We start from the raw sequence: 121,896 nt of genomic DNA, 5'->3' as shown, positions 1-121,896 counted from the left end.
AGCCAGGTTTCTGTGAAGGTGAGGACACAGCATTCCCTGATCTCACGTTGAGCTGTAATCCTTGCTCGTAGTTCGTCCATCTTGTTTTCAAGAGAGCGGACGTTGGCTACCAGCAGGCTTGGTAGCGGTGGCCTAGTCGCTCTAGCTTTTAGCCTAGCATGCAGGCCGGCTCGCTTGCCTCGTTTACGCCTCGGATGCTTTGCTCGCCGGGTATTCAGCTCACCAGGTCCGCAGGCTGCTGCGTTCTCCCGGCGTAGAAGAAAGGCAAAGTCTGAGAGGCTGAATGAAAGTTCATGGTGAACCCTGCCGATGTTCAAAAGTGTCTCTCTGTTGTAATGTACTGCGTGAGTGTGTTGAATATCCAAAATGAACAATAAAATAGCAAAAAATAGAAAAACACGGGAGAGTGTCACAGAGACGTCTGCCACGGAGGGCGCCATCTTAGACTTTCAAACTTGACTTTCAAATAAAAAAAAAAAAAAATGTGGCGTGCAAAAGTATTCAGCCCCCTTTTCTCTGAGTGCAACCAATTGCCTTCAGAGGTTGCCTGATGATTGCTGAATGAGCAGCTGTTGACCTAATGATCAAATGGAGTCCACCTGTGTATTCAGCTGGACAAAATGTGGGAAAGTTCAAGGGGTATGAATACTTTTTCAAGCCACTGTATGTACTGTGCATATGTATGTATGTATGTACACTTTAACAAAAATATAAACAAAACTGCACATTTCAGAGTGACCTTTTATTGTGGGCAGTCTAAGGCCTACCTGTGCACTAATGATGTGTCTAATCAGCATGTTGATATGGCACACCTGTGAGGTGGGATGGATGATCTCAGCAAAGGAGAAGCGCTCACTACCACACATTTAGACACATTTGTCAACAATGTTGGAGAGAAATGCTGAGATTGTGGATGTGGAACAAGTTTGACATCTTTCACTTCATCTCATACAATATGGGAGCAACAACAAAAGTGTTGCTTGAGTGTCTGTATGAGGCCTTGATGGACATGAAGGACGTACAGCAAATGAAAGAATGCAAAGCAGTGATGGTGGACGCAGGAGAAAGTGGGAGAGCCAAGGCAAAGGGTGGAGTCATGTCCGTAGCTATATGAGGTCTTGTAATGACAAGGTGCCTTGTACTTTCAACATACAATTACTTCCAAACCTGGAAAAAATACACCATCTCTGCTCAAAATGACTGGGTGGAAAGAAAAAAGCATGGGTGTGTGGGTGCTTTGACAGTCAACTTGCAGAAAACACCACGGTTTCCTGTAGAGCAGTGGGGACCTGAGGGGCATGTTCTACATTAAAGATGCTAAAAGCATTCCAATGTAGGAATATATACATTTTTAAATACCTCCAAACCCTCCTGTTAGCTCCACCTTGCAATAAAAGTCATGCTCAGCTCAGACAACCTACCCATTCTCTCTTCAATTGCTATTGTTCCCTCAATCCAGGTTTAATCCCCAAACATGGCTCAGGCACGCCAAATGTATGTAACGTATAGCTAGCTACTCACCACCTATTAATAATCCATCAACACATGAAACGTACACATTATCAACAACTTTCATCTTTGTGTCTCATAGCAACCATGGTGCTTTCATTGACCACCAAACCAAGTAGGACAGCTCAACGCTTGCTGACAAAACATTATCAGTGAAGTATAAAGACATAAAAACAAAAAAACCCACGAAATAAGATTAAAAAAAGATTAATATAATAAACATATCAAACAAAATAAATACAGGAATAAAATTTAAACCAAATCAATAAAATCATACAAAATAAAATAAATGCAAAGTTCAAAAAACAAATAAAATCTAATAAAATGAAATAAATCGAAAATAAAAAACAAATAAATAGAATCATATAAAATAAAACAAATAAGAAATAACCTAGACAAACAAATAAAATGTATACAAATGAACAAAGAAGTCAAATTAAATTATAAAAAAAAATAAAATCATGTAAAGTAAAATAAAGAAATGTATAAATTGAATAACAAACGTTAGACCTGTGTTCCCAAAATTATAAATGAGTTGTGTTTTCTGTGGAGAAAATTTATTATTTTGACAGGATTTTGTTTTATTTTTGAAGCAAAAAAAAATATTTTATATACATATATATATATATATATATATATATATATATATATATATATATATATATATATATATATATATATATAAATATATATATACATACATACATGTGAGTGCCTATAATACATATAATCTTAGTGTACAAATCAAAGACAAAAGAGAAGCAGAAATATGGGGGCGGGGGACTGTGAGTGGGCGTGGTGTGTGTGTGTGGATGTGTGTGTGTGTGTGTGTGTGCTGGGTAAGACCATGACGTCATCGGAAGCTGTTGAAAGAGCTGTGGTGCTGAACGGATAAGTCTCGTCTTCTCTTCTCCTTCGCTCAGTCTTGCTGCTCCGTCCTTAGCCGTCCTTACCCGGATCCGGGTGCTGGTGGATGCCACGCGGTCGGTGGTCGGTTGCGTCCACGCGTGGCGCACGCACTCACGCACGCACGCGGGGGGACCGTGTATGCAGGAGGCGTTCGCAACTCGTAAGTCGGTTCTTCTCTTTCTAGTCAATGGCGCTGCTCGGGTTTTTCATTCAGATGAATTGCGTGATGTTGCGTGATGTGTTCTGTGTGCGTGTGCGTGTGTGTGCGTGTGTGTGTTTGTGTGTATGTGGTGGGCTTGTGTGAAAGCTGTGAGGCCAAAGAAGCTCCGCTCTTCCAGCCGCGCCTATAAGCGTAGAGCCACCAGGGTTTGAGCATTTGACTGGAATTTGCATGATCCATCTCTCTGCGTCTCTCAGCATGCACACACACAACACATCCAAAAAGATCAACTTCTTCCTTGCATTCTGCCACGGAATGCAGAGTTCTATTGATTTACAGAAGCTCAGCTCTTTTTAATCAGCGGGTGGAAACAGTAATGAAAAGAACAACAACATATTCATAGAGTCTAAAATATAATGAATGCTTGGAAATGATAATTTGACATCCGTTTTCATTGAAAGAAATGATGGAAGTGAATCATAACAAGATGAATAAAATGCTATTTATGGATGTTGGCGCCATCTCTACCTCCCAACTTTGCTATCATCTGTTTTCACAGGACAGGGCTATGAAAAGAACTTTTTCCAGTGAGGCTGTGGGCAGCATTTAGATAAGTTTTTTACATTGGAGATGCTAAAAGCAATCCAATGTAACTCAGTTAATCATCTTTTACTTTGCTTTGTTTCTGTCCCGCCATTATCTCCATATGCTGGGCTTTTATTTTGTTACTTCTGTTTCCTGTTTCACACTAAATGCAGTTCCCTTTTACTGTGGTTGGAGAGAGCTGGGGAGCACAGCTGCTTATGAGTTGTCATTGGAGCTCTACAGTATTGCTTTCCAATGCTTTGTCCATTAGCATGTTCCTGGAATGATTCAACCTCTTTCCTGTTTCCACCTCCCAAGCCGACTTTCTTCCCGTTCCACCTCCCATGCCGACATTCTTCCTGTTTCCACCTCCCATGCTGACTTTCTTCCTGTTTCCACCTCCCATGTTGACTTTCTTCCTGTTCCACTTCCCATGCCGACTTTCTTCCTGTTTCCACCTCCCATGCTGATTTTCTTCCTGTTTCCACCTCCCATGCTGACTTTTGTGTTTATCCTTATCCGCTTGTGACTTTGTTTCATGCGTAATGTTGAGATAGATTGAGAAAGGTGGACGTTGATGAAAGATTGTTTGTGTTTTGGTGACCTTTGGAATGTGACCACAAACAGCCTGTGCATTTCAATTGGTTGAATGTTTTCAAGTGGCCGTGGTTGGAATGGGTTGAAAAGCGTGGAAGTGGTAAAACGTGTCCAATGATTTTTATGAAATGTTGGTGTGTGTGTTTGATTAAGTAAGTACAAAAGTAAACCAAATACTGCATGAGAGTACCAAGTGCATTAAATCAATAATTGAGAAAATATTGAAATAAGTAACACCTTCCTTCCTTCCTTCCTTGCTGCCTGCCAAAGATGCTGCACATGCATGAGTGGCATGCTGTCTGACAGGCAGACACGCTGTATAAGCCTGTGGGATGAGCTACTGGACAGGATAGTCGCCATGATCCTCTACTTAAGGCCACATCTGGTCAACGCAGAGGAAGGCAGCCGTCTCATCTGCGTGGACTTGTGTTTGCTACACTAGCATCTCACAGTGCTGATTTGACAACATCCAAATATACATACAGTACACACAGTGGCACCTTGGTTCATGTCTGCATTGTGGGTACAATTTTGCCTTGGCTTGCATTCGCCTGCTTGTTCAGCATCCAAAATACCGTCCAGTTTGTTTATGCTGGCCTATTGTCTGTATAAAAAACAGAAATACAAGTAATACAGTAGTAGTAGTAGTAGTAGTAGTCTGGCCACTGGGCGTCACTCATGATGCAAAACATTGATGAGACATTAGCTTAGATGACGTTCAGCCGTGGCACGTACGACGTGATAGAGTGAAAAAGAGTTCTCCTCCCATTCCGTGTGGAAATGATACGTTGTTGACTTCTTACTTTCCCCTCAATTTCCGGCCCTTTCTTAAATTTAGAATAGTAAATCAAGTGGAGGCTACCTTGTTAGATTAGAATCGAATGATGGATGGTGGTGGAGGCTTAAGGCAGGTAGGAGCAGTGGCCTGCGTCAGGGTGAGGTTGAAAAGTTTTCTGAGGATACCTGACAGTTGGTCTGCACATGCTTTTAACACTGCTCCTGGAATGCCGCTAGCATGCTAATGCTTAAAGCGGCAGCCATCCCTTGAGTTTCGGCAGTGATCTTGTAATATGCACATTAGCAATGTGTATAATAGGAGTGTAAAGGTGACTATAGGGGTGTTATTTCGTGTCTACAGGGCTTTAATAATGTTAAAACCATATTTTGAAGGTGGTAAACAGGTTTTCTATGTGTTATTTTCTCTTATTACATGTCCTATATTATAGGTAATAGGAGTGTGAAGGTGACTATAGAGGTGTTACTTCATGTCAAAGGGCTCTAATAATGTCAAAAAGCATATTTAGAAGGTGGGTTAGTGTTAGGGTTAGGGCCAGGTTAGGGTTAGACAGGTTTTCTGAGTCTTATATGTCTAATTTTCTCTTATTATGTGTCCTATATTGGAGAATAGTAGTCTAAGGTGACAAAAGGTGACTTCTTCCTCGTATTTTCTCTTATTATGTCAACTACATTGGTACTTACAAAAGTCATAAATATATTTCCTATGCTTTAACTACCAAAATATTCCATTTCTTAATATTGAATCCTAATATTAAATTCCCTTTCCACAGTTGGGTCTGGAACCAATGAACCGGCATAAACTGTATAAAGCTGCCACGCACTACGCAGCATAATATGCAGCAAGTAGGCAATAGGCGGGAGTTTCGGCTCTTTCAAAGAATACTGTCTTGTTCCAATGCACTGCACTTTTTACTTTTCACAACAAAGTTGGCTCATCTTAGCTGTTGCTCTTTTTTGTGTGGGTGTCAGCACCTGAGGCTTCAACGAGTTGATTTCTACATGAACAAGAAAGAAACCCTCCCGTGTCCAACGTAGCACAACAGAAAGTGTTCTGCTGCGCCAGCCCAAACAAACAAAAGGATGGTGAGGATGCTAATCCTCCATAGACGAAAAGACACGACCCTACATCTTAAACCTAAAGAAAACAAAATGGAAAACAAAACTAGCAAAGAAAAGCAATGCTGTTGCGCATTCTGCCATTTTTACTGAAGCAAATGTTCAAATTTGAAGTGACGTATGCGTCACTGATGACTAAATAGCCACACGGCTCAGTTCCATTGGTGGTAACAGTGACAGCCAGAATAGCTTCTTCTTTAGCTTGGACCAGGCCATATTTGATTGACAGATTTACTGTCCAACCATCCTCAATCAGACACATAAAAGCATCGTACAAATGATGCAAGCGTCCAGCCCAGTCAGACAAACAAATGACCAAATGGTGAAGATTTACACACAAAACCATTTATTAGCTGCTGAAATGTTTTTGTTTGGCTACTTTGGATACAGGAGGTGTCACACGTAAATGAACTCTGGTGACTTGAGTGTCCTGCCTCTCTGTGTGCTTCTTAAAGTGCTCATCACACCAAAGAAACTTCAATAACAGCATGAAAATACTCACCCCTGAAGTATTGATGTCATACTGCCGTCATCCGACAGTAAACTATTAAACACCAGTCAAACCGTCTTCTCAGCCACCACCTTATTGGCTGTGACATCACGTTGAGAGAGACTCCAGCGCCCACATTCAAGCAAACACAGCACGGATGCACAATCATAACTCATCATGTTAGCTTTTAGCAAATGGAAATCATTCTAACTCACCTCAGTTGCCTTTTCATGCCAGATAGTGAGAAACAAAGAATAGTTTGGACTTTTGCTTTGTTTTTGCTCCATTTCTGTGCTTTTATTGTGTTAAGTCTGTTTCCTGTTTGTACCGAATGCTTACCTTACCTTAGGGTATTGACGTGTTTAATGGATTATTTGGCAGCTCCGTTAGCTGTTTTCTACCTCCCGTGGTGAGTCTTATGTTTGCCTTAGCTGTTCTTCCTAGCCTTCTTTGCTATTTTTCTGCTTTTTGACTTTTTGTCCATATCATCACCCTAAACCGCAACCCCCTTAACCTTGTAGCCCTAAGCCTGTAACCCTAACAAAACTCTTCACCGTAACACCAACCCACTAATCCTAACCTAACTTCAGACCCTAACCCTAACCCCGTAACCTTCTAACCCAAACATTTAGCCCTAACCTAACTCCATACCCTAACCCTAACCTTCTAACCATAACCCCCGAACCCCCTAACCTTCTAACCCGAACCCTCTAACTCTAACCCCCTAACCTTCTAACCCTAACCCTCTAACCCTCTAACTCTAACCCCCTAACCTTCTAACCCAAACCTTTAGCCCTAACCTAACTCCATACCCTAACCCTAACCTTCTAACCCTTACCTAACCGCTAAACCTAACCCTCTAACCCTAACTTAACCCCTAACCATGACATTGAGATGACCTACAGTAATTACTGTATTTCTATTAATAATCACACCGGCTTCATTATAAATCCCACAGTTGCTTATACTGTATGTAGTCAGTGATGGTTTCTTGATTTACTCTATTGTTTATACAGTAGAATTGACTATGTTAAGTATTTATTATATGATATTCTTTTTGAATTGAGTGCGGAGGAGCAATTGCATTCATGAAATGTCTTTATTTGGACTTGGTGGATGAATGTGGAGTTTTTATGTTTCTTTCTGTCATGAATGCTGGTGAAACCTAACTGTGGAGGAGCGATTGCAGTACAGTCAGCTACACGTACACACACACACACACACACACACACACACACACACACACATGCACGTACACAGAGAGAGAGAGAGAGAGAGTGAAGCCAATGTTGTTCCAGTCTGCTGGCTGCTAAAGTCAATAACGTGCATCAATGTTGGAAAGTTCATTTGTTTTGATTGATTGGCTTACTGACTGTGTGCTTGACATACTGTATGTAGTGTTTGCATATATATATACTGTACTGTACATAGCAATAACCATGCATTAAAACATGTGTGCATCTGGTCAAGACGCCTCCCTGGGGAGATGTTGCGGTCACGTCCAACCGGTAGGAGGACCCAGGACACGCCGGAGAGACTGTGTCTCTCAGCTGGCCTGGGAACGCCCTGGGACCCATCTGAGAGTTCACTTTTCGTAGTGTCGGTGGTTACTTCAGCATAATGGCATTGTTGGCTTACTGTGTGATTAAATGAATAGTACAAATTAGAATAGAACCAAAGCAATGAACACATGATTCTTTTTACCCCCTCTTTTCCAATGGGGGTATTGTGCAAACACATTGGATGGCATTTGGACGGTTCCAGAATCTATATTTGATACCGAGAAGGAGAAAATATGCAGCAGAAGTAGCAAAGAGCACAAGGACGTGTGCAAGGTTACAAAGTGCGTGAAGATGAAGTGATGATGTGTCCACCTCTGCTTTACAGCCACTAAAGACAGCAGGGAGGATTTGGGTTAGGTTGAGTTAATCTTCCATTGTGGTTTATATTTAGAAAGACACTGTGTCTGAGTGTGTGTGTGTGTGTGTGTGTGTGTGTGTGTGTGTGTGTTTGTGTGTGTGTGTGTGTGCTGCCTGTAATCCAGACAACTTTGAACATCCCTGGTCTGTGATGACTGATGCATGTGTTACTACGCCATCCGGTTTATTTGCTGTGTGTGTGTGTGTGTTGTCTATGTCTTGCAGGCTTGCACACATCTCAGGAGGGATTTTGGCGTGTCCGCTCATCAAAATGTCTCTTTTCCACACAGTGGGCCTCACTGCTGTGGCTAGGCACTATTTGCTCACGCTTGACATTTCCACCCTTACTCACACAGCACAAACCACAGGGACTGTGCAGATACTGAAATAATGTACACAGTAAACAATGCTAGCATTTATAACCCACAAGGCATGCTGGGTATCTTCACGTTGGTTAGGGTAGTTAGGGTACATTGTGGGGTTTTGAGCGAAATAACTTCCTAATTATGTGGATTCAAAGCACATAATGACAGAATGTACCATTAATAAAAAAAAAATAAAAACATGCACAAATGCTGGCTCTGGACTATGTGGGGATTGGTTGTACTCATCTTTACAGATGTAACGAGTGCCAGCCAGCATGGTCGTGCGGACATGTGTTAGTATACCTGACTCTCTGACACCTTCAAAGTTCGTGGAGTTGACAGTCTGGGCTTTTAGCTCGATGTGTTATGTCAGAGTGTGGGAACCCAAAAATGCGATGCAGGGCAAAAAGGAGATGTAACAAAAGGCGAAGCCCACGGCTCCCACAGGAGACAAGAAAAGGCTGATCGCAGCTTAAAGCGAAGTGAAAGACATGATGCCATACACACAAAAGGTGCAAAAAAAAACTGGCGACAAACGTAGGGACTGGTATTTGGAGACGTAAAAGTGAAACGTATTGTTGTTCCCCGCCTCACAGCAGTCACAGGCGGGGTGACACCGTCAGCTCCCGCAGCACACTATCCGCCTCTCCTGGGTGAGCAATGAGCGTGTCACGGGCTCCCAACACATAGCTACAGCGCGCTTCTCGTTATAAAACATATTGCTAAGCTCTCGTAAATTCTATACTTTTATTTTACTGTGCAGTAACCTGCTTCACACTCAACTCAAATGATCCATCCATGACCCACCCATGGCCCTTCCATGACCCATCCGTGACCCATCCATGGCCCTTCCATGACCCATCCGTGACCCATCCATGGCCCATCTTCAGGCTTCTGGTTGAGGCCAGGAGTGGTATAATGAAATAAAACAAATATAATAACTACGACTGCACATAATGTCATATCAACACCTTTGTAAGAGCATGAATGGTAACTTAACATTGCCACTCATAAGACTGCAACATTGTAAGAAGTAAATGCAAGTGTTGCAGGTTGGATTCAAACGTAAATCAACATACAGAATGAAGCATCTGCCTCTACCTTGACATTTCAAACACTGTAAGTATGCATTATGCGGGGCGCCTTATAATGCAGCGTGCCTTATATGTGTACCGAGTTCCAAAATCTATAAGTGTTGCTGTGTGACTTTGATGAGCGCTCCGCTCGACTGATATATAAGTATATTTTATGAAACAGCGCCATCTATCCATCCGGGCAAGGACTAGCGTGGCACAGCGACATCCAGCGGATTACAAGGCAAGCTGGCCATCTTCCACTCCTACTGCAGTAAAAACATTGCAGACAAACACATCCAGCCCAACTACATCACCAACATGGATGACGTGCCGCCCACTTTCCACATCCTGGTGAACCACACTGTAGAGAAGGGGACCAGCACGGTAGATACACACAAGGGGGCACGAGAAGTCGGCTTTTGCTGTTATGCTTGGTTGCCACGGTAATGGACAGAAATGGCCACGTGTAGTGATTTTTGAGAGTAAGACGCTGCCTAAAGAAAATTTTCCAGCCGGACCAATCAAAGGGGCTGGAAGGATGAGGAGAAAATGGCTGAGTGCCGTGTACGGAAAGAGACCAGATGTTTTTTTCACACGCGTCACAAGTGCAGCAAATGAACTTGGAGCTTAACATCATTCCGGGAGGTTTGATGAAGGAACTCCAACCGCTGGACATCGATGTAAACACGGCGTTTAAAGTGAAGTTGCGAGCGGCGTGGGAACGATGCATGACAGCTAGAGAACACAGCTTCAGACTGGGAGGCAGCGTCGTGCGAGTTAGGCCATAATTTTGTGAATGGATTGTGGATGCTTGGGCTAATGTGTCTGATGCACTGTTGTTCGAGCTTTCACAAAAGCCATCATCATTTCTGAGGCGCCGCACGGCAACGAGACTGACTGAAAATGACGAGAGGGAACCTGGCGTGTTTGATGGAGAACTTTCCCCGCTGTTCATTTGGGATACAGAAGATGAGGACTTTGATGGATTTGTGGATGAGGATTGACAAAAAAAATAACGTGAGTACATCGTTAAATACTTCAATAAAGTACAACACAACTCAGTTTTGCTCTCGCTGGCTTTTTAAAAATATACAATAGCAAGCATGCTAGCGTATTGTAGCGTCGCTGGGAGCACTTCCTGTTCCCCAGCATGCTTTGTGGTAGTGTTTTGGTGCAAATGCTCTTAAAGTTACAAGTTTGAGCTACATAGTTGTTAGTTATTGTTCTGCAAAAATAGTGGCAGTGTCTTGTCTGTTTTTGCGTTGCTGTGTGATGTTTTGAGTTGTGCACCATGACTGAGACTGTTGTGTTGAGTGATGACCATCCTGAGTTCAAGTGAACTGAATGAGAATTCTGCTCTTAATCTGTCTAAAGAAATAAAGCATTGTAGCTTCCTCACTGACTTCTGAGCAAAACTATATGTTTTAGCGTTCATACCTGCGCCCAATAATACGGTGCGCCTTGTATATGTGTTAAATACAGAAATATCACCTGGAACTGAGACTGCAGCTTTTAATACGGTGTGAAAATGGTAGTGAAAATACGGTAGTCGTTTTTTTCACTGTAAGAAGTGAAGAAGTAGTATATATGCCAGCCACATCCAAGAGTCGGCTGAAGATAGCAAGGGTTAGAAGTTGATATATATATATGTTATCATTTCACTATGGAATCACAACTGTTTTAAATGGAGAAAAATATTGCCCTTCTGTCACTCGTGTGGCCCATGTTACTTAAAAATAAGCTTTCTTGGTGGAGTGTGTGTCGACACAGTCTTTCATGACCTGCATGACCACAGGCCATGTGCTAAGCTCCATCTGTAACCTACATGAAGACAGGGAAGCAGTAGAGTAATTAGTGCTGAGGTTGAAATGGCATCTGTGCCTCTGTGTTGCTTGTTAACCTCATTTTCAACTTCCTCTTCTTTCTCATTCCATTCACAGCTTCTCAGGCGGACACTTTGAAAGCGGCAAGCACCGTAACGAGCAACATTCAGACATGCAGAAACTGGGCCAGCAACAGCTCCATCCTGTGTTTTTGCACATTAGAAGAGCAGTGTTGGGAGTAATGATGTCAAAAATGCTACAAAATCGTTTTTCATTAATAGCTAATCCAGTTCATTACTATTTAAACATTACTACGTAACCCACAGTGAAATCTGGCACGTCCACAACCCAACCACAACCCATCCATGACCCATCCATGACCCATCCATGACTCATCCATGACCAATCCATGACACAACCATGACCCATCCATGACACATCCATGACACAACCATGACACATCCATGACCCATTCATGACCCATCCATGACCCATCTATGACACATCCATGACCCATCCATGACCTATCCATGGCTCATCCATGACTCCATCAGTGAACCGTCTGTGACGCATCTACAATATGAAATTAAAAAATGAAATGAATTCCTTACTTTTATCCCCGTGCTTGTCTTGCATACCGTAAGGGGCGTTGCAAAGGAGGGAGAGACAGTGTTGATAATGACACTACTACACTACTTAGTTATCACTGTCCATTTCATAGGAGCAGATCCTTTCACATGTTCAAGGACACCATCTTTATCCTTCATCGTAGCGGTAGCGTTTGGAGCGGGCATGAAGCCAACATTTATTTCTGCACACTCAACATTTTACCATGTCTACTTTCACTTTCCTTTTCTTTGACTCAGTCAGAGTCAAATGGGAAGAGTCTGCCTCACGCTTTTGAATGAAGGGAAAGGGAGAAAAGTGAATTAAAAAGAATAAGCATGACATTCTTCCTCAGTGTAGCGACTCCGGATTCTTATGCTACATGCACGTAAAAGGTTGTGTATGTGTTATTTCCTCAGTAGTAATCATTTATGGTAGTGCATTGTAACCACAATATGTCGTAGCACAAAATGCTATAACATGAAATGACGTAACACAAAACACAGTAACATGAAACGCTGTAACATGAAACACTGCAACATGGAACACTGTGAAATGAAATGCTGTAACATGAAACACACTAAAATGAAATTCTGTAAAACAAAAACACTGCAACATGGAATACTGTGAAATGAAATGCTGTAACATGAAACACTGCAACATGGAACACTGTGAAATGAAATGCTGTAACATGAAACACACTAAAATGAAATTCTGTAAAACAAAAACACTGCAACATGGAATACTGTGAAATGAAATGCTGTAACATGAAACACTGCAACATGGAACACTGTGAAATGAAATAGTGTAACATGAAACACACTAAAATGAAATTCTGTAATACAAAAACACTGCGACATGAAACAGTGTAGCATGAAATGCCGTAACACAAAACACAATAACATGACATACTGTAACATGAAATACTATTACATGAAACACAAAACGGCGTAACATGAAACACTTTAACATGAAACGTCATAACATGAAACGTCATAACATGAATTGGCGTAACATGAAATGCGGTGACATAAAATGCCCTTAAATGAATGCCGTAACAGGAAACACGCTAACATGAGGACCACCTACAGTTTATTTGACAGCCTATTAATTGTGAAATGACTTTCCAATGAGTTTTCATGGCAAAAAAAGAAATAACAGTGACAAACGACAGGAGACGCCATATCCTGGGATGGTCACGCGACTACTACATTTATGGATAAACAAGTGAAATGTATCCGGTAACAACAAAGCCTTATTCTGTGAAGCATTTTTGCTCTGTGTATTCTGCAAAAAGCCTGCCACGTTTTCAGGAACTCAGCTTGTGTTTGCGATGGCATGAACTTTGGGCTGTTTCTATAGCAACATTCCGCACACACACACACACACACACACACACACACGCACACACTGATGGCTGGCCAGCATTCATTTTCTGTGACTCTGTTACCCACGTAGATGCTTTTTGAATGGAATATACTCATAAAATAGAAACAGTTTCTTCTTTGAGTCTGTTCCGTGTGTTTGCTGTTCCGTGGAAAGATTATATCTTTTTTCAATATTTTCCGATTCATTAATTTAATTCTCATTTTTGTCATTGCCAAGGTATCTGCTGTTATTGGAAGAAGATGAAAAGAAAAAGCATAAACTCAGTGTTCATTTGTGACCTTCTTTCATTCTGACGGGAAAACTGACATGTGAGCAAACAGTGACCTCGCTTTGGGGGTCGCATTGCCAAACGAGCACAGGCGGTATGTCACGGCCACATGATGACTGCTTTGGTTGGGCTTGGAGATGTTGTGAATCCCAACAGAAGAACGACTTCAAAATATGAAGTTGGACACGTGTTTCATTATCCAAAAAAAAGCACGAGTCAGGAGCAACAAACAAACGTGTACACATTCAACACTGACATCCATGTAACGTATGGATCCACTATACAGCAGTGGTCCATCCAAATGTGGGCAGTGTGACCTGAGCCAGGATGGGGTGCTTTGCCAGAGGGTAATTGGCAGCCATGATTGTTCTTTTTAGTGGGCGGAGTTAACATGTGGGCATCAGTTATTGTGTTTTTAAAGGTAGACATGGAATGTTTCAGGTGCTTTTGCAAACATGCAGTCATTTTCAAGATACTAGCAACACTTTTATTCAATGTGAGGACCTGAGTGCGACTTTTTCAAAGAAAATGATGAAGATGGCTGATGCAATCCATTTGTATCTACCAGGGGTCAGCAACCTTTTGCATCAAAAGAGCCATTTTGGCCCATTTCCATGAAATTAAAACCTATTTGGAGCCACAAAACCTATTTGACCACTTCATATTAGTATTATATTATATTATATTATTATATTATATTATATATTGTATTAGTCACATTAGTCACATTCCTTAATGTCGTAACACGCTGATTAGTTCCAGTTCAAGTACCACTCTCCATGCCTCTTTAGTTGCCGTTGTTCATTAGCGACTACGGAAGCTAACAAGCGAAGTAGTCGACCAGCATCATGGTTTCTCACCGAGCTGACCCACCAGAAAACACTGCTGGCACTTTACCGGAGAATTGCACGGCACACGCTCAACTCCCACACAGAACTTTAAAAGGCTCATGATGGAATCAGAAGAGATGGCGTAGTGACTAAACAGAAGTATAAACCAACTGGAGCCACAGCAGATGGATAAAAGAGCCGCATGTGGCTCCGGAGCCATGGGTTGCAGACCCCTGGTGTTTACCCACCTAATATGATAGTAGAAAGAGTATTCAGTGGATACCGTGGTCCACCACAAAGGACATTGCATCAACATCATAACAAAATAATAATCACATTTTCTGTCAAAAACACAAGTGTAAATAAACAAATAAAACAATAAAAAATAAACGGTTACAATACTGCATAGGTGTCAAACTCAAGGCCCGGGGTCCTTGATTTGGCTCACCATATCATGCATGTCAAAAGTACACTTACTTTAATATTATATTTTTAAAATTTGTATATACAGTATATTGTAATATTGTTGGTAATATTAATTTTGTCTTTACTTTTTTAAGCTTTATTTTTCATTATTTTACTTGAATACTATTGTAAAATTATATTTATATTATTGCATTTTTATATGTATGCTATATGCTGGAATTGTATATGTTTTACTTAATATAAATATATTTAAATAAGTAAAAATTTTAATATATAAAAATACTTTTACAATAATACAAACTAATTTATTATTAATTAATATTAATATTTTTTACAATCATTTTATAAACACTGACCTTCCGTTTACAATAAATAATAAAATAATATATTAAAGTAAAAACAAAATGTACAATATACAAAATATTACAAACAAAAAAACGTAAAAATATAAACATTTTTAAATCAAAAAGACAATCTTGGGAGAATCACCCAAAAACCGCAAATCTGACATTTTTGGGTGTAAGAATGTTTATATGTGTGTCTTTTATAAATATATTATATTTCTCTCAAATGAATGATTCCACAACTCATGTGCAAATTGATCAAGCAACAAGTGACCTTCAAAGCCAGGTCAGGCAACTAACCCGTGTCTGTGGCGGTTCCTCATCCCCATTGTCAGTGCGGCATTATATTGCCAAAGTATGTGTGAGCGCGCCCTACATGTTACACAGAGGGAATTTGTGAGTATATTCTGGGACCGAGGAAAAAAAACAACTCCAAACTATGGGGGGGTCCAGTGTGGGACAACATAGGCACAAATAATCACATTTTACAACATAAGAACTCAAAGACTGGCACCAGGGGCGGAGTCAAGGTGGGTGGAGGTGTTCCAGCGCAGGCCGGCAGTTGATATTGATACTGTTGATATTGTTACGTTTCATTATTGTATTTATATATTGTTACATTTTGACAAATAAGTGTGTTTGCAAAATCACAGTCATTCAATGATGTTGACAAATTTCAAGTCAAAAGTAATGGAATCAGTATTGGTATTGCCAATACCAGTCTTGTAGTTATTTGGTATCTGATCTGTCTCGGAGTGCAAAGTCATTGATTGGTTTTCCCTCTCTGTCATGGATTTGTAGGTCCAGAGAAAATGGTAATGCTGGATGACTGTCTGCTGACGTCGGTGGAGTTCTTGCAAGAATAGTTCCATCATCAAGATTGCTATCATGGACACTTCCAACCTCCAGACTGAGCAAAGTGAGCTCTTTTGTGGAGGGTATAATTGCTGAAGCGTGCAAGCGTGCCTGCTGAGGAACATAAAAAGCCTCCAAAGCATGCAGTGCAGCTTTCACCACAGTCAGGGAGGCTCTGCATCATTCGTGAGTCCATGTGGGTGTGGAGATTGAGGTGACAAGAAAGTGATAGAACGGGTGTAAAAGTAAGAAAGAGCTATGGTACTTCACATCACCCCCTACTCCAGTTCCTGTCTGTGCTTCCTGGATGGCTTATCATGGAGCCTTGTGTTCCCCTGCTACTGGCTCCTGGATCAGCTGCTGGCCTCCTGCGTGGCGACCTCGCTGGAGAAACGCCAGCGCTCTCAGGAACCGTGCTCCCTGCTGACTCTCTGTGTCCTGATCATGGCACCTCTTTACTTGCTCCTCCTCCTCACCTCTCTGCCTTTTGCTCTGCTGGGCTTCATCATCTGGGCTCCCCTGCAGGTCATCCGTCAACCCTACCTGTACACCTACTGTAGGTTAGTGCTGATTTTCTGTCAAAATAAAATAATGCCATTTGTTCAGCAAAAGTAAACTAGACATGCATCAACCACTACGCACAGACCAATCCTAGACACGCGTCAAGAACCACTACGCAGAGACCAATCCTCAACATGCGTAAAGAGCCACAATGCACAGAGCAATCCTAGACATGCATCAAGAACCATTGCGCACCAACCAACCAATCCGAGACATGCATCAAGAACCACTATGAACAGACCAATCCTAGACACGCGTCAAGAACCACTATGCAGAGACCAATCCACAACATGCGTAAAGAGCCACAACGCACAGACCAATCCTAGACACGCGTCAAGAACCACTATGCAGAGACCAATCCACAACATGCGTAAAGAGCCACAACGCACAGAGCAATCCTAGACATGCATCAAGAACCACTGCACACAAACCAACCAATCCTAGACAAGCATCAAGAACCACTATGAACAGACCAATCCAAGACATGCGTCAAGAACCACTACGCACAGACCAATCCAAGACATGCGTAAAGAGACACAACGCAAAAAGCTATCCTAGACATGCATCTAGAACCACTGCGCACAAACCAACCAATCCTAGACATGCGTCAAGAACCACTACACACAGAACACTCCTAGATATGCATCAAGAACCACTACGCACAGACCAATCTTAGACATGTGTCAAGAACCACTACGCACAGACCAATCCTAGACATGCGTCAAGAACCACTACGCACAGACCAACCAATCCTAGACATGCATCAAGAACCACTACACACAGACCCAACCAATCCTCGACATGCGTCAAGAACCACTACGCACAGACCAATCCCAGACATGCATCAACAACCCCTACGAACAGACCAATCCTAGACATGCGTCAAGAACCACTATGCACAGACCAATCCTAGACATGCGTCAAGAACCACTATGCACAGAACAACCAATCCTCTACATGCGTCAAGAACCACCACGCACAGACTAATCCCAGACATGCATCAAGAACCACAACGCCTAGACATGCGTCAAGAACCACTACGCACAGACCAATCCTAGAGATGCATCAAGAACCACTACGCACAGACCAATCCTAGACATGCATCAAGAACCACTACGCAGAGACCAACCAATCCTTGACATGCATCAAGAACCACGGATTGATTGGCCAGAAGACTCACTTCACCTTGACCCCATAGAGAATCTCTGAGCTATTGTCAAAAGGAATATGAGAAACACCAGACCCAACAACGCAGATGTCTTGAAGGCCACTATCAAAAGCAAACTGGATGTTCATTACACCTGAGAATTGTCACTCAGCTTTCTGTTGGAAGTTGCTATGTATCCCCTGCGTTCACACTTGGCACTGTACCAGAGTCCAACTAGACGCTGACCAAGACCCATCTCTCAGACGGTGCCGGTTCATGTTTGCTCCAGTCCAGGGTCCCTTAGACACTTGTCCAAACAAACTGTACTAGCAGAGCAAATGTACCAGCGTTTAAAGTGGACCAGCATCCCAGGAATGGACGCCAGCCACACCAACATACCAGAACAGTGGACATGAGGTCAACCTCAGTCTGACTGAAACCAGGCGACGCATAGCAACACCCTTTCCATCCTCTTTCACTTTTCCAAAACCAGGTTTGGGGGGCAGTAGCCTCAGCTGAGAAGCCCAGACTTCTCTTTCCCTGGCCACTTTGTCCACTTGTCCTGGAGGATCCTGATGCAGACCAGTTGAAAGACATAGTCCCTCCAATGTGTCCTGGGTCTTCCTCAAGGCCCCGGGAAGGCGCCCAGACGGCATCCTGATCAGATACCCAAGCGACCTCATCTGGCTTCTCTCAATGGAGCAGCAGTTCTACTTCAACCTCCTCCCGGTTTGATGGCGTTCCTAATCCTCTCTCTAAGGGAGAGCCCAGCTGACCTATGGAGGAAACTCATTTTGGCCTCTTATTTCTGCAAGGTTGTCCTTTCGGTCAGTACCCAAAGCTTATGACCATAGGTGAGGCTAGGTAGCTCCACCGCTAAATACAGAGCTTTGCATTTTGTCTCAGCTCCCTCTTCACCATGACGGACCGATGCAGAGTCCGACACCCAACAGGAAGTTAAGTGAAAATCATGGACGCCTAGAAGCATAAATAGAGTAGTTAAACAAATTAATCTTTTCATCAGTGGGGTTGTGTTGTTCACGACAGTTTGCTGAAGTTGTCACACACACCGTCTCCTTGCAGCATGTGTATATCATTTGTGTTCTCTTCGTTACATCTCAGTTGGTAAAAATTCCATCATAGATAAAAGTCCTACTTTTGCATGAAACCCGGAAGATATCTTGTTGTTGTTGACTAGTGGACTACATGTTCTAAGCGTTTAGCTATGCTAAATACACACATACAGACATTTACATATTACGTAAAAATGTAAACAATATAAATCCTTTTTATTTCATTTTTTTCCCAAGAAGGTGACTCAATAATTTGCCAAACCATGCCTCTGGTTTGTGTCTCTTTACCAGGCCAGACAAGCATCAGGCTGAGCAGGGTGAGGCTGGGTCAGGATTTGTTGGGGTCAGAGACTGGAAACCCCAGGGCAAGAGCTTCTGTTTCTGCAGTGCCAACGTTTGCCTGCTGCCTAACTCCCTGGCCAGGTTCAACAACCTGTCAGACACCCATGGGAGAGCATGGGAAGTGGGCAAGAGGATCCGAATTGGTGCCTGTCGGCCTCAGATTAAAATCTACATTGATTCACCTACCAACACTTCTATCAGGTATGTAGAGCATCCTCAAGATTACATGTCACTGAAAATTACGGTAATGACTGCATGTTGGCATGTTAGTGCCAAAGTGTAGTGACAAGTGTAGCCAATGCCGGTGTGGCAGCAGCAGTGCCAAAGTACATTGGTAAACATCACTTCCTAACACCTTAAGAGTTGCACTGAACATCGAGTTGATAGTTTGGGCTTTTAGTTCAATAGTTAGCACTCTGGACTCTTGGTCTGCAGACCATGTTTTGATGCTCTAGTGAAGTGACTAAGCTCTTTTGACGGTGTTCTGATCCATTTATAGCCCTTTGATGGCGGAGCTGGTTATAATGTGCAATTCTCCACCAAAAGTCACAATTAAATGTTCAATCAATATCTAGTTTTGCTTATGTCAACAACCACTTACAGTATGTCAACAGAAATGGGTCCCACTGTATCCAGGTGAATATGGTAACTTGCTTGTGTAAGATATGCAAATAATTCTTTCTCTTTTTGTCTTCCAATTATTAGTGCGACCTCCTTCAGCAGTCTCGCCACTGGTTTCCGTCGTACCTCCTCCCTCGACCAGCGGCCGGACCAGACGCACATCGTTAATGGTCCAGCAGAACATGAAGCCGAGCCTCTCGCTGAATGTCCGATTCACCCCTCAGGTGCTACAGGCTGCCCAATTCATCCGTCTGCAGGAGTGCAGGCATCCTCTGAAGGCCCCATTCACTCAGATGCAGGAGACACCACAGTGGAGTGCCCCCTCCACCCTGGAGAAACAAACAGCAACTTAGGGAGTGCTATACACACTGTGGCTGATGCTGCAGTCTATCCTATGCATGCTGTGGCCGATGGGGCAGACTGTCCTATGCATGCTGTGGCCGATGGGGCAGACTGTCCTATGTACGTTGTGACTGATGGGCCAGACTGTCCTTTGCACGCTGTGGCCGATGGGGCAGACTGCCCCGTGCACGCTACAGGGGCACGTAGTGGCCTCAGCAATCACGGCTGCCCCATGCATGGGAAAGAGATGCAAACTAAAATCACCAATGAATGCCCGCTTCACACCGCAGGGGTTCAGATCAGCATCAGTGCCCCAGAGCCTGACCCTCAGGAGGAGGCAGCAGAAACCGGTAACCACCAGCCAAGGGAGCTGGCGGGAGACGATACTGGTAACATGACCGCATCAAGAGAATCCCTTGCTCGATACCATGGAGGTGATGGTGGCGGAGTGATATCCTCAAACAACACCCTGTCTCACGTGCCTCGCACTTCAATGTTTAAACGCCCCGGTAGAAAGCGCCGCCACGGAGATGAAACGTTCGACCATGAGATTTCTGCCTTCTTTCCTGCCAACTTGGACTTCCTTGCCCTACAGGAAGTTTTTGACCATGGCTCGACGAGTCGGCTGCGGCAGCAGTTGCACCGCTACTTCCCGTACGTGCTGAGTGATGTCGGGCGGTATGGCTGGAAAGGCTGCGGGTCCAGTTTCAAATTCTTTAACAGTGGCCTGATGCTTGCAAGTCGATACCCAATCCTGGATGCACGCTATGAGTGCTACCCCAACGGAAGAGGAGAGGATGCACTGGCAGCCAAAGGAGCACTTTTTGCCAAGGTGAGAGCTTTTTTCTCTTTTACCTTTGATAGACCAAAAGTATTCGGTGCGTGCTATCCTGTCTGGATACTCTGATCTACTCCTCTTTTCTGACGGTTTTAATGTCATTGAGAATATGCAAACACTCCGCTATCAACGCCCCAAAATGTTAACACAAATGACTTTTTTTTACAGCTTTATGATTATAGTTTTACATGCAGAAAAGCATTTCAAATGCATATAAATGTAAACTGAAAGGGATAAAAGAACATTTAACATGACTTGGCATAAGGGGCGAGCAGGGTGCCACACCCAGTTAGGTCAATTCCAAGGGCTCATGACTGACAAGGGCCCCAGTAAATATGTAAATCATTTTGCTATCTGGTTGTGATTTTTTTTTAAAGTATAGTCAGAGAACGGTTAAAAAATTCTCTTGAATTCGGTAGTAACAGTTAAATATCCACACAAAAGTAAACTTCCATATTGACTGAGCACCCCCGATAGCTACATGGTTTGGTCCACTACTACCTTCACTGTGCTTCGTAGCTGCAGTGTGTGCAGCGTGCATGTCAGTCTGTAGCTGTGGCATAGCAGAGTGAAACTATGCTACCAGTGCCTATATGGTTTATGGTTTAATTTTATTTGAACATGCATGCAAGTTACAATAGAATACATCTCATGAATCATTTCACAGTTCCACATGTCCAAAAGGAGTAGGAAGAAGCAAAGCTTATTTAATCTTACCCCCATCCGCTTCACATCTAGTACAGTACATGTTATTCACTTCCTGTATTCCATATCAGATTTTTTAATATATAGAATAATGTTAAGGTAATGTAACAATATGATGATGTAATTGTTATTTTTCTCACAATTAATATAATAATCAGTATAATAATAAATAAATAATAATAGAGACAAGCACAACAAAACAAGTTCGAGACTCTTCTGCTTTGTATTTTGATGGCCTGATGGCCTGTGGGTAAAAGCTGTTCGCCAGCCTTGTGGTCCTGGACTTCAAACTCCTGGAGCGTCTGCCTGACGGTAGGAGTGTGAATAATGAGTGTTGTGGATGTGTGCTGTCCTTGATGAGGTTGTGTGTTCTTCGTAGGACTCTAGTTTTAGAAATGTCTTGCAGTGAGGGGAGGGCTGCCCCAACAATGTGCTGTGAGGTCTTGATCACCCGCTGGAGTGCCTTCCTATCACGTGTTGTACAGTTACCGAAAAAAACAGTGATGGAGGCGGTAAGGACACTTTCCATCTATAGAAGCAACTGAGGATTGTGGTGGACATGCCAAATTTCCTCAGTCTTCTCAGCAAATACAGTCTCTTTTGGGACTTCTTGATAATTTGTTGGGTGATGTGAGACCAGGTGAGGTCCTTGCTGATTTGTGTGCCAAGGAACTTGACGGTTTTCACCCTCTCCACCTCAGTCTCATCAATAAACAGGGGTCTATGCAGCTCCTTTTTCCTTGTTCTTGGGTCTATGATCATCACTTTAGTCTTCTCTGTATTGAGATGGAGATTGTTATCACGACACCAAGCTATGAGGTCCGCCACCTCTCTTCTGTATGATGTTTCAACACCACCAGTGATCAGGCCGATGACTGTAGTGTCATCCGCAAATTTAATGATGCTGGTGTTGTTCTGGGAGGCCACGCAATCATAGGTGAAGAATGTGTAGAGGAGCGGACTCAGCACACCCCCCTCTGGGGTCCCAGTGCTCACAATTCTTGAGCTGGATGTGCGATTGTGGAGTCTGACTGACGGCGGCCTGCCTGTTACAAAGTTAAACACCCAGTTACAGAGGGAGGGTGACAGGCCAAGTGCGAGGAGCTTATCTATTCTTTGAGTTCTTTGTTACTTTACAAATGTCATTGACGTACAAATTTAACAGTTTTGGCCCCAGTATTGACCCCTGGGGTACTCCACACGTGATATTTAAACTCCCAGATGTATATTCTCCTAGCTTTACAAATTGTTTCCTCTTTGCCAGGTAGCTTTTAACCCAATTCAAAACTAATCTTCTAATTCCGTACCTTTGTAATTTTGTTGTTAAAATAATGCGATGAATTGTATGGAAGGCTTTTGCAAGATCCATGAATGCTGCAACTGCACACCTGTGGTCTATAGCATGAGTCATTTCCTCCGTGATTTCCATCAGTGCCATAGAAGTTGAAATGTTAGCTCTGTATGCGTATTTACTACCTGCTAGTACTTCATTCTTATTAATACATGTGTCCAATCTGTTCTAAAATAGCTTCTCCATAATTTTAGAAAATTGAGGTAATAAGTATATTGGTCGGTAATTTGTAATTTGTAGATTCTTGTTACGAAATGTTCCAGTCTGAAATGATAAGTTAATAATCTATGTTAACGCTTCTAAAATCTCATTGATAACAATTCAATTCCATTACAATCAGTTGATGTTTTTGCTTTAAAATTTTTAACGTCAGTGTTTTCCTTTTTAGTTCCATCAGTGAGAAATATGGAATTGAGATCTATGGTTTCATTCCTTTCCTCCATTGTCCAGAGTTTTGGAATTTTTTTTTCCAGTTTGGCTCCAATATTTACAAATTAGTTATTAAACATTTCAACTACCTCATTCATATGCTTTGTGACAGAGCGACAGGGTGCTGCAGCGATGTGCCTGTTCACACAACAGTAATTGTTTCATGTTAATAGGGCTCACGGTCTGCCTTTGCTACCTTAAAGTTAGGACACAAATATAACTCCATAGACGTGTGCCTCCAAAAAAGTCTTGTTAAGTGCTGACTGTTGTAGCGCATTGACCAGCCCCTCACTCCTCAATCTGCATCGCTTGTCCACTACACCGAGCCAGCAAGCCGAGTAAGAGCACCCCAAAAGTAGGAGTGTGGGGGTGCCCAAAGTGCAGCTCAGAGGCCATCTGCAGCCATGGCTCATTTATCATTGCATCACTGCAGAAACGAAATAATCTTTAAAAAACAGCAAAAATGATAAAAAATACAGCAAAACGCTCAATTAGAAGAAGCTGAAATGTTGAAGCCAATAACCTGTCACACTCTCACCGAGTACCCACGGTGCTTTTCCTGTTTTTGTGCGCCGTCGCCTTCAGTTGCTGTTTTTGTGTCACTTATTTGGACTAATTATTAAAACCATTCTCACTGCTGGAACTCTCCTGTGTCTGCATCCGGGGATTCACCCACATTGCATTTCCAAGTCGTGACAGAATAATCCAGCCATTTTATGGATCCCGCAGAGCAGGAACATGTGCAGTTTGCCCTACAAGCCCAGGGCCAGATGCTTTCTCGCCATGAGCAGACGTTGGTGGACCTAACTACCCTGGTCCGAGACATGCACGCCCGCATAACAGGCCCGGCGGCGCCAGAGGATTCCTCCCCGTTGGCCTCGCTCCCCGTGGCACTCCCCACCGCCAGCCAACAGGTCCGGGAACCCAACCTGCCACACCCTACCAGGTATGAAGGGGACTTTGGGGGGTGCTGGCTATTCCTACATCACTGCCTCCTCATCTTCAATCAACAACCTCAAACCTTCGCTTCAGAATCTGCCAAGGTGGCCTACATTATTGGCCTGTTATCAGGCCGTGCCGCAAAATGGGCAATGGTGGTTTGCGAGTGCAAACCGGAACTCCTCACCGACTTGCCCATGTTCATGGAGGAGATAAAGACTGTTTTTGACCATCCTATGAGGGAGCGAGAAGCGGGTCTACGGCTCCTGGCATTGCGCCAGGGCTCCGGCTCAGTGGCCGACTACTCAATAACATTCTGCATCCTGGCAGTGGAGAGCGACTGGAACGATAAGGCCCTCCGCTGCGTGTTCTACGCCGGCCTCAACTCCCGCATGCAGGACGAGATGGCGTCCCGCGACGAGACCCGCACGCTCGAGGAGCTCATTGCTCTCTCCATCCGGCTGGACGGTCACTTGCAAGAATGCGCCCGACAACGCGAGAGGCTTCCTCCCAGCGCAACTAGGATGTCATTCCACGACCAAGAGTTCCTTCCCCTGCCGCTTCCTGCCTCACTCCCTCGGGAGGTTCAGTCGGAGATCACCGAGGAGGGGATTCCCATGCAGCTGGGAGCCCACCGACTGTCGGCCACGGAGAGGAAGCGCCGCTTGTTGCTACGGCTGTGCCTTTACTGCGGAGCGGCGGACCACTCTATATCGCGCTGCCCCCACCGTCCTCGACCCAGGCGTGCGCCCACGTCGCCGAGCTCCATCCCGACAGGACAGACTTCACCGCCTCGCCCTGCCTCTACTACAGCCGTGGGCCGATTGCAGGTCGAAGGTACGCTGTTCTGGGGAAAGGGGGGGTCTTTTGCCATTTGTGCCTTAGTGGACTCGGGAGCAGATGAGAACTTTATTGACAGTGGACTTGTTGAACAGTTTAAGATCCCGCTTGAGCCGGTGGACAGACGCAAAATTGTTCGCTCGCTTGATGGACGCCTCCTTGCGAACATTACGCATAAAACACGCACCGCGTTGCTCCTCCTCTCGGGTAATCACCATGAGGCTATTTCCTTTTTTGTCATCTCCTCTCGTTCCGCTCCCGTCGTTCTTGGTCTCCCTTGGTTGCAACGTCACAGTCCCCTTATTGACTGGTCCACTCTTAAAATTAATAGTTGGAGCACTTACTGCCACTCACACTGCTTGCGCTCGGCTTTACCTCCCGTCTCTCTCTCCAACGCTGCCGCGCTCGCATCCCCCGATATCTCTCAAGTCCCCAGGGAGTATCACACTCTTAGCGAGGTGTTCAGCGGTGAACGCGCTATGACACCCCCCCCTCACCGCCCGTACGAGATGTTTTACAGCCGCTTCCTTCGTTGCGGCTGTATAACATCTCGCTGCCTGAACAGAAACCTCTCGAGGAATACATCTCTTCCTCCCTCGCGGCAGGGCACATCCGACCCTCTTCTTCACCGCTGGCGGCAGGGTTCTTTTTTGTGAAAAAGAAGGATGGCACATTGCGCCCATGCGTTGACTTCCGAGCGCTTAATAAGATCACCATCCGCAATAAATATCCTCATCCCCTCCTTGACGCGGCATTCACACCACTTCATGTCGCCGTTATCTTCACAAAATTGGACCTCCGTAATGCTTACCATCTTATCACAGTTAGAAAAGGAGATGAATGGAAAACTGTCTTCAACACCCCCTTAGGCCATTTCGAGTACTGCGTCATGCCTTTTGGCCTCAACAACGCACCCGCAGTCTTTCAGTGCCTTATTAATGATGTCCCCAAGAGCCAGCCCAGATATGTTAGGTCGGTTCGTCTTTGTCTATCTTGACGATATACTTATTTTTTCCTCCTCTTTTGAGCTTCACCGTCAACACGTGCTGCTCGTCCTTCAGCGCCTCCTAGAGAATCGGTTATTTGTCAAGGCTCAAAAATGTTCTTTTCACACACCTTCTGTTTCCTTTCTGGGCTTTATTGTGGAGAAGGGGCAGGTTAGACCAGATCCTGCTAAAATCCAAGCAGTGGTCGAGTGGCCCACTCCTACATCCAGGAAGCTTCTGCAGAGATTCCTAGGGTTCGCCAACTTTTACCGGCGCTTTATTCGGGATTTTAGTAAAGTGGCTGAACCTCTGAACAAGCTTACATCCTCTACGGTGCCATTTTCATGGACTCCTGGCGCCGACTTGGCCTTTAGGAGTCTTAAGAAATTTTTCACCTCCGCTCCTGTCCTTACCCCCCCCAACCCCTCTCTCCCCTTTATTGTCGAGGTGGACGCGTCTGACACGGGAGTCGGGGCTGTACTCTCCCAGCACTCCAGCTCCGATCAGCGGCTGCACCCCTGCGCCTTTTTCTCCAGGCGTCTTTTGCTCACTGAGCGCAACTATGATGTTGGCAACAGGGAGCTGCTGGCAGTGGTCCTTGCCCTTCAGGAGTGGAGGCACTGGTTGGAAGGAGCATCCCATCCCTTTGTCATTTACACGGACCACAGGAACCTGGCTTACATCTGCTCCGCCCAACGCCTCAACGCTGATACCAAGCGCTTTGTGGCGGCCTGTTCCATCTGCACCCGAAGCAAGTCCTCCCACCAGGCCCCAGCTGGGTTCCTGCGACCCCTCCCCATTCCCCCCCGCCCATGGTCACACATCTCAGTGGACTTCGTCACCGGACTCCCCGCATCAAGAGGCTTTACAGTCATTCTGACCATCGTGGACAGGTTTTCTAAATTCACCCACTTTGTCCCCCTCCGCAAGCTTCCCTCCGCCATGCAGACCGCCAATCTTCTGGTTCAACATGTGGTCCGCCCGCACGGCATCCACAGCGATATTGTGTCTGATCGGGGTCCACAACTTTCCTCTTCCACCTGGAAGGCCTTCTGTAAGGCCCTGGGGGCCACCGCCAGCCTGTCCTCAGGTTATCACCCCCAGTCCAACGGCCAGACGGAACGGGTCAACCAAGACCTGGAGGCTACCCTTCGGTGTGTGGCTCATCAAACCCCCACTTCGTGGTCCGTCTTTCTTCCATGGGTGGAGTACTCTCATAACACACTGGTGTGTTCCTCCACGGGCATGTCGCCATTTCAAGCAGTCTATGGTTTTCAGCCTCCTATATTTCCATCCCAGATACCAGAAGGGGCGACACCATCACTAACCTTCCACATCCGTCGTATCCACCGGGTCTGGTGCAACACCCAAGCCGCCCTCGCCCGCACAGCCAAACGCAACCAGAGATTGGCCGATTGCCATAGGAAGGCGGCACCCAACTATAAACCGGGACAGAAAGTGTGACTATCTTCCCGGGACCTCCCCCTGGCAGTGGAGTCCAGGAAATTGGCACCCAGATTTGTCGGCTCATATGAAGTGGTGAAGATGGTGAACCCGGTGTCGGCCCAGTTGAAAATCCCAGCCTCTATCAAGTCCAACCCGGTATACCACGTGTCTCGCCTCAAGCCGGTCACCTCCTGTGAGTTCAGCCCCCCGCCAGTGCCCCCTCCGCCACCTCTGTTGATCGAGGGCCACCCTGCTTTTACTGCCAGAGGCATCCTGGACGCCAGGAGACGGGGCAGGGGTGTCCAGTACCTAGTGGACTGGGAGGGATACGGCCCCGAGGACCGGTCATGGGTGGCGCGATCTCTTATCCTCGACCCATCGCTCCTCACTGAGTTTTACAGTAAGTTCCCGGAAAAACCGGGTGGTCTGCCGGGTGGCGTCCATTGAATGGGGGAGGGGGGATACTGTCACACTCTACGGTGACACAGGTTTGTTACCTTTTTAAGTTTGTCTGCTTTATGCTTATTCACGATATTGTCTTGTTTCCTCATGCCTTGTCTGCTTGTGTGCAGAAGCAGACACCTGAGCTGGGCGGAGCTACTGGTTTCCTGCAGCTGTTCTTCATTAAGCACCCTTTATTATCCTCTCAGCTGCTCCTGGCCAGTGCTAGATTATTGCCTCTGTTAGCTACTGCTGCCGCATGTGTGTTTCGTGTTCTGGACTCACCTCCGTTCAGGTCCTCTAGCTGCCGTCCTGCAGCCCAGTAGCCCGTCCAGCTCCTGCGGTGGAAGTAGCCGGAGAGTTGTGCCTCTTGAGTACCCACGGTGCTTTTCCTGTTTTTGTGCGCCGTCGCCTTCAGTTGCTGTTTTTGTGTCACTTATTTGGACTAATTATTAAAACCATTCTCACTGCTGGAACTCTCCTGTGTCTGCATCCGGGGATTCACCCACATTGCATTTCCAAGTCGTGACATAACCAATAATAACACAAAGTATTTGTATGTATAACAAATTGTATATATATCTATCGATATATATATTCTGCTCTCTTTTTGTGGGGGGGGGGGGGGTGACCAGGGACCCTGGGGGGGGGGGGGGGGGGGGGGGGTGAGGGGGTGACAACCACAAAAAAAAAAGAGAGACAAGAGACAAGGACAACAGCAGCAACAACAACAATTGTGATAGAACAACAGAAACATGCAGGACAACATCAGCAAATAAATGTCTGTGACAACTATAAAGACGAACAAGGACATAAGGACAAAACAATATCAACAACCACAATGACGAAGCTGTCAATGACAATCACACATAATAGCAGTCATGAAATGATGAACTATGACAGTGATCACAATGACAATACTGCATTGAAACAGTCACACATAATAGTAGTAATGAAATGATGAACTATGATCGTGATCACAATGATAATACTGCATTGAAACAGTCACACATAATAGTAGTAATGAAATGAACTATGATAGTGATCACAATGATAATACTGCATTGAAACAGTCACACATAATTGCAGTAATGAAATGATTATCCATGATAGTGAACAGGATGAAAATTACTGTAATGCACATCATTTTAAAAAGGAAAAAAAAACAAACTATATTCATACTGCTGATATCACCGTCGCTGTAATAAAACCAACAACATAATAACACCCTGGATAACTCAGTGAGTAATGTGGGGAAGTACGTATGTACTGTGAGTGTGCATATGTACAGGTATCTCTGTATGTGGGAAAGACTTCATATATATAAAGGTGCAAGAATGTGTGGGCGTGTAATTGTCACTGAGAATGCATGAAAGGAAAGGGGCCGCCTTCCACCTCCCAGAGAGCCCCGCCCCAAATAGCCAGGCCTGGCCCCGGCCGCCAGAAGGCCACCAGGCCCACAGGGGCAGGCAGCACAAAGATCAGTGCCCCAAGAGCCAGCCCAGAGAGCCCTGGGGGAAAATTTCTAACATGGGAATAAAGTCAAAATATTAGGAGAAGAAAATATACAAGAAGAATGTTGAAATGTTTGGAAAATTATACAAAAAGAATCACCAGCAGGATTTGACCAGAGTAAAGTCAAAATATTAAGAGAAAAACATAGTTTGTAATGAGAAAAAATGAGAATAAACTTAAAAACATAAAATGACGAAAAATATCATTTGAGTAACACTGTAGAAATAAAGAAAAAATACATCATCAAGATACATCAAGATATGAAGTTTTAATTACGAGAAGAAAATTTACAAGAGGAAAGCTGAAATGAAATAGTTGGGGAAAAAATCAGCAGAAACAGAAAAAACAGCTTTAATTTTACGGGAATAAAGTCAAAATATTATATGTTATAATATAATATATATATATAAAATATATGTTTGCCACTGCCATTTATTATGTTGTTTACATTATTCATGCTTTATATCAGGGAGACGTGGTAGTGGTGGTAGTGGACTTATTTGTACGTCTTTTACGTATTTTTTGCGTGAGAGGCAAAAAGAGGTGATGACGCAACTTCACAGTAAAAGTTGCCATAAAAACGGCCACAAGGCAGCATTTCTTAAGAGCTCGGCATGGATCTTTTGAATGTATTAACACGCTTGACATCAAGGAGGAAATGAGAGAGCATGGAGGAGCATAGCGTGCAGAAGGTTCCGCATCAGAGGGAAATTTTAATGCATGCACATGCACACGTGCGCACACGCTTGTGCACACACACACACAGTTGAGTTCAAATTGTGAAATGGTGTTACATTTGTACAAGTAAATAAATTGTTATTTTCTTGTAAAGCAACCCTTTACTGTATGTGTTGCTTGTGTTGTGGTATATCATCCATCCACTTTCTATGGTCCTCATTAGGGTTCTGGGGGTATGCTGACTTTGAGCGAGAGGCGGGGTATGCCCTGGACTGGTCTGTTGTGGTGTAGTTGAAAACTGAAAGATGAAAGAAGAGAGTCTAATCTTTCTTTTGGTAGGTTCCATGTTCATATAGCCATTGAACACAATATTCTGTGTGCCTTGAAAGATCAGTCCAAATGGTCTACTGAAGGGGTTGTCTTTTTATAAATGGCTGCGATTGAACAAATGAATATGCGGGTCACATTATGTACATTTTCGGAGGTTTTTTGGCCTACAAAAAAGTCTTTGTAGGCAAAATAGGTGTATCCCATTACGTGCATTAATTAGCTGCCTCTTTTTATCAGTTTTTTTAATCATTAGAAGGCACATAAAGATTGTGGATGATGGGCCAAATTCCAAAAAAAGTGCACTTTTCCTTTAAGTCCCAGGTATCGAATGGCAGGTATCGCCCGCCCGCCACTGCATGTGAGTAAAAGAGAGAGAGCGGCACAGATTATTAATTAAAAATGTTTCCCTAAAGAGGTAAACCATAATTAAAGCTCTTTTTACACTCAACATTTATCCACTCCTAGCATTGGATCGCTTTTAGCATCTTTCAAGTCCAATATGTAAGTGAGCCCGACCCAGTCATTTCATTTTTATGTATGCAAACCTCGGTGGAAAAAGTTTGGACCCTCCTGGGTTCCACAGCTGATGAATGATAGCCAGTGAGTCTCGCTGGGTGCGGGTAGAACCGGGGCGGAGCTGGCAAGGGCGTGTCGGCGGTCATGCTAACACCAGTGCAGCGTTGGTTCTACAGGAAATTGGCAACCATTGTTTGTGATGCAGCAAAAACACACACTCGCATATCATTTCCACTGCTCCTTCCTTTATAGCCGGGAATTGGTTTTATCCGGCCGTGATAAGTGAATATCCACAAAAATGAATTCCTTGTTGATAAAAGGAAGATTTTCATACAGCATAGAAAACCTGTTTACGCTTCTGTTCACGAGAAGGACGTTTTTTACCATTATTAGAGCCCTCTCGACAGTACATAACACCCCTATAGTCACCTTTAAACTCCTATTACCCAATATAGTCAACATAATAAGAGAAAATAAGAACTAGAAAACCTGTTTACCACCTTCTAAATACGCTTTATAACATTATTAGAGCTCTTTAGACATTAAATAACACCCCTATAGTCACCTTTACACTCCTGTTACACAATATAGTTGACATAAGAGAAAATAAAACATAGACACAAGACACACCTTATCACATACACAGGTGGGGCGGGCTAAATTGGGGTGCCTCGTGCCTGTTCGCCAGGGTCGACGGTGTGGCTGGGGGCCTGGCCGTCGCGGTGGCTCGCCCGTGGTGGCCTGGCTTGTGGGGTGCCTTTGTCTGGTTCACCTGCCTTTCCCTGGGGTGACCCTCTGGGGCCTGTTGATGCCGGGGCTTGCGCCGGGGGGGGCGGCTTGCGGTGCTTCCCCTGGACTGACACGTGCTGCGGGCGCCTCTGCGCTCTTGGGGCGGGTTCGGCGGTCTCTGGGGGGCGGTGCCGGTACTGCGGGTGGCCCATGTGCTGCCGCGGGGGCTTGTGGTTGCTGCGCTGCGGCGGCTGCTGGGGCGCCGGGCCGGCTGGTGGGTTCGGGCTTGGTCATGCTTGCGGGTACTGTGGGCCTGGGTGGCGGGGTGGGTGGGAGGGCGTGTGCCCTGGGTCTGGGCCCGTTGGGGGGGGTTGTGCTCTGCCGGGCGCTTGGGCGTTTGTCGCCGTTGCGCTTTGTGCTCTGCTGGGCTGCTGTCTGTGTCCTCACCTCCCCCTGTCTGTCTGCGGGCTTGTCGGGGGTGGGGCTCTGGTGCGCGGGTGGTGCACTGTCGGCTCTGGTGGCATGGTGCTGGTCTGGCTTCTGGTGGTTGGTGGGGTCCGTCGGCTGGTCTGCTGCTGGTCTCGCCTTCTCGGCTCTGGTGCTTGGCCTCCCTGCGGCTTGGGGTGCGGTACTCCCGCTCCTTCTTCGGGGTTTGCTGGCCCGCGGTGGTCGGTTGCCGCTGTGTGGTGGTTCGCCTGGCTGCTTGCCCGTTTTCCCGCCTGCTTGCTCAGCTTCCCACTTTCCTCCTCGCTGGCTCCTCTGTCTGCCTTGCTGGCGGCAACCTACCGTTGGGAGGGTGTGGCTTGGTGTCTTCCTGCTCCCCGGTGGTCCGCGCTCTCCGCGCTTGGGTTCTGGATTGTATGTCTGGGACCCCGGGGTCCCCGGCTCCGCTGCTCCTTGGGTTACCAACAGGGGATAGGGTGAGGCTTCCGGGTGTCGGGCAGTCGACCACTGTGTGTGTGCGCGTGTGTGCATGCGTGCGTGCGTGCATGCGTGTGTGCGCGCGCGTGCGTGCGAGCGTGCGAGCGTGTGTGTGCGCGCTTGGGTGCGTAAGAGTGTGTATGTGCGTGCGCGTGGGGGCGTAGGAGTGTGTATGTGCGTGCGTGTGGGTGCGTAGGAGTGTGTATGTGCGTGTGTGTACTTTTATTTATTTATTTATTTATTTTATTTATTTGGGGGGGGGGAATACAGGGGTTTGCTCCGTGGGGTCGAGTGCTGGGTGATACATCTCTGCCGCCCGTGCCCCCGCCGGGTGGGTGGAGGGTGTGCCTCCTGCATCCCTGGGCGGGGCGGCCCTGTGCCGGGGGTTGGCCGGGGGTTGGCCCGGGGCAGGCCGGGCTCCGCTCCCTGGAGGTGGGGGTGGCGGTGGGGGGGGATTGGCGCTTCCGGCGTGGGCGGGCTTCTTTCCGGTTGTGGGGGCGTCTCTGGGCCTGCCAGTTTGTGGCCCCCGGTACTCGTCTGCCTTTGTGGGGTGTGATCTCTCGCTGGTCTCGGGGGTTGGCTGTCCTCCGGCCCGAAGGCGCCCTGTCTTTGGCTGGGATTAGCTCTCTTCGGCCCCTTGCTGGTGTTCCCGGGGGGGAGGGTTCTCTGGGCTGGCTCTTGGGGCACTGATCTTTGTGCTGCCTGCCCCTGTGAGCCTGCTGGCCTTCTGGCGGCGGGGGCTCGGCCTGGCTATTTAGGGCGGGGCTCTCTGGGAGGTGGAGGGCGGCCCCTTTCCTTTCATGTATTCTCAGTGACATGCCCACACATTCTTGCACCTTTATATATATGAAGTCTTCCCCACATACAGAGATACCTGTACACACGTACATATGTACTTCCCCACATTACTCACTGAGTTAACCAGGGTGTTATTATGTTGTTGGTTTTATTACAGCGACGGTGATATCAGCAGTATGACTATAGTCTTTTTTACAATGATGTGCATTACAGTAATTTTCATTCTGTTCACTATCATGGATAATCATTTTTATTACTACAATTATGTGTGACTGTTTCAATGCAGTGTTATCATTGTGATCACTATCATAGTTCATCATTTCATGACTACTATTATGTGTGACTGTTTCAATGCAGTATTATCATTGATATCACTATCATAGTTCATCATTTCATTACTACTATTATGTGTGATTGTCATTGACAGCTTTGTCATTGTGGTTGTTGATACTTATTTGTCCTTTATCCTTGTTCGTCTTTATAGTTGTCACGGACATTTATTTGCTGATGTCGTTCTGTATGTTTCTGTTGTTCTGTTCTTGTTGTCACAATTGTTGTTGTTGCTGCTGTTGTCCTTGTCTCTTGTCAGTCACTCTTTTTTTTTTGTCCCCCTCTCATCCCTGCACCCCCCCCCACCCCACCCCACCGTTTCCTTTTCTCTTCTTCTCTGTCCCCTCCTGCTCCGGTCGCTCCAAATTTGCTTAATAACAAGCATCAAAGTCAAATAAATTCTGTATAACAGGGGAATTGTATATCACACTTCTCCCTGGCAGAGTAAATCTGTTGAGCACTTGACGGCTTTTAGATGTACAGATGTTCTATCTGCTTTAAAGGCTGGACAGGACAGGGTTTAAAAAAAAATTTTTTTTAATTTAAAAAAGACATATAAGACATACAAAACCTGTTTACCACCTTCTAAATATGTTTTTTTAACATAAGAGCCCTCTAGACATGAAATAACGCCTTTATAGTCACCTTTACACTCCTATTACCCAATGTAGTAGACATAATAGCAGAAAATAAGACATTGAAGACACAGAAAACTTTTTTTTGTTCGCGGGAATATTTTGGTTTTAAACAAAATGAACAAGGTGAGCGCATGAACACAGATCAACCGATATATGCGTGTGTTCCAAAGTAGTGACAAGGAAGCGGGGGAACACGAACAACTAGCATGCACACCTGAAACACCACCATCCTTTTCAGTTTCCCCAACTGGGGAAAAAAAATAACTAGCACTGAAGATGCAGCAGAGACTAATAGCGCTAAATGATGCGCGCTCACACAGTGTCGCTCGCTACACAGCATTCAATACGGTTGAAAAGCCAACATTTGGCAAAACGTTACAAATGTTTGACAGACAGTACAAATTGCCTGGGAGAATGCACATGTCACAAACAGCAGTTCCTGGACCGTACAACTGAGTGAAAGAAGACATGTTGAAGGACATCAACGCTGATGTGGCTCACACGGGTACACCAAATTTGAGTATCATATCATGGTTCAAATGTGAATTACACCTCTCACGACAATACAGTAATTCATGGAGAACAAATAAGCGTTTTATTTATTCACCCACACAGTACGGGTAATCTCGCCTCATTGGAGTGTTTTTTAAAAAATGATCAGTAATGGGAGCTATTTTAAATTTTAATGTGAACAGACTTATCGGTATAATGTCACAATTCCCCTAATTTGTCTACATATTATTATTTTGGTACTGATTTTAGTAGTTATTTATTATTTCTATGTGTGTGAGTGTGGCCATGTGCTTGTGTCTTCAAGAAATGACCAAAGACATATTTTTATGTCTGTTTTTTTAAACCCAAACGCTCACTCCCAAAGATGTATTTTTATACGTGTTTTTGGCACAAGAGGCGAAAAGAGGCGATGGTGCAATTGCACAATAAAAGAGGTGACGTTTCATGTGGTTTTAAGCCATAGAAAAGTGTATTTGATAACAGCTCGGCATCGATCTTTTGCATGTATTCATGCACTACAAGCAAGGAGGAAGTGAGAGAGCGTGGAGGAGTGTACCATGTGGAATGTGACAATGCAAGCACACACACTTTATCTCCAAATGGGAAAATTGTAAAAAGTTCGTAAATATATTTTGATGTAAAAAAAAAAAAAAAAAATTGTGTGTTGTTTATGTCGGTATAGTTGTTTAGATATTTGAGCTGTCACAACAAATATTTATGTCAAAGTTATGCTTTCCACAAAAACCTTTTTTAGTCAGGAACTGATGTTATCTTGAGACTTCCCTACGTTCTACTGCTGATGCCTAAAGAAGACAAAACGGTAGAAACCAACTTGTTTTTCCTGATAAAAGAGGGAGTCTCATGTTTCCTTTGGTAGGTTCCATATTTATACAGCCATGGGAGACAGCATTCTGTGTGATCAGTCAGAATGGTGGAAAATGGCCGCTACCTAAAGGGTTGTCTTTTGAAAAATGGCTGGGATGGAACGAGTTCATGATGATGGCCTAACGTACTGTATGTTCCATCCAGTGGACTTTTCCTCATCAAAATGAACAGAAAGACTGAAAATAATCCATCAAGTCAAAAACTGCACATAACAAAGATGAAGTCAATTCATTGCATGCATCTCGTCAAATGAGTCAAATCAAAAACGTCATCATTTAGAAATGAGATGTCATATGAGTGGGAGTGGAGTTTGCCGTCTTTCATCATGTGCTATTTGCGTCTGCAGGTCCATGTCGGCACCTCCCATCAAGACCAAAGAGTTGTGGGGTATCTGACATGCACCCACCTGCACGCCATAGAAGGTACAAATATGAATATGGTGTGAATATGATGCCTTGATTGACAAGTCAAGGTTTGTGTCTGCCTGGAAGCAAAGCTTTGTGTGGAAACGTGCGTGTGTGTGTTCGTCCTCCTGCAGTTGCTATGGTGACCGGCTCAAGCTGCTGGTGGCGTCACTGCCCTATTTCCAGCGCTGGTCAATGGCTCCCTCATTTTTTGCCCGAGACATGTCTCCCGCCCTTGCCTGATCTTTCTAGCCCCTCCTTCGCCTGTCACAGGTCTAAACATAGCACTGCCAGGGCGCTTCCTAAATATAGATGATATGTCAATGCACAAATAAGGGAAAAGCATGTGTTGTACAGTATATCACTCATCCTCCTTATGTACTGTAGGTTATATACAGTAGGTTAGTCCTTAACTGGTGCCACTTTGTGCATATGTGTGGCTACATACAGTATGTATACCCTCGTTTATGGCAGTTCAGTGGTTCCTGTAAAAGTCCTTATTTCTAAATGGAATATTTTGGTAGTTGGAGCATAGAAAACTTGTTTATGACTTTCTAAATACCACTTTTAACATTATTAGAGCCCTGTAGACATGAAATAACACCCCTATAGTCACCTTTACACTCATATCACCTAATATAGTAGACATAAGAAGAGAAAATATGACCTATAAGACATAGAAAACGTGTTTAAAATCTTGTAAATACGCTTTTTAACATGATTAGAGCCCTCTAGACATGAAATATCCCCCCTATAGTCACCTTTACACTCTTATTGATACTACATATCATCTCAATGTCTTTGAATGCATTATATTTGTATTTTGCTTCATTTAGCCATTTCTATGCTTGAAAATGTTGAGGCTAAAAAATATGTACCCTGTGCTTAAATATGCACATTTTTGACAACAACCAGCCATGTTGAAGCGTGAAACAGCATGATTTATTAATTAAAATATTTTTGAAAAAACATGACATTAGTGTAGCCATGAAATTGCAATGCAAAGCGGCGAGGGATTACTGTATATATACAGTAGTGTGAATATAGTATGTCCTGTATGGAGGGGGAAAGTTGGTCTGAATTCTGACCATTTTTTCCAGAATGGTGCAAACATATACACACTGGTGGATTAAAACCTTCCGTGTCTTGAGGTTTCACGGCTACCAGCGTGCTCCCATAAATTCTTTTAAAACCTAATTTTGGTCCGTAACCACAAGAAGACAAAATGCTCCAATTCTCATGGACATCTGCTAGAGCTGACAATCAAATGAAATATTCAAAGCCATCCACAAATATTTGTATTTGTACTTTATTTATCCCACAGCGGGGAAATTCACTTGTTACAGCAGCAAGCAAGATACGCAAGTAAAGAATACATAGTGACTACAACATGGTTCAGGTGGTTCAGGTGTTGTAGAGCCTGACAGCGGTCGGTATGAAGGACCTGCGGAACCTCTCCTTCTTACAATACCTTAACACCTGCTGCTTACACTATTAGACTTTTATTCTTCTCACCCTTCATGTTCTCTCATCCACATTTGCAACAAAAAATCTTCATGGAAACTCATCCATCATCTTCCCCTTTTTCAAAAACTGAGAGAAATACCACCTGAGATGCAAAACATCTGGATGCAACCATCCCTGACCCCTTGTCAAACATCTGGATGCAACCATCCCCCACCCCTTGTAAAACATCTGGATGCAACCATCCCCCACCCCTTGTAAAACATCTGGATGCAACCATCCCTGACCCCTTGTAAAACATCTGGATGCAACCATCCCGCACCCCTTGTAAAACATCTGGATGCAACCATCCCTGACCCCTTGTCAAACATCTGGATGCAACCATCCCCCACCCCTTGTAAAACATCTGGATGCAACCATCTCCCACCCCTTGTAAAACATCTGGATGCAACCATCCCTGACCCCTTGTAAAACATCTGGATGCAACCATCCCGCACCCCTTGTAAAACATCTGGATGCAACCATCCCCCAACCCTTGTAAAACATCTGGATGCAACCATCCCTGACCCCTTGTCAAACATCTGGATGCAACCATCCCCCACCCCTTGTAAAACATCTGGATGCAACCATCCCCCACCCCTTGTAAAACATCTGGATGCAACCATCCCCCACCCCTTGTAAAACATCTGGATGCAACCATCCCTGACCCCTTGTAAAACATCTGGATGCAACCATCCCGCACCCCTTGTAAAACATCTGGATGCAACCATCCCCCAACCCTTGTAAAACATCTGGATGCAACCATCCCTGACCCCTTGTCAAACATCTGGATGCAACCATCCCCCACCCCTTGTAAAACATCTGGATGCAACCATCCCCCACCCCTTGTAAAACATCTGGATGCAACCATCCCTGACCCCTTGTAAAACATCTGGATGCAACCATCCCCCACCCCTTGTAAAACATCTGGATGCAACCATCCCTGACCCCTTGTAAAACATCTGGATGCAACCATCCCCCACCCCTTGTAAAACATCTGGATGCAACCATCCCTGACCCCTTGTAAAACATCTGGATGCAACCATCCCCCACCCCTTGTAAAACATCTGGATGCAACCATCCCCCACCCCTTGTAAAACATCTGGATGCAACCATCCCTGACCCCTTGTCAAACATCTGGATGCAACCATCCCCCACCCCTTGTAAAACATCTGGATGCAACCATCCCCCACCCCTTGTAAAACATCTGGATGCAACCATCCCCCACCCCTTGTAAAACATCTGGATGCAACCATCCCTGACCTCTTGTAAAACATCTGGATGCAACCATCCCCCACCCCTTGTAAAACATCTGGATGCAACCATCCCTGACCCCTTGTCAAACATCTGGATGCAACCATCCCCCACCCCTTGTAAAACATCTGGATGCAACCATCCCCCACCCCTTGTAAAACATCTGGATGCAACCATCCCCCACCCCTTGTAAAACATCTGGATGCAACCATCCCTGACCCCTTGTAAACCATCTGGATGCAACCATCCCCCACAACTTGTGAAACATCTGGATGCAACCATCCCCAACCCCTTGTGAAACATCTGGATGCTACCATCCACCACCCCTTGTGAAACATCTGGATGCACCCATCCACCACCCCTTGTAAAACATCTAGATCCCCCACCCCTTGTAAAACATCTGGATGCAACCATCCCCCACCCCTTGTAAAACATCTGGATGCAACCATCCCTGACCCCTTGTCAAACATCTGGATGCAACCATCCCCCACCCCTTGTAAAACATCTGGATGCAACCATCCCCCACCCCTTGTAAAACATCTGGATGCAACCATCCCCCACCCCTTGTAAAACATCTGGATGCAACCATCCCTGACCTCTTGTAAAACATCTGGATGCAACCATCCCCCACCCCTTGTAAAACATCTGGATGCAACCATCCCTGACACCTTGTAAACCATCTGGATGCAACCATCCCCCACAACTTGTGAAACATCTGGATGCAACCATCCCCAACCCCTTGTGAAACATCTGGATGCTACCATCCACCACCCCTTGTGAAACATCTGGATGCACCCATCCACCACCCCTTGTAAAACATCTAGATCCCCCACCCCTTGTAAAACATCTGGATGCAACCATCCCCCACCTCTTGTGAAACATCTGGATGCAACGATTCACCACCCCTTGTAAAACATCTGGATACCCCATCCCTTGTAAAACATCAGGATGCAACCACCCCCCACCAGTGCTCAACAGATTTACTCTGCCAGGGAGAAGTGTGTTATACACTTCCCCTGTTATACAAAATTTATTTGAGTTTGATGCTTGTTATTAAGCAAATTTGGTGCGACCGAATCGGAGCAGGAGGGGACAGAGAAGGGGGGGGGGGGGGGTGGGGGGGATGAGAGAGGGACAAAAAAAAAGAGAGACAAGAGACAAGGACAACAGCAGCAACAACAATTGTGACAACAAGAACAGAACAACAGAAACATACAGAACTACATCAGCAAATAAATGTCTGTGACAACTATAAAGACGAACAAGAACATAAGGACAAAGGACAAAACAATATCAACAACCACAATGATAACGCTGTCAATGACAATCACACATAATAGTAGTAATGAAATGATGAACTATGATAGTGATCACAATGACAATACTGCATTGAAACAGTCACACATAATAGTAGTAATGAAATGATGAACTATGATAGTGATCACAATGATAATACTGCATTGAAACAGTCACATAATTGTAGTAATGAAATGATGAACTATGATAGTGATCACAATGACAATACTGCATTGAAACAATCTCCCACCCCTTGTAAAACATCTGGATGCAACCATCCCCCACCCCATGTGAAACATCTAGATGCAAACATCCCCCACCCCTTGTGAAACATCTGGATGCAACCATCCCCCACCCCTTGTAAAACATCTGGATCCCCCACCCCTTGTAAAACATCTGGATGCAACCATCCCCCACCCCATGTTAAGCATACATTGGTCCCTGCGGTTGAAATGATGCTGCTGACGGAAATCCAATTCCCATGATGCTTCGAGTGCAGAGGCAGGAAGTGGTGAACTGGAAGCTAAGATGAAATGTTGTGACGGTGCTTTGCTGTGACAGATGTGACGTACGTTTGGTGGCATGTAGAATTACTGCAGCTTCTGCTTGGACTGCGTTCACGGATTGTGTGGTTCAGGATTTTTGGCTAAAGCTTCAACTTCAACGTTCAACTTCCATGGTGACCAAGCACAATGTCCTACCTGCTGCCAGGTGATGCCTCAGTGAGATGCCGACAGCTGGACTGGTTGCTCCAGTGGGGGGAGGAGTTTCGCCAAGCTTCATCCCGACCTCGGGAAGGAAAGAGAGCTCTGGAAGACCTCGTGGCCTTTGATGTTCTTCTGGGAGACCTCAACTTTGACAATTGCTCTTCAGGTATGCCTTCAAGACCAATCATCATCATGTTTCTCTCAGCTTCTAACCACTAGAGGAACATTACAAAAGAATTGCCTTTATATTCTTTGTCTCTTTCAGCAAAATTATACCTTTCATGTCTGATTTACACACTTGGACAAAATAGTTGGTACCCTTCGTTCAAAGAAAGAAAAACTCACAATGGTCACAGAAATAACTTGAATCTGACAAAAGTAATAATAGATACAAATTCTATGAAATGTAACCAATGAATGTCAGACATTATTTTAAACCATGCTTCAACAGAATTATTGAAAAAAATAAACTCATGAAACATGCCTGGAAACCAAATGATGGCACCCTAGAAAAGACTGAAAATAATTCAAGATTCAAGATTCAAGAGAGTTTTATTGTCATGTGCATGGTAAAACAGCAGTTATACCATGCAATGAAAATCATATTCTGTTCATTCTCCCAAGAAAAGAAAGAAAACACAAGAAAGAATAAGAACATAAGAAACATAAACACATAAACATATATACCAATAAATTAAGCAACAAAACAGAAGAGACATTAATACAAATAAATAATACAAATAAATAAATAAAGTGCTATGAGTGTGTGCTTGTGTTGCGTGTGGCGTGTGTGAGTGCTTCGTTGAGAAGCCTGATGGCCTGTGGGTAAAAGCTGTTTGCCAGCCTTGTGGTCCTGGACTTCAAACTCCTGTAGCGTCTGCCTGACGGTAGGAGTGTGAATAATAAGTGTTGTGGATGTGTGCTGTCCTTGATGAGGTTGTGTGTTCTGCGTAGGATCTCTTTAGTCTTATCTGTATTGAGAAGGAGATTGTTATCACGACACCAAGCTATGAGGTCCGCCACCTCTCTTCTGGATGACGTTTCAACACCACCAGTGATCAGGCCGATGACTGTAGTGTCATCCGCAAATTTAATGATGCTGGTGTTGTTCTGGGAGGCCACGCAATCGTAGGTGAAGAGCGTGTAGAGGAGCGGACTCAGCACACACCCCTGTGGGGTCCCAGTGCTCACAATTCTTGAGCTGGATGTGCGATTGTGGACTCTGACTGACTAGGGTCTGCCTGTGAGAAAGTTAAACACCCAGGTACAGAGGGAGGGAGACTGGCCAAGTGTGAGGAGCTTATTTGTGAGTTTGTGGGGGCTGACTGTATTAAAAGCAGAGCTATAGTCTATAAATAGCATTCTGACATATGTGTCCTGGCCCTGTAGGTGAGAAAGGGCTGTGTGGATGGCAGTGTTGACTGCATCATCCGTGGACCGGTTCTGGCGATATGCAAACTGTAGAGGGTCCACAGTTGCCGCCGGGATGCTCTTTTTGATGTGGGTCATGACTATTCTTTCAAAGCACTTCATAACAATAGGAGTGAGTGCTATAGGGCGATAGTCATTCAAGCAGGTCACGTTGCTCTTCTTGGGTACGGGCACTATGGTGGAGGACTTAAAGCAGGTCGGTACAGATGCTTGTGCAAGCGACAGGTTAAATATGTCAGCAAGCACATCAGCTAGCTCTGATGAGCAAACCCGAAGTGCACGTCCTGAGATGTTGTCTGGGCCTGCTGCGTTTCGTGGGTTTGTTTTGTTTAGAACCCTGCGCACATCAGCTGATGTCACCATGAGAGGTGAGTCCTGTGTGCTCCCCAAGTCCAGCCACCCTCTCTGCTCATCAGGAGTTTGGGAGTCAAAGCGGGCATAGAACTCGTTCAGCTTATCAGGAAGTGTGGTTTGGCTGGACGTGGCTACGCTACTCTGCTTTCGATAGTCTGTGATGTGCTGGACCCCCGCCCACATGCGCCGAGGGTCTGAGGTGGAATAGTAGCCTTCCAGCTTCTGTGTGAGCAAAGGGACATGTTCATTCAAAGTGTGTCCCCTAACGGGTGTCTACAACCTTGCCATCAGTCAGTGGGCCTATAGATAGGACTTCAGTCAGTCCCTGTGCTGTTTGGTCAGATGGTGTGTACCACACTCAACATGGACCAGAGGAAGCAAAGAAAGCATTGTCTCAGGAGATTAGAAAGAAAATGATGGACAAGCATGTTAAAGGTAAAGGCTAGAAGACCATCTCCAAGCAGCTTGATGTTCCTGTGACAACAGTTGCACGTATTATTCAGAAATGTAAGATTCATGGGACTGTAGCCAACCTCTCTGGACGTGGCCGCAGGAGGAAAATTGATGACAAATCAAAGAGACGGATAATACGAATGGTAACAAAAGAGCCCAGAAAAACTTGTAAAGAGATATAAAGTGAACTTCAAGCTCAAGGAACATCAGTGTCAGATCCCACCATCCGTCGTTGTTTGGGCCACAGTGGACTTAATGGGAGAAGACCAAGGAGGACACCACTGTTGAAACAAGTCCTAAAAAGCCAGACTGGACTTTGCCAGACTACATGTTGACAAGCCACACAGCTTCTGGGAGAATGTCCTATGGACAGATGAGAAAAAATTGAACTTTTTGGCAAGGCACATCAGTTCCATGTTCACAGATGAAAAAATGAAGCAGATCAAGAAAAGAACACTGTCCCTACTGTGAAACATGGAGGAGGATCTGTTATGTTCTGGGGCTGCTTTGCTGCATCTGGCACAGGGTGTCTGGAATCTGTGCAGGGTACAACGACATCTCAAGACTATCAAGGGATTCTAGAGAGAAATGTGCTGCCAGTGTCAGAAACCTTGGTCTCAGTCGCAGGTCATGGGTCTTGCAACAGGACAATGACCCAAAACACAGCTAAAAACACCCAAGAATGGCTCAGAGGACAACACCGGACTATTCTAAAGTGGCCTTCTATGAGCCCTGACCTTAATCCTATTGAGCATCTTTGGAAGGAGCTGAAACATGCTGTCTGGAAAAGGCACCCTTCAAACCTGAGACAACTAGAGTAGTTTGCTCATGAGGAGTGGACCAAAATACCTACTGAAAAGTGCAAAAGTCTCATTCACAGTTACAGGAATCGTTTGATTGCAGTGATTGCCTCAAAAGGATGTGCAACAAAATATGAAGTTATGGGGTGCCATCATTTTTGTCCAGGCTTGTTTCATGAGTTCATTTGTTTTAATAATTCTGTTGAAGCATGGTTGAAAAGCAATGTCTGACGTTCATTGGTTACATTTCATAGAATTTTTATCTATTATTACTTTTTTCAGAGTCAAGTTATTTCTGTGACCATTGTGAGTTTTTCTTTCATTGAACAAAGGGTACCAACAATTTAGTCCAAGTGTGTACAAAGAGTGAACATTACCGTCAGATTAACTGGGCTAATTCAGTGGATTGAGGGATGTGGGATGAGATTGGGAGTTTGGTGAACTTGCTTAGCAGTAACTTGCTTGTTGGACTGGCTGGCTTATGATGATCATTGAGCATTTCAGCCTCCCAGGTATGTTGTTGATGCTATTGTGTAGCTGAGTAAATGTTCATGTGTGAGGTTAACATAGCGGAAACCTGTTCACTCTGTTGTGTGTGTTATTGTGTACTCAAATAACTTCCCACCTTCCCACATTAGCTAGTGTCTGTTCCTGCTTTGAAATGTTGTGAAATCAATTTCCAAATGAATGCCAGTTTAAAATTGTCCAGGGCTGGGATTGAATTCACAGCCTCTGCCTTAATAGGCAGCAGCTGTACAATCACGCCACCATCCACATCCTTTGTGCAAAATGGAGCCGCCGATGGATCGCACAGCATAGAACGATTCGATACAGTGTACAAATGATACAGTTCCATTTCGTGGTGCAGACATGAATCTATACATCAAATTTTATATAAAGAGATATCAGTATGGCAATTTAGGCCATTCTTTTATTCAAAACATAACATACAGTTAGAAAACCTACAGTTTTTGCATGTTTATTGTGAATAGCGGCTTTTCCCATTTTGTTTGGCTGTCCTTGAGCGCACCATGTAACTTTGTCCCACGCTGCACAGATAAAGTACTATGCTGTATTTTTAGTATTAATATTTGTCCTCTGAAAAAAACTCCAGGCTGGTACTGGTGGATGGCGGTTCTGTATTCATTTAGTGCTTTCAATTTGATGTTGTTCCTGTCATGGTTTTACACAATGCATCGTAAATAACATCAGTTAGATGACTATAATGCACGTATCCTTTGCTGATGTGTTGAAAATCTTTCCTGGTGACTGTCTAGCACGCTGCGAATGCTATTTACATCCATTCTCATCTTCAGCCATGGTCACGTTGACACAGGCCCCCACATAGCCATCCTCAAATGATATACTCATGACAACTCAAATCACAGGGACAGTACATCATAGAATAACTTTGGTCTTGAAGCTCATCAATATCTGCGTTTGCTCAAACGACGGTGTGCTCAAAATTGAGCCTTACTATTTGAAACTTGCTGCAAATATTATTGCCAAGCCATTGACATATATTTTCAATCTTTGCTTGTTCACTTGTGAAATCCCAAGTATTTGGAAAACTGCTTATGTACACTCGCTACTTAAGGGAGGTGATGCAAATACATTAAATAACTATATGCCTGTTTCCAAGTTGTGTGCATTGGCTAAGCTGTTGGAATCCTTTGTAAGTGATCAACTGAACAATTACTTGGCCAATCATAGTATTCTTTGTGATGTTCAGTCTGGTTTTCGGAGGCGCCACAGTACAACTTCTGCTGCTGTTAAAGTTATTAATGATTTTATTGAATATAAAGACCAAAAACAACACTGTGCAGCTCTCTTTATTAACCTTTCAAAAGCATTTGATACTGTGGATCATCGTATTTTAAAACAACGATTAATTAGTGTTGGCTTGTCAGAAAAAAGTGTCAAATGGTTTGACAATTATCTTTCTGATCAATACCAGTGTGTACAGGCTGAGGGGTGTACATCAGGTGTACTGAAAGTGTCTAAAGGTGTACCGCAAGGTTCTGTTTTGGGACCACTTTTGTTTATTTGATATATTAATGATTTTTACACCATTTTGACCAATCTGTCAGGGCACACAGACTTATTGTGTCCCATGGTTATATAAACATGGAACCTATCAAAGGACACATTAGATTCCCGTCAAACGTTTGTTTGTGCCTTTTTCCATTCTTTAGTAGTCCGTTGTAGAACATAGGTAAGTTTCAGGAAAATATCAGTTCCCGACTAAAACCAGAGAGAAAGGCAGCTTTTTGTGAAAAGATACATTTCAAGCTCAACTTTCACTTTGACACAAACATTTTTTTGCTTTTGTGACAACTCAAATATCTAAACAACTACACCAACATAAACAACACAAAAAGTGTTGTTTTACATGACAATATATGCACTTCACATGCACTTCTGCCACCTCGTGGCCTTTTTTATGGCTTAAAATTGCTCTGCAGGGGTGCATCATCACCTCTTTTTGCCGCTCGCGCAAAAAAAAAAGGCGTCTTTGGCATTGAATGAGTGCATTGCAAAATAGTTAATGCCACATGAAAGGTGCTTTGAAGGCTATTCCAAGACCCCACTTTGGAAAGGCTGACCACATCTCCATATTCCTTTATCCAACATTCAGACAACTTCTTAAACAAGCTCCCCCTGTAAGTACAGCAGTTAAAGTGTGGAATGAAGAAACTGATCAAGTACTTCAGGACTGCTTTGGCTGCACAAACTGGGATGTGTTTAAAACTGCAGCGGGGAGGGAAGATTGTACTGTTGATTTGGATGAATATGCTTCTGCTGTTACTGGCTACATTAGCACATGCATAGAGACTGTTACCACCACCAAGTATTACAGAAAATACCCTAACCAAAAACAGTGGATGAACTGTGATGTAAGGGCTAAGCTACGTGCTCGTTCGACTGCATTTGTCATGGGCACCGCTGATGACTACAAAAAGGCCAGATACATATGACCTGAGGAGGTCCATACGGGAGGCCAAAAGACAGTACAGACAGAAGCTGGAAGGCTACTATTCCACCTCAGACCCTTGGCGCATGTGGGCGGGGCTCCAGCACATCACAGACTATCAACAGCAGAGTAGCGTAGCCACGTCCAGCCAAACCACACTTCCAGATGAGCTGAACGAGTTCTATGCCCGCTTTGACACCCAAACTCCTGATGAGCAGAGAGGGTGGCTTGACTTGGGGAGCACACAGGACTCACCTCTCATGGTGACATCAGCTGATGTGCGCAGGGTTCTGAACAAAACAAACCAACGAAAAGCAGCAGGCCCAGACAACATCTCAGGACGTGCACTTCGGGTTTGCTCATCAGAGCTAGCTGATGTGCTTGCTGACATATTTAACCTGTCGCTTGCACAAGCATCTGTACCGACCTGCTTTAAGTCCACCACCATAGTGCCCGTACCCAAGAAGAGCAACGTGACCTGCTTGAATGACTATCGCCCTATAGCACTCACTCCTATTGTTATGAAGTGCTTTGAAAGAATAGTCATGACCCACATCAAAAAGAGCATCCCGGCAACTGTGGACCCTCTACAGTTTGCATATTGCCAGAACCGGTCCACGGATGATGCAGTCAACACTGCCATCCACACAGCCCTTTCTCACCTACAGGGCCAGGACACATACGTCAGAATGCTATTTATAGACTATAGCTCTGCTTTTAATACAGTCAGCCCCCACAAACTCACAGATAAACTCCTCACACTTGGCCTGTCACCCTCCCTCTGTAACTGGGTGTTTAACTTTCTAACAGGCAGGCCCCAGTCAGTCAGAGTCCACAATCGCACATCCAGCTCAAGAATTGTGAGCACTGGGACCCCACAGGGGTGTGTGCTGAGTCCGCTCCTCTACACGCTCTTCACCTACGATTGCGTGGCCTCCCAGAACAACACCAGCATCATTAAATTTGCGGATGACACTACAGTCATCGGACTGATCACTGGTGGTGTTGAAACATCATACAGAAGAGAGGTGGCGGACCTCATAGCTTGGTGTCGTGATAACAATCTCCTTCTCAATACAGATAAGACTAAAGAGATGATCATCGACCCAAGAACAAGGGAAAAGGAGCCGCATAGACCCCTGTTTATTGATGAGACTGAGGTGGAGAGGGTGAAAACCTTCAAGTTCCTTGGCACATCAGCGAGGACCTCACCTGGTCTCACAACACCCAACAAATTCTGAAGAAGTCCCAAAGGAGACTGTACTTCCTGAGAAGACTGAGGAAATTTGGCATGTCCACCACAATCCTGAGTTGCTTCTACAGATGCACTATGGAAAGTGTCCTTACCGCCTCCATCACTGTTTGGTACGGTAACTGTACAACACGAGATAGGAAGGCACTCCAGCGGGTGACCAAGACCTCACAGAACATTGTTGGGGCAGCCCTCCCCTCACTGCAAGACATTTATAAAACTAGAGTCCTACGAAGAACACACAACCTCATCAAGGACAGCACACATCCACAACACTCATTATTCACACTCCTACCGTCAGGCAGACGCTACAGGAGTTTGAAGTCCAGGACCACAAGGCTGGCAAACAGCTTTTACCCACAGGCCATCAGGCTTCTCAACAAAGCACTCGCACATGCCGCACGCAACACACGCACACACTCATAGCACTTTATTTATTTATTACTTATTTATTTGTATATTTATTTGTATTAATGTCTCTTCTTTTTGTTGCTGCTTAATTTATTGGTATTTATGTTTATGTGTTTATGTTTCTTATGTTCTTATTTTTATTCTTTCTTGTGTTTTCTTTCTTTTTGTGGGAGATTGAACAGAATAAGATTTTCATTGCATAGTATAACTGCTGTTTTACCATGCACATGACAATAAAACTCTTGAATCTTGAATCTTGAATCTTGAATATGTACGTATATGTAAATTTAGTCAATTCTGGGTTTTTGTTCGTAATCCGCAGCAAAAAGTCTAATGAAAAGAAAAGAAAAACTTTGGGAAAACAAAGCAAAAAAAAAAAAATCAATCTGAATGTTTTTTTTCCTTTCAGAAGACAAGTTGGAACAGCAGCATGCACTTTTTACTCTATACAAGGACCCGTGTCGCCAGGGACCAGGAGAGGACAAACCATGGGCTCTGGGTAACAACATACACACACCACTTTAACGCAATACACTCTGTACAAGTACACACTGTATGTAAGTATGTGTCAAAAGGATACTTTTGGCAATGCAGTGCATGTACATTATGTATTGTATACAGTGTTACCTCTCTATAGCGCTGTTCACTTTTCCCGCCCTCGCAATTACACCGGTGTTTTCTTTGTCTGCAATTTTTCACAGTGTAGCATTCTTTTTTATACAGCGTATGAACGCATTGTGTTCTGCGTCCTGATTCGCTAAGGGAGAACCGGCGTTGGTCTTCTGTGTCCGCTGGCTAAGGGACTGTAGACCATCCATCAGTCTCCTCCATGCCATGTCTCCTGTACCATGCAGAATGTGTTCAGCTTGCCTAACTGACATCATCGTTCCATCGCTAGCAGCGTGGCTCTTTCGCGCCGTATGTTTGCAAGTTTTGTCCCCAACAAAAGTCACAATGTCGACTAAATGCTCCGCACAGACAAAGGTACCTGCAGTTGCACCCAAAAGACAGAGGAAGATGCTAACCATTGCACAAAAAGTTGGAATTGTGGACATGCTGAATTAAGGTAGAACTTAAGTCGCCGTGATGTACTGTACTTAAACCTGGTCAATAAATGTTTGGTGGCTATCACATGGAGACTATTTGACAAGGTTTTGGCTTGTTAATTGCAGGGTGATTCAGTAGAAACCAAAGCAAGAGCAAGATGAATTTCATGCTTGAATATTTGAATGGGGCCCTGTGACTGGCTGGCACCCAGTTCAGGGTGTCCAACGTCAGCTGGGATGGGCTCCAGCATACCCCCATGACCTTCACGAGGATGGAGGGATAGATATTGGTGGCCTGGTGACCACGATCCATGACAGAAAAGTGTGTTACTCGTGCTCACTGTGCTCCCAACTCCCTCCACATCCATGCCAAGTGGATGTGTGCACAAAGCAGACTTGAACGTGACTCTCCATGGATCCATCGGGACGCCAGCGGTGCCATCCACATGCATGTGCATTAGTGACGTAACCACGACAGGGTTTGGTCGGGTGGGAAGCATTTGGGTCAGTTATTTATAGAGATGAGATTTGTCTCATGAAACTGATAATACATCAATGAGAGAAAGACAGCAGGATTATCCTGTTTCATAAAGATGAGGCAAAACTGCACCTTCGAAATGAACACAAAAAGACTCAACTTTGCCCTCTGCTGGTTTCAATTCACTCGATCAATTCACTCCATTGCCACCCATGAGTATACTGTAATATGACTGCAGTACTGCAGTGCTACAGTAGTCCTTCCTTTATGGCGCTTCATCAGTTCCACACTTGACTGTGATAAGTGAATTTCCACCAAGTAGAATGCCTTATTTATAAGGCATTCTTTACCACCTGCTAGATACATGTTGTCACATGATTCGAGTCCTCTGGACATGACATAACACCCCTATAGCCACCTTTGCACTCCTATTACCTAATATGGTGGACAGAATAAGACACGTGTTCGTGTGTGTGGCTGTAAATGTCTTCCAGTTCTAGGGGAGCTTTGGTAAAGGTTAGAGTCGGACCTTCTGGAAGAGATTCGTAAAGCTTAGCAAAGTTCTACTGTTGCGCACTTGTATTTATACAAGTGTAAAGTCTTTTGCTTTTGAAAAGCACATGCGAAAATGATTCCAGAGAACGATGAAAACGAAAGAACGCTTGTCTTTTGTTTACTTCTGGTTACCTCTGATGGATGGCATGAAGTCCTGACGTGTGCTGTGTTTTTTATACCGTTACTACGCAGGTACACTGCTGGATCCCAGAGGTCTTTACGATGATGAGGTCAGTTCACCGGAAAGTTTACAGAAGTAAGTCTCACACACATTTCTCTTTTCTCCATTTGGGGGGCACTTGGTTGCTCTTTGAAACTGTCTATGCTGATGGCTTACAGACTCCAGGTAGTAATGAAGTATTTGCTCTAGCGTTTGTTACATTCTTGTATGTACGTAGCATTTAGCTTTGAGAATAACATTTTCATTGCTTTCAGTCTGGGTTGGGTGATCTTCCCGAATGAATGAGTCACCTTTCTTTGGCAAACGTTTGGTTTGTCTCACCAAGTACGCCAAGCACCTGTCATGTCTGTCCGTCAGAGTGATGGAGAATGAGGACGGCAGGAAGGAGTACCTCGTCTTTCCTCCCAGTAAGAGCCAGTGTCCCTCCGGCAGCCAGAAAGGACGTAAGATTCCACTGAAGGGCAACGGACGACGGATTGATTACATCCTGTACAGCGATGAGGGCCTGCAACAGGACTGGAAACTGGTATGGCTCGGAAAGAACTTTTTCAGTCATTGGATGAGGTCATGACAACACGGGGGGAAAACATGCTTTATGGATGGAATTATGATCTATATATTATTTTACTTTGCCTTATTTTAATATCTTGGACTTGCAAGCGAAACTTTAACGTCTAGTTTATAAAAAAATATCTATAATTGTCAATGAAAAGATATATCACAGTCACATCGATGGCCCTTGCCTTTACCTAAAATGCTACAATGCTAAAGTTAAAGCTAACACGAGCATGCAACATATAGCATGGGCAAGCTGAGTGTCTGCATATGTTAATACTTATGAAAATGTCAAACAATGCTACTGCGTGTTAGCATGTTAGCATGCTAGTGCGAACATGCCAACACCTAACACGATAGCAGTAAGTGTTTATATAAGTTTTTACTCATGAAATTGGCTACAATGTTACTATGTTTATGTTAGCATGTTAGCAATGCTAATGTTAGCCTTCAAAACATAGCATGATAGCGCTAAGTGTCTGCCAATGTTCATACCATTGAAAATTACTGAAAATGCTACTATGCTCATATTAGCATGCAAGCGCTAACATCCTAACACCAACATGATAGCACTAAGTGTTTATATTTTCTACCCATGAAATTGGCTAAAATGTAGCTACGCTTATGTTAGCAATGCTAATGATAGCGTGCAAAACCTTGCATGACAGCGCTAAGTGTCTTCCAATATTAATACCATGCTAGCGCTAACAACCAACATGACAGCACTGAGTGTTTATATAAGTTTCCACTCAGGCAATCAGTTGAAGTGTTACTATGCTTATGTTGGCGTGTTAGAAATGTTAACGTTAGCATGCAAAACCTAGCGTAACAGCGCTAAGTTTCTGACAATGCTAATTCCAATGAAAATGGCTAAAAAAGCTCATATGATAATGTTAGCATGCTAGCGCCACCATGATAACATGATAGCAACAATGGGTAAAATATGGGCTCGTTTACAGTAACTCATTCACTTACTCACCCCCGCTGTTAGCCTGGTAATATGTCAGGAAGTTTTTTGGAATGTGGGAGCCGCCCGCTTCATTCTTTATTATTGTATAAAATTATAAAATAAAATTATTATTATCTCGTTCAATTCAATGTAATCAATTTGAATATTATTATATTTGATTAAATTATTTAAAATGTCATTATTTCAATATTATGAAATTGAATTATTATGCTTTTGTATTTGAAAAAGTTTCATAAACAAATTTTAGTGTAAAATGAGTCCATTCGATTTTTATTGAATCAAATTCATATTATGAAATCAATGGGTGCGGATGAGATTTCTGTGAGAACAAACAGAGAAGAAAATTGTTTGATTGATTGATTTATTGATTGACTTATGCCTTGTTCCTCTGCAGGAAGTTGAGGAGGTGAGCTTCGTAACGCAGTTAGCGGGTCTCACAGATCACCTGCCCGTGGCCATGCGATTGGCTGTTTCAACAGTGGAGGAGGAGTCTTAGAGAGGAAGTTCAGGAGAGAAGGAAACTGTTTGCTGTCATTTGGCCTCTCTGCTGCCACCCTGTGGACAACACCCCCTTTGGCTTGTTTCTAGTAGCCATTGTTTACGACTTTATACTGGACCTCTTTCATTCCCAAGCATGCTTTTTTTGTTGTTTCTACCGACAGGGACCAATTCTCCAGTTACCGTGCACACGTATAAGACAAATGATGACCTCCACCAAGGCCAAACGCCTCACTCTTTTAGTAGAATTCCTGCTTCACCGAGGACAAGATCCGAAAAGTCAAGAACATTTCATTCACGGCGCCCCTCCTGTCACACCGCTTCACGGTATGGGGTGTTATGGTTGAGACACACCCCCATAAACCATCCACACTGTACAACAAAGAAGACAAGTCGTTACATACGTCCGTGCGGCAGAAGCATTCATTCACGTCGTGACTTGGCTTCTTTTCTGTTGACTTTGTTCCCTTTGGTGACGTCTGCAAGAAAAGGAAAGCGAAAGTGAAATGAGACAATGAGGTCGAATGCCCGGTCTGAGCCGCTCAGCCGTGGGGACCATCATGAAGGCTATGAAGATGGCTCCTATGAAATGGACAGTGATAACTAAGCAGCGTAGGGCTCTTATTAGCTACACTTCCTCCTCATCATTTTACGACCTTATTGTTTACATGTGTCCTTCGTTCGTTGCGTGTCCAGTGGGGCCAACAATTCATATCCTTTTCTCATGTCAGCCGTTTCATATTATGATACATGACAGATGCATTGATATCATTTCAATGCATCATGAATGATACTTTGGTTCAAAAAGAATACATTAAAAATCATGTCTTTCTTTCCAACAATGTATGGTTTATTGCATTGAATGTGAACATGCTTCCATAATAAGATGTTCCAGGTGTCGTACCGCACATGATGTCAAAAGTGTCACGTCACACTTTCCTTTCCATGAATCCCTCCTGATCCGACCCTTAACCCCTGACCAATGGCAGCAGAGAAGGCGCGGTCGGCAGCAGGGAGGAGAATAATGCAGATTTACACAAGCTGAGATTTTGTGAGTCTTTTATGACGACAAATCGGGCGCCAATGTTGGCTTGTTTTGGGGGCGGGATTGGACGCCTTGAAGGAGCTGCTTGTTTTTTCTGCCGCTACCAGAGACTTGATGTGCGTTTTGATGCCAACGTGGCATCACCTTTGACTTTCTGCCATGTGCCTATTGTGTGGATGCTCTCATTCCTCTTTCATCTTTGAGTGCACACTAGCACACTTAGAGTCAGTCTTTTAATGCATAAGTGCACACTCGCGTACTTAGTTAGTCTTTGAGTGCATAAGTGCACACTCACGTACTTAAAGTTAGTCTTTGAGTGCATAAGTGCACACTCACGCACTTAAAGTTAGTCTTTGAGTGCATAATTGCACACTTGCGTACTTAAAGTTAGTCTTTGAATGCATAAGTGCACACTCGCGTACTTAAAGTTAGTCTTTGAGTGCATAAGTGCACACGCGCGTACTTAAAGTTAGTCTTTGAGTGCACAAGTGCACACTCCCGCACTTACTTTGAGTGCATAATTGCACACTTGCGCACTTAAAGTCGTTTCCTGTTCCAAGAGGTCTTTATTGACTGAATGTGTGTGGATTTGATCAATAAATGTCATTCACAATGACCATGCTGACTCATTCAGCCCCCGGCATGTGTTGCTATGGTAACGGCTAGGTATGGTCATACCCATGTATACATACATCCACGCCACCACAAGAAGTTTGAAGAAAAAACAAAAAAACAAGACAGATTGTGGAAATGTGGAAAATCAGGAAGCAAGCGGTCGTAGAGCAGCACATGTCATGAATTACCAGTGTACTCCACCATCTGCAATTAAAAGAAGACCTTATACGGACCTCAAACGCTGCAATGATTATTGTTATTTATGTGGCCAGCAATAAACAGCTACATTGTCCTTTCTGACAAGCACAAGAAACAAACACACGTTTATGTCCAGTTTAAATACATTTTTAACTTGTACAACATATAAGAAATAAATGGCATCCTGGCCAACGGTGGAGGGGAAACATTTAAGAAGAGAAAAAGCAGAAATGGTAGAGTGAGCTGGGAAGGCAAAGGGAAGAGGACACGCTCCGTGGTACTGCAAACAGACAGCAGAGGGCAGCAAACACCGGCAGAGTGAGACATCGCTGGCTACTTCTCGGCGCGTCGCTGACTCCAAAGCCCATCGTCATCAATAGCTGCTGTATGGTAGCCTTAGTGACGTCATTTCTTATCTATTTCTAGTACAGCGTGAGCACCTTGAGAAAGGGAGCGGATGTGAAAAATGTGGTTCTGCTTTCCATACGAAAGCAGCACAGTCGTTTTTTTTACGTTCAACAGGATGATAAGTTAAGGTCACACGTGAAAGACGGCATGAAAAAATGTTTTCAATGCTTTATATGTTTGTTTTTTTATGTTTTATATACTTTATATTTTACATGCTTTATGTTTAATATGCCTTTTGTGTTTTATGTTTTTATATGCTTTATCTTTAATATGCTTTATATGTTTAATATTAAATATGCTTTATGTGCTTTATGTTTAATATGCTTTATATGTTTTATGTTTAATATCCTTTATATGTTTTTCTTGTTTTGTTTTGTTATTACCCCTGTCCTGGCCAGCCTTTAAAGCAGATAGAATTGTAGATCTAAATGCCGTCAAGTGCTCAACAGATTTACTCTGCCAGGGAGAAGTGTGATATACACTTCCCCTGTTATACAAAATTTATTTGACTTTGATGCTTGTTATTAAGTAAATTTGGAGCGACCGGACCGGAGCAGGAGGGGACAGAGAAGAAGAGAAAAGAAAATAGGGTGGGGTGCAGGGATGAGAGGGGGACAAAAAAAAAGAGAGACAAGAGACAGGGACAACAGCAGCAACAACAATTGTGACAACAAGAACAGAACAACAGAAACATACAGAACTACATCAGCAAATAAATGTCTGTGACAACTATAAAGACGAACAAGGACTTAAGGACAAAACAATATCAACAACCACAATGACAAAGCTGTCAATGACAATCACACATAATAGTAGTCATGAAATGATGAACTATGATAGTGATCACAATGATAATACTGCATTGAAACAGTCACACATAATAGTAGTCATGAAATGATGAACTATGATAGTGATATCAATGATAATACTGCATTGAAACAGTCACACATAATAGTAGTAATGAAATGATGAACTATGATAGTGATATCAATGACAATACTGCATTGAAACAGTCACACATAATGGTAGTCATGAAATGATGAACTATGATAGTGATATCAACGATAATACTGCATTGAAACAGTCACACATAATAGTAGTAATGAAATGATGAACTATGATAGTGATATCAATGATAATACTGCATTGAAACAGTCACACATAATAGTAGTAATGAAATGATGAACTATGATAGTGATATCAATGACAATACTGCATTGAAACAGTCACACATAATGGTAGTCATGAAATGATGAACTATGATAGTGATATCAACGATAATACTGCATTGAAACAGTCACACATAATAGTAGTAATGAAATGATGAACTATGATAGTGATCACAATGATAATACTGCATTAAAACAGTCACACATAATAGTAGTCATGAAATGATGAACTATGATAGTGAACTGAATGATAATGACTGTAATGCACATCATTGTAAAAAAAAAACTATAATCGTACTGCTGATATCACCGTCGCTGTAATAAAACCAACAACATAATAACACCCTGGTTAACTCAGTGAGTAATGTGGGGAAGTACATATGTACTGTGAGTGTGCATATGTACAGGTATCAATGTATGTGAGGAAGTCTTCATATATATAAAAGGTGCAAGAATGTGTGGGCGTTGTGCTGTTTGTGTTGTTTACTCGGTTTTTGCGAATGCATCATTGCCAACGATGCAAATTCAACGATTGCGCCATGACATCATTGTGACGCAAGCTAAGCCGTTTAGCATGTTGTTCTCAGGAAGTGACGTGATGCTGTAATCTCGCGAGAGTGTGCGTGAGCGCTCTGGAAAAAAAAAAAGACAAACAATCAACTACTAAAACATCCGCAAAGAATCTCGACGCAAAACCAACATATTAAACACCTTAGACGCCTAACCAAGCCAAAAACTGGAAGATCTGGAGGAGTACATCGACGGGTGCTTCGAACGCGTAGTTATGGGAAAATCACCCAAGACACCAAACCCCAAACGGAGCCGCCCGGAGGACTCACCTGGAGAAATATCTCCGCCAGGCACTGACATCAGAGACATCCTTGAGTCCATCGACAAGAGGCTGATTTGCTTGGACGGCCGCCTCGCTCTCGTCGAAGTACTTCACAAAGAATTCCAGGCCATCCGTGAATCTCTAGAATTCAGCCAAAACCAGATCGTCTCCTTGGTCACGGAGAACACCACCCTCCGCGACTCGGTGAAGTCCCTCACCGACGGAGTTTCACAACTCGTCCAAGAATTCGCGGAATTCCCGAAAAATCTGAGGAGGACCCGGAAGAATCGGTGAGGGCCTTCATGGCGCAACAACTCAAACTCCCAGCGGACGCCATCCAAAGCATCACTTTTCACCGCGTTCACCGCCTGGGAGCCAAGAAGCCAGAGAACCGTAGGCCGAGACCCATCGTGGCGAAATTCGAACATTTCAAGCAGAAGGAACAGGTGAAGGGCCGGGGGCCGGGAGCTGAAGGGGACGGACTTCAGCATCAACGATCAATTCCCCCGAGAAATCCTCGACAGGCGCCGACGCCTATTCCCTGTTCGGAGGAAGTTCATCGACGAGGGATGCCGAGCTGTCATCACGGTGGATAAACTCTTCGTCAATGGACAACTTTACCGCGACCGGGAAGTAACACCGTGGCTGTATTGATATGGTAACTAATGATCTATCTCAACCAGGTAACTTTTCTTTCTATCTTGCAGCGCGCACACTTGTTGTTGCATGTTACTGTCTGCTTCCACTTTACCCCCCCCCTTTTTTTCTCTCTCTATCCCACTGTATTTCTTCTTCTCTTTCTTCCTCTTCTATTCCCCCCTCTGTCACGTTTTCTCCCCTCCTCATATTGTCACATATCCTCTTGTCTGCCAGCTGTCTCCTTCATCAGCATCTCCTCACAGTGACATCATACACCCTCAAAGTCCAAACCCAACCAAATTCAAGGTATTCACACAAATACACACACGTGCACGCATTCTCCTACACATACACATCATATTCTACTATTGATATGGATATCACAACTACTCACAAGCACGCTCATCTCACTTATGCATAAACCCACATCACGTCCTCACTTTAGTTGGCTTAGTTCATTCAGGATTACTATGTTACACTTTGCCTATGTACAAATTAAGCATACATTTAAATGTACTGTATATACTCCCATGATTTTTACTTCCAGGTACACATACTTTGCATTTGATCTTGTTTACACACACATCACTAAAGCTAGTCTAGGATGAACTCACTACAGTTTGTCACTTGGAATGTCAGGGGAGTTGGGTCGATAGAAAAAAGACAAAAAATGTTTAATCATTTGAAGAACACCCAAGCAGACATTGTCTTATTACAAGAGACTCACATGTCCAAGTCAGCTGTCCATACACTTCACTCACCACAGTTCCCACACACATATTTAGCAAGTTACAACTCCAAACAGAGAGGGGTAGCTATTTTAATTAACAGGAGGGTGAATTTTACACTCCACAACACTATTACAGACACAGAAGGGAGATATATAATAATGAACATATCTGTTGATAATGGACATTTCTGCATTGCCAACATATATGGTCCGAATGTTGACGACCCCTCCTTCTTTCATGCCTTCTTTTCTTCTCTCTCTGCACATTTGGATACAAGTATGATCTCGGGAGGGGACCTCAACTTAGTATTTAACCCAGAAGTGGACAGGTCTAGCCCAGCTGGGAGACATCGTGAGTCTCAATCAACATCGATACTGAAGAAATACATGAATGATTTTGGTCTTTGTGATGCTTGGCGCTCTTATCACCCTACTCACAGGGAATATACTTATTTCTCACCAGTGCACCACACCTACTCTCGTATTGACTACTTTTTGACAAGCAACTCAGTCATATCAGACATCTCAAACATTCACATACACCCTATCACCATTAGTGACCACGCCCCAGTCTCTCTTTTTCTCACTAACCAAACTACGAGCGCTCCTACTAGATGCTGGAGATTAAATACATCATTACTAAAAGACTCAGACTTCCTAAAATACTTTGAAAGAGAGTGGACAATGGGCCTCATTCATGAACATCTTCTTAAAAGTCTTCTTAAGAAGTGTACTTAAGAAGGCGCGGGTTGGAAACTGCACCGCATTCACGACACGTTCTTAAGTAGGGATAATCGTTCGCACCGGTGTTCTGAGGTTGATGAATGCCAACTGCGATGCCCGTGCATGTGAGGCCTAATTTGCATAGGTCACCGCCTATTATTTCCTATACAAGGTCAAAAATGTGGCAGCTGGAGGCGGAGATGGCAACGCGCAAGGGCAAGACTGAGGAGCAGCTGGACAACAAGCAGAAGAAAAAGTTCAATTCTACTGAAATAGAGGTGCTTTTACAAGGAGTGAGCGAACACAAGACCACCTTATTTTCACGTGTATCCACCGGTCATCAGGCCATCCAAAAAGAGTCGGCATGGAGCACCATTGCAGGAAACATAAATGCCATTTCCACGGAGAAACGCACCACCGCAGAGGTAAAAAAGAAGTGGTTTGACTTAAAATAGACTAAAAAAAAAGATTGGACTGCACCGGAGGGATCTGGAGGAAACGGGAGGTGGGCCATCAATCAGAAACCAAACCATTTCGGAAACTCTAGAAAATATTTACACAATCATGATGGAAAAATAAAGTCAAAATACATAGTTTGTGTGTGACAATGTATTTTTTCTGTGGTTACATTTGATTAGACGCTGCCTAATTAATACAGCAGCCCCGTGCTCTGGCTCAAGACGTGGCTGGGGGCGCATGTCGTTATCTGGGGGTGCTACGTGCGCAATAGACACACCACGTTTCATTGCGATGTTATTCTGATGATCCTGCACACCTGCAAGAACAGAGAGGGAAGCCTGAAGCCTGAAGCGGGACATCAAATATTGGTGGCTTTCAGCAAATAAATCTAATGGTCCCTTTACATTCTCTCTGCAGCGCACGTCCAGCCAGCCTTTTTTTTTTTGATGAATTGGGATTTGAATATAAATTTATCGATGGAGTATATTTTAGTCTTTTTGATGATAAATAATTGTTGGGATATTTTATTTGCACTAAATTTTTTGGGATCAGGTTGCAAAATCCATCACGAGGGCGATTGAGCATTGAAAGTGCAAGCTTTGCTTGTGCGTAAGAGTCCTCCTGAGCGTTCGTAGAATTTGTTCTTAGATCTAAGAACTGTGAGTTAAGAACACGTTTCATGAATGCCAAAAATCTTCGTAAGAAGGCTTTAAGAACAGATTTGTGAGTAAGAACATTTCGTGAATGAAGCCCAATGTTTTTAGACTTCAATGACCAACCCGGGGTTTCGGCTAGTATTCTGTGGGAGGCAGCAAAAGCAGTAATGCGCGGAAAAACCATTTCATATTCATCATATAAGAAAAAGAAAGAGATTACTAGAATCAGAGTTGGAGAAAAAAATCCAAATCCTCGAAGCAGCTCATGCTGACTCAGAAGATGAGCATATCCTAAGTAACCTAAGGAAACTGAAACTAGACTTAAAAGAAATTACTGACAAGAAAATTCAGTTCCAACTGCTGAGACTACGTTTGGAAAAGTTTGAGCTTGGCAATAAACATGGAAAATACTTAGCTAACCAACTAAAAGTCAATAAAGAAAAAAGCTCTATCTCCTCCATTAGAAACTCAGGAGGTCACATCACTCACCTCCTGGAGGAAATTAATTCCGTCTTTAGGAGCTTTTATAAAAATCCATATACACCTCAGATTAAACCATCTCTCCCAGATATCAAAACATTTCTCAACACCAGAGAATTACCAAAATTAAATGACGAACAGGTGACCAACTTAGATGTACCCATTTCATTAATAGAACTCCATAACGCTCTACACCGGTTACCGAATAAGAAAGCACCAGGACCTGACGGTTTCCCTGCTGAGTTTTATAAAACATTCTGGTCATTACTATCTCCAATATTTCTTAGAATGGTTTTGGAAATTAAAGACAGTTCATGCTTGCCTCCAAACATGAACTCAGCTACAATCAGTCTCTTGCTGAAACCGGATAAGGACCCAACACTACCTTCCAGTTATCGTCCAATTTCACTGATTAATGCAGAACTTAAAATAATATGCAAAGCGTTAGCTATAAGGCTGGAAAAAGTTACCCCTCATATAATACACCCTGATCAATCAGGATTTATCAAGGGGAGAAACTCAACTAGCAACGTACGCCGTCTAATCAATCTGATTGATTACTCTATCATCCATAATTTAGAAACCACAATTGTCTCATTGGATGCTGAAAAAGCATTTGACAGAGTAAACTGGAAATTTCTCTTTGCAACACTACAAAAATTTGGCTTTGTAGATTAATTTAGAACATGGATTAAAATACTATATAACACCCCGAAGGCCTCTGTTCGGACCAACAATCACATCTCTCCAGAATTTACTCTACAAAGAGGTACTAGGCAAGGGTGTCCACTCTCTCCCTCACTATTTGCTATCTTTATCGAACCTCTTGCAGCTGCAATTCGACAACATATAAATATTAAAGGGATCCACACCACAAATGTTCATCATAAGATAAGCCTTTATGCTGATGATGTGTTACTCTTCCTAGATAATTCACATTCTTCACTTCACCAATCTATCTCACTCATGAACAATTATAGCACCTTCTCAGATTACGCCATTAACTGGTCTAAATCCACAGTACTGCCCATCAACTTTGGTTTCCAGAGCACCCCCTCTATACCACTGTGTTCAGGGAACATTAAGTATTTGGGTATTAACATTTCCTCCAACCTGTCAGACCTGATCCGCTTGAATTATACTCCATGATTGAAGTCAATAGAGGATGATCTTGCACGTTGGAGAACCTTGCCCATCTCACTTACAGGCAGAGTATCCACCGTGAAAATGATGATTTTACCAAAGGTTAATTATCTATTTTCCATGATCCCCACCAAACCATCTATAATTTGGTTCAAGTCATTAGACTCATATATAAATAAATTTCTTTGGAAAAATAAGCCAGCACGAATAAGTCTCAAAACATTACAAAAATCTAAAGAATATGGGGGCTTAGAACTCCCAAACTTCTCCAACTACTTCCTTGCAAACAGGTTACAATATATCTTAAAATGGATCAACCCTAACCCATTGGATTATTTATGGCTAGACATAGAACAATCACTTTGCCACGACATCCCAATTTGTAACCTGCCCTTCATTAGCCAAATCCTCCGGAAAAATAATTGTTTTAAAAGTATAAATATAAGCACCACTCTGACAGCTTGGTGGGAATTTCTAAAAATAACAAAATTCTCGCTCACTCCTTGCCAATACACTCCCGTCTGGAATAATCCTGACATCTTGCTTAAAAAGAAACCATTAAATTTCCCAACATGGCACGAAAAAGGAATAAGTTGGATGAAAAATATAATTATAGGAAACAACTTTATCTCATTTAACGAACTTGTTACACAGTATGGAATAAATCATAACAAATTTCTTGAATACATACAAATTAAATCTATAATTAAAGCAAGTTTCAGGACTATATCATGGGAAAGCAATAGCACTATTGACCAATTTTTAAAAATATCTGCCCTGAAAACATTATCTAAACTATATGTTCTACTTTCAAAAAATGACAACACAATCGGAGTACCAATCTCCAAATGGAGCTCAGATTTATCTACAAGCTGTGACCCTGAATTCTGGAAGCAAATATGTCTTAATGCTTCCCGGTTAATCAATAATCCCAACCTACAGCTGATTCAGTTTAAAATCCTTCATAGAGTACACTACACAGGACAAAGAATGTTTAGAATGGGCTTAACTGACTCTAACATCTGTACACACTGCTCAGACCATAGAATAGATGACTACTTACACTCCATGTGGACCTGTGCTCCCATTAAAAATTTTTGGCACGGAGTGTGTGAGTACCTATCTTTGGCACTTGGGTTCTCCATTCCTACCTCTCCTTTACTATGCCTGCTGGGCGATCTCTCCACAATTGATGTAGAAACAAACCAAACACAGCTTCTCATCACTGCATTAAGCATCGCCAAGAAAACCATTCTCATCAATTGGAAATCAAGGAAGAAACTGAGCATAGCTCTTTACAAAAATCTTTTGTTAGATCATATAGCTATGGAGAGAATGTCTGCTGAATCTAAGGAACAAGTGTCTGAATTTCAGTCTATATGGGCACCAATAATTAACTCCCTGACCTGACTCTCGGGGGGGTGAGGGCGTCTGTCTCTGCCCCTGGGGGTCTCGTCCATCTGTGCGTGTGGGTGTGCGTGGGGGCGGGCGGCGTGGTGTTCTTCTGCGTGGTGCTGGCCGGGATCGGCAGGGGGGTGCTTGCTACGGGGTGGGGCGGTTGGGGGTGGCTTTGGCCGGGGGCTTGGGGGTGGGGCTGGCGGGGGGCTGGTGGGCGGTCCTTGCTACCTGCTGGTGTCTGGCTGGTCTCTGCTTCCTGGCCGGCGGTTGTCTCCCTCCCTCTGGGGTTTCTCCCTTGGCGTGTTGGTGGATGGGCGGGGGGTAGAGTGGTGGCCGGTTTGCGGCGTGGCAGGGGGCGGGGCTGGCGGGGGATTCTGATTGGGCACCGGGCGGGGGGCCGCTCCTCTCATGGGCCCTGTCGTGCGGTGCTTGCTTCTCTGTCCCTCCCTGGTGCCTCTGGCTTGCGTGCTTCGTGGGTGTGGCCGTGCTCCGCTCTATATGGGGTCCGGTGCTTGTGGTCGTCGTAGTGTTGCTCCCTTGCCGGCCATGGTGGTATGCGGGGGGCGCGTGGGCACGGTTCCCGCTGTCCTGGTGGCTGGTCCGTGGTGTTTGGAGGTTTGGGGGTGGCGCTGTGGACGCTACCTCCGGCGGGGCTCTGGTGTTGGGGGGCGCTGGGGGTATCGCCTCTGGAGGGTTGGGTGGGCCGGACTGTGCATCCTGGCGGGCCGGGTAGGGCCTGTGGTGTGTTCTTTGGCCTGTGGCTCGCCCGAGCCTGGGGTGTGGTGGGTGGCCAGTCGGTCATGTGTCCTTGGTCCCCCCCCTGCTCGGTTTGGGCGGCGTTGGGGTATGGGGCCCCCGTCCTTCCTGTGCCACTGCACCACCTCACATACATATAGGACTTTGGGGGGTGGCCTACGGTCGGGCGTGGTTGGGGAGGGGAGCTGGCTTGCGGGGCTGCTTTACCCCTGCCGTGCCACTGACCTGTTGCCCCCCAATTTTAATCGCAGAGTAGACACTTAGGGTTTGGGGGGGCTGGTCAGATGAGGGGCCCTCCGAGCGGCAGCTGTCCCCCAATTTTAATTGCATCATTAGCTATCATCCACATACACCCCTATCATATACATGCACACAGATACACCCCTCAGGGACACAGAGACCAGCTCTTTATAGCTGTCCTCTTTTATTTTATTTTATTTTATTTTTTTTCATTGCATAATAGACACAATCACACCTTATCACATACACGGGTGGGGCAGGCTGGATTGGGGTGCCTCGTGCCTGTTCCGCGGCACCTGCCCGCCAGGGTCGGGAGTGTGGCCCAGGGCCTGGCTGTCGTGGTGGCTCGCCCGGGGTGGCCTGGCTTGTGGGATGCCTTTGTCTGGTTCGCCTGCCTTTCCCTGGGGTGAATAATATGCTTTATATGTTTAATATTTAATATGCTTTATGTGCTTTATGTTTTATATGCTTTATATGTTTATTATTTAAGCTGCTTTATGTGCTTTATGTTTAATATGCTTTATATGTTTAATATTTAATATGCTTTATGTGCTTTATGTTTAATATGCTTTATATGTTTTATGTTTAATATGCTTTATGTGCTTTATGTTTAATATGTTGTATATGTTTTATGTTTAATATGCTTTATATGTTTAATATTTAATATGCTTTATGTGCTTTATGTTTAATATGCTTTATATGTTTTATGTTTAATATGCTTTATATGTTTAATATTTAATATGCTTTATGTGCTTTATGTTTAATATGTTTTATATGTTTTATGTTTAATATGCTTTATATGTTTAATATTTAATATACTTTAAGTGCTTTATGTTTTACATGCTTTATATGTTTCATATTTAATATGCTTTATGTGCTTTATGTTTAATATGCTTTATATGTTTAATATTTAATATGCTTTATGTGCTTTATGTTTAATATGTTTTATATGTTTTATGTTTAATATGCTTTATATGTTTAATATTTAATATACTTTAAGTGCTTTATGTTTTACATGCTTTATATGTTTAATATTTTATATGCTTTATGTGCTTTATGTTTAATATGCTTTATATGTTTTATGTTTAATATGCTTTATGTGCTTTATGTTTAATATGCTCTATATGTTTTATGTTTAATACGCTTTACATGTTTTATGTTTAATATGCTTTATATATTTATACTTAATATGCTTTATATATTTTATGTTTAATATGCTTTATGTGTTTTATGTTTAATATGCTTTATATGTTTGTTTTTTATGTTTTATTTTATATGCTTTATCTGTTTTATATGCTTTATATGTTTGTTTTTCATGTTTTTTTATGCTTTTTTATATGTTTTATGTTTCATATGCTTTATGAAAATGATGAACAGAATCGATGACAAAGGGTAGCCTTGGTGGAGACCAACGTTCACCGGAAACCGGTTGTACAAGGACTGAATCCCATCCAATCCCATACTCCTGGACACAGTCCCATATAAAGCATATAACACATAAAACATAAAGCACAAAGCAAATGTAAAACTTATAAAGCATATAAAACATATAAAGCATATATAAAACAAAGCATAAAACACATAAAACATATAAAGCATATATTGTGGTGTGCTTTGTGCTATGTGCTGCGATGCTGCCCTCTTTCTGCTCCTCGTTGCAGCACACTCTCATGGAGCGCTAATTGGCAGCGCCTGGAGAACCAGGAGCACCACATAAGACGCAAGCGCTCCTTCACCTGCTGCCAGATCGTTGCCACTTGATGTTGGACTCAGGCTGTCCTTGTCAGCAGTTAACCTACAGTCTGCTACGTGTAGTGTACCTCTGCCTACTTGCTATCCTGAGTTCCCTGCCCGGCTTTCTCCCTTTGCTAATTAGCGCCTACTTGTTTTTTGTGTTTTTCTCATATTACTGCCAGTGTTACTTTACCTCTTTTCGGTAGTTCCTTCAGTCCTTTGTCCTTTTCCCCATGATTCATCCGGGTGACCTTTTGTTTGTATTTATTCCTTAGTTGTACTTTGTACCTTGTTTTGTATTTTTCTCCTTTTGGTTTGGAATAAATACCTTTTCCAACCACTCGTCCACTCACGCATCTTGGGATCCAATCTGCGGCACTCGCCGAGCCTAACATACAGTATATGACATAAAACATATAAAGCATATAACACATAAAATACATAAAGCATATATAAAACATACCAAGCGTATAACACATAACACATATAAAGCATATATGACATAAAACATATGAAGCATGTAACACGTAAAACACATAAAGCATATATAAAACATATAAAGCATACAACACATAAGACATACAAAGCATATAACACATTAGACACATAAAGCATATATGACATAAAACATATAAAGCATATAACACATAAGACATAAAGCATGTATGACATAAAACATAAAAAGCATATAACACATAAGACATATAGAGCATATATGACATAAAACATATAAAGCATATAACACATAAGACATATAAAGCATATATGACATAAAACATATAAAGCATATAACATATAAGACATATAGAGCATATATGACATAAAACATATAAAGCATATAACACATAAGACATATAAAGCATATATGACATAAAACACATAAAGCATATAACACATAAAACACATAAAGCATATATAAAACATAGAAAGCATATAAAACATAAAGAATATACAACATACAAAGCATATTTTTGGACTTTATTTTCGTAACACAATATTTCCAACATCATCGTTTTGGTTTTGGTTTTGTTTTCCATAACATGACATCAAAAACAACATGACGACTTCTTTAAAGTCTCAACCACAAGCTACGGAAATGACATTATTTTCCCTCATAATGTTTTGCCTTTTCTCTGAATGTTTTGACTTTACTTTACTTTTTAAAATGATTGCTTATTTTGACATTTTTTAAAATTTTCTTGTTCAATTATATTTTGAGAATGTACCACGGGCTAATCATTTATAATAATATTATTTACACTATGATATTGTATAATTCGACATTAAGAATGCATTATTATTACTTTATTCATGGAATTACAATAAAAACAATAAAAAAACAACATATACATATACATTTAAAGACAAATCTTAGTGTTTTTAGGCGTTATTGTCATCAACATTGTAGCTTTTTTTATTTCCATGATGCCTTTTTGCTGTATTTTTCCATGTTTGCTGGCAGATACATGTACTTCACCCATCCATCCATCCATCCATCTATCCATTTTCCTCCGCTTATCCGGGTCCGGGACGCGGGGGCAGCAGTCTCAGTGGGGAAGCCCAGTCTTCCCGGTCCCCGGCCACCTCCTCCAGCTCCACCGGGAGGATACCAAGGCGTTCCCAGTCCAGCTGTGAGACATAATCCCTCCAGCATGTCCTAGGTCTGACCCGGGGCCTTCTCCCAGCTGGGCATGCCCAGAAGACCTCACCAGGGAGGCGTCCGGGGAAACATAGATCGAACGGTAAATTAAGAGCTTTGCTTTCTCTTCACCACGACAGTCTGGTACAGCGACCGCATTACTGCAGACGCTGCGCCGATCTGCTTGTCGAAGTCACGCTCCAACCTTCCCTCACTGGTGAACAAGACCCCGAGATACTTGAACTTCCTCCACCTGGGGCAGGACCTCATTCCCAACCCAGCCTTTTCCCACTTAGAACCATGGCCTGGGATTTGGAGGTGCTGAGTCTCATCCCGGTAAAAGCTGAAGGTCACAGGCCGACGAGGCCATCAGGACCACGTGATCTGCAAATAGCAGAGACCAGATCCTAAGGCCCCCTACTGGACCCTCTCAATGATTTGGCTGCACCTAGAAATTCTGTCCATGAAAATGATGAACAGAACGGGTGACAAAGGGCAGCCTTGGCGGAGGCCAAAGTTCACTGGAAACAGGCTGGACTTCTGCTCCTGCTGCGGTTCTACTAGGACCCAATGGCACGTAGTAGCGCCACCAATCCCGTACTGCTGGAGTACCCCCCACACGGTCCCATGTCTTTCCAAGTCCACAAAGCACATGTAGACCAGTTGAGCAAACTCCCAAGTACCCTCCAGTACCCTTGCAAGGGTGTAGAGCTGGTCCAGGGTTTCGTGACCGGGACCAAAACCACATTGCACCTCCTGTAGCCGTAGTTGGACTAGCGGTGGTACCCTTCTCTCCAGCATCCTGAAATAGACTTTCCCATGGAGGTTGGGGAGTGTGACCCCCCCATAGTTGGAACACACCCTCCGCTCACCCTTCTTGAAAAGGGGGACCAGCACCCCAGTCTGCCAATCCAGAGGTACTGTTCCCCACTTCCACACAATGTTGAGGAGACGCGTGGGCCTCAACATCCAGAGCCTTGAAGAATTCAGGGCGAAACTCGTCCACCCCCGGAGCTTTGCCACTGGGGAGTGTTTGACCACCCCAGATACCTCAGCCACGGTGATGGAACTGTCCACCTTCCTGTCCTCAGACTCTGCTTCCTGCATGGAAGGTATGTCAGTGGGATTGAGAAGGGCCTCAAAGTATTGCACCGTCCGAATATATGATCAGTTGAGGTCAGCAGTCCCCCGTCCCCACTGTAAACAGTGTGGTCCGGGCAGTGCCTGATTCTTCACCCTTGTTATTGAATTATTGAATAAATTGGAAGATCGGGTCGTTTGTAAGAAGATGTTTTTATTATTGTACTTATTTATCATACTATAACAGATATTTGTAATGTTTGCTATGTCTGTGTGGATGGATCCAGCCACATATGAGCTGTTGGTGTAAGTGTGAAAGTATCGTTTTGGGAAGTAAAAAAAGCCCACGCATGAAAAACGTAAAACCCCTGAGCCACTTTTAAAGTCCCAAAAGTCCGCTCGGGTCTTCCCCTGTCAGACCCTCTTCTTTATATTTTGGAAGCGGTAGAGGACACGTTCAAGGACACAATGGAGATAAGAATGAGGTTGCATGTTTGTTTGTGTGTGTTGGTGCTGCTGGTGGCTTTGAGTGAAGGTAAGGATGAAAGACTTTTTTTTCATTTAAATATGTTGATATCATATTTTTTATTGTTTCACTTATTTAGAATATTACAAAGTACATTTTTGGATTTTTTAAAAACTTATTTAAGTCCGTTTATATTACCTTTTATTATTTTCAATATTTTTCAATATTTTTATGTATTAAAATGTTTCAACTTTTTTAGTCTACAGAACTGTTTTAAAACCTATTTAAATATATTTATAATTTTTTTTATATTCTTTTACTTATTATTTATAATATTATAACAAATAAGTGTTTGTATATTGTAATTTTTAAAACTTATTTCAATGTATTTTTTATTTTACTTATTATATTTTACAAATATTTTTATATATTGATTTTTTAATGATTAAATTAAATGATTTTTTTTTACTCATTTAAACATGTTTTTATTTTTAGATAATTTCATTTTCATTACCTTATTCAAATATATCTCTATATAGTTATTATATATTTTTTCTTATTTTACTTATCATTTATCATAAGAATAGTTTTCTATATTTACATTTTTATTTAAATATATTTACGTTTTTTTTTAATTCTTACTTATACTAAGAAAATGTTTCATATATTTGAAAATATATATGTATATGATATTATTATATTATTTCACTTATTTGTAGTCCTATGGCAGTTCTTTTTATATATGATATATTTTTTTAAGTATTTAAATATATTTATATGATTTTTTTAAAACTAGTTTTACTAATTATTCATAATAAGAAATATTTGTATATATGACATTTTGTAACCAAATATTTATATTATTTGTATTATTTTACACTATTATTTATAATGACAAATATTCTATATATTTTACATTTTTATTGTTAATAATTTTTGTATTATATTTTATTATTATAGTAATAATAATTATTATTATAATGATGTTTTGTTTTTTCTGTATTATTGAAATTAAAATATATAAATATTTTTATACATGTATATATTTTACGGATTTAAATATAACTAAATTATATATTATATTATTTTATTTATTTATGGTATTATAACATAACATTTAACGTAACATTTATATATATATTTAAGGTTTGGAAACGTACTTAAATATATTTATATTATGTTATTATGTTTATATTATTACAGTATATGAAGTAAAAAAACGTAAAAAAGAACATATACTTATATATATATATATATATACACACACACACATATATACATATATACACACACATATATACATACTGTATATATGCCATATAAGCCAGTGCTTCTTGGGAAATGTATTTGTAATCCATTTGGGCATAGAAAGGTTGTATAGTCACAGTGTCAGTTTGTTCGTGCAAGAGTAGACAGTGAACGATACGTTCTCAATATGAATCCAGAGTCATGCAAACCAGTCAATGTTTTCCCGTAGGTTTGCGTGGTTGGGGACCAAAGGATTGTTGCTTTCGTTTCCAGGAGCGAGCCGTGCCCAAAGGACGAGTGCTCAGCTACGTAAAGACCCGGCAGCAGTGCTCCGTTCCTGCCGTGCGGTAGGTGAGAAACACTCTTTCCAAGTCCAAGACAGCTCAAAACAGCTGAGCAGGCGAGTTCTTCCTGCAGACTGAAGACGCTGCTGGGCCGTCACGTGTGCGCTCGCTTTTCAGCCTCATGGGTGAGAGACCTCATGAAGCACCTGGACACCAAGACGAGCCCGGGGAACACATCCGGCTTGTGACGCTCGGCTTATGGACCAGCGTCCGGCCGTGTCGACGGCATGTAAACCTGATTAATCACTTCAATAAATTCGACACTGCACTTTTGTTTCTTGATTTATTTCCAACCCTGAAGCGGAAACATGGCCGAGCTATACGAGATACTATACACGTGCAAAAATGGTATTTTAAACAATACAAGTCAAAACAATAACAGCATTAAAACAAATGATGAATGATTGAAAAATTAAAAGTTGATTTAAAAAAAAGTATTCATATTAAATAAACAAAATATTATTGAAATGGAAACTTTATTTCATTCATATATGTATTCAATTAATGAATACACAAACAATAAAATAATTGAATTAATTAATAATTATTGAAATGTATTCGATTATTTACTAATTATTTATTAATGAATTAAATATATTTATATTGTTTTTGATTTGACTTAATTTTTACAACATTCTAACACATATTTTTATATATTTCAATGTTTTCACTCATTTAAATATGTTTCTGTTATATTTTGTATTATTTTACTTAGTAGTTATATTATAACAACTTTTTAAAATACATAATCAGTGTACAAGTGGTGAGTTATATAATGAGATGTATTATTTATAATATAACAAATATGTTAGAAAAGATTGAATATAATATAAAATAGATAGAAATATCACTTATAATAGTATAACAAATGTAAAATATAAATATAATGAAAAATGTTTAATACAATATTTATTTCATGTTTTTCTTTTTAAAATGTCTTTATGTTATATATGTTTTTATCATTTTACTTATTTATAAAAACTAATAATATATTATAACAACTACAATAATATAACAGATATTTTTTTTATATTTTAATGCCTTCATACCTATTTATATACAGGTATATTCATATTTTTATTGTTTTACCTTTAATTTATAATATTGTAAAAATATTTGTATATATATATATATATATATATATATATATATATATATGTGTATGTATACATTTTCTTACTTATTTAAATATAGTTATATTATATTTCCTGTTTACTTATTTATAATATTTGTATATATTTCCATTTCCTTACTTATTTCAATATATTTCTATTATTATTCATATTATTTTACTAATTATTTGCATTATAATCCATATTTAATTTTTTAAACTTATTCAAAAGTATTTATATTATTGTTTTATCATTTTACTTATTCAAAATATTCTTTTTTATATATATACATTCTTTACTTCTTTAAATATTCATTTTGTAATTTGTATTATTTTGCTTTGCATTTGTATTAGAACCAATATTTGTATATATTTATTTTTTTTTACTTATTTTAATATATTCATATTATATTTGTTATTTTAAGCAAATGCCATGAATGATGTTGCTTTTAACAATATATGTAGCCATTGTAACAGCAATAGTACGCTAAACTTCAAGTTTTATTTTGAAGTTCCCAGACGGAAGCAGTATTTACTATTGTTGAATGTGAAATACAAAATAATTGTATCGTGGTTGTCATCTTTGGATTATTTGGATTTTTTAAATTAAACATCAGGTAAGAAATAAAAATACCATCATGCAATTCAGAATTTAAGGGGGTGGAACAACTTATGTTCTGTTTTTTATTTCGAGGCTTTATTTTGAAGATCCCAGACGGAAGCAGTATTTACTATTGTTGAATGTGAAATACAAAATAATTGTATCGTGGTTGTCATCTTTGGATTATTTGGATTTTTTAAATTAAACATCAGGTAAGAAATAAAAATACCATCATGCAATTCAGAATTTAAGGGGGTGGAACAACTTATGCTCTGTTTTTTATTTCGAGGTTTTATTTTGAAGATCCCATACGGAAACGGTATTGAGTAAGTGCCGCCTCACCGCTGTATTAATCGTCATTTTCTTCCCAGAGGTTGGTTTGGGGTTATTGCATTTATTTTTGACGCACTTTGCCTTTGTTTTGTTCGCAACCAATTCCACATCGGCCTGACTGCATTTGCTGGTCGATTGTCGGTGTATGCCTCGGTGACTGTCCGTTTCAGCCTGGGTGGTGACAGCGTTACAATGATCGAGCGACCAGAGACTGCCGTTCACAGCAGTGCTGTAAGTCGTTTTTTTTATTGCAAACAATCCAGCATTTAGACTCCTGTAGGCTTGTTGGCGGTCCCGTCAATGAGTATACCTTCTCCAAGTGGACTTCGTGATTTCATCAAATCGGGGCGACTAGTTTGTCCGCGTTAGCCATGGTTAGCTCCTCCGAGCTCGACCATCACATACGCCTTTGATAATTCGCCATTTTATTAAGTTGAAAGGTAAACCACGTGTTCTGGTACGTTAATAGAGCTGAACTGATGGCTTCGGAAAATAACTGGTCTGGAATTACGTAATTGTGCCATAACTTGTGTGTGTGATCAACTGAGTAATGATGGAAATTCCGGCTCTTTTAAAGAGTCGGTTCTTTTGGCTCGGTTCACTTAAAAGAATCATGTATCCGACATGTACGTCTTGGAAAGGCGTGGTTTACCGTGCGAGACTTGGGCTACATTCACTGCAGGGTATGACGCCCAGTTGGGATTTTTTTGTTTAAATCTGTTTTTTGTTTATTACCAAAAAAATTCTTGAATTGTTCATGTGAACGCAAAGTGTTCGGAAAGTGACGCACATGCGCAAAAGCACAACGTCACGCGCATTTCCATGTGTTTACGTCAGCAAAGATTGCTGCAGCACATGCTCGAGTGATGTGCCACTGATTCCATTTCCAATCCGATACGGGGTAAAACTCAGGCTGTAGTGGAATGCACGGAGAGAGTGAAACCTCCTGTCCTCTCATTCAGCCTCTTTGTGGAGGCGGGGCAACTAGCGAGTGGATGTAGAGTGCTCGCAGTTCATTGGCCTTGTGAAAAAGCATACGCTAACATGAATGACGGCACAGAAGCCATGGTTTCTAAGGAGAAGGCAACAGCCCCAGTGTGGGAATATTTGGCTATGAAACAGAATGAACAAAGTGAGCGCATGAACACTAACTAACTGATAGGTGCCATTTGTTCAAAAGTAGTGACAAGGAAGAAGGGGACCACGACCAGCTTGTGTGCATGCCTGAAACACAGCCATGCTTTTTAAGGTTTTCGAACTGGGTGCAGCAAAGCCTTCCTCCCCCCCAGCCAACACTGACTGAGGTGTTTGGTCGGAAGTGTATATATAAGCAAAATGGTCTGTGCTCACAGACGGTGTTGCTACATAAAAAAATGGAACTTTTCAATACGGTTATATGGCATACATTTTATGTCACATAATTAATGAAAGAAATGGTCTCAAAAATGTTGTCGATAATATCGACTATCAACGATAAGCACCATTATCGACCAGCAAAATTTGTCATCGTGACAGACCTAGCTCCCCCGATTATGATGTATTACAGACAATAAATTGCCTTATTTTGCTGCATGGAGACTGTCGCGCTGTCCCCGTGTCTGTACCCGGCCCCTCCCCCTCACACAAACGCAGCGAGGTGACTGGCAGCCTACAGCAGAGAAGACGACTTTTCAATGACAGTTTGATACAGTATATCCTGTGTATGTCAATGCTCTTATTTCAGATATCGGTTGGATATTTTTTTCAGCCTCCGATGTCGGTATTGATCTTGGCTTTGGCCCCAAAAGTCCCATATTGTTTGGGCTGTAGTAAGAATCGTGTATAGCGTATGTACAATTTTGTGTATAGACTACATTTAAACTGCACAGAGGCCAAAACAAATATACACTGTTAAATGCAAATACAACTATAGATACAATAAAGCACAATAAACAAAGGTGTAGACACCCCTGCAGCTTTCTGTGCAATAGATGCACGCTCACCACACAACTGACATACTCAACACTCTTGGAGCACGTCAGAAATGTCTGAACGTGCGTTGGCAGCAATAGTTACGTAGGTGGGGTATGTGTGGCACACGACACGCATATGGAGTCTGCGAGTGCGACACACGGAGGGAATGAACGAACCTCACACCAGCAAAATGTACCGAGTAGAGTTTGTTTGAAGTGACAAAGAACCTCTTCGGCCAGAAAATCAGCTCGTCACACGCACCATCTGTGCGTTTCTGCCCTTTTTTTTGCACGTAGGAGCCCGTACGGCTGCTAGTGAGCTATGTTTCAGTCATCGTTTGTCATCTTGTGTGTTGTATGTTGAAAGTGTGTGTCATGTGAGTGCTGAACAGCGCTCCACTCCATTCACTGCACGCATGGCAGAGCCTGAACCGACACTCACAGACGCAATCGATTCTTTTTGCCCCCGATAGCGTGTAGGACATCCGTGGCCGGCGGCGTGCATGAAACGTCTGAGAGCAGAATGCTGCATGGGGCTGATCCATTTTGCACTGATAGCACAAGTATCAGCCTTGTCTGAGGTCTTCATCGTGTCGCATGTACAAAAGTCAAGGACTATTAGTGCTTTTGTGGATGTACAGTATGTTGATCGTATTGTGTTCATCCTGTCTCTGTCTACGAGTTGTCTGGATGTGTAGGTCATCGATAAATCGATTCATCAAACCAGGCCTTCCTGTCCTCTCATTCAGCCTCTCTGTAGAGGCGGGGCTACAAGTGAGTGAATACAGAGTGCTAGCAGCAAATTAGCCTTGTGAGAAAGCGTGAGCTAACATGAATGAAGGCGCAAAAGCAATGGTTTTTAAGGCGAGCGCAACAGCCCCAGTGTGGGAATCTTTCAGTTTTAAACAGAATCAACCGACACAGACAGTCTTTGCTCAACTGGGGTAAAAGGAAAAAACTACAAAAAGTACAGGTGGAGGTTCGTCGGGCGGCGGAGCCTTCGTCCCGACAGTCAACGCTGACTGAGGTGTTTGGTCTGCAAATACAAACAAAACACTGCCAAATGGTGCGCGCTCACAGACAGTGTCGCTGGCTAGATTGTAAAAGAAATATATTCAGTACGGTTACGGTTATATGGCATCACTTTTATGCCATGTAATCAATGAAAAAATGGTCTCCAAAATGTTGTCGATAGTATCCCTTGATTATATTGTCGACCAGCAAAATTTGTAATGGTGACAGGCCTATGCATCTGTATTTGCATCCAACTCTATAATGGATTCTCAGTCTGGACGTGTTCTTTGTGCCGTGAACTCGACATGCACATCAAACCCACATTTTTGTGTGACACGGTTTTTAGCTAAATGTTGTGCTAATATTTGGCGTACGCAGTCTCGGTTATTGCACGCAACAAGCTAGACTGTTGACGCTAGTCGGCGTGTGTTATCCGTATTTTTCATCTTTGATTTCATTGCTAGATGTACAGTGGGGAAAAAGAAAGCCTTATTCTTTTGTTTGTTTGTTTTAGTTTAACAAACACATAGCTATCCGGTCTTTGTGCTGGTTTGAAATGAAAAAACACATTTCCAAGTCCAGTCGTCCCTCGTTTATGGCAGTTAATCAGTTCCACACCCAGCCGCAAAGTAAGATTCAATAATAATACACAGAATATTTTGGTAGTAAATCATAGAAAACTTGTTTATGATGTTCTAAATACAGTTTTGTAGACATGAAATAACACCGCTATAATCACTCTTATTCTTTGTTTCTTCTTTTTTGTGTATTCTAAATTTAAGATAGAGTGGGGACAAAGGGCAAGGAAGCCAAAAACTTACCACTTCCACATGGAATGAGAGGAGAAATTTGTCCCCTCCACACACAATCGATGGCGGCCACGGCATGTTGGCTTGCTTCTGCTGTCAGTAGCCAGAGTGACCAGAATGCTACATCTGACCTGTATTTCAATGTGTTGACCAATAACAGGCCATAGTCAACTACGAAACAACCATCTTATTTGTTACTTAATTTCTTGCAAAGTGGGGATACAGTGAGGGACGACGCACATTTGGCTGGTTCATGCACAGGAGGGTTTCTAGTGAGTCAAAAAGAAAGGCCACTACTTAACAACTGTGTTGTGTGTTCTTCTGTCAGCAGCGGAATCTGGAGGGCTATGTCGGGTTCGCCAACCTCCCCAACCAGGTGTATCGGAAGTCGGTTAAAAGAGGCTTTGAGTTTACGTTGATGGTGGTCGGTAAGTAGCAAACATTTTTGTTGTCATGTTGTCCTTTTTTTTTTTTTTTTTTTTACTTATGCCCCAATAAAAATTACTTCTGCAAGTATAAAAAAATATACATAAGGAGAATACGTATACACTCCTGATCAGAATGTTAAGAGCAGTTGAAAAGTGGCTAGAATGATCATGTTGCACATTTGGATCTTAATGAGGTTTTAAGTAGAGCTACGATATGCAAAAACAAGAAGCACTTTATTGAATTTATTCATTGATTGAAAACAACAATTAAACTGAAATAGGCTGTTTATCAGCTGATCAAAAGACCATCGCTCTAAAAAGAACCAAAAAGTCTCCAAAGCAGAACCAAAAATGTTGTCAGTAGTGGGAACATTGCTCCAAGTGGTGAAGATGGCTTCACCAAGGGCATCAACTGTCTGGAACATTTTTAGAAACTTCCCTTGCCATCCATCCCCAAATGTTCTCTATGGGATTTAAATGAGGGGAACTTGCAGGATGGTCCAAAAGAGTGATGTTATCCTCCCTGAAGAAGTCCTTGGTCAAGCCAGCATTGTCACCTGCAGCGTTGTCCTGTTGAAGAACCCAGCTGTTACCACACAGACCAGGACCCTCGGTCATGAGGGACTCCCGCCCCAACATCTGCATCTGTTTGACGACCCCGCACCACCTGAAGCTCCGGTGTTCCACTGAATGAAAAAGCACCCCAGATCATGATGATTTTTTTGTTTAAATTACAAGTTCCAAATGTTTTTTGTCTCACCCCCCCTTCTTGCTTTTGCATATTGTAGCTCTACTTAAAACCTCATGAAGATCCAAATGTGCAACATGATCATTCTAGACATTTTTCAACTGCTCTTAGGATTTTGATCAGGAGTGTATAACATCATAAGGAAATATGATGTTGCTTTTTCAGCAGCACCACACAGCCGCTCATGTCTGCTCATCGTTTTCAGGAAGTAGCAGTTTGCTTGGTTGATATGGCAACAACGAGGCGGCAATATCAAGATTTTCCCACCCTGGTGCATTTCAGGGCACCCGGAGTGCTGTTGCCGTGTGGGTGATACTTGAATATATACCGTACGCATATACAATACTCTAAATCCTCAGCAGTTAACATACTGTAGATGCTCACATCTTTATAATTCTCCTCCTGAGGAGTGACCGCACTCATCATGTGACACCTGTTTATTTCAGCAAGCGTGCCACAGATTTTTACTTTGTAGACGATGTCGCAGTCTTTCTGTTGATTTATTTGAGAAAACGTGATTAAAAAGTGCACTTTTTATTTTGCTCATCATACACATGAACACACATCTTTCTCTTTTCTGTGCGTTCTAAAGATATACATATAAAAAAAAAAAAGAGGCAGCCAATGAATGCACGTAATGTGACACACCTATTCCGCCTATAAAGCACACTACTAAAAGACCTCCACATCAGCATGTACTAACAGGTACATCCATGATAACATGTCATTCTTGTAGTATTTAGGGAACTTCCTTCTTGGTCGATTTCACATAGTAACATAGAAAGGAACGCTACACCTAGCATCAAAAACAACAACACAGCAGCAGTGGCGGCAGCTCCGATATGTAGCGTTACCTTTGGCTAGTGGCCTGAGGGTGTAATGAAGCTAGTTGCTAGCCGGCTAGTAGCTAGGTGTCACTACGCCAGTAACGTAGTTCTTGGGCCTAACAATAATAACAACAATGTTGCTGTGGCTTGGTTAATATGCAGCTCACATTAGGCGGAATAGGTGCGTCCCGTTACGTACAGCCTCTTTTTATCTGTGTTTACCTCTTTAGAAGGAAGAGAAAGGAGAAAGACGTGTGTTCATGTCTCACATAAGGGTTGTGGATGATGGGCAACATTCCCCCCAAAAAAGTGCACTTTTCCTTTTAAGCTCTGCAACCCCTAACAAATGAGGAAAAAAAAACGCAAGTAACTAAAGTAAGAAATCGGGGGTGTGCGATTTAAAATGGGTGCTAGGCCTGGGACGATAATAAATAAATAAATGAATGAATCAAACAAGAAATGAAAAAGAAGTGGATGATCAGTATATCGCCTTGTGCATGCGTGTCTCTTTTCCTCCAAACAGGCCGAGAGAGTTCACTATGTGCACTGCTTTCAGCATCTTGGCACGTTTTATCCACAGAACAAGGGCATGAGCGGAGCGAACCCTTTTGTCAGTCACGGGCCTGCTAGCATACAGAGTGTCAGATATTTTTTTCAATTGTTTCATTGTGCTTTTCTTAAAAGTTGTGTCAAAACTCTGTCTCATGTCCTTCTCGTAGACCCCATCTCTTGTATCGTAGTGTCTCATGTCACCCCTACTAGTAATACAAGTCCATCTAGCTAGCAGGAAAGTAATTGCGCTGTCCTCCAATTTCAGCTCACAATAAGATTGACTTATTCGATGAATGAAATATAGAGAGACATGTATCCTCTGCTTTTGAACTTTATTATCATCCATCCATTCATTTTTTATACCGCTTCTCCTCATTAGGATCGTGGGGGTATGCTGGAGTCTATCCCAGCTGACTTGGGGCGACAGGCGGGGTACACCCTGGACTGGTGTCCAGCCAATGGCAGGGCACACATATAGACAAACACTCACATTCATACGTATGTACAATTTTGAGTCTCCAATGAAGCTAACGTGCATGTTTTTGGAATGTGGGAAGAAACCGGAGTAGTTTCTTTCTGTCTTTCTTTCCTTCTTTCCTTCTTTCTTTCTTTCTTTCTGGTGGCCCCTATAGGAGGGGGGAAAAGCTGCTTCCTGCCTCGTTGTCCAGTTGGCAGATGGAACAGAAACTCCTGGAGAGTTTACTGACATTCATTGCCAATGCATAGATCTCAAGAGCCAATCAGGGCCCGAGGAGAGTGGAAGCAATGCCTGCTTCATGCTGATTGTTGTGCATACCAAGGGCTTTCTATGATGGCAATAAGAATTCAATAACCTTCACTAACCTTGGGGAAAAAGACGCACCAGCATGAATAACATTATTGGACTGTCACAGCCAACATAAAGACGTCTGCTACAATCCAGTAACAACACTTGCTGAAATGTATAGGACCAAAGCCACAGATGAGTTGCTCTTCTGGTTCCGTAATGAGCAGACCCGCCAACATCTACTAATTTTTCCTACACAGCCCACATTTTGACCCTTGAATACGTGCTCCCCAGCTACGCATTTCGTTGCTTTTCGCCCGCTTTCAGTTTCCAGTTCAGTGTCTGCACACCTCCAAAAAAAATCTTAAAAGCTGTGCTGACACGGACCATTAAGGCTGTGGATTGGTCAGTTTGGAGTACAGTCATCCCTCCCTTATCGCAGGTTAATTGGTTCCAGACTCCACCATAATAAGTGCATTTCCACAAAGTAGCATTCCTTATTTATAAAACAAATGTTTTCTTCATTAGCACTTAGGAAACCTGTTTACCACCTTCTAAATATGCTTTTAACATTATTAGAGCCCTCCTAGACATGACATAACACCCCTATAGTCACCATTACACTTCTATTACCCAATATAGTAGACGTAATAAAAGAAAATAAGACATAAAAACCCTGTTTACCACCATCTAAATACGCTTTTAACATGATTTAAGCTCTCTAGACATGAAATAACACCCCTATAGTCACCTTTACACTTCTATTACCCAATATAGTAGACATAATAACATAAAATAAGACATAAAAACCCTTTTTACTGCCATCTAAATATACTTTTAAACATGATTAGAGCCCTCTAGACATGAAATAACACCCCTATAGTCACCTTTACACTCCTATTACCCAATATAGTAGATATCCATCCATCCATTTTCTATACCGCTTCATCCTCTTTAGGGTCGCGGGGGCATGCTGGAGCCTATCCCAGCTGACTTCGGGCGACAGGCGGGGTACACCCTGGACTGGTCGCCAGCCAATCGCAGGGCACATATAGACAAACAACCATTCACACTCACATTCATACCTATGGACAATTTAGAGTCGCCAATTAACCTCACCTGCATGTTTTTTGGGAATGTGGGAGGAAGCCGGAGTGCCCGGAGAAAACCCGCGCGCACACGGGGAGAACATGCAAACTCTCCCAGGGGAGAATCGAACCCAGGTCTTCCCGATCCCCAGGCTGTTCCTGTATTGGCCAACGTGCTAACCACTAGACCACCGTGCGGCATATAGTAGATATAATAAGAGAGAATAAGAACTAGGTAAAACTAGTGCTCGTGTGTTACTGTAAATGTGTTCCAGTGCTAGGGGAGCTGAGTGTGGGGCGGACAGGAAGTGATGTCGGGGGTTCAGAGTTGAGTTTTAGCTTGGCGTGGGTTATGGCTGCAATGGTAGCCTGTCTGAAGGATTATTGTGCCTGCTGTGAGATCATTCAAAGCTGCAACAAAAGACTGTTGTTCTGCTCATCAAGTCTGGTGCGTGTGTGTCTCACCCAACATTTCAGTAACGTTACTGACACCTAGTGACCCATGTACAATACTACATTTCATCAAAACCTCTTGGAATGCGTCTTCTCAATGCCGTCTATTTGAATTTTATTTTATTTTGCCATTTTTATGCTTGAAAATACTTAATTTAGGCAAAACAGTGCTTAAAATTAGCTTAAATATGCATATTTGTGGGCTAATAACAGGCTGTATTTAACGCCAAAACAGTATATACTGTACGTTTCACCAGAGGGCTGTTGCTGTTAAACCCCAAAAAAGGGAAAAATAGAATGTAAGCAAAAGCCAAAATGCTGCTGCTATTCAGTAATACCACAAGGCGTATCAGACATTTTAAGATTGCACCATTGCTTTGCTTTAGTGTTGTTTTTAGCATTAGCATTCCTTGTCTGATGTGGAAACGGTATAACCGTAACACATGATACAGACACCTCGTGTAACAGGTAGCTGGTAGCTTTAAAAGCAACACTAAAATGGTACAGCGTATGTCCAGCTTGAAGCAATCTATATCCTGGATGGATTGGTCTTGTCCTGACTGCTGGACAAGCATATTTATGTCCCAAACACAGCACTTCCCCAGCAGCCTGCAGGCGCAACAATGAGCTGTGTCCTGGTTGCCTCAAGTGCGAGTTCATGCTTGCTCACACAAACCACTGCAGGCAAGACTTCCTCTCACTTCTCATCTCCCAAACCCTCAGCTGCTATTTAGAGATGCACATGCCCGCTATGTCCTGGTTTGGATTCAGCCTAGATCTCTGTGGAATAATAGGAGTGTAAAAATGACTGTGGGGCTGTTATTTCATGTCTAGAGGGCTCTCATAATGTTGAAAAGCGCACTTAGAAAGTCAGAAACAGGTTTTCTACGCTCTAATAACAAAAAACACAATCTAGTGCTTCAAATGTGAATTACATCTCGCATGACAATAATGAATGAATAAAAAAATGTGGATAATATCGATTATCGATGATACTTTTGGAGCACAATTATCAACCAGCAAAATGTATCGTTACAGGCCTATTAATAACCATTATGAATAAAATGATTATAATTATAATTAAAGCATAGTTTCGCACTCACCTTTGCACGTGGATCTTTGACTTGTTCAGTAAAACAATACAAAGTGTGTCACGGTATCATGAGGCGATTATACACGTATATGTGCATGGCTCAGATCAAGGGTACCCTTTGCCTTCTTCAACTTCACTTGAGTAGTATATGAAGTTGTTGTTCTAACAGTGTGTACTATCCCTATCACTCTGACGTTTATAGAGTGAGGAAGCTTACCAAACCATAAATTAAGCCTGTTCATGTTTTTATTTTGCGCTAGCACGGCTATGTTGTAAAAAAGTGTCTATATTTGGACATTGAAATGTTACATGTAAAGCGTGTCTACTTTTGTTGTGAAATTAACAATATTTTCTCTGATAATTTTGTCATAATTTCTACTTAGAATTAAAGAATGATGTCTGAAATTGGTTTCTAATGTGTTTTATTCAAATATTCTCAGTGTAAAAAAAAAAAAAAAACTGTTGTGTAATCATTAGTGAAACGTACATAACCTTCGTGTCTGCCTGCCGATGAAAGTTTTGAAGAACATAATTCCATAGAAAAACAAACCCCATGATGATTACAATGGAATAATTACTCAACTCTGCAACTAAAGTGATTTTTTTGTGTATAAAAGAGTAAAATAAGATTATTTGAACAAAAGTCTCACACCGAGTGGACACCGAGTTATGTACTTTACATTTAAGAAAGAGTGAACTTCGGAGGGTTGCTATGGGAAATGGAAGATGTCTGGAGCTCTGTTATGTTGGGTGTGTGTTTTGCAATGTTTGAAGTTTGTGTTGATAACATTACCAAGGTCTATCCACCAGTTTGAAATTTTAAATGTAACACTTGGGTATCCTTGATCTGAGCCATGCACATATGCTTTCACAGTCCCAGGTGGCCCTGTGAGAGTAACCATGACTGCGATGTGGCCCACAGTGAAAACCTGCTTTTACGTCCCTGGTCGACTACAACAGGCTCCGCTTGCCATGTCTGAAAAGCTCATCCAAAAAAAACTAATGGCCCATTTTTGACTGAACACTATTGGCGGTTTGCAAAGAGCTAACTTGGCAGCAGCGAGGGCGCTACCAAAGCAAGGGACTTCAACCACCATTACAAATGCCGTCAGCGTTAACGTGCCTGCTGGTCACCTGTTAACACATGGCTGTGTGTTTGCTTGTGCATGTGCTCTATGTAATCAAGTGTGTTTAGGAGACAGCAAATGTTTGTTGGATGCTAGCAAGTATGCCTTGCATTTCTATTTTGAGGAAGAGACTGGGAATTTAAGGAATGTGACGGAAACCCTGCTTTTGTCCGTTTTTGTGTTTGTTTGTTTTGGTTGTGTTCCTCAGTTACTGCTCCATGTTACTCTTTCAGCGTAGTTAATTATACGCATGTTGATGCATTTATCTTGCATCTGCTGTGCAGCACGATGAAGTAGAAGTAGTGACCTAATTAGTTCCTGATGCATTATGTGATCTCTTTGATGGGCTAGATGCTCTTGCCTGTGGCTTTTACATGTTATGGCAAGAAATAAAGTGGTATCGAGGATTTTCACGATATTTATAGAAGTAGGTCAAAGGTGAGCTAGATGGATAGATCTGTAGCTCTGCAAAAATGGCATAATAAATCAGTCATAATCGGTGGAGCAGGACAGTGATAGCAATCTGCCCCTGAAGCTGCTCTTCTGTGGGGAGATGATGCAATGCTGTGCATTGGATGATGCCTGTTGTCCAAGATGTAAAGGAGCCTCCTCAGTGTCCTTTGCTCTGCCACAGATGCCAGGCTGTCCAGCTGGGTGACAGATGACAGACCCTGCCTTCCTCACCAGGTTGTGCAGGCGTGTGGCGTCCTTCTTGAGGCTGCTCCCCAGCACACTGTTGCATACAGGAGAGCACTAGATTCCACGGTCTGGTAGAAGATCTGTAGCAGCTTCTTGCGTATCTTGAAAGACACCAGGTTGGACTGAAAGTTTTTGTTCAACCTCTTTCAGTCCCCCCAGGATCTGGCGACATTTATTTTGTTGTGGTTGTTGTAGCAGCTTTTTCAAAAAGCTGTGACAAAATACTAGAGGAAGGGCCCTATGATTTCCGCATTAACGGAATCACGGACGGAACAGCAGAATTGGCCGATAAAAACAGAATCTTCTGTTAACGCGAAATCTTGCCGAAATTGACATAAGGTGATTGAAATGCTGTCGTTGTGAGCAGAAGGAACACTTGTGTGGGGAAGTATTTCCCAGACGCACCGCACACACACCTTACAAAAAGTTAAACTTTTGTCTGGTCAGACCACAGAGTTTTTTCCTTGGGGATCATCAAGATGTTTTCTGGCCTTCATGTTGTTTTTGTTCAGCAGTGGTTTTGGTCTTGGAACTCTGCCATGCAGTCCGTTTTTGCACAGTGTCTTTCTTATGGTGGAGTCATGAACACTGACCTTAACTGAGGCAAGTCAGGCCTGCACTTCTTTGGATGTTGTTGTGGGGTCTTTTGTGACCTCTCAGATGAGTCGTGGCACTCTTGAGGCCATTTTAGTTGGCTGGCCCCTCCTGGGAAGGTTCACCGCTGTTCCATGTTTTGGCCATTTCTGGATAATGGCTCTCACTGAGGTTGGCTGGAGTCCCAATGCTTTAGAAATGGATTTATAACCTTTTCCACACTGATAGATCTCAGTTATGTTTAACAGGGGGGCAATGACTTTTTCCACACAGGACCATGTCGCTCTGGATTTTTTTCTCCCTTAATATTAGGGGTGCCACGATTCATTCGCTAGATGGATTCATCGATTTATATTTAAATTGCATCTGTGTGTGTTTAGCAAGTTTTCATTCCTGACGGCATATATCGATTTAACATCATTTAAAAAGGTAATCAATCTATTGAATGGATACTAGGAAATAAAGCATTGGATTTAAGCGGGGCAAGCTTTACATGGATGTGTGTTTTATTGCATTTTTCCTGATTGATGAAGACGTTCAGTGTGTGTCTGTGACGTCATGGTCTTGCGGTTGCAGTGGACCTGTGAAATACAGTTGATTGGCTTTTTCTTCTTCATTCAGCGTTCATATTTAACTCATCTGTCTTTATTTAAGTGCCATTTATGAGGACAATATGCAAAGTAAGGAGGTTTTGTACGCCTGGTAGTTTACCGTCAAGTGGCAGCGATGCTCAGTCATGTCATCATCCAGCGTGGCGTGTCCAGGTCAAAACGTACGAGGAAGCAATAAATGGCGCACACTTGCTTGTGCTGAGGAGGACGGAGAAGAGAGGAAAGGCTGGGAAGCCGTCATTTTTGTTGACCAATTGTTCTTATGTATTCTTCTGCTGCATGACCATGTTTTCCTTACACTGCTGCAGCCGTCTGCCATCACTTCACATGCAGAGTATCTGTTTGCTGTCATCATGATCGAAGCTTCTTATCATGAAGCCACCACCCCACGGTGTCCTGTTCAGTGTCTCTGTTAAGACGGAGCACACACCCCAACCCTCTCAGGGGCGAAAGGAACAAGGAGGCCACATCATTTGCTAGTTGCTGCAGCGTTCTTTCAATTGGCTGCTAGGATGATTATGGGCACAAAAAAAAGGAATCGGCCCGTACAGGTAAGAAAGTTTAATTGAAGATACCATTCCACGGTCTTTTGCAGGATGTCCCTCACCAAAGTGCAGGTTTGGATTGCACTATTTCAAGTATATCATTCATCACGGCAAGCTATACCACCCCCTCTTCATCCTGATTTTCTATTGCAGTTGTAACCCATTTTTGGTGCTCACTGATCATTTATTCTTACGTATGTCAGCATTATTCATCATTTATACCTCACCCCCTTCCAAAAAACAACTTCACCTGCACTGTCCGCTATCCAGGTATTTATTTCACAGTCACACTGGCTGCATTTTTGGCTAAAATGTTACTGGATCCTTTTGGGTGGTATTGTTCAAAATGAACCGATATCGCTCTTGAATTGTATCAGCAACCATGAATCGTGATGCAAATTGTAACGAATGACTAGAGCCCTACTTAATAATGAAAAGTTTCATTTAAAAACGTCATTTTGTGTTCAGGTGTGTTGTCATTGACTAATATTTAAATTTGTATGAAGAGCTGAAACATTTAAGTGGGACAAACATGGGGGAAAAAAAAGAACTAAGGAAGGGGGCAAAGACTTTTTCTAGCCACTGTATGTGTATCGCACTGTGCGGCCCGTCATGCTGAAGTGCTATGTTGCACTGAAACACATTGTTTTTGCACTTGGTTAAAATATGCTGCAACATATCCATTTTCTATAGCACTTTGTTTTCATTAGGTCACGGCTAAGCTGGAGCCTATCCCAGCTGAATGCCACAACATATAAACTGGTATCACCGTATGATCGTTATCACAAACCATTTTTGTCAAATCCTATGGTATCGCGTGGTTCCTGTTCCGATGCATTAAGTACGATACAATACGAAAGCATGACGTAAAGCTAGCACTTTGTATGGTCGGTGGAGCATGGCAATAATCTACTGGACCAATGAATAATTGTATGTGTAACTAAAACGTGTGCATTTGTGTGCCCTTAGGTGAGTCTGGTCTTGGGAAATCAACACTTATAAATTCCCTCTTCCTGACTGATCTTTACTCCAAGGACTACCCTGGGCCATCGCAGCGCATGAAGAAGACTGTACAGGTGAGCTGGCTTCATCCACCATCCATCATACCTTGCACTGACAGTAGGGCCCCGCTGTCACGTTATGCTGTTGGCCCGTATGATTAATTATAGCGCTTTATACAGACAGTGTTACTCAGGATATCAAGCTGAAGGCACTGAAGAGCAAAGGAGGGAGGAGACTGTGAAGAAGGCTTGAAGGAAAGCAGAAGACGACTGAGGGTGTTTTTGTCCTTGTATGGTTAGGATGAAATGGAGGAGGAGACAGACATCTGGTGGAGCAGTGGGGAGTTCAGATGGGGGGCATTCACAGAAGCGAAATGACAAAAAAGTGGGGCAGGAGAGAGCGAGAGGGTTTGGTGAAATTCCTGCTATCTCCCAACACTCGCACAGACAGTGTGTGATGTTAGAGAATGTGGTACCGTGTTTTCCAGACTGTATTCTAGGGTTAAGGTTGGGGTTAGCGTTGGGGTTAGTTCATAGTTTGGCTGTTGCTGGGACTTCTCGTCACGTGCAACTTCACAAAATCCCGGCCGGGCGTGTCCGGAAAACCTCACCGGGGAGGCATCCAGGAGGCATCGGGACTAGATGTAGAGGCACCTCAACTGTTTCCTCTCCATGTGAAGGAGCATGTCTAGTTCTGACCCTTTTAGCTAATGGAGAATTGTATTAGAGCAGCCAGTGGTGTGTTAATGGAGCAGAATCAAGTTTTTGTTCGTGTATGGGAGTGCGTCCGTAACCACAAAACGTCATAACATGAAACATGGTAAACCAAGTACTTTCCTTTTGATAGTGTTGTCTCCTGAGAAGCTGTACTGTAGTACAGTGGTCCCTTGCCACGTCGCCATTCCAACATCCCCTCACTCTATTGCTGTTTGTCAGAAGTGAATATATTGGTTCATCTGTGTAGGCTCTCAGTCGTACAGGAGTTGTCCATCGAGGAAAAGGCTTCTTGAGGCGTCATCTGTACTTCTGTGAAGAAAGTGTCGGACGTTTCGCTCCTCATCCGAAGAGCTTCGTCAGCGAACTAATAAGTGCTGGTAGCTAAGGCCTTAAATACCGTAAGAGTGGGCGGAATTGGTGTGCCAACACCCTCCTCCTATTGGTTCGTTACACTAAGCCTGGGCGGAGTAGTGGTATAATCCTATCCTGTTATTAACACCTCCGATAAAAGGGGAAGTGTCGCTCCCTGAATAGGGTATGAACGACTCTGATCCTGGCTCGTTAGCATCTATTGTTCTGGCTCGGCCCTGGCTTCACCTCATTTGCAAGACTAAGAGCTGTGGGTTTTGGTCTCAGTAACCTGCTGAACACAGGGTCCAAATTAAACCTCAAACCACCATTCCGATTCAATGATGGGTTCTGTTGTTTGACAAAAATGGCTTCCTTTACTCCTCTTTCAAACCATCTGTTTTCTTTGGCCAAAATCTTTACCTCGCTGTCCTGAAAAGAGTGATTGGTAGCTTTCAGGTGTAGATGTACTGCTGATTGAGGACCACTAGAATTGTCCCTGCGATGTTGATAAAGCCTTTTTTTGGAGCATTTGCTTAGTTTCCCCAATGTAGTGCTCTTTGCATTCCTCATCTTTACAGTGGATGGAATAGACCACATTGCTTTGTTTCTGGTTTGGAGTCTTGTCTTTAGGATGCACTAATTTTTGTCTCAAGGTATTTACTGGTTTGAAATAGGTAGGAATTTTGTGTTGCCATAAGATCCTCTGGAGTTTTTCGGAGACCCCCGCTACATAAGGGACTACCACTCCTCTCCTTTTTACTTCTGTGGGCTTTTGGGTTTCTTTCCCTACTCTCTTCTTTTGACATTTGTTAAAAGCCCACCGTGGGTACCCACAGGTTGAGAGCGCTCTCTGGACATGTTGTGTCTCCTTTTTCTTTCCCTCAGCACTAGTTGGTATTTGTTCCGCTCTATGTTGGAGGGTCCTAATAACCCCTAGTTTATGTTGTAGTGGATGGTTTGATTCAAAAAGGAGGTATTGGTCAGTGTGTGTGGCCTTTCTAAAGACCTCTGTAAGTAGCTGTCTGTCCTTTCCTATAATTACCTTGCAGTCTAAGAAGGCTAGTTGGTTTTCTTTAGTGTCCTCGCAAGTAAATTTAATATTGGTGTCCACCGCATTGGTGTGATCGGTGAAAGACTGAATTTCTTGTTTTTTGATTATGACAAAGGTGTCATCCACGTATCTAAACCAGTGCCTTGGTTTTGTCCCTGAGAAGGATGTGAGAGCCTGTTTCTCCATCTCTTCCATGTACAGATTCGCCACTATGGGTGAGACTGGTGAGCCCATAGCACAACCATGAATTTGTCTGTAGAATTTCCCTCTAAACTGAAAATATGTGGTGTTAAGGCAAATTTCCAGTAATTGGCAGATGTGGTCAGCACTAAGTTTTGTTCTCCGATGCAGAGTTGAGTCCTCGAGCAGTCTCTTCCTCACCACCGAGACTGCTGCTGAGGTGGGGACAGATGTGAAAAGTGAAGTCACATCATAAGACACCAAAGTTTCCTCTGGCTCCAATCTGAGGTCTTTGATGCTCGCCACAAACCCTTTTGTGTTCTCTATATGATGATCAGTGTTGCCTACCAATGGGGATAAGACTGTTTTTACATATTTCGCTACATTGTACGTGGTAGAGTCAATGCTACAGACAATGGGTCTGAGGGGAAACCCTTCCTTGTGGATTTTTGGAAGGCCATAGATACATGGTGTAGCCTCCCCAGGGTATAACCTATGATACATCTGTCTGTCAATTAGTTCTTCCTTCTCTAACTTTTGGAGACAGTGTATGATTTCTTTCTTATACCTACTGGATGGGTCCCTTTTAAGTTGCTCATATGTGTTGGCATCACTAATTAGACTTGTTATTTTTTCTTCATAGTCCAATGTGTTGAGAACCACTGTGCATCTGCCTTTATCAGCTGGTAAGATGGTGATGCTCTCATCTTTCTGCAGAGCCGCTAATGCTTTCCTCTCACCTAACGTGATATTGGACGGTGGTGGTTTGGCACTACTGAGAAGGGCCGATATTCTCAGACGAAGGTCCCCTGCCTCTGTTCTAGAAAGGTTATTGTTCCTGATGGCCGATTCAGCTGCTGTGATATAGTCTACTGTGGGTATTGTTTTAGGAGTCACTGAGAAGTTGAGACCCTTGGTTAATACTGCCTTCTCTGTCTCCGAGAGGCTTCTGTCTGACAGATTTTTGATCCAATTTTCTTTAGTATTGGTCTGATTCCCCCCATCCTTAGTGTTTACGACAAGCTGTGGTCGATTTTCCAATAGAAGTTTTTGGAATTTTCCCTTATGCCTTTCTTTGGTTTTGCTATGGTGCTTCATATAACCTGATTTGGTAAATTCACAAACCTCCTGATAGGTTTCGTGAGTAAGCTTGGTTTGCAATCTCTGATAGAAGGTTTCTACTTCAGACTGTTTATTTTTTATCTCTATGTTAAGTCTCCTAATTCTCAAATTCTGTATTTTTCTGATGTAGTTTAGTTGCATTTTCCTTGCCAAGTGTCCTTGCTCAAGGGACGCTTGCCTCATGCATTTGGGGATTAACCTACTCTGCCTGCATCTGAGATTGAATCTGAGGTGGTTCCTTAAATCTGCTAATTTAAGAGTGGCCTTTTCTAAGCTACGTACCAGCAGAAGGATGTCTCTCCCAAAGTTGGTAGCAATGCGTCTGTGTAGGCTCTCAGTCGCTCAGTCGCTCAGTCGCTCAGTCGCTCAGTCGCTCAGTCGCTCTCTGGACATGTTGTGTCTCCTTTTTCTTTCCCTCAGCACTAGTTGGTATTTGTTCCGCTCTATGTTGGAGGGTCCTAATAACCCCTAGTTTATGTTGTGGAATGGTGGTTTGAGGTTTAATTTGGACCCTGTGTTCAGCAGGTTACTGAGACCAAAACCCACAGCTCTTAGTCTTGCAAATGAGGTGAAGCCAGGGCCGAGCCAGAACAATAGATGCTAACGAGCCAGGATCAGAGTCGTTCATACCCTATTCAGGGAGCGACACTTCCCCTTTTATCGGAGGTGTTAATAACAGGATAGGATTATACCACTACTCCGCCCAGGCTTAGTGTAACGAACCAATAGGAGGAGGGTGTTGGCACACCAATTCCGCCCACTCTTACGGTATTTAAGGCCTAAGCTACCAGCACTTATTAGTTCGCTGACGAAGCTCTTCGGATGAGGAGCGAAACGTCCGACACTTTCTTCACAGAAGTACAGATGACGCCTCAAGAAGCCTTTTCCTCGATATATTGGTTCATGATTGCTGTTTTGTGGTTGACTATGGTCTACAGCATTATTATTCATCCATTTTCTATGAGGCTTATCCACATTAGGGTCGTGTGGGCATGCTGGAGCCTATTCCAGCTAACTTTGGGCGACGGGCGGGGTACACCCTGGACTGGTGTCCAGCCAGTGGCAGGGCACATGTAGGCAAACATTCACATTCATACCTATGGACAATTTTAAAAAAATGAGCTGGACAATATGCTTATTTGTTGGGAACATGACAAATATGAGAGCTGAAGTTGCTGCCGACCAGAAAACTATCGAGCACGCGAGAACTCATTTTCCACCCAACTCGGAAAAGCGCTGTTATGTCACCGCAGCAGCGTACTTCATGACTGGTGACTGGAAGATCGCTTGTCATATGCTACAAAACAGGAATGAATGAGAGCCAAACGGGTGCCAATATGGCCAAGCTGTTCAATAATGTTGCAAAGGCATCTTGATTTCTTGTGGCCTAGTCATTTCTAGTTTTTGTATTTGTGAATGAGGGCAGCCTAGTTTTTATTCATACTACACTGACATCTGCAAGCATTGTTCTTGTGTGAGAGCTGCTGGTACAGCAATCTATATTTTACATGAAAGCTGTTTTTGACTTTTGTTTGTTTTTCAGAATATGCTGAAGTTTGTGTTTAATTTTATACATGCTGTTACTGGCGCAATTTACTTCTACAGCTGCTTTCCTTCTGTGCAATGGGAAACGCGTTGGTAGATGTAACCTTTCAATTATCAGATAATGGAAGTCAATTCATCACTTTCATGTTTATTTTAATTGTGGCTCATTACAAATGTTTGTTTTAGTGGTACACAGTGAGTAAAAAGCAATTGCATATAGAAGGAAATCTGCATTAAAAAATTGACAGACTATTGTTTGCAAAAGAAGATACATCGATAATCGTTTTATCAACGCATTGCAGGCCTCTGAATCGTAATCTCATCGAATTGTGAGGTGGACAGAGATTCCCAGCCCTACTATAGCGGTGTTATTTAATATCTATAGGGCTCTAATGTTAAAAAGTGTATTTAGAAGGTGGTAAACAGGTTTTCTATGTCTTATGTCGTATTTTCTCTGATTATGTCTACTACACAGGGTAATAGGAGTGTAAAGGTGACTATAGGGGTGTTATTCTATGTCTAGATGGCTCTAATGTTAAATAGTGTATTTAGAAGATGGTTAACAAGTTTTCTGTCTTATGTCTTATTTTTTCTTATGTCGACTATATTGGGTAATAGGAGTGTAAAGGTGACGATAGGGCTGTTATTTCATGTCTTATGTCTTATTATGTCTACTATGTTGGGTAATAGGAGTGTAAAGGTGACTATAGGGGTGTTATGTCATGTGTGGAGGGCTCTAATAATGTTAAAACGCATATTTAGAAGGTGGTAAACAGGTTTTCTAAATTATTGAGACTCCAGCCAACCACAGTGAGAGCCATTATCCACAAATGGCCAAAACATGGAACAGTGATGAACCTTCCCAGGAGGGGCCGGCCAACCAAAATGACCCCAAGAGTGCAGCCACAACTCATCCGAGAGGTCACAAAAGACCCCACAACACCATCCAAAGAAGTGCAGGCCTGACTTGCCCCAGCTGAGGTCAGTGTTCATGACTCCACCATAAGAAAGACACTGGGCAAAAACGGCCTGCATGGCAGAGTTCCAAGACCAAAACCACTGCTGAACCAAAACAACATGAAGGCCAGAAAACATGTTGATGATCCCCAAGACCTTTGGGAAAATATTCAAAAGTAGAACTTTTTGGAAGGTGTGTGTCCCATTCCATCTGGCATTTCAGAAAAAGAACATCACAGCAAGATGGTGGTGGTAGTGTGATGGTCTTCAGGACCTGGAAGACTTGCCGTGATAAATGGAAGCATGAGAATGTCCGGCCATCCGTCGGTGACCTCGAGCTGAAACCAACTTGGGTTCTGCAGCGGGACAATGATCCAAAACACACCAGCAAGTCCACCTCTGAACGGCTGAAGACTTTGGAGCGGCCTAGTCCAAGTCCTGACCTGAATCCTATTGATATGCTGTCTCGTGGCCTTCACATGCTGGAAAACCCCTCAATGTGGCTTAATGACAACAATTCTGCAAAATTCCTCTGCATTTGATATGTGGTGGAGGCTTACGGAGGGAGTGAGCTCATTCCTTTGGAAGAAGTCATTTTGTGAAGTGCAAAGTTGTCCTGTTGAAAAAGCCAATCGGTACCATTCAGACGACGGCCTTAAGTCATGAGGGATGCAACATCTCCACATAGCCGGGCACTGTTTGACAACCCTGCACAACCTGAAGCTCCATTCTTCCACCAAAGGATCATGATGTTGGAAAACACCTAGGGTGAAGACTGCCTTTCACCTTTCAATGTCCCATGTTTGGTGCTCTCCTGCAAATTCCAAACCTTGAAGGAGAGCAGGCCTTCTCTGACAGATGGCGTCTGGAGATTATGGGACTGCACTTGGCACCAGTAGCAACCTTCAACAATCAAAGAGAGTAAGCTTTTTTGCCTTTTCCATGAAGAGATCAGAACAGTGTGAATACCTGACACTAAATCACATTCAATCCACATTTTTACCAACATTTTGCTTGCTCTAAACGTCCTTTGTCCCTCTCCCAGTTCTTATTTTTGCATCTGAAGCTCTACTTAGAACCTCCTTATATCCAACAGTGTCAAACATGCATTCTTGACATCTTTCAACTGCTCTCAACATTTGGATGAGGAGTGGATAGTATTGCAGTATGTGAAGTGAATAGAGGGAATTTGTGTTTCAGGTAGAGCAGTCCAAGGTGCTCATTAAAGAAGGGGGTGTCCAGCTGACTCTCACAATTGTTGACACGCCAGGTTTTGGAGATGCAGTAGACAACAGTAACTGGTAAGTAATGTTCTTGTCTGCTGTGTTTATGAGTTAGTATTAGGCCTGTCACAATAACAAATTTTGTTGGTTGGTAATTGTGCTACAAATTGTCAAGAATCGATATTATTGACAACATTTTTTGAAACCATATTTTTATTAATTGTCATGAGAGGTGTAATTCACATTTGAACCACTAGGTGCTACTCAAGTATAGTGTACCTTAGAGTCCCTTAATAGAGAGAGTTACGACAACTGAGATTATGCCTCCATGTTGGGGCCAATTCAAGTGTGCACAGTACGACAATGCATGTAAATTGCAATGTCTCTGCACAAAGGGACGGGCGGGTTAACCACGTTAATCAGACCATGGACCGAAATTAACCTGACGCAAGACGCTAAATGCGTGCAAAAACTGTCAAAATCGTGCAGATTTTCCATCTAAGACGAATTATTTTGCGTTTGATCGGGTCAGTTCGGTCACGGGAATAAGGGCGCAATATAATTTGCGAAAACCAAATTGCGCTGGAAAGTACGGTATTATGGCCATGGTGCGTTTGAAAGCAGATCTCTGATTGGTCGTGAGACATATTCCCATCCAATCATGATCTGGTGTGCAGCATCATCTGTTGCTGTTGGAAACAAGTATAATGGTCCTGCTGCTGTTTTAGCTGGCGATATGCAGAGTGAACACAATGATTACTAAGTATTTTGCCAAGGCGGACTCGTGTCACTCGGAGCAGGACAATAATAACAACCCTCCGAAAAAACAAAAAACAACGGCCGATGATTTTGATAAGCCCGCGGTTTCTCAGTTGGCCTCAACCTCAGCAGGCCCCTCCACAGGCACCAGTGACAGTTCCTGGATGCCGACGACGCCGACGGTGAGTGATGGACGACAGCTGCCACCGAGACCTGGTGCATCTCATGTCGCCATAACCAGCTCGTTAAAAACAGTTCGGAAGTGGATGAAAGAATTGAACACGGACATTGGTTATAAAGTCAAGGACGACAATTTGGTGTGAGGTGTGCAAGGAACATGGTACTGGTTCAGATCGTGGGTCGGCTCTTGTGACTGGTAGCAACAGGAGGAAAAAGGAGGCAATACAGCAACACATTAAATCAACACTTCACCAACGTTTGTTAGCAACCAGGCACGCCAAATATTTGGAAGCAAACAAGAAACAACAAATTGCTTCCACTGGATTTTGGCAATTTCTACCGCTGCAGTCAACCACGTACAGTAACAGATCCAAGTATGGCCAGGGAACCTCATTTCGCGCGGCACCTCATTTTGCGCACTTAAAAATACACAAGATGGGGAAAATTCACGCATGTCCAAATTTCTATGTGGGGTTTAATAAATCTGATCTACATGAGGATTACCTTCCCAAAAATAATTTTTTTCAGAATAATTCATTGTCATTGCTGATTTAGGCCTTATTATTATGATCTGAAAAAGTGACTGTTGATGAATTTAGATGTATCAGCATCACAAAGGGTGAATGGCCAGTCCCAGCCATAAACAATTGTTCAATATTTTTGTATTATATGTCACTTTTTGCAATCATTGTAATTTGTATTTGTGGAATTCACCTTAAACAGAAATTCACAACACCAAATACAACACATGGGACCGAACACTCTCAATTGACCTACCTCGCACAGCTTTGAAGACGAGTTCGGCTTCCAGCCCAAACGGTTGATTTTATTCTCCCAAATTGTCCGTCTGTTAAGATCTGAAGGGAATCTGTACAGCTTGAAACTCTTGTCATGTCTATTTGTGCATCCAAATGCACAACAACCCGGCATTTTTGGTGAATAAACAAGAATATGGCCAAGAAAGTGTTGTATTCTGTTGTATAAAGGCCAACGCAAATGAGAATTTGGCCCCAAGATGGCTCCACGAGTCACGTGACCGTATTTTTTCGACTCGTCACATCATAACTCTCTCTATCAAGGGACTCTAGTGTACCTGTGTGAGCCACATTAGCTTGACACAGAAGTTGCCTGTTTGTTCCATTCCTTTGTCATCTGCGTATCTGGGTCCGATCTGGATCGTGGGGGCAGCAGTCTTAGTAGTGAAGCCCGGCTAGCTCGTCCAGTTCCACCAGCAGGACACCAAGGCGTTCCCAGGCCAGGCGTCCGGGAGGCATTTGGACTAGATGCTCAAGCCACCTCAACGGGCTCCTCTCCATTTGAAGGAGCAGCGGCTCTACTCTGAGCTCCTGACCCTATCTCTTAGGGTGAGTCCTGCCACCCTACGGAAGAAACGCATTTCAGCCGCTTGTATCATCCCCATCCCCTTTTTCGGTCACCACCCAAAGCTCATGACCATAGGTGAGGGTGGGAACATAGATTGACCGCTATATTGAGAGCTTTCTGTCTTCACCATGCCGGTCCGGTACAGCGACCACATTACAGCAGACGCTTCGCTGATTCGCCTGTTGACCTCACACTCCAACCTTCCCTCACTCATGAACAAGACCCCGAGATACTTGAACTCCTCCACCTGGGGCAGGACCTCATTCCCAACCCGCCCTGTCCCACTGAGAACCATGGCCTCAGATTTGGAGGAGTCTCATACCAGAAGCTTCACACTCAGATGCAAACCGTCCCAGTAAACGTTGAAGGTCACAGCCCAATGAGGCCATCAGGACCACATCGTCTGCAAATAGCAGAGATGAGATCCTAAGGCCCCCGAACTGGACTCCCTCGATGCCTTTACTGCACCTAGAAATTCTGAACAAAATAGATTTTTTTTGCCCGTGTGTATGTTGTTGAAAAAGTATAACATACTGTATAACCGTATTGAATGGTTGCATTTGTTTTTTTGTTTTTTTTTTGCAACGTAGCGAGTGAGGGTGCACCGTTTTGCATTGTTTTGTTTGTATTGACTTTGCTGACCAAACGCCTCAGTAAGCGTTGGCTGTCGGGACAAAGGCTCCACTGCCAGAGACACCTCCGTCAATTTTTGATGGAGTTGCCTCGGGCAGTGGAGCCAAGTTTTTTTTTTTTTTCATCATTCAGTTCATCGATGTATTGATTATTGTGACAGGCCTAGTTAGCAATGTGTTGTATTTCAAGTGTTCCTGAGTTTCTCCTGCTCTTTGCAGCTGGCAGCCTGTCATCAGCTATATTGACAGCAAGTGCGAGGACTTCCTGAACGCAGAATCGAGGATGAACCGCAGATCAATGCCAGATAATAGGGTCCACTGCTGTCTTTATTTCATTGCGCCCTCGGGACACGGGTAGGTGGAGCGTGAAACCAGTTCTACTTTGTGATGTGGAGGGGAATGATGGAGGCCGACACAAAGAGGGCGCTTAGGTAGGAGTCTCACAGCAACTACTGTGCATTGAAGGCCGCCAAACAAAGTTGAGTATACTGTTTTGAATCATGATTCAATTTAGCATCAAAACACTGCGATATGTTGGCGCACTACTAAAATTGTTGAAATAATCTATGGTAACGTGGTTAGCCTGATGGTGGTGGTTCTTCTTTTCCTTACGGCTTTTCCCTTCAGGCTTTTCCCTTTCCTGAGTGGATCAGCAATGTGTGGCTATGTGGCTGCATCTAACGGCATCTTGTGTCAATTAAAGATGTGTGCTTTCTATGTGTGTAAGCTGCAGCTTGCTTGATGATGTGGCCATTGTATAATTGTACATTACTTCTATTGTTTCATTCTAGTAAACTCAAACAGTGGGCTTCGCACTCCAAGCAGTCATGTTTCTTGAAGTTTAGAATTGAAAACGCAATTTGGCATTGTAGAAAAATATGTACTAACACTGAAACACTATTTACTGGCACTGAGAAGGCTTCTTCCATTGAAAAGTAGAACACAGATATTGATATTATTAAATAGGATATTTCATTTGGATCTTGTTTGTGTAGTAATGTGTTTTACAGTGCAGTCTTTGGATTTTCCCTTTGTGTCCATCTCTTTTCAGTGACAGTTCTTTTGTTTTTCAGCGTTATTCATCAACTCCAACTTCTTGTTTTTTGTTTTTTTTTTGGGAGGTGTGTTTAGGCAAAAATTAACAGTGGCGATTTAGGCCCATCTACACATCAGATCAGTGGGTGAAAAGGATGTAATACAGTAGGCCCACCTACATGTGGCGCTGTAAACAGACACACAGACAAAGTTGCCATCATAAACCAATAAATGAATCGCATGATAAGTGAAAATGAATTACGGTACATGGCCACCATATATTGCCATGTGCATGCGTCTCGTCTCTCGCCTCCAAACAGGTAGGAAGGGGATTCACTCTGTGCATTGGTTCAGAACCTACACGCTTCATAGAACAAAGGAACTCCATGAAACAACAGAGTGAGACCTCTTGTCAGTCATGGGGGGAGGCGGGGCCGCTGGCATACACACAGCAAAAGAGGGGAGCCTCGTGATGAGCAATGCAAGGTAGTGTAGTAGAAGAAAAAAGCCAAATGCCACAGCCACCGCATGGGAATATTAACTCATTCAATCCCAGCCATTTTTCAAACGACAACCGCTTCAGGAGCGGTCACAGAATATTGTGTTCCATGGCTATATAAACATGGAACCTACCAAAGAAACATGAGACTCCCGCCTTTCATCAGGAAAAAGAAGTTTGTTTCGACCTTTTTCTGTTCTTTAGTAATCAGCAGTGGAACAAAGGTAAGTTTCAGGAAAATATCAGTTCCCAACTACAAAAGGCAGTAAATTAGCTTTTTGTGAAAAGTTACATTTCAAACACAACTTTCACTTTTGAGACAAATCTTTTTTGGTTTTGTGACAACGCAAATATGTAAACAACTATACCACATAAACAACACAAAAAAACATCAAAATAATGTTTTTTTGTGGGGTTGTCCCGGTCCGATCAGAAAATCGGGATCGTCTGCCAATCCGTAAGATTGGATAATTAAAGATTGGGTAATATCGGCTTCCACTACGAGATTGGGCCGATCCGGTTGCCGTATCATGTTCTTAATTCTGAGCCACACTCCAACACGGTAGGTGGTGTAATGCGCCTGAAAGCTGGCTGCCACTTGACTCTGGCCACCTCCTCCAGCTCCACCGGGAGAACCCCAAGGCGTTGCCTGGCCAGCTGTGAGACATAATCCCTCCAGCGTGTCCTAGGTCTGCTCAGGAGCTTTCTCCTGGGGCATGCTCGGAACACCTCACTGGGGAGGCGTCAGGGAGGCATGCGGACTACATGCCCGAGCCACCTCAACTGGCTCCTCTCCATGTGAAGGAGCAGCGGCTCTACTCTGAGCTCCTCCTGGATGACCGAGCTCCTCACCTTATGTCTTATGGAGGAAACTAATTTCAGCCGCTTCAATCTCTTCACCACGACGGTCCGGTACAGCGACTGCATTGCTGCAGACGCTGCGCTGATCCGCCTGTCGACCTCACGCTCCAACCTTCCCTCAGTCGTGAACAGGACCCCGAGATACTTGAACTCCTCCACCTGGGGCAGGACCTCTTTTGCCACTGAGAACCATGGCCTCGGATTTGGAGGTGCCGAGTCTCATCCCAGAAGCTTCACACTCAGCTGCAAACCTCCCCAGTAAATGCTGAAGATCACAGCTGGCCACATTGTCTACAAATAGCAGAGACCAGATCCTAAGGCCCCAGAACTCCCTCGATGCCTTGGCTGCACCTACAAATTGTTTCCATGAAAATGACGAACAGAATGGGTGACAAAAGGCAGTCTTGGCGGAGGCCAACGTTCACCAGGAACAGGCTGGCAATGCCAACCAGGCTCCTGCTCCAGTTCTACAAGGACCCAATGGCACGTAGTAGCGCCACCAATCTCGTACTCCCACAGCACCCCCTACAGGACACCGCGAGGGACACGGTCCCATGCCTTTTCCAAGTCCACAAACCACATGTAGACCGGTTGGGCAAACTCCCAAGTACCCTCCAGTACCCTTGCAAGGGTGTAGAGCTGGTCCAGTGGTCCTCTACTGGGACCAAAACCACATTGCACCTCCTGTAGCTGAGGTTGGACTAATGATCCATACATTCACTTTTAAACGTTGACTTTTTTCTATCAACTTTTCTTACTTTTGAGCAAGCCATGGTTCCCATTCACTTCTCTGCATGTAAACAAACGATGTCATCTCACTTTGAGTGACCTCACCGCGTTTGCTTTCACGTAACCGTGATAACTGAAGTAATAATGCCCACAAACAGCCGCTGCGATCAGTCTGCGACCATGATTTTATGTTGTTGTTATTATATTTACATATATATTATATTATTTTAATTGGTCACAGGTCCGTGAAGGACCATTACTGGGTCCGGATCCGAGGTCTGCAATTTGGTGATGGCTTGAATACAGTGCTGAGTGGGTTTTGTACTAACAGATTGTTTGTTTGTTTTTGTTTGTTTGTTTTTCAGCCTGAAGCCACTTGACATTGAATTTATGAAGAGGCTCCATGACAAAGTCAATGTCATTCCACTTATTGCAAAAGCCGACACGCTGACCCCGGAGGAATGCCAACTTTTCAAGAAACAGGTATTTTTGCACTGTAAGCCAATCATCTGCAAAGACACATTTAAAAAACGTGTTTGCTGTAATGTGTCGTATTTCCCAGACTGTAAATCGCACCGGTCTATAAGTTGTATTTATTTCACAAATTTAAGAAGAGTCATTTCATCCACAAAAGCAAGTTATTCAACTACACAATAGCACACGCAACCGGCTGGATTGCTATGTTAAGCTCACAAATGATGTAATAACATCAAGAACATACCCGGGAGGCTGAATAGGCTCAATGAATATAGCAAACCAGCCGCCCAACAAGCAAGGTACTGGTAAGCGAGTTCACCGAGCTCCCGATCTTATTCCACATCACTCCATCCATTGAATTCAGCAGCGTATACTGTAGTTGTCACAAGCCTGGAGCACTCTCAGGTTCCTGTTGACAGAAAAGTCACTAAGAATTAACACTTAACTCATTCAGTCCCAGCCATTTTACAAAATTTAACCCCCTCAGGAGCGGCCGTTTTAGATGGTTTTGACTGATTTTTCAAGGCACACAGAATATTGTGTTCCATGGCTATATACAGTAAACATGGCACCTACCGAAAGAAACATTAGACTCCTATTTTTCATCAGAATAAAAAAAAAAAAGTCTGTTTGTCTTTTTCTGTTCTTGTTTTTGCATATTGTAGCTCTACTTAAAACCTTATTAAGATCCAAATGTGCAACATGATCATTCTAGCCATTTTTCAACTGCTCTTAAGATTTGGATCAGTAGTGTGTATGATGCACCTGACTGTAAATCACAAAACCAGACAAAAGAAAATATGGTGTTGATTTGTGCTACTTTTTATTTGAATACATTTTCTATCTCCATAGATAATGAAAGAGATCCAGGAGCACAAGATCAAAATTTATGAATTCCCAGACACGCATGATGATGAGGACAAGCTGATCCGCAAAATAAAGGTACTGGACCACAAACGTAGAATAAGAGAATGCCAAAGGTTGGTCCTTCCCTTAGTGCAGGGGTCTCAAACTCAATTTGACTGGGGGCCAGTGGAGGTAGAGTGTGGGTGAGGCTGGGCTGCATCAAGTATTGGGAGTAGGGCTGGGAATCTCAGGGTACCTCACGATACGATACCATTCACAATACATCCATGTGATAACACCACTGGTAGTTCATTGTTGGTGTTTACTTGCCCCTGGAAGTATGGAAGTAACACTGAGCTTGCCTTGATGCTGCAGGCTGCAGTTACACTACTCTTCGATGTCCAGTTGCGGGCCGCGAGTTTGAGACCCCTGCCTTAGTCAGAGTCCAACGCTTGCAGCTCCACTTTTTCTCAGAGCCTAATAGACGAGCTTGTTGAATAACTGACACCGGAGCCATGCCACAGCAAAACATGGCAGCTCTTCTCCTCCTGTCTCCAGTGGTCATGGCGACATGATGCAGGGAAACGTGTCTTCTTCAATTCAATAGCGTTTTTCACCCTACGTCTGCTTTTCTTTTCATCACGGCTATAAAATCATGGACCCAAAGTGGCAGCATTTAGGCTACGTGCACACTGCTGGTCAATTTTCATGTTTTTGCTTATATGTGATGTGTATCAGATTTTATTTAATTTTTTTACTGTCAGTGTGTCAGTACAATTCCCTCCATCCACTTTCCTCCACTTATCCATGTCCAAGTGACGGGGGCAGCAGTCTCAGTCAGGAAGCTCGGCTACCTCTTCCAGCTCCACCGGGAGGACACCAAGGTGTAGCCAGGCCAGCTGTGAGACATAATCTCTCTAGCGTGTCCTAGGTCTGCCGCGGGGCCGTCTCTTGGCCAGCCGTGCCCGGAACACCTCACCAGGGAGGCGTCCGAGAGGCATCCGGACTAGATGCCCGAGCCACCTCAACTGGCTCCTCTCCATGTGAAGGAGCACTTTGAGCTCCTCACCATGTCTCTTAGGGTGAGGCCAGCCCACCCTATGAGGGAAACTCATTTCAGCTGCTTGTATCCACCATCTCCTTCTTTCGGTCACGACCCAAATCTCATGACCATCGGTGAGGGTAGGAACATAAAAGGGGGAGGATACATTGAGAGTTTTGCCTTCCGGCTCAGCTCTCCCTTCACCACGATGGTCCAGTACAGTGACCGCATTACTGCAGACGCTGTGCCGATCCGCTTATCGACCTCACGCTCCAACCTTCCCTTCCTGGTGAACAAGACCCCGAGATACTTGAACTACTCCACCTGGGGCAGGACCTCATTCCCAACCCACCCTTTTCCCACTGAGAACCATGGCCTCAGATTTGGAGGTGCCCAGTCTCATCCCAGAAGCTTCACACTCAGATGCAAACCACTCCAGTAAATGCTGAAGGTCACAACCTGATGAGGCCATCAGGACCACGTGATCCGCAAATAGCAGAGACCAGATCCTAAGGCCACCGAATTGGACTCCCTCCACACCTTGGCTGCGCCTAGAAATTCTGGTTTTGGGACAGTATAATTCTGAATATTTCAAATGCGACTCAGGTATGTAGATATGTATCCCATCTACTGCAATCTGAACGTTCAGGTGGCATACATCTGACACATACGTCATGGAAAGGCATGGTTTATCGTGCTAGACTTGCAGGCAAAAGTTCTTCTTCTCGTCCGAAAAAGATTTTTAAAAGGTGATAGTAAAGCAGCGCTCGTCAGTGTTTCACCACTCCTGCCTCCGACCTCCATTCACATGCTCCTTGGAACAGACATGGAGGCTACTTGTTTCTAAACTACCATAGCCAAACTTCCTACCGTCTCTCTCCTTCATCACGGAATCATTTGCTGGAGAAAATAACGACTCCTGTTGCACAAAACGCTCTAAATTGCCACAAACACGTTAACGAGAGCACGCTAGTGATGTGCGGCTCAATACACAAATATCGATACTTCCGATACGAGCTCTTCATGGCGGCAGTGGCTCAGGAGGTGTAGAGCAGGTTATCTCGAAACCGGAAGGTTGAGGGTTCGATCTTGGCCCACCCTGCCTCCAGTGCTGCCCTCACTACTGTATGAATGTGAATGAATGTGTGGTGGTGGTCACAGAGGCCATAGGTGCAAATTGGCAGACACGGTTGCGTCAGACTTACCCCAGGGCAGCTGTGGGTACAGATGTAGATACCACCAACAGTGTGTGACTGAGGAGTGATTGAATAATGGCTTCACGTCGTTGTGAAGCACTTTGGGTACCTTGAAAAGCGCTATGAAATTTAATCCATTATTATAATCCAATCAATTAAAGGCAATTCTGAAAATATTGATACTTCACATATAGTATGATTTTGTCCTTTTGCTGATGTTGTAAATCATCCCGCTACATCAGTATACTTTAGGGTTTAAAATAAATCACTAAATGGCTATGATGTCTTCATCCATCCATCTTCTCTCACTTATTCAAGGTCGCTTTGCAGGGGCAGCAGCCTAAGCAGGGAAGCTCAGACTTCCCTCTCCTCAGCCACTTCGTCCAGCTCCTCCTGGCAGATCCTGAGACGTTCCCAGTCCAGTTGAGAGACATGGTCTCTCCAACGTGTCCTGGGTCTTCCCCAAGGCCCGAGCCACCTCATCTGGCTCCTCTCAATGCAGAGTTTCTCTCGGATGACAGTGCTTCTTACTTTATCTCTAAGGGAGAGCCCAGACATCCTACTGAGAAAACTCATTACAACAGCTTTCATAATCGATTCGATTTGGTTGCGACCCAGAGCTCATGACCATAGGTGAGTGCAGGAACGTAGATCCACCGCTAAACTGAGAGCTTTGCCTTTGGGCTCAGCTCCCTCTTCACCACAACGGACACGTGAAGAGTCCGCATCACTGCAGAAGCTGCGCCAACCCTCCTGTCCATCTCGCGTTCCATCCTTCCCTCCCTTGTGAACAAGGTACTTAAGTACCTCAAGGTACTTAAACTTCTCCAATTGGGGCAGGAGCTCACCCATTTCCAAGTGAGAACCGTAGACTTGGAGATGCTGATTCACACTCTGCTGCAAACCGATCCAGTGTGAGTAGAGCACTACTTTTGCACATTTACCGGACATATGAGGTGTATTTGTACGTGAGATCGTATCGCTGATACCAGCCTGCTTGCGTGCTTTTGCACATGCACGTCCACTTCGTGGATGCTTTGTCTTCACGGGAACTAGTCGCATTTTTTTTTTTTTTTTTTTGGTAATGTAAGCGACCACATAAAAAATGGGATTTAAAACAAAAAAACCCAATTGCATCGTACCCTGCAGTGTGCACGTGGCCTAAGAAGCAGCATGTGAAGAATATGAAAAGTTCCCTCATTGGAAAAGACGACAAGAAATGCCAGTCGTTACTCAAGCAAAACATGCATTTCTGTTTTGCACCCTCCGCCAGGAGAAGATGCCCCTGGCTGTCGTTGGCAGCAACGTAGTCATTGAGGTGAATGGCAAGAAGGTCAGAGGTCGCCAGTACCCGTGGGGCGTGGCAGAAGGTAGGTTGAAGCAGAAAGGAAGCATGATGTCTTTGGATGGTAAAGCATGTGCTACAGTGTTTTGGAGCTGAAGTAACATAATTTCGTGGAAGTAGAAGTAACTCCTATTCAGTGTACTCGGGGAAATACAAAGCTTCTTGAAAGTGGGGGCGAATGGTGAGTCCAGTGAAAACACATTAGACGTCCCTATTTGTGGGTGTTCAATTCTGTCTGGGTGTTTTTGAGCTTTGAGTGTCCAGTTGCGGTCTGAGGTTGACATATACTCATCATGGACATGAATGCCACATTCGTTTTGGCCCTCAAACGTTTTTCTTTTTCCAGGATGTACATCTTCAATTGTTTTTCAAAACAACAACTGGGTGGACAAGTTTTAATTAAATTCACGTACAGTGTTCCCTCATTTATCGCAGGGGATAGGTTCCCAAAATACTATCAATTCTCAGACAGGCATTCACATTTCTCTCTTGTTTAAACACACTCCAAAAAGTTCAAACCTTCGTTTGAATTTGAATGATCATGCAAGAAATGATGAAGTGACTCAGGCATATTTCTCTCCTCTGGCCGTGCCTTTTGGTGCTGCTGCTGGTGCTGGTGCCGCTCCGCTGTACCGTAATGCTTTTGTATCCTTGTTAAAACATATCCCTCCTGTCGTCGTGTTTTCCTCCTCCTCCTCCAACCAAAGATTCATTTGTTCCGTAATAGCGCCCTACAGCTGCAGAACTTCTACATTCCTTCAACATGTCCACAAGTCCGGCTTTTTGTGCCACGGTTGGCTTCCTCTGCCTTTTGGGTGCAGAACGTTTCGGTGACGTGGGTTTTTGTCGGGGAGAAACTTGCAAACACACAAAGACCACAAGCAAGCTAGCAATGACGCTGCAGGAGACATGAAGGAGATTGGCTGTAGACCACTGTCAATCAATCAATCTGGATGCAGAAGACTATGGCATGCAGGCAGACGAGAGAGGGAAGAGAGAGTCACGCCAGCTCTACAGAACTACTGAACCACAGAACTACAACACTCTATTTTCTCAGAATGCAATTCTTCTTCTTGTGCTAAAATTGCACACAACAACGATGGAGCGAGGGAACACTGAACTGTATTTTGACCATGAGTAAATGAGGGAACATCATTCAAATCAAGTCAAGTGTGCACTCAGGTATTGTTTAAGAAATTCACTGAAGCTGTGTGTTCTCTGGGAAAAGGTAGCAAATTGAATATTCACCCGTACATGATGACTGCAAGTAAACTCAGCACCCACATGGAAAGCAAATAGCAGTGAACATCAGTTATTTGGTCTTTTTAGCCTTAGCTTGTGGATTTTATGTTATGTGTAGTAGAGCCTTGTCGTGGGACTGAGAGTTTGGTGTAAGACGGGTAGGGAACCTATGGCCCAGGAGCCAGATGTGGCCCTTTGATGACTGCATCTGGCTCTCAGACGTGTCTGGATACTGTAGGGTGGATTTATTTGACTTTTTTTCCACAGACATTTCAAAGTGAAACATTGCAGAAATCACTGTGTTAAAAATGGCTTTCAAAATGTAAAACTTGGATCATGCATCCATCCATTTTGTAGAGCTATGCGGGTGGCCAGCCAGAGCCGATGCCAGGTGTCCTTCCCATAGTTTCCAGGTCAGACAACAAAACTTGACTATTACCGGATAATGCGGTCGCCTACCCGGTAGCCTACATTGAGATGTCGAGAAGTACACTTCCCTCCTTATGAGCAAATAGCCAGCTGGCTAATTCTGCAGAGCAAACCCTTTTGACGACGAAGATTGCAAAATGAAAGCACCAGAAGTCACATTCATTGTAAGAAGTACTGGATTGTAAGAATTATTGGATAGCTTCAGTGTGACAAGATTATTTAAAATAATAAATCCAGAGACTTATCATAGTCTAAAATTGTCAGTCTTGCTTAAAAATGCACACATTTAGTTTATTAATCATTTTTATTTTTTATTAGTTTTATTCATTTATTATTCAATGTTAAAAAAATATGAAATACATTTTCAAATATGTGTATCATGGCTCCCCTAGGCAAAAAGGTTCCTGAACCCTGGTGTGAGACTTTGTTGTACTTTTTGTCCAGATATATGTGAATGGAGCTCAATTGTCATCAGGGATTCTCATTCAAATGATTTTGATCCTTTTTACTGCTTAAATGTACTGCTTAAGTCTGCTTGCAAACTATTCTATGAAATGCTTTGTTTTTCAAAATAGCCTTCCTGAATACAAACGAGAACGAGTGTTAATCCAGCAAATTTCTTGTTCCACCTTACACTTTAGGTCCTTTGGATCATTTATACCCTCAACAAAAATAGAACCGCAACACTTTTGTTGTTGCTCCCATGTTGTATGAGATGAAGTGAAAGATGTCAAACTTATTCCACATCCACAATATCAGCATTTCTCTCCAGCATTGTTGACAAATGTGTCTAAATGTGTGATAGTGAGCGCTTCTCCTTTGCTGAGATCATCCACCCCACCTCACAGGTGTGCCCGGATGTTAAGACCTGGGGGAGTTCCTTTGGCCCCTGACATAAAGGTGTCAACTTTAACTGGAGTAGTCAGGACAGAAGAAGTGTGGTTTTGCACGGCTGGAGTAACTAGGGTTTAAACACAAGTGTGACAGTTAATGGACTACATTACCTTAGATGATACTTTATTTTATCGCCAAACAAATCCAGTTTAAACGCGCCTTGTGGCTATGTTGGTGTTTCCCGTGTTAGGGATTGTGGAAAAGGAGGCTAGATCTATTTCTTGGGTGGACAGAGATGAACATTCAAGATTCAAGAGTTTTATGTGTCACTATTAGCTGGAAATGTATTGTTACTTTCTCTTCCATCCAGCTTTGTTTGCAAAAAAATGTCAAACCGCCTTTATTGCTCTGTGCTATGTGGTTGGCCATTTATCAGTCTTTTTCACTCTTTCATTTTTTTCCTTTCTCTCCCTTTTCTGTTTTTCTTTGTCTGTTCTTATGCATGACTGACAGAGGGCATATTTGGTAAACAAAACCAGCCTTGTCTTAATTTGAAGCCCATTTTCTCACCTCTACTACTTCCTGTTTCCCCTCATTTTTCATTCACTCCTTTCCTTGCTGCACTCTCTCACCATTAGGCTGATGGTCAAACCAACGCTTTTATCAGACTTGGGGCGTGATACTGATCGCAAGCTATGCAATGACTTCAAGAGAAATGTCCGCTTCAGAATGCCATTAGGTCACACATACGCAAATGTGGTGGATGTCAAAGCCAGCCATCTGCCTGTTTGCTGGAGTACGTTGCTCATTGGCTACTGCTACCACACCACGTGATCTCTAGTAGAACAAGAATCCTAAACTGCAGCATCGCATCTGATGCTTGTGCAATTTCACTGACAAATCAGGACAACAAATACATACGACCTTTATGGCGTACAATTACCACCTTTTGATGTAAAATGACCTTTAACTTAAAATAACCACATCATTCTTGTGCAGTTAGAACCTCCTGGATGTAAAATTGTGGCCTTTTTTGATGCAAAAATACCACACAGGTCTCGTACAATCACGATCTAATGTGTGATGTAAAAATAAAACTTTATTCTCGTCCAATTCCGACCTTTTTGATGTAAAATTTGAATCTTTTAGCTCTTGTGCAGTTAGGACCTTCTTGACATAAAATTACGGCCATTTTGATGCAAAAGGACCACACTGGTCTCATACAATCACGATCCAATTTGTGACGTAAAAGTAACACTTTATTCTCATACAAATGATGAACTTTTCATGTAACATTACAACCTTTTTAACGTAAATTACTCAGTTATTGTACAATTACGGCCTTTTTGAAGCAAAAGGACCACACTGTTCTCGTACAATTACGATCAAATTTGTGACATAAAACAACACTTTATTCTCATACAAATTGTGACCTTTTGATGTAAAATTAGAATCTTTTAATGTAAAATAACCACTTATTGTAAAATTATGACCTGTTTGATGCAGAAGATCCACACCATTCTCGTACAATTACGATCGAATTTGGAATGTCAAACTAAAACTTTATTGTGGTACAACTATGACCTTTTGATGTCAAATTAAACAAACAAAAACAAAATAATGTCAGCTGTGTCTTTTAAAGGAACGCTGCACCTTTTGGGGGGAAATTTTGCCCATCATCCTCAATCATTATGTGAAACATGAGCATGTCTTTTTTCCTTTTCGTGCGCTCTGAAGGGAAAAACAGTTAGCCTGAGGGAGCTAACAAAGGATGTAATGCTACATGCTATGAGACTGGCTTAGTATTTCACTAGAGCTGGATCTGCCTAGCACAAGGGGATATCTGACTTGACAAGCTGTAGCTCATCCTCCGTATAGTCAGGCTCAAAAAGATAAGGTTCTGGATCCTCACTTTGGCCAAAAGCTCTCACGAAGTCTGCTGTGATTAGTACTAGCAAACAGACACACGCTTTTTATGCTGCTGTTCATGGAAGTACGTTAGTTCCCATCTGTGTTGCTATGTGCTCATGAATGGCCATGTTACTACATCCTCACAACATGGATATGAATCCATAAAACCTTGTTAGAGATTTTGTAGAGTGCGTCATAGTGTAAATAGGTGTGTCCCGCTACATCCATTGTTAGCTCCCTCAAGCTAACTGTTGTTCTCTCTTCAGAACGCACACAAAAGGGAAAGGCATGTGTTCATGTTTCAAAAAAGTGCAACGTTCCTTTAAAGACATTTTTTTGACGTTTGTTTGGCAACAGGCGCGTACATTTTTAAGATCAAGCCAGCCTGTGATTTCTTTGGTATTTCTTTTGGACATGATGGTGCAATGCTTTTTATTTCAAGCAACATCAGTAGTTTTGTCCCAGGTCTGATGCTGTGGTAGTCTCATTGGGAAATAAAGGAGTGGTTCTTTAGTGCTGACGCTAGAGCTGCATTGCATTACTGTCACCATGGCTCCTGTCTTTGCACCAATGGCTTTTTCGTAGTGATGTCTGCCCTGTTGTACCATGTGATTCAAAGCCGTATGTTTGAATGCCAATGGACCGTCACAGTTGGGCAGGCATGACGTGACTGGGCAAAGCTGGGACCCATTACAACATTAACAACTCTGACAAAGTTGAAGTTTTTCATGTAACGTGCAGCTGGGTGTTACTCATTTGCATACATGGGCAGTGCAAGGATTTTAGCAGCAAAGCATCTAGTTTACGCACGCTTTTGCATGTTCCAAAAAGAGATTGTATGCTTTTAACTCCTCATATTTCATTGTAGTTAATCATCACAGAGGAAAAAAAAAAAAACACTGATGATTTCTATATGAAGCTTTCAGGCCCAAAACACCTGATGACTGGAATTGGATGAATCCAACAAATAGCCATGGATAACGTAACGGGCTGACAACAGTTCATCAGGTATTTTCTGCCTAAGTCAATGAGTAGAATCTGTTGACGATGGTTTCTAGCTTGCTTTTCCTCCTCGGATCCCATGAGATCCCTTGTTTTTTCCTCAACGTTTGCTCATGCATAGCTCCTCCTATAAACACCCTCCAACCTCCTCACTCCCTCAATAACCCCTGCACTCTTAAGCCAGTCAGCTTGGACACATGCAGGTTATGGTGTTGATCCGGGCCAAATCTGGGCTGATTTTGGGTCCGAAACAGCGTCTGACACGTAAAAGCCCCAGTCGCTCCAGACCCAGATTTTGCCCCCACCGGGCAACAGACAGTAACCGAAAAACCGTACCCCTCCCCTTCGTCAGAACTCCCTCCTCTAGAAGAGACAGGAGGTCAATGGCTGGCTTGGGAGACCAAGGGGCAGAACTGCTTAAGTTTCATCAATGGTAAGGTGTCCTCCTTATTCACTCCACCAGTGGGCCAATAAGGAGCAGTGTTTGCAATCAAGAAGAATATTGTTTATCACCTTATATATCATAGGATCATCTTCAGCAGTCTATCTGCAGAATCCCATCTGATCGACATCCATGACCAAAACCTCATAATCATCTAACTCTGTCATGAAGAAGATGGGTTTTTCTTTCACTTTATGTAATGTAATGCTAGCGTTTGCCATCGAGCGCACATATCCTCTCTTTTACAATCCACATGGTAGCCTCAAAGTCTTCTGTTTCATCCGAGTTACCTACCAACAAGTTTTCCTTACTTGTATCCCTTCCTCACTGGGGCGTTGCAAGTGAGGGAGAGAGACAGTCTTATTGTCACCAATGAGGGCACTACACTTAACACTTATTTATTACTTTCCATTTCATAGTGCTTGTGCCATTTGTAGGCCCCTATGAAATGTTTTATTTTTTTCAAAATTTCCTTTGCATTTGGTAGAATTGCGTTCTTGCACTTACTTCACCAGCATGAAATGCTAAAATCCTTACATTTATTAATGAAATATTGGCCTTTCCCGATAATCAATAAATCAAATATCCACAAGATAAATAAAGACAAACTCAATCATTTTGCCTGCCTCGATATATTGACGTGCGTTTGACTTCCTCCCCTCTCACTCTACCAAACAGGTCATGGTGACGAGAAGGGACGTTGGTTTGGGGAAGTGTTTCCCCGGCAGACTGCTCAATCGTGGCGTCATGTCACCACAAACACTAACCCTCCTCCCAAGCTAAACATGTTGACACGACGGCCTGAAACTCCTGTTACAGAGTGTGAACGGAAGCTAGCTGGGTTAACATAGTTTAGCAGAGCATGCTAGTGCGTGTGTGTGTGTGTTTACACCGTGTTACTGGAACGTTTATTGGCGGTTAAGACAAGCTGGATGCAAGAATAAAAGTGCCTCTCGTCTTTTCTCGCTCAGAACTTGCACGACGTCGGCGGGCATCGTAAAACGCTCGCTTACACTCAAGCGGCAAAACACAAGACGGTGAAAATATACTCATCCAGCCTGGGTCACGCACACATAGCCGCACTCGCATGCTCTGCTTAACCAAGCTAACCCTGCAAGCTTCCAGTCACGCTCCGTAAGAGGATTTTTCCTCCAACTTTCGCCGGTGTTCTAGGTTGCAAAGTCTACAGTACATGTTTAGTTCGGGAGGGGGCGGTTAGTGTTTTTCGGTCCGCCGGGGAAATGCTTCCCCACACAGACCCTTCTCGTCACAATGACATCATTTCATTCACATTTCCCTAAGATTCCTTGTTTGGGGCCCTACGTTTAAGCAGCTTGGACTTGGACTAATTTCACTTTCACTTTCCTTTTCTGTGAGGCAATGTCATCAGAAAAGTCTGCCTCACACTTGGGGAAACTGAGGCTCTACGCATCATTACGTATTCTCTCTTTTCTTAAGATATAATTATATTCAGACAGATTCATTTAGAAAGCATTGCTGTTTGGTGGTGGAATTTCACCTATTAGTCCAAAAATATGCTTATTTAAGCAAATGGATACTTTTGGAGAAAAATGTAACATTTTCATGCATAAAAGTGCTAAAATGAAGAAAATATAAATATGAGGCATTAAGAAGACGCATTGAAAGACACTGTGATGATATGTAGCTTTTTACATTGGTCACTAAGGTATCAGTAATGTTACACACCGCCGCAGGAAGTACCGCACAGAACAGGAAGTAAAAAAAGGAAGAGCAACAAGGAACTCTCCCATTGCTGACATGTGAATATTTCCTGTATATCTTATTTTCTCTTATGTCTACTATACTGAGGTGACTTTAGGGGTGTTATGCCATGTCTAAAGGGCTTTAATCATGTTAATTTCCATGTCTAATCAAACAAAACAAAACTAATTTGAAACATGACTCATCCCATCGAGTCAGAATAACCAATGGGCTGCAGTCATCATGATCATAGTTCTTACGGTAGGTGTGGTATGTTGTAAAGAAGTAGTGTTTCTCCGTAGCATAAATAACATCATATGTCTTCCATATTTCCTTATCGTTCACTAGGGGTATCGCACGGGACTAAAATGTGACGATATTTCTCATTTAGAGACATGCTGTCTTGCGGAAAGAGGAATGAGACTGAGATCTATGGCGTGGCTACTGTGAATGATAATACACGAAATACGGAAGTGGACGATTGGAAACGCACACGCTGTAAACCTTGCAAACCAACCTACTGAGTGACCTTTCCAAGAGAGTTGATCAAACGTGCTTAAGATTTGACACATCACAACACCATGGCTGCATAGCAAAACATGTGATAGTAGCATCTGTTTCAGTACTTCCAGAGCATCCCGGGAAGTGTAGTTCTTTATGTCTTTACTAATAGGATGATCGAAAATAGCACGTTAACGTCACTAACGCATGCGCATCATGTCAAGGTGCACCTCTGTGTGATGGATGGATGGATGGATGGAAGCATAGTGTAGCGTCCCCACACGGTCACACAGAGTGCGACGCTCTTTAATAATTTTATTCATACCTGAACACATCAACAGCAGTGCAATTCCAACACCGTATATGTACCTCCAACTCACAAACGCACCTGTAGTCGTCCTCGGAACCACACTTTGTCACAGCCGAGAATGCGAGATGCATTCACGGACACTAATGTCTTTATTATGTATGTGTGTGTGAGGTCTAAATAAACTGGAAAGGGTAAATAATAAGCCAATATGCTTATCTCTCACTAACGCGGTGCTTTTCAAATAGTGGGGCGAGCCCCCCCAGGGCGCGATGAACTGTTAGGGTGAGCGTGAGAGGCAGGGAGAACTTGTAACAACATGTATGAATTTGTGGTACTTTGACTCTTGAATATGCTTCACTGCTCTCCATTGTGTTGGATTTCACGGCTTTCACTTTCCCGTTCAGGCAGCACAGTACTAATAAATACATTTTCTTAGTTGTATTTCATATCAGGAGGGTGCGAAAACATTTCTGTACCCTAGCAGGGGCATGACAGAGGATAATTGAGAACCACTGCACCAACGTAACTCTAAATGCGGAGGTACAATTTGATGAATTTCAGTATCCCAGAAGATACATCTACACTCAAAATTCAAGGTAAATGACGTGTCTTTGAACGCAGCCCTTCATGGCTCATAACACAGTTAGTGTCATTCAAACGCTGTGCTACTATGAGAGTTTTGCAAATAAGTGCTATGTTTTAGCTAGAGTTTGTATTTTCAGTTCATTTGGAGCTGTTAATATGTACAAATACATATATATAATTGTCTGCTGTCATTGATCTTTATCTTCACTGTTTTTGTTCATTCAATACAGTCAAAATTGGCATATTCCACACATAGTTGCAGCCGGCGGTTAATTGTCATTAATTCATTTTAAACCTGTCATTAATTTGATGGAAATGTGTAATTATTTGACAGCCTCGGCCTTTACATAAGTACACATAGTTGGAGATGAAATTCTCCACAACATCCTAAAGGTCAAATGACCACTTTGGAAAATTAATTAAGCCAATTTCACCTCCCCTTCGCGTGCTTTTTAATCTCCAGTTATGAGAAGGGAGACTCTCACGTCAAATTCTATTGAAGATTAAGTCAGAAATAACAATTGAAAGATAAATCAGACGTAATAATTGAAATATAACTCAGACAGGATAGTTCTCCGCAGCTTACTGGATCCTGGTCTCTGTTTGATCCACCTGTTCCCTTCTTCCGGACGAATGAAAGTGGGAGACATCCCCTATCGTCCCATAGTTATTTTTATACTGTTTTTGCTCAGACCATTGGCATCAGTCTCTCCAAGGATATTTCTCCCAGATTCTTTGACAAAGTTTGTGTGGCACCAGCAGATGATAGCCGGATACCTCGCCGTCTCGATAACACTTAGTGTAGTTGTTGACTTAAACAAAACATTCTTTGATCCGGCCAATGTTTATCTGTTTCGACTACATTCTGGGCCCTACCTGGCTGGTGACCCTGGTGTGCACAAGCTGTGGCCAACAGTATTTCTGTTTAACCTTTGACACACTTAAACAGATGTTCATCCACTCCGCTAACTGTTTAATCAAGCATTATTTCTATAAACTACTTGTAATCATTCACTAAGTTATTAGATTCATTGATTAACAGTTATATCTAGACTGTGCTTATTTTAAGACAACAATAATTCAATCAATAAACATCAACGCAAACACATTCTAAAATGTACTTGTAATAATGATTTACCCACTCAGTAAATTCATTTTGTTCCTACAACATCAACATAAATGATTATCAACCCATTATGTCAACTGTTACCACTTTTTTTCTTTCAATTTGTGGAAAAAAAAGTTCAAAGCATCACGCTTAGGTCGTGCACACTGACGTATAAAACGTTTCCAACGTTTGTCCACTCCTATATTTTGGAGAGAGTAATGCTGAAATATGTTGTGGTGTGGTGATGCAAGTGTGCGGTGACACCCCTCTTGTTGACAGTATGAGGGGGTAATATTTCCGTGCTTTCCTGCTTTTTCCTGTGTTTCAGTGGAGAATGGGGAGCACTGCGACTTTACCGTGTTGCGCAACATGCTAATCAGGTAGGCCGTTTGCACGTTTCACCTGTGAAATTGATGGGTCTTTAGGCCTGTCATGAAGATCAGTAACTCACTTAACCACATGCTAAACAAAAACCAAGTGGATAACATTGCCGGCCGCGATAAATGGACTTGTTGGCGCTGGCGAGGAGTAAAGAGCAAATTCACGTGCGTGCTGGCGACGGACGGTCACCACGCACTGACTACAGCCTTGTGAAAAACATGTTGAGTAAACCGTGTGGAATACTTTCTTGTGTGTAACCACCACCAATAGGACACATATGCAGGATTTGAAGGATGTCACCAACAACGTCCACTATGAAAATTACCGCAGTAAGAAACTAGCTGCCATCACCTGTCACGGCATGGACACCACCAAGACCAAGGGACAACTGACCAAGTAAGACCCGTATTTACAATATTATGTATGTTGTACATGTACATGTACATGTAGTAGCTGTATCAGAGGTGCGCTCTTTTTCATAAACTACTCCTGTATACTAAGCACGAATGATGAGTATTTCTCATTCACACTGTCAAAGTTTACAGGTCACCAAAGTACTTGATACCATTCAACAATTGACAGTTTAGTTCAATAAAGGTAATTACGTATCATTCCTCAGTAGGCGTGTTTTAGTCCGGTTAGCACTCGCTATCAAACATTATGCACGTACGAGAAATGGAAGTGATGATGCAAAAGACAAAGTCAAGGCAACATATTTGAAAGCTTTCAGCAATGGGCACATTTTCCAAATCCTCATGAAATAATAGAAGAAGAAACGCAAGTGAAGAAAACACACATCTTACTGCTGATATAGATTATCAGTAATCAGCATAATGAAGATGAACGTTGCAACTCTGTGAGTGTTTGTTTACGCTTGTTAGCTGGGACACTTGCATGCCGAGGTACCGCTGTACAAATGACAATACTGTGAGTGTTTGTATACGCTTGTTAACTGGGACACTCGCATGCCGAGGTACCGCTGTACAAATGACAATAAAAACCAGCAGCAGTGCTCCGGTACCTTCTCACCTGTCTTTGGCAGGCGGCGTACTCTGTGACAACTCAACATACAGCGACAGTAGACACAAATGACTTTGGTCTTGGCTTTGAAGCTAAATTTACCAATCAAAATACCATTTTCCGTCTCCATGTCTCATCTATATTAGGTCCCACTTGCGGCTCCACATCCACATCAAACTACAGGGTGGGCTGAGGCTCAGACAGGACAGGACGTGCGCATGTTAAACACGCATCATAGTGGCGTTAAAGGAAACGTCTGTTACTTTGACAGTGGCTGCTAATGTGATTTTCAGGACGCTGTCCACGCCGTATGCAGGTGTGCATGCACTTTGCATAATGTATGTAGAGCAAGCTTTTGAAATGAAAGCATTTTGTCCAGGAGTCCCCTGGCACAGATGGAGGAGGAGCGGAAGGAGCATGTGATGAAAATGAAGAAGATGGAGGCAGAAATGGAGCAGGTCTTTGAATTGAAGGTTAAGGAGAAGAAGCAGAAACTGAAGGATTCAGAGGCTGAGGTACATGTTTGAGTCTACGTAGCACATACACATACAGTATATACTGTAACACTTACATAGCCATACAGGGTCACGGCCAAAAGCACTGGCACATTTGTTTGCACTGAAACGAGAGCAAAAAAAGTCAAATGTAATCATTGCGCACACAAGTCCAAAAAATGGACTGCACCAGGTTATACACAAGTGTAAAGTAGTATGCTTTAGCATGTATGTTAGCATGTAAGCGACTGCGTGTGGTGCAGTCACATGGTGCGTTCCACACGTTTTCTGGCCCTGTGAGTGAGATAGGCGCTTGGGTGCTGATGTCTCTGTGGCCTTCTGATCCTCAGCTGGAGCGGCGTCACCAGCAAATGAAACGCAACTTGGAGGCGCAGTACAAAGAACTGGAAGAGAAGAGACGGGTGTTCGAAGATGAGAAAGCCATCTGGGAGGCTCAGCAGAGAATCCTTGAGCAGCAGAAACTGGATGCCTCCAAGTCAGTAACCAACACTCTGAAGCAGCTGCGTACTGTATACTGTATATACTGTAGCATGTTTACTAGTTCCTATTGTCATAGAGGAACATGCTGCTGTCAATCATACCTGAATGCTATCTCAGGCATGCTATGATATGTGTTTATGTAGAGTATTCAATCTCATTCCTTCTAGCAGTTACTCTTTACTCTATAACTGTTATTGGAATGATTAGAAATGGATGTAGAACAAAGACGTGTTGAGTGAAGTGCGGTGTAGCATGGACGATACAAGCGCGTCTAATCAACTCTTGTGTTTTTCTCACGTAGGACAATGGAGAAGAACAAGAAGAAAGGAAAAATCTTTTGAAGAGTGAAATGTCTTTCCTCTTTAGTTACTCTTCAGTGCTTTCTCTCTCTCTCTCTCTCTGTCTCTTTCTCACATATACGTATTTACAGTACATATGGCTACTTTGGAAAACACAACATTATGCAACACTCCCAACACACACGCATGCTGCTCCTTAGCGTGGACACCCTCACATTTTCCTCTCACACATTTCTCCTTAACGGCCATGACAGAAACGTAACCTCCTCTCAGCCTGTCCTACCCGGTACACCACTCATATGTACACCTGTCCTACCCGGTACACCACTCATATGTACACCTGTCCTACCCGGTACACCACTCATACGTATGTACACCTGTCCTACCCGGTACACCACTCATGTCCTCGTACATGTATACACGTGTTGTGGTACAGTATATATTTCAAAACATGTCCAAATTGTGTTGATTTGATGTGTTGTCACATACTTATGAATGATGATGGACTTATGGTGAATGAGATTTTTGGGGGACGGGGACACCCTATTTTTGGAGAAAAATATCAAATATATTTTTGGACATGCAAGGCTGTCAAAGCAGAATGGAGCCAACTTGCTGTTCCACACTATTTCCATGCCTTCCAGTGAATAAGGTAAAGCTGTGAGAGTACGGAGGTCTGTGGAAGTCACAAACAAAAGGAAACGGAGCGACTAGACACCACAGATCATAACAAAGACCTTCCTAAAAAACTAAGTGCAAGGAATAAATACTTGAAATAAGTACATGAACGCTAGGAAGGAGTAATATCCCGTATCGGCAATATCGACATCACATAAATTTGGTATTGGCAGTTGATGTGTCGATGATGTTGACATTGTATCGGGTCTGCAGGCTGTATCAACTTGGATTGAGCTGGTGTGAGGAGTATCGGCAAAGTCGATGCTGTGCGGGTATGGCTATGAGATGGATCCGCCTGCCTCAGATTGTAGACAGGAGAACTCGGGCATACGAATCAGAATAATTGTACCCACCTACCTCGTTGCCCCGTAGCTAGACAATAGCCAAGCATGAACAGGAAAAGCAGAGAGAAACGACAGGAAATAGAGGAAAAAAAGCAGGCGCCTACTGATGACGTTGTGTTTTTCAGTAAATGTTGTGCTTCTTCCTATTTGACCTAAAGATGTTATGCAAACGCCTCATTGATGTCTACACAACCCCCCTCCACCGCAAAAAAACCCTACTTTTTACTGTTTGGTCTAAGCAGAGAGTCTTGTCAAGAACTTGAACTTGATGACATGTTGAGAAGATTGTTTTCCTTGCTGACGGGCTAATAATATGTGTCACATGACGTGTGTGCCATCTTACAGAGGCACGCAAAGAGACCTTTTCTATCAAACTTAGGCAGCACGCTTCAAAATAAAAGCTGACTTTCGCCAATGCATTTCCAACAAGATGAACTGTAGATGCTAGCAGGTAAAAATGACTTGATGGTGGTAACATATACAGTATATTGTGTACATAATGTTCATTGCTTTTCCTTATGCCACTAATAACGGCATGTTACTGTCGGGAAATATAGTTTGGCCTACAAATATTTGACATTGACTTTCCCACATCTCTCCATCAGCTTTCACTTCCCGCAAGTTTTCCGTGAACTTTGGACAAAAGCCTTTTTTATGTACCTTTTGATATGTGTGTGTTGCTTTCCCATTGTTCTTCTCAAGTATTCCATGTCTGATTGCACATTGACAACATTAAAGTTGCCAAGGTTACACTCTCAGCCTCCAGGTATCCTTTTTACCCTCAAATGTTTGAAGTGTCTCATCTCTGCGCACGCTGTGACTGACCTGACCACTTGGATACATTTTGTACAGGAAGCGATGGAGTGCAAGTCAATATATGCTCAACTAGTGTCATAGTCTAATATCTAATAGATCTCAAAAATTGGTTTGCTTTCCAAGGGCCAACAAATACAGTAGATGATCTTTGGACACACGCCCTGATATTCTGCACTGAGACAATTCTTGATGTATCAAACAAATACATCTTAATTCATCACATTTTATTTGTGAAATAACATTGTTGCACTAAACGCTCAGGCACACATCGTGGAAGAGAATTTGTCCAGAACGTTTCCTTTATTTCATATTCAAGAGCGGGGTAAGCTATGATAATAGTTGATGACAGCTACATTTGAAGACACAAAATAAAAAAGCAATTTAGACACGCCATCTATTGGACAGCAAGCCACACTGTTGCAATGCTATTGGCTGTCCGTCGTCGGCAAACGGAAGCATTGATCGCAAGCTAGACATTCTTGTTATGTTGTAGAAGCCAAATGACAACGCCTAGCTATTTTATAGCCACAAATTGGAATAAAGTCACATGGAGAATATAGTTTAACTTCTGAAAGGCCAGGACACACTACCTGTCAAAGAGATACTCAGTCTTACATACAAGGATGCCTTATGATTGCACTCCATTTAAAATAGGCCTTGTCTGGAGGGATAGAAGATAGTTTTATTACAAAATACTACCTACAGCAGGGGTCACCAACGTTTTTTCTTGTGAGAGCTACTTTTAGAAAATGAAAATGGCCACGAGCTACTCATTTTTGTAGAAATGATTTTCATAACTTATTTCAACCCAAACAAATAAAATATGCTTCTTTTACCAAAACATTCACAAAATGCTGGTATCCACAACTCACATTTTATGTTTCAGAATACTTTTCTTTCTAGTGTTCTCACATTATTAACTGAAAAGCAGGCCTGCGGGCACCTCATGTGGTCGTGGGGGGCTACCTGGTGCCCACAGGCACTGTGTTGGTGACCCCTGACCTACAGTAATCCCTTATGGTTCCAGGTAGGATCCCTTCTCATAAATGCAATCTTTTATGTTCTATTCCAGGGGTCTCAAACTCAATTGGACTGGGGGCCAGTGGAGGTAGAGTGTGGGTGAGACTGGGCCGCAATCAAGTATTGGGAGTAGGGCTGGGAATCTCAGGGTACCTCACGATACGATACCATTCACAGTACACTAGGTCCCCAACTTATTAACACCCGACTAGCGAACACTCGCTGATACGAACACGAGCTGATTGGTTTATATTTTATTTTATTTTGCCTTGTAGTGCTTAGGAATCAGTATTTCTACTGCTACTGTACATGCTTGACCAGTAGAGGGCACTGTGACACTGCTAATGGGACCAACAGACGCTGGGCAGAGAAAGCTTCTGCTAAATAGAAAGCTAAGTGTTAGCTTTATGATACAACCCGGACAGAGTGTGTGATTAAAGTTGATGAGTTAATAGGCCTGCTTAATTCTACACCACCCACAGAACACTACCTCTTTTAGAAGAGTCTAACCACCACCACCATTTGTCCTTTTTTTCAATAACTCCTCCTCCACAACGACGTATGCTTGACCACTCCTCTTCAAAGGTAAATAACATTTATCATTACGTATTATTATATCACTTTTATTATTGTTTTTTTCATTCATTATCCTGGTTTAATATTACTACTGCA

At 42.9% G+C, this 121,896-nt stretch overlaps 3 protein-coding genes across 6 annotated transcripts; all 3 read left to right on the top strand.

Annotated features, from left to right (window-relative positions):
- The first annotated feature begins 2,431 nt into the window (after positions 1–2,431).
- Positions 2,432–55,757, top strand: smpd3 (sphingomyelin phosphodiesterase 3). 2 transcript variants are annotated; one of them, XM_054776077.1, is made up of 10 exons: positions 2,432–2,578; positions 16,012–16,625; positions 19,138–19,389; positions 19,894–20,983; positions 36,326–36,401; positions 41,148–41,309; positions 49,228–49,317; positions 51,090–51,153; positions 51,436–51,604; positions 52,998–55,749. In XM_054776077.1, the coding sequence occupies exons 2-10, from the start codon at positions 16,324–16,326 to the stop codon at positions 53,097–53,099; spliced, it is 2,307 nt and encodes a 768-aa protein (XP_054632052.1). In that variant the 5' UTR covers positions 2,432–2,578; positions 16,012–16,323; the 3' UTR covers positions 53,100–55,749. The 2 variants fall into 2 exon arrangements, with proteins under 2 accessions (XP_054632052.1, XP_054632053.1); XM_054776078.1 differs by lacking the exon at positions 41,148–41,309 and having other exon boundaries at positions 52,998–55,757.
- A 13,738-nt stretch (positions 55,758–69,495) lies between these two features.
- Positions 69,496–71,333, top strand: LOC129181652 (C-C motif chemokine 3-like). Its single transcript, XM_054777114.1, has 3 exons — positions 69,496–69,580; positions 70,989–71,106; positions 71,177–71,333. Exons 1-3 carry the CDS (start codon positions 69,514–69,516, stop codon positions 71,289–71,291), a joined length of 300 nt encoding a protein of 99 aa, XP_054633089.1. The 5' UTR covers positions 69,496–69,513; the 3' UTR covers positions 71,292–71,333.
- A 1,808-nt stretch (positions 71,334–73,141) lies between these two features.
- LOC129181006 (septin-7-like) lies at positions 73,142–120,138 on the top strand. Of its 3 annotated transcripts, none has more exons than XM_054775580.1 (13): positions 73,142–73,379; positions 77,255–77,351; positions 87,424–87,530; positions 94,579–94,679; positions 97,775–97,909; positions 101,045–101,162; positions 102,009–102,098; positions 105,514–105,610; positions 116,000–116,051; positions 116,323–116,448; positions 117,452–117,587; positions 117,917–118,062; positions 118,369–120,138. In XM_054775580.1, the coding sequence occupies exons 1-13, from the start codon at positions 73,341–73,343 to the stop codon at positions 118,406–118,408; spliced, it is 1,284 nt and encodes a 427-aa protein (XP_054631555.1). In that variant the 5' UTR covers positions 73,142–73,340; the 3' UTR covers positions 118,409–120,138. The 3 variants fall into 3 exon arrangements, with proteins under 3 accessions (XP_054631555.1, XP_054631554.1, XP_054631557.1); XM_054775579.1 differs by having other exon boundaries at positions 77,252–77,351; XM_054775582.1 differs by having other exon boundaries at positions 73,146–73,188; positions 77,252–77,351.
- Positions 120,139–121,896: the final 1,758 nt, after the last annotated feature.

Source organism: Dunckerocampus dactyliophorus, chromosome 5 (genome assembly GCF_027744805.1).
Source record: "Dunckerocampus dactyliophorus isolate RoL2022-P2 chromosome 5, RoL_Ddac_1.1, whole genome shotgun sequence".
In the NCBI taxonomy this organism is placed as follows: Eukaryota; Metazoa; Chordata; class Actinopteri; order Syngnathiformes; family Syngnathidae; genus Dunckerocampus; species Dunckerocampus dactyliophorus.
The sequence above is the reverse complement of the archived record's forward strand: the minus strand, read 5'-3'. Positions and strand labels throughout refer to the sequence as shown.

Excerpts from the sequence above, each read along its gene's own strand:
- smpd3 (XM_054776077.1), top strand. The coding sequence starts at position 16,324 with ATGGTACTTCACATCACCCCCTACTCCAGTTCCTGTCTGTGCTTCCTG. Across the intron at positions 19,390-19,893 it reads CCTACCAACACTTCTATCAG|TGCGACCTCCTTCAGCAGTC; the intron begins GTATGTAGAGCA and ends TCCAATTATTAG. Across the intron at positions 51,605-52,997 it reads TGCAACAGGACTGGAAACTG|GAAGTTGAGGAGGTGAGCTT; the intron begins GTATGGCTCGGA and ends GTTCCTCTGCAG.
- LOC129181652 (XM_054777114.1), top strand. The coding sequence starts at position 69,514 with ATGGAGATAAGAATGAGGTTGCATGTTTGTTTGTGTGTGTTGGTGCTG. Across the intron at positions 69,581-70,988 it reads GCTGGTGGCTTTGAGTGAAG|GTTTGCGTGGTTGGGGACCA; the intron begins GTAAGGATGAAA and ends GTTTTCCCGTAG. Across the intron at positions 71,107-71,176 it reads TGCTCCGTTCCTGCCGTGCG|ACTGAAGACGCTGCTGGGCC; the intron begins GTAGGTGAGAAA and ends TTCTTCCTGCAG.
- LOC129181006 (XM_054775579.1), top strand. The coding sequence starts at position 73,341 with ATGATCGAGCGACCAGAGACTGCCGTTCACAGCAGTGCT. Across the intron at positions 97,910-101,044 it reads ATTGCGCCCTCGGGACACGG|CCTGAAGCCACTTGACATTG; the intron begins GTAGGTGGAGCG and ends TTTGTTTTTCAG. Across the intron at positions 105,611-115,999 it reads CCCGTGGGGCGTGGCAGAAG|TGGAGAATGGGGAGCACTGC; the intron begins GTAGGTTGAAGC and ends CCTGTGTTTCAG.